The following is a 110,732-nucleotide window of genomic DNA, read 5'->3' on the forward strand; positions in this document are numbered from 1 at the left end:
GTAAATGAGCATCAGAAGAGAAGGCGTCTCAAAGCTTGCCTTTCTTTGTTATTGTGACACAAAGGCAAAAGAAAAAAAAAAAAAAAAGAAAGAAAAGAAAAAATCTATGGGAAATTCTAAACTAGAGGTTAGAGGCAAGGAGGAGATGCTGAGTTCAGAGATCACCAAACTCATATGCTTAGTGGATTCAAATAAGAAGTATAACAAGAGGCAGGAGGATCGCTTGAGCCCAGGAGTTTGGAAAAAAAAAAAAAAAAGAAGTATAACAAAATAATTATTCTCTTGACAAATGGAATAATAAATGCTTAGGGAGTTTCTGTTAAAAAAATAAGTTGTAAAAAGTTTACTCATATTAACATTTGTATAGTCACAGTTATGATTTTAAAAATTTAAACAGCAGTAAAATGGGAGTGGAAGTTTGCATGCATCTACTCTATTGCCAACTAAGTGGTAATCTACCCCAATATTGCTGTCATGCTAGGAAACGACTGACACACCAGAGACAGAGCCCTCCTCAGTCTCCTGGAAGGCCAAGCTTTTACATCTAAGTTCCTCCCTCCCTTCCTTTTTTCTTTTCTTTTAGAAGAAATTGGCATTCTATGCTGTCCTTAGTTCCTTCCTCCTGGATGTTCATCAGTCAACTTTCAATTAATCAAGCCTTGAAGAGCCAAGATATTTAAGGGTTCAAAAAGCTTAGGTTACAGATGCCTTGAAAGCTATCACTTTGAACTCGGGGGTCAGGGGGTGTACATGTGTGTATAGTTTTTATTACCAAATGTGACTTATTATATGTAATTGCTTTCCAGCACAGAGATTCCAATACTGTAAAGAAATAAATCCTTTGCTGATAATAATTCCGTTTGTGTTGCAAAAACACATCTTCAGAGTATCTCAAGAGAAAATGATCTCTGATAAATAGCACTGAAGCTGACTAACAGAAAAAGTTTCTTTATCATTTCTAAAATTGACAGACTTTGAGGCAGGAAGATAACTAGAGGCCAGGAGTTCAAGGCTACAATGCACTATGACTGTGCCCATGAATAGCTGCTGTGCTCCAGCCTCTTGGGCAACACAGTGAGACCTCATCTCTATAAATAAATAAATAAATAAATAAATAAATTGACAGGCTTCACTACAAACCTCCTCCCAGTACTGAATACTGCTCAACAATTCTTGCATTCCTAGTGATTTCGATCCTCTTCTTGTTCCCCACAGCAACCATCTATTCTCAAAACTTCTCCAAGTACTCCCTGTCAGCAAGTAACCTTGCCTTCACCACTGAGAAAGCAAAAGTGTAAACTTCTTCAAATTTCCTCCATGTCAAAATGTATCCTCATTCTCCCACCTCCTGTCTGAGAAATGCGCCTACTCCTCTCCTTTTGAAGCACAATCTCTACCATGTTGGATCTCCCGTTTCCTACATCTCACGTCTTCCCTTTGTTCTTCCCCCTCGTTTCTGCAAGCACCTCCTTCCAGTGGTTTTCTGAGAAACAGTACAAAGGAGGTAAATTTTTTTAATACTGTGCGAGACTGAAAATAATTTCAAACTATTCTCCCACTGGGCTGATAGTTTGGGTAAAAAATTATAGGTAAAAAATATTTTTGATTCAGATTTCAGAAGACATTGCTCCACTGGTCAAATACTCATATTCTTTCTAACATTGCAGCTGGGGGATATAATGTATTTTTTTTGTCTTTGAAGTTTGTAAGATCTCTCTCTGAAATTTCATGATGATGTGGCTTAGTATAGGTACTTTTTCAAACGGTATTCCAAGGCATTTAGTGGCCCCTTATATCTGAAGGCTCATGTCCTTTAGTTCCAATAAATGTTCCTGTATTGTTTCCTTGATAAATTTCATCTCATGCATTTTCTCAAATTTCTCTTTCTAGAACTCCTATTACTTATATGTTGGACTTCCTTGATTAATCTCCTAATTGTCCCATTCATTGTCTTTTTGTTCTACTTTATGGGAAATTTTGTAGATTTTTCATTCCAATTCTTCTATCATTTTTTTTAATTTCAACTATGATATTTTTAACTTTCTAGGTATTTTTCCTTGTTCGTGCTGTTCCTTTTTTCTATAGCATCTTGAACTTCTTACTCGACCTCCTCTATTCTCTTAGTGTCACTATCAACTCCTTCTCTTATCTCTATGATCATTCTTTTTCAGTGTCTTTCATTACTACCTCTTCTTCTGTATACCCTTTAATTGGAAGATTTTCTTCTTGGCTCTTTTCTACACACAGCTTCTCCCTGGGCATCCTATCTGTTTGCATGGTTTCAATTACATACACTGATATTGCCAAACCATTATCTCTAACTCCAATCTCTCTCTCTTAATTTCTAGACCTAAACTTCTAACTACTATTTGCACCTGGCTATTCCAAAACACCTCAAATTTTACATCACATTGCTGGCTTCAGGCATTCTAATCTCATAATCCAATCTCATAACCCAATTTGTCATTCCCTGAAAATACCATGAAAATTAACATCTCCAATATGCCCAACTTAAATGCCACCTCTTCAGTAAAGCTGTCTCTGACTTCTTCCCACCCCTGGGCAGAATAGATTATTCCCTTTCTTGGCATCTAAGACACAGTTCATATGTAGCCCTTAACACATGTTCACAAGTATTGCTCACTATGACCCAATTCGTTGACTCTACAGTTATCTTTAATCTTTTAAGATTATTATTTTTTTAAACAAGCATTCCCAACCTTATCCCAAGGCATATTTTTTATAGTCATTGCACATATATAAATTCAGAATTTGAAAAGCTAATTTAGTTTTAAATCATCTGCTCACCCAAGAAGGCACCTGAACAGTTTCCTTAGAATATAAAACACATTTTGTTGTTGTTTGGGATAACTAAAGGACAAAAAAGGCAAAAAGAGTTCGCTTTAGAATGTATCACCCATATAAAAATGTTGATAACAAGTAGCCAACAAGCATTCTGGTAATTTTTTCCAGAAATATTAAGCAAGTAAAGAATAAGGAAAAGAAAGATACTCCTGAACCCCAACTAGAGCACTTCTACTAAGGGCATTACAAGGCTGAATAAAGAATGTTCGTTCATGTGCAGGGATTAAGCATTGTTGGGGGCTTTTCATTTACTTCAGTTTTAGTCTTTCTTTTTCAAACTAATCCCTACTGCCAAACCTTACATTTTTTTTCTTTTTCCTGTTGAACTGATGCTATGTTAAGATATAAGCACAAACATCTCGTAAGTGTTTTAAATCCATCCAATTGTTTGAGAAGGCATACGTGCTGGGCCTATGAAGCCAAAACATTAGAGCTAGGAATTTTGATGAAGATAATAATTGCTTACAGACCAGCTTGTTTTAACTTGCTGAACAAAGAACACAATTTTATACCACATTTTCATCACAGGCTTTTTCTCTGCATAATCACTACTATAATGAGCACTTTAAAAAGGGAGATTAGATTATCTACAGGTTAAGGAGTAAGGAAGTTATCAATTAGATTCCATCATCTTCAAAATTTCACTTAAACTTTATATTAATAAAATTTTGGGAGGCTGACTTAAGCACTGTTTTTAATCTTTACAAACCACTTGTTTAGTGTGTACAGCATAAATCTAGGAATGAAGATACCCAGTTCTTTCCAGTATTGCACTGAATGGGTCTATAGCCTTGGATAGGTCAATAATTTCTTTGTACCTTAGTTTACTTCTTGGACAGTCCTGTGCAGAGATATGGTTCCATATTTCACACATCTGAAAACTGTATCTAGGCTCTATGCCTATGTCAGAAGTTGTTCCCTCACTCCTCTGATCCAGTTACTTTTATCTCTTGCAGACCTTCTAATTCAAAATTCAATCAATATTTAGTACAGTCCTTCTCCACGACAGGCAATGCAATAAGGGTGGAGATGAGCTCAGTCCCTAAGAGGATATTATTCTGAGTTAAGGAACAGAGATGGAAAAAAATACGTACATAAAGAAAAAAAAGAGGATATTAATACTGGTTTACTGACTAACAGAAAGGATTGCCTCAGTCATTCAGCTCATTGCACCCTGATTCTTTGGATTTCCTATTCTTTATTTCCTCTGGCTGGAAGTCCTAAAAATTAAGGTGGGTTAGAGTCACAGGATTGGGTTAAGGCAGTTCAATCAGATGGTTACAGGGCCAGGCAGCCTAGGAGTTAATATGGTTTCAAGATAGAGATAAGAAGTCATGGAATGGACCAGAGTTGCCAATTTGCAAGATCAAGGTAACTTTTCATGTGTGGTACCAGTGGTGACCCTAGGTTTGCTGAATCTTTTGGCCTTATAACTCTAGTCTCTAAGGCAGAACTCTCTGGACCTCACTCAGCAAACTACGTTGACTTCTGATTCCCTTAAGGCAAGGAGCCATGCATCTCAACACATAAGCCTTCAGTATCAGTGTGTGAAAGCCAGAGTCATGTCTCCCAACTAAGTCTGAAACCTTGTGAAGAGAGGAAAGTGGGATGAGAAATGAGACACCTGTGTTGCCCAGAAGTACGAGGGGCTGGATTCCAAAGGCAGAACTTAAATCTGAGTCTGCAACCGCTGGACATTTGCTTTCTTCCTATCTACCTATCCCATTGATATTTGTATAACAACATCCTCTACTCTTTGCCTCTGACCCATTGCTTGCCCTGATCCTTGCTATTCAGAGGTCATTTGGTTCTGATCCATGGCCTTGTTCTGATCTTGGGTTATGGATATGTTCCCAATCTGAAACACTTATCTGGCTCCAGACGCCTGGCCTAGGCTGATCACAAACTAAATTATTCTCTTGCCACCTGTCCCATGCCATGCATTTCAGTGTCATCACAGCTTCTGGTCTTGCTTCCTCATCCACTGCTGCCTATAGTTATAGTAATGTCCAGAATTATAGAATCATTTTTAGCTCCTTCAGGAAGGACAAGGGAATTAAGTAACAATTAGTTTATTTGACATTATGCAGAGCAGATATAAATTTGCTCACCACTGCAGTATATGTGTGCATCAAGTTATTATATTTTTCTGTACGTCAAACTTTCCATCTTTAAGTTAATACATTTGCAACCATTCTCTCAACGATATATTTATGCATACTTAATTAAAATAACATGCACTCTGGGATTACAATAAAGCTATAATACACTCCTGTATTCCTAACTGTACTAAGAATATTAAAAACATCTAGAAACAAATTGGCTCCCTAAAGGGAAAAAAAAAGGAAAAAAATAAACAGTAATTTATTTTTCAAATATAGTATCTATGCCACTTCACAAAATATTTCTGAAATGTTATATAAAAAGAAAAATATTATAAACAAATTAAGTAAAGCATACTTTTCTGAAGAAACTCAACGGTGGGTTCTTTTTAAGAGTGAAAAAAGATTTTGGAAATGCTGACAATTATCTTGTAACTATCAGGTTTTGTATGTTCAGATATAATTGCATTAAGTTTTCTGAGAGACTTATCTGAACAATCTTATGGGAAAGGAATATTCTTCTGAGTACATTTTATCAGGTTAACTCACTTTAAGGCTTTGACTTTTCTACTAAAACAGATGCATTTTCTTTTTTTTGTTTTTTTATTTATTTTTCTTTTTTTATTGCTTCCTCCTCAATTTCCTTCATAATTTTCCTTTTAATTTAAAGAAAAAAGTATTTTCACTGTTCTACCATAAAAAGTAATTATAAAGTGTTATATAAAGTATGATTCTAAAATTTAAAAGAATTAAAGAGATTCCTCATCTCAATTCTTTGGAGATGCTGTATATGGAAAGGATAAACAGAAGCAAATAGTTTCCTGAAATTGTGCCAAGGGTACATGTCAACTGCCTGGCAGGAAATGCTTTTGGAAGACCTAGATAAACAGACTATCATCTTTTTTTGGAAAAACATTCTCTTTGGCTTCTTACAAAGCAAATGTGCTGAGTTTAACTAGCATCATAAACACAATAAACATAAAAAGGCACTGAGAATTTTGAAATGATGGTACCTGTAGGATTTTTGACAATTAAATGGTCTGTCCTTCACTTTTAACACACATGAACTTCATTGCTGCGGTCCCCAACCCCTAGGCCACGGACTGGTACTGGTCTGTGGCCTGTTAGGAACTGTGCTGCACAGCAGGAGGTGAACTGTGGGCTAGGAAGTTAAGCTTCATCTGTATTTACAGCCCCTCCCCATCGCCGGCATCACTGCGTAAGCTCTACCTCCTGTCAGATCAACAGCAGCATTAGATTCTCACAGGAGCCAAACCCTATGGTAAACTGCGCATGCAAGGGATCTAGGCTGCTCACTTCTTTTTTTTTTTTTTTTTTTTTGAGACAGAGTCTCACTCTGTTGCCCTGGCTAGAGTGCCATGGGGTCTGCCTAGCTTACAGCAACCTCAAACTCCTGGGCTCAAGCGATCCTACTGCCTCAGCCTCCCGAGTAGCTGGGACTACAGGCATGCGCCACCATGCCCAGCTCATTTGTTCTATATACATTTTTAGCTGTCCATATAATTTCTTTCTATTTTTAGTAGAGACGGGTCTCGCTCTTGCTCAGGCTGATCTCGAACTCCTGAGCTCAAATGATCCGTCCACCTCGGCCTCCCAGAGTGCTAGGATTATCGGTGTGAGCCACCTCGCCCGGCCTTAGGTTGCTCACTTCTTATGAGAATCTAATGCCTGATGATCTGTGGAGCTGAGGCAGTGATGCTAGCGCTGGGGAGCAGCTGCAAATACAGATTATCATTAGCAGAGAGGTTTGACTGCACAATAAATGTAATGCCCTTGAATCATCCCGAAACCATCCCTCCTCCTTCCAAATCCTGGGGAAAAATTGTCTTCCATGAAACCAGTCCCTGGTGCCAAAAAGGTTGGGGACTGCTGCTTCACTGCTCAATAAGCATGTACCCTATACATGCTTGTGGAAATTTTGTGGTAAATTAAATCTTATCTTTCCATTAATTTTCATCATGATTTTGGTGAAACTTTATCTTAAGAGAAACTTTCATTTAGCATCAGTTCTTAATATTTTAGCATTACAGAATGGTAATATTTTGTTGCATTTATATAGCAATTCATTTTTCAAAATATTTTACATCCATTATCTTAATTTTTTTCTAACATCTCATTTTATAAGTGCAAGCATTAACACTTAGGCAGGTTAAATAATTTGGTTATAGTCAAAGATTAAGTTAGTCAGAGAGCCAAGTCTAGAACCAATTAATCCAAAACATTTTCTAGTACATTTCCATCTGTCTCCACTATATATCAGAAAATAGATCTGAAAATCCCACCACCATCTTTACCAAAACACCTTTTTTTAAAAAAAAAATTTTTAATAGTAATAATTGCACCTTTAATAAACCTCATTGGCTATGATACAGCCACTGGGCAACTTTTTTTTTTTTTTTCTTGGAGACAGAGTGTCACTGTGTTGCCCCCAGGATGGACCTGAACTCCTGGGCTGAAGGGATCCTCCCAAATCAGCCTCTTGAGTAGCTAGAGCTACAGCTGCATGCCACTGTGCCCTGCTTACTTTCTTTAACTGCAAAAAGGATAATAACAATCTAGCTGTTGACTATGAAGGCCTACTGTCAGCCAAAGAAATATCCTGTCTTGCATAAAGTCTATTCAGCCTTTTTGAACCTTTTTTCTTTCTCCACCAGCCACCTGTTCTATTCAGCTCCAATCCTAACCACCCATCTTCTCTTTCTCCTTTCTCACACTGGAAGCATCCTCTGCCCGACCCACCTTATGCCTAATCTTGCCTGGTCACAATGGGGAGCAAAACTTCCCTGACCCAAGGAACAAAGTAATTTGAAATGTGATATACTTCTCTACCTGCTATGCCTCTTTCTACAGTCAAGGCACCTCTGATAACAATTGAGCCACCTCAACTTTGGAGTCCTTCCCCATGTTCTACAACCACCAGCCATGACTTCCAATATTCACAGGATCTGCCACTCCCTTCCAAAGTGGACATCTTTGCCTTAGTTACTATTGCAGATTGGGGAGTAAAAATAAAGAAACTTGGTGTGGAGGCCATTTTATGTTCTCGTCACAAAATGTGGAAGAGAGAGGATTCTAGGAAGATGGTGGAGTAGGAAGCACCAGGAACTCCTCTCGCCAACTGGACAACAGTTGCACTGGCAGATTCTGTCGGATGTAACTATTAATATTTTGGAACTCTGGAGTCTATCGAAGGCTTGCAACTTCCAGAGGAAGGTTTGGACATAAATTGCATTAATTTTGGTCGATTTCAGCTTAGCGCTATAGGCAGTAACCATCACAACCCCCATGGCAGGCAGCTGTGTCCTTGTTCCTGAATCAGTCTGTACAAAGCTGAGGAAGCCAGGAAGCCTTCCCAGCCTTCATTCTTACCTCAAAGAGCCAGTCTTTCAAGATGGACCCTCAGTGGCTACCTGGACCTAAATTTAAAATAGAGCCAAGCAGCTATTGTTGACTAAGGGTCACACACAAACTCTGAGTTCCCCCCAAAAGTGCACCTTTTATCTTGGAAACCAATCATCAGACTCACCTAAACCAACCAATCAGCACTCCTGGCAATCAGGGTTCAGCTGTATCAACCAATCAGAACTAATGATGTTTCAATTCTTCATTTGCATAAATTGGCCTGATTGGGAACTTGGGTGGAAACTTTTGTTGTAAAACCTGAGCTTTGCAATTGTTCTCTGGAACGCACCTTCATTTTACACTGGAGGCTGCACCTCTCTGGTTTACAAAGTGTTCACTGGAATAAAGTCTTTTTCTTCCAAATTCCTTTTCAGAGAACTTTTTTTCACATCTTCCAAATATCAGAGATCTGTGTTCTGACTGCTGATGGCTGCTTCTGATCGCAGACCTGCAAAGAGGTTGGTAGTCATTGTTGCAAGAATAAAGTTGGACCCTTACCTAATACCATACACAAAAATTAACTCAAAAAGAACCAAGTCCCACAAAGAAAAGCCCAGGTCTAGATGGTTTCAATCAAACATTTAAGAATAATATCAATTCTACAGAAACTCTTCCTGAAGAGAACACTGCCTAAATCATTCTATGAGGTCAATAATATCCTTCCTGATACCAAAACAAATACCACAAAGAAGAAAACTAGCGATCAATATCCCTAATGACCATACACACAAAAATCCTTAATAAAAAGTTAGCAAACCAACTCTAGCAACATATAAAAAGGATTACACACTATTTAGTGGGATTTATCCCAGGAAAAGAAGATGGGCTTAACATCTGAAAATCAATTAATGCAATACACCATATGAAAACAATAAGATGCACAAAAATATTTTCTTTTTAGTTTTAAATTTACAGAAAACACAAAAAATATTTGACAAAATCCAACAATCATTCCTGATAAAGACTCACCAAACTTGGAACAGAAGGGAATTTTTTGAACCTGGTAAAGAGCATTGATAAAAATTCAAACATTGGCCAGGCGGGGTGGCTCACACCTGTAATCCTAGCACTTTGGGAACCTGAGGCGGGAGGATTGCTTGAGGCCAAGAGTTCGAGACTAGCCTGAGCGAGACTCCATCTCTGCAAAAAATAGAAAAATCAGCAGGGCCTGGTGGCGCACATCTGTAGTCCCTGGTACTCAGGAAGCTGAGGTAGGAGCCCATGAGTTTCAGGTTACAGTAAGCTATGACGATGCCACTGCACTCTTGCCTGGGCAACAGTGTGAGACCCTGTCTCAAAAAAAAAAAAAAAAGGCCGGGCGCAGTGGCTCACGCCTGTAATCCTAGCACTCTGGGAGGCCGAGGTGGGCGGATCGTTTGAGCTCAGGAGTTCGAGACCAGCCTGAGCAAGAGCGAGACCCCATCTCTACTAAAAAATAGAAAGAAATTATATGGACAGCTAAAAATATATATAGAAAAAATTAGCCGGGCATGGTGGTGCATGCCTGTAGTCCCAACTACTCGGGAGGCTGAGACAGGAGGATCCCTTGAGCCCAGGAGTTTGAGGTTGCTGTGAGCTAGGCTGACGCCATGGCACTCACTCTAGCCTGGGCAACAAAGTGAGACTCTGTCTCAAAAAAAAAAAAAAAAAAAAATCCAAACATCACACTTAAGGGTAAAAAGCTGAATGTTTTTCCTCTAAAACTGAAGAAAAGGCAAAGTACTGGTGGTTGCAGCCAGTGTTATAGGTAAGAAAAAGAAATCCTGATTGGAAAGGAAAGTCTGTTCCTTTCCAAGGAAAATCATTCACAGAAGATCTGATTCAGAATGTAAATCCTAAAGAATTCACACAAAAAATTATTAGAATCAGTAAGTGAGTTCAGCAAGATCTCAACATGTGGTTGAGTGTTATCTTACAAGAGGATTGCCCTATTTCTATTGACCAGTCTCGGCTGCTTAATCACAAGCATCCTCATCATTTCGTCCAGTTGGTTGCAGTCGACATCCGCTGTCATGGATTGATCGGGTTTCATGAAGCTGTAGTGCATAGTCCCAGTGCTGGACGAGCAGACATCACTAGCTTTTTTTGATTAATATTCAGTTTTGGACTGTGTTTTGGCACTTCATCTTTATCCAACTATTGTGCCGGACACTCGGGATTGTCAAAAAGAATCCATTTTTCATCACACATAACAATACAGTGCAGAAAGGGTTTGCCTTTGTGTCACAACAACAAAGAAAGGCAAGCTTTGAGACGCCTTCTCTTCTGATGCTCATTTAATTCACATGGAACCCATCTATCCAGCTTCTTTACCTTGCTGATTTGTTTCAAATGGTCCAATAGTGTTGGAATAACAACAGCAAACCTTGTTGCTAATTCACATGTAGGTTGAGATGGATTCGCTTCCACTACGGCTTTCAGCTCATCATTATCCACCTTGGTCTCAGGGTACCCACGGGGCTCATTTTCAAGATTAAAATCACCAAAAAGGAACTTCTCAAACCATCCACGTACTGTGCATTCATTAGCCACATTCTTCCCAAACACTTTGTTAATATTTCTAGCTGTCTGCGCTGTATTGGTTCCACGAGGAAACTCATATTTGAAAATAACACAAATTTTTTACTTACCCATGGTTTCACAAAAATTGCTCTAAAAAAAATTTGACAGATAATCACAATCCAGACCGTGCGATTGCAAGACTGAGGATGTACCTTCACAATAAAAATAAAACAAGAAGTATCAAAATGAAATGCCAGAGATATCAACTGTCAAACTTAGTACTTAAGGAAATCAGACATTTCATACTTATTAACCTAACATTTCATATAACAGAATATTATTTAGCCTTAAAAAAGAATGAAGTACTGGTATATACTAGAATGTGCATGAGCCTCAAAAACATTATGCTACATAGAGTTTATATCATCTACTGCCTAAACCATATAACCTAGACAAGCAAATTTTATCTGTTCTTCATGTTGAATTTATCCCTGTGAAGAGAGAGGTCATGAAAAATTCATTGTGCTAAGACGCCAGACAAAAAAGGCCATGTATGATATTACAAGATTCCTTTTATATGAATTGTCCAGAAAAGGCAAATTTATAGAGATAGCAAGCAAAATAGTGGTTACCTAGGTCTAGAGGTGGGAGCTGAAAACTGACTGCATATCGTGGGCACTAGGGATTTTTTTTCAGGTAAAAAATATGTTCCAAAATTGGCTTTTGGCGATGTTGACACAACTGTTTAATCTACTAAAAATTACCAAATTAGACACTTAGGTGAATTTTATGATATGTACATTATACCTCAATAAAGTAGTCTTTTTAAAAAACTCTACATGGATTTCAACTGTTTATATCTCCTAAATACTATTCCTTTAATCTCTGATGTTTTAAAAATGACAAAACTTTTCTCTAATAATTCCTACTCTGCAACTAATTTTTTAACTTCCAGTCAATTTTTAACAGGTTGTGGAAGCTAATTCTCAGAAGTTTGGTACATTTTGTTTAATCTATATAATCAAGATGACAATTTTGATAGAGTTTCTTTCATTCCACAATAATCCAATGAGTTGATGTAATCATGCAAAATGAATGATCTAATGACTCAGGCTGTAATACTACTTTACAAACCTCTAATGATTCCAAAGCCCCTAAGTCTGCTGAAGAAATAAAAATACCATCTGTCAAATAAATGATTTATATATTCTCTGGTATGCACAGTATAAATCATTGTCTAACTCTGGCATGGTACCCACTTTTGCATCCTGAGTTTTTAACTCTTTTTTTCCTTCTTCACATAGAGAAAAATATTTTACATTGCTCTTCTCTAGACTTTTTTTTCTTTTCAAAACTACAGCACCAATCTTTTTACTCATATTTCAGGATTAAAAACTTCTTCCAACTCATCTACTGCCTAAAACATATAACCTAGACAAGTAACTTTTATCTGTTCTCCATGTTGAATTTACCCTTGTGAAGAGAGGGGTCATGAAAAACTCATACTGACAGTTTATTTCTCTGTCAACCAGGCACATTCTTAATTAGTTGCCCTCCCTCCATTTACTATTCCATTTCCGAGTCTCACTAGTAGCTTTCAGAAGTACCTGGCTTAACTTGGGTGGTATTTGATCCACAAGGGCCCTTATGGTAGATCACATTACATCATTATTCCCAACCAATCTTTTCTTCCTTTCTTTTTTTTAAGAGACAGGGTATCACTCAGTTGCCCAATGCAGTGGCCTCATCATAGCTCACTGCAACCTCCAACTCCTGACCTCAAGAGATTTTCCTACCTTGGCCTCCAAAGCACTGGGATTACAGGTGTGAGCCAGCATGCCTGGCCTCAATCTCAAAAAAGAGAAAAAGGGTTCTCTCAATCTGTGATTTAGAGGATGAATGTTGAAATTATACATGTATACATATGTAAGTATACTTACAAATAGAAAAATAAAAATACATGCAAAGATTTAATTTAGTGTCAATCTTTAGGCTTCAGTTTCATTTCAAGTGTGTTCTTTCCCAAACATTTCTAAATATTAAATTCTGGGAAAATGCAGTTACAATTAAATATTCATTACATTTAATAACATGCTTGTAGGTAGTTTTTTGTTTTGTTTTATTGTTTTTTTAAAAATGAAGACAACTCTTGGCCAGGCATAGTGGTTCACACCTGTAATCCTAGCACTCCAGGAGGCTGAGGCTGGAGAATCTCTTGAGGTCAGGAGTTTAAGACCAGCCTGAGCAAAAGCAAGACCTCATCTCTACTAAAAATATCATAAATTAGCCAGGCATGGTGGTGTGTGCCTGTAGTCCTAGCTACTTGGGGGGCTGAGGCAGGAGCTCATAAGTGCAAGGTTGCAGTGAGCTACGATGATGCCACTACACTCTAGCTGGGGCAACAGAGCAAGACTCTGCCTCAAAAAACAAACAAACAAAACAACACAAGAACACACAACTCTTATCTGGGCTAACAGGGGTCTATTTAAATTAAAAATTAAATCAGAGTAATTTCAACAAATGTCTATTGAACACCCACTACCTAATGGGCCCTGGAATATTTAGGAACAAATAAGGAACAGTTTCCACCTTCAAGTTCATAGGCTGTTGACAGAGAATGAACCATAACACTACATATAATTTAGATTGGATTGGGATAAGTACCACAATATTTAAAAAAAACAAAAAAGCCCATGGCAACAAAGGTGGCAATTGGGAACATCTGGAAAAGCTTTCAAGGCATTGATCTGATAAAAAGAAAGTAATGCTGGAATGACTAGAATTACTGGAATAGAAGGAGAAAGACAAACTGGGAGACTAGGCTGAAGTCTGATGTTTAAGATAACAACACTAGCTAATATTTATTGAGCATTTACTAGGTGTCAAGTTACACAGACACAGCTAACAGTTATGGATCCAGAATCTTGAAATCCATAAATAATTAAAAGGGTCAAATTCTGTCTCACCCCAAACACACACACTGTAAAGCAGTTAACAGTTATCTGCCTCTTCTCTAATTCCTAGGCCATCCTTCAAGACCTAGCTCAAATACTACTTCCTCTGCAACACCTTTCTTGATGCTCCCAGATGAGAATAATCTCTTTCTAAGCTTTATACCACCTTATCTGTATCAATCTTATGGCCTGTCAGAATATTTTGTTCCTGGCATTACAGATTTTATGTGCATCATTTCCTCTTTTTTATTCTCCTTTAGTCTGATCCAGTGTCTAATCTCGAGAACTCCTAGGGCAGTGCGTGGAACATAATAACGCTACCAAAATCTATGGAGCACTTATTCTTTGCAAGGCATTGTGCTAAGCATTTTAAAGGAATTATCTTACAAAATCCTATCAGCAACCTAATTCACACATGCAATAGCTATTCTGGTTAGCTCTTACTGTGACAGATAAAATACTACATGCACCTTAAACTCTGTAAACAAGACAGATATAATGCCTGTTTTCAAAAAGCTCACAAACTAGGGAGGCTGGTACTATTGGTATCACCAGGCATAGAGAGGAGGAAAAGTGAGGCTCAAAGAAGTAATTTGTTTGCTCAGAATCACACAGCAAAAATGTGGCAGAGCCAGAATTTAAACCAGCTCTCCAGACTGAATATTCAGGACCCTATGCATGTGACCACTAAGTTCTAAGGGAAGCACTTGATAAACACTTACTGAAGGAAATACTCCGAAAATAAAAATCCTCTCAAGGATAATGAAGGGTTTCACTCATTGTTATCCTTTTTATGAGGGGAAAGCAGGAAATTAGTACAAGTAAAAGTACAGATGGAGGTTGTAATACTATCCTAATACTCACCTGGTAGCTCATAACTGTTAATCAAGCCATTTGTTGAATCTGAGTATTTCTTTATGTCCCTTAAAGCGACCCCAGTAAGCAGGGTGCCTTACAGTGGGTCCTCTTGAGCATCACTGCTTCGCTGGGCGCTGGGTAGTGTAGCTGAGTCTCTAATTAGCAGTGAGAGCTTGGGCTACATCTCCCCAAATAACCAGAGGAGTAGAGTGAAAGATAAGGACTCACAGTTCCTTACTTAAACATGGTGCAATATTCCTGAAAGGGACTCGAACCCCAAGAGATGTGTGAATCCGTACTTCCCACTGGAGGGGTGAGGCACTCCTCAGGCGCCCTCTGAGGGCCCTGCCTCCGTCTCTCTCCATCCCGAGCTGTCAGACCGAGTTCCCTTCTCCAAACGCCACCTTGTCAGCCACATTGTTTGGCGTAGCCCAATCACCTCTTCAAAGAAGAGTGGGCGTAACCATATCCCAAAATATAGACCAAGCAGAAAGAGGCACAGGAGGCACTTGTCTTATTCCCCACAATTTTTTAGCCCAACAGGAGACCATCTGACTTTGCACCAGGTTCAATAAGTTAAGCACCAGAGAAGGCCCCTGAAGGCCAGTCAGCTGCTCAGGGACTCCTCGGACACTGCGGGCACCGCCCCCAGCACGCCGCCCGCGCTCCGCAGTCAGCCAAGCAGCGCGCGCGCAGGGGCGCAGCCTTACGCGCTCTCCCGTCGCCACGCCCCTCCCCGCCCTCCGCCAATGGCCTGCTGCGCCGGCGCCGCGAGCTCCAGGCCCAGCCCTCCCTCGCGGTGAGAGCGCTGAGCGCATGCGCTTCGGCAGCAGGCTGGGTGAGGGGTTCCCGACCGAGGGGAGGGGGAGGCGGAGGCGGAAATGGAAGGAGAGAGCTGGGCACCGAGTAGAGTGCAAGATGGGGGCGGAGGTGGAGCTGTGTTCTCCTGGGCGGCCGAGGCCGGGGCTCCCACCCAGAGCTTGAGTGGGGTCGCGGTGAACCCGCTCACCCGCCGGTGTTTGTCTGTCTGTGCCCACCCAGGGAAACATGGAGAACTGTTTGGCAGCCGCAGCGCTGAACGGGGTGGACCGACGTTCCCTGCAGCGCTCGGCTAGGCTGGGTCGAGAAGTGCTGGAGCGGGCCAAGAGGAGGGCGGTGGACTGGCAGTCGCTGGAGTGTCCCAGAGGCAGCTTGGGGGTCTTTTCCCGGGAGATGCCCTACCAGGAAAGACGCCCGGCGGCCGGCCCCCAGCGCCGTCTCCCAGGAGAGGTGGGGCCCCCTGTCCCGGGGACCAGCCCTGACATTGGCTCAGCGGGGGCCCGCCGGGACCCGGGGCACGTCTTGCACAAGCGCCTGGGGGACCCTGCGCTTGGCGGGAGCTGGAAAGGATCAGGACAATAAATAGAAAAGTCCTTTGAAAACTCTACATTTGAGTAACTATAGAAATAACGGTAGTGCTCAGCCTTGATTATTTTTTCAAAAAAAAAAATTCTTACATGCTACCATCTGATATTAAAGGAAGACTGGCAAACGTTATCTTTTAGGTCCTGGATAAATTGCGTGTCTGTCTTTCAGAGTTGGAATTCTTTCTCAATAAGATCTGTCTTACTGACTTAAACTTGCAGAGGCCTTTCCAAAAGTACAAAGGGAGCTGTTCCCAAAATGGCTTCATTCTCCAGTAGGGAATCCTAGATCTCACCTGTGACTTGCCATTTATTCAAATAGAGAGAAGAGAGACACCCAACCCTTAGTGCTTCCTTCAGAACAATGGCTGAATTCATGGACTATACTTCAAGTCAGTGTGGGGTAAGTTGGTGTGAACCAAAGCTATGCCGCTATCACCTACTGATGGATCACAATGTGGTTCTTTCTATAATTTAGGGAGAATCTAAAGGCTACCTGTTTCCCCTGCCCTGCCTTCATGGGCAGATTATAATCAGTGAAGGACTTAAATCAGGTGGTAAATCCAACTTAGAATTCATCCAACAAATATTTACTCAATACCTAACTCTGTAATTGTTGAGGATACAGTGGCAAACAAGCCAGAAAATTTCTCTGCCCTCATTGAGTTTTCAGTATAGTGGGGAAAAAAATAGCTTATTTGCTGATTTTTTTTTTTTTTTTTTTTTTTGAGACAGAGTCTCATTCTGTTGCTGGGGACTAGAGTGCCATGGCCTCAGCCTAGCTCACAGCAACCTCAAACTCAAGGGATCCTCCTGCCTCAGCCTCCCAGAGTGCTAGGATTACAGGCCTGAGCCATGGGGCCGGGCCTTAGTTGCTGAATTCTAAAGCAATTAAGTCAAATATTAAGTTTTTTGTTTCTTAACTTTGAACTTAAAGTTTAGGATCACTCTAAACTGGAACTGAGCCTCTCTGTTTTCAAAATATATTGAAACAAAATCTCTACATTAGCTCTTAACCTCTAATGTTTGTTTCAGATCCCTGGTAACGTAGTTTTTAAGTGTGTCCCCAGTTGGTCCGCATCAGTGGTTGATGACAAAGGTGGTTCTGTGGAACAGATGCAGCGCCCTAGTCAAGGGTAGTATGGTTTAATGGCAGGAGCAGCTTCCCAGGAATCAGATCCATGTTCTGCCACTTACTGGCTATGATGCCTTGGGCCAGTTAGTCTTCAGCCTTACCTAAGGCATGTCACCAGAAGAGTGAGAAGCTGGGGAAAGCACTTCAGGACATGAAGCGAATGATGTATTTTAGCTTCCGTGTTATTAAATTAAGATTTCTAAAGTCCTTTCCAGCCTTTACAGTCTGTTTTTTTGGTTTCCATTGAGAGGCAAACACCAGCAAATTATCGTAAACTGTAGCATGAGGGATTTAAGTGAGATTTTTTTTGTACCATTCATTGAAATGGGCGAACAAAGGTTTTTAAGTCCCTCATTTCAAATTCGTACACTTAGATCATCTTTAAGTACTTTGAGGGAATGTTGAAGGCAGACCAGCCGACATCCAAGGAAATTACCTTTAGGAGGGCGCTCTCAATCTTATAGGAATTATAACAGACTCTGGTCTCTTCCAGTCTTAACATTTTGTGAGTCCTATGTGGTTGTGAGGATGTTGGTCTATAAGGGAGAAGAAAGAGAATACCTTGTTTCTGTCCTCTTTTTCAGTTTCATATGTTTCAGATCTCAAGAAACTCTAGGCCGGGCGTGGTGGCTCACGCCTGTAATCCTAGCACTCTGGGAGGCCGAGGTGGGCGGATCGTTTGAGCTCAGGAGTTCGAGACCAGCCTGAGCAAGAGCGAGACCCCATCTCTACTAAAAATAGAAAGAAATTATATGGACAGCTAAAAAATATATATAGAAAAAATTAGCCGGGCATGGTGGTGCATGCCTGTAGTCCTAGCTACTCGGGAGGCTGAGATAGGAGGATCGCTTGAGCTCAGGAGTTTGAGGTTGCTGTGAGCTAGGCTGACGCCACGGCACTCACTCTAGCCTGGGCAACAGAGTGAGACTCTGTCTCAAAAAAAAAAAAAAAAAGAAACTCTAACCTTTCTACATCTTTTATAAAACTCCCTGTGACTCAAAGAATAGGATTCTAAGCAATGAGATATGGTTCAGAGAATATTTTTATGTTCTTATTTGTACTAAGTGGTTTTAGAAAACAATAACTTCAGCCCTACTGTAAAGTGATTAACTTAAACACTTGGTTCATGGTTCAGTAAAAGAAATAATATTTGTCTTTGGCTTGAGGTTTAGCAAACTGGTGTTCTTCTCTCTGGTTTTCAGTTCATGCTTCAGTTCAAGGCTCTATTGTGGAATGAAGCCTCAGAACCCTTTGGCTTTCTGGAGATGGAATTAAGAGATAGTGTTCTGGGTTTGCCTCTACAGTTTGGAACCAGCCCCTAAAATACATCATTAGATCTGTGCCCTGATGTGCTTTTCCCAGCTTCTCATTCTTCTGGTCACATATTTCAGACATTGTCCCTACAATATGTTCAAAACAAGCAGGCTTGTGATGTCCTCATCATTAGTCATAATCAAGGGCAAGTCTAAGGTTAACTCGGAGGGGAAGAAAAAATGTAACTTTTCTGATCCTTTGGGTTATCCTTCTTAAACTGAAGACCTCTCCCTTGACTCCCCCATATGGGAAGCATGGGGAGAAGAGCTGCATAGCTCTTGGGTTTATGTTTCATTTCCTGCTGTATTTCTACATCTCAGGGAAATACACCCCTTTCTTCCTGTGTTCTTGTCTGAGTCTTAGACAGTAAACATGGCACTGTTCATCAGAATTTGTCAGGGGAGGAAATGAAAGGATATGTGTGTTTGATATTGGGGTGAAGATGTGAAAATTGTTTAACCTGGCAGAGAGCATGGTCCTGCCCACCTTTACTTGGCAAGAGTTCTTGCCCTGCAGAGGCAGCAGATGGCAGCAAAGTAATGCCAAATGCTGTTTCCTTCTCTGCAGCCACTTTGTATGGGCTAAGGTTTGTTACATGACTTCAGAGGCCTGTCAAGAGGACAGGTAATTTACCTTTGCTCTCCTGCCTCCCTCCTTAACCATACTTTGCCCAAGTCTCAGAGGGTTTTTTTTGAAAATTTGACAAGGCTATTTGGTTACCCATCTTTCACATTACTTCTCTAGAAATATTATTCATCTGTGCCAGAGGAAGGAGGGGCAACCCATGTCTATCGTTATCACAGAGGGAAGTCGGAGCTGCACACGTTCTCAGACACAGGGACTGGTCAGGTATGTATCTCAACTGTCCTCTGCCATGCCCTCAGCCTACTAAGATATGACACCCTAGATTCGGGAGCTCCTGCTAGACTTTCTATTACTGGATGCTGTGTCACTTGGCATTATAGTGCTCAACAGAAATGTGTAAATTTACAGCCTTATAGAACTTAGAACAATGAACATGAAATAGGAGTTTGTCTAAAATGTAAGATTGATGCCACCGTAGTATCCTTAGTTGAACCTGCAATCCTGGGCCATGGGATTCTTGGGCAGGCTTTAAGAAAAGAGCTTCAGGTAGATGCAATGGCTCACGTTTGTAATCCCAGCACTTTGGGAGGCCAGGAGTTTGAGATCAGCCTAGGCAACATAGCAAGACTCTGTCTCTACAAAAAATAAAAAAATTAGCCAGACATGGTGGTGTGCCTCTAGTCACAGCTACTCAGGAGGCTGAGGCAGGAGGATTGCTTCAGCCCAGGAGTTTGAGGCTGTGGTAAACTAGAATCATGCCACTGCACTCCAGCCTGGGTGACAGAGTGAGACCCTGTCTCAAAAAAAAAAAAAAAAAAAAAAAAAAAGAGCTTCCAAGCTGAGCATGGTGGCATTCACCTATAGTCCCAACTACTTGGGAGGTGGAGGATCACTTGAGGCCAGGATTTTGAGGCTACAGTGCACTATGAGCGTACCTGTGAATAGCCACTGCACTCCAGCCTGGGCAATAGAGTGAGACCCTGTCTCTATGTAAAAAAAAAAGAAGAAAAGAAAGAAAAGAGCTTCAAATATCCTCTTCTACATCTAGGGATAGGAAAAATTTTTAATAATTACATATTTTACTATAAAGTAATAATCATCATGTCTTTGGTAATTTTTTAAAAAGAAGGTCTTTTTCAACAAATTACTTTTCCTAAAGATAATAACAATTACAGACTTCTCACTGCAAACTTACCTTTTATTGTGTCATTCTGGCAAAGGCAAAGACTATGTGTTAAACTGATGCAGCAGGAGTTGGTGGTCATGGTTTTTGAGGAGAGTAGGTTTTTTTGTTTTTGTTCTAAAACTACCCTAGTTGTACTCAAGGATAGCAAACTTGAGTCCTGAGTCTAATCCACAAGTTGGGTTCTTGACTTCTCTAGCCTGTAGGCCATCTTGAGGTGTTAGAGGGAAGGAGTTTAGGTAAAGGGTGGGAGAGTGGGCACAGGGACATGGGCGAGGGCTGAGTACACTCAAAGTACCTCCTACACACCTTCCCTGGCCTGGGCTGTGAGGGGCAGTGCTGCAGCCTGAGTCCCGGGCCTCCCTTTCTGACCTAGGCTATGCTCTCTTACCTACGTGTGCCTGACCCTGAGGGGTACATGCAGGGAAGGGAGAGGCATTCTTCAATGTCCCTGTAAAGTGTCAATTGGCTTTGTTAGTCAGCCTGCTACCTTCTAGTATCCCCACTCCTAGGAGAAACCCAGAACAGAATTAGATTTTCTGAGAGCCTAAGTGTCAGTCACTTTTGCACTTAAATCTTCCTTGCAATTCAGCAGCCCCATGTTATAGACTAGGAAACCAAGGCTCAGAGAAGCTCATCTGTCCCTCCTGGTAAATAGCAGAGACAGGACTTAAACTCAGGTGATTCTGACTCCAAAGCCCATGTAAGGATAAAACAATAGTCATGGTCAGTGTCTGACTAAAAATACCTCACAGAATTCACTAAAAAGAGCCTTTATAACTTAGGTGACAACTTAGGAAAAGCTGACAGACAATGATTGGTTCTTAATAAGGTAGAAGAAAATTTCTCTTGACAATCCAGAAGTCAAAGCTTGGGCATGATTAATTTTTCTGCTTGTCTCTGTAGAGAAAAGACAGAGAAAGAACATCCCTTCGTCCTGGAGGCGCCTATCAAATATCAGAGCATGTTCCGGAGGTGTCCCAGCCTGTGAGTACAGAACTGCCAGTGCACTGGGTTCCACCACCGTTACAACCCCATGAACCAGTTGACCTGGCTGCTATAGGGCTCTCTGTTTGCACTGCATCTGTAGTGTTTAAAATTTTGGTTCAGTGTTAAATTATGTTTTCTTGGTATCCTTCCTTCACTTGAAGCTTCAGGGATACTCTTTGTGCCTGAACTCATAGTTGTGGTTGGAAAGAATGCGAAGTATTCATGTCTCAGTTCCTACAGCTCAGCTGAGCTGGCAGTGGGTCCTGCTGGAATTCCACCATCTGTTCAAGCAGCAGGAGGGGCCTGATCCTCCTGCTTACAAAGTAGAAACCATTGCTGAAATTTGGAAACATATACATTTGGTGAGATCAGGCTCCAAAACATTCGAAAGCATTTGTTTCCATTTTCCACAAATGTTTCTCTGTAAAAACATATGATAGTGAGTTTTTCATTTTTAGGATAAAGTACTCATTATATCATGAACCCAGAGAATCTTTTGGGAACTTGGGAGGGCTGGAATTCTGAGGAAAGGAACTTCAGCATGTTGCTGCAATTAATTTCTTGCTTTTTGTTTGTATACAATTTGCTACTAGTCAGGATTTGGAATATACTAGAGTTAGTAGCACTTAAGAATATTCCGCTTCTGGTACAAATATAAGTTGTTAAGGCTTAGATGCCTCCGACGCTTGCTGGTTTTTGGTAATGCTGACGTTCTGTAGTGTTAAGAGTTGCGGGTGCCAGTCTTACCTCAGTGTTTTCCTTGTACACAAACGAAGCATCGTTGGCTTTCTGCAATTCTGATATAGCCATATTTTCTGAAATCCACTTTTGTTTATTTACACAGTTGACAACCAATAAATAGTTGCGGCATTGTTGTATACATTTGCATCAGTTAAATAATATAGACCTCCAGTTTTGCAGTAACTGTACAGGCATAAAAGGATATAACATAAAGCAGCTTTGGAAAAAATTGGCTTTGAATCCATCTGTAAGGCAGGGGGTAGGGGTGGAAGTTTCATAAAAGTGTAAATATTATCATTTATTTCTCCTAGTGGAATCTGCTGGCCAGTAGTTTAGTTTTTCCCCTGTGTGTGGTGGTGGAAATGACAGCTTCTGCCTGTGGCTCCTTCCGAGCATTGAGAATCATGTAGTGGCATCCCAGCTGTCACTGTGGCTCTTAAGTACAGACTCTTTTCTGGTTTGAAAACCACCCTCTGCCTGCACACCTGCCGTGACCCACTTCCCAGCCATGTGTGAAGTCTGTCCTTGGAGGATGGTTTGTGCTCTGTTGGGCTCTAAACAAAAATGTTTCCATTAACTCCAGCTTCCAATGTTTTGCACTGTAGGAGAACCAATCCTCCAAAGGAGGCTTTGCCAGGCAGCTGACCTGCTGCTTCAGTGACAAAATGGAATCCATTCATATTGTTCTTAGCTTTAGGAGAAGAGAAATGCTTTGTCTTCCTGGTAATGAATTTAGCAAAGCACAGTTAAAAAGAGTGGTTCTCCTTATTCCAAGGTCCTTTGCCATTACTGCCAATCGGTGCTAACAAGTGCCACTGTCTGCTTTTGATTCCCAAAACAATGGCTATTAGCCTTTCCCTCTGCCTAATTCTTACTCCAAGTAGAATGTTCTTTTTATAATCCTTCATGTTCCTGTAACACTTTAGCATTTACAAAGTGTTTTCACATGCTTATTTATGAGGTAAGTATTATCACAGGTTTAGAACTAAGGAAACAAGCATAAAGGAAGGCTGATAATTACCAAAATGGCAGTGCTATTCTGTGACCAAGCTGAGCCTTGAAGGCAGGACCTCTGTCTCCCACGTTAGTGCTCCATCCCATCATGCCTCCGGCACACAAAGGTAGCCTGGTGGAGGTACCATGATGGCAATGGGATGTAAAATCTCTCAACTGCTAATATCCTCTTTTCCTTCCAGGCTGAGAACATCTCTAAGGATCTCTACATAGAAGTATATCCAGGGACCTATTCTGTCACTGTGGGCTCAAATGACTTAACCAAGAAGACTCACGTGGTAGCAGTCGATTCTGGACAAAGTGTGGACTTGGTCTTCCCTGTATGATGTTGACCATCACTGCCATCACATCACCCTTTTTTTAAGTAGCAAGAAGAATAAAGCCACTTTATGATTCTCTTAATAGTTACACATTAATCCTGCTTTTACTGCTGACTGTGTCAGCCATCCTGGGAACTGGAGTCTCTTTCAGTGCCTGTATTACCTTGACAGTGTAGAAGTCCCCCATCCTCATTGGCCTAAACAAATAATGATGCTGTCTGAACAGTTTTTACTGCTTGCTTTCCAAGTAAAGGTTAATAATGATAATAAAGGGAGAAATTTAGAAATAAAGAAAATTCATTTTTATTGGTATTAAGAGGTAAAACAAAATGTTGCTCATGAACAACTGTAGGCTTTGTGAAAAGATGGCAGAGAGGCTGTGGACATGTCTGCCCAAAATAGGCTGACCACACCTTGTATATTCTGTGGAAGAGGCATCCTAGAGCAGTCTCACCAGGGCCCTGGCAGGGAGCCCAGGGGCAGGACTGCCACACTCCTGTGCCCCTCATGACAGGTGCTATCCTGCGCTCGCCTGCAGGGACTCTTCATGGGGTGAAGATGCTGCTGCTTACACTGCTATCACCTGTGACCTGTACCGTGTTCCTTCCATCGAAGACGACCTTGGCAGCAACTTTTTGTAACTTCATCATTAATCTTTAGTTTCCTATAGGATTAAAAAAAAAAATTGTCTTACGCTGACTATAATTGTAACACATTAACTGCCATGTGAGTTTTATTTAACTCATGCTAGTTTTAAGCCCGGGCCTCATGAAGCATATGTAAACCTCACATGTCTCTTTACATTGGGAGCCTCGTGGTACACAGGCAACTCACACTGCCATGCTGTAGCGTACATGTTACATGATGGGTGGCCCCGTGGGCAAACCCCTGCAGTTGGTTCATGAAGATGTTACTTGTTGATGTTCTTATTGTTATAAATGTTGACAATTTAATTGCATATAACTCATGCACAGAAAACAATAAAAAATAACAGATTTTTCATTAAATTAGAAAGGATTGTTTTGTTTTCAAAGTTTTTATTCTATTTTCATAATAAAACACTATGGCCCCAAGGAAAAAAGGTTTTTTTCTAGTACGGCAGTCAATGTGTTAAGGATCAAGGCCACTGATTTTAAGGCCAGGTATGGTGGCTTATGCCTGTAATCCTAGCAATTTGGGAGGCTGAGATGGGAAAATTGCTTGAGGCCAGGAATTCAAGACCAGCCTGAGCAAAAGCGAGACCCCTGTCTCTACAAAAAAATAGAAAAATTACCGGGGCATGGTGGTGCACACCTGGAGTCCCAGCTACTAGGGAGGCTGAGGCAGGAGGATTGCTTGAGCCCAGGAGTCTGAGGTTGCTGTGAGCTATGATGACACCACTGCATTCTAGTTGGGGCAACAGAATGAGACCCCATCTCAAAAAAAAAAAAAAAACAAAACTGATTTTAAAAAGTCATTGATGTGTCCCAAACATCTCTAAGCTCCAAAGCCAACAGTATTGTTACATCTCCCAGTTTAGTTGCCTCCTGATTCATCTCATGTTGAATGTAACAAGTCTGTCTTCAGGAAAAGTACTGGTATTTTATATGAGGAAAACAAAGTTTTAAGTAGAGCTACATTAACATTCCTAGGGAAGAACAGACTCCCGCGTTCAGAGGGCCGAGTAAAGCAGACCCATGCCCAACTCCACAGGGCAAAGGGTCGTTTAAATGGGGATCCTTATACCCCCCAGAAGCCTATGATGAACTTACTGGGTTCTACAAGCCTTCTAAAATTATATGTATTTTTTTGAGAAAATAGGCCATTGTCAAAGGGGATGTGACCTAAAAAGGTATAAGAACCGTGCAAGGAATCCTTAAGAAGCCCCTTTCCAGCCACTCTGCTTTACCTAGATCCTCAGGACTTTAAGGGGAATTCTTGGCTCTCTGATGTGTCACAATACCCCGACTCAATTTTCTGTGTTCAGCTTCCTCTGGCAGGGTCTGTGGTAGTTTCATGTTGGTGGCTTTCACAGCCAGCTCCTTGGGAGTCCCCACTCCCACAGTTTGTACCCTCTCCTGTCTGTTGTCTTTCTCTTCTCTCTGGATGTTGCAACATCTTGTTCCTAAAGCCAGAAGTCAGTATGTCAAATATGCCACAATTTTGATAGGATTAGTCTTGATACAGGGTAGAACTATATAAAGGATCACTGAACCCCTTTAAGTATCTGTAAGCTCCTAGCATTGTTTTCTATTTTTAAAGAGAAATAAAGTTTGTTAATCATTTCTGGCCATTATGCTTTTGAGAAAGGTTATTATCTGGTACTCAGATTTGGAGTTGGGGGGAAGTTATCAGATGTATTTTTCAAACAGCCAGTAGGAGAAGCAAAGGTAACCAACTGCCACCAGCTGAAAGAGCACCAAAGAAGGATCACAAAGAAGAAGAGATAATAGGATGATAGAAAAACAAGTTTTAAGAAATTGAGCTGGGCGTGGTGACACATGCCTATAGTCCTAGCTACTCGGGAGGCCAAGGCAGGAGGATCGCTTGAGAATAGGAGTTGGAGGCTATAGTGAGCTGAGATCAAGGCACTACACTCCCAGGGCAATAAAGCAAGACCCCGTCTCTAAAACAAAATAGGAAGTAATACTTTTTGAGTTACTTTTAAAACTTACAGACTGAGTCCTGTTTCAGTCACAAGAAGAGAGCATCATGACTCCTGGCAGCTGACAGACACTTGGGCCTCTCCAGGGCTGTCAAAATGACACCGCAACCTCTCGCTGCCATAACCAGAAGTAACAAAGCATGGAGGGCAGAGGATCCCACACAAAAGGCTTCATAAGAGGCAGAGCTCAAGACTGTCAAGCACCAGTACTTGACAGAGCTAATACCAAGTACTGTCAGATCAAGACTGATACCAAGAACCGAATAAATATCAAGCATATTTGGGAGAAGCAAAACAGCACATTTCCTTAAAAGATTACAGAATCTGGAGGGACAAAAGCAAAGCTCTTGTGTTTGTCTCCAGCCCTGGCCCACACGTGGGTTTATGTGCTTCATCTTCACTCGTTAGCTGTGGCGGGCAGTACAGCATCTGTGACAAGGGCTGGGAAGGGCCCCTTTCTCCACATCACATCTCAGGCATGTTCTCCATGTATTTGGGAGAACATGCCCAAGACGGGGGCAAGGGTGAAATCCTCATGGGCTAAGCCGTCCTTCTGGCTGAGCAGCTGTACTAGAAGTAGGGCAATGGCTTCAAATAAGGACCCACAAGGGGACCTAGTATGGGCAGTGCCTGGAGATCCCTAAACCCTTAGCAGTGGTGTCCCTTAGCCTTCATGGCATCCCTGCCCCAAATACCCCTTCACTGAACATTGAGTCAGTGACCCCAGGGCCCAGGAATCTCATCGAGCCAGGCTCCTCCTCTACACAGCTCTGCCAGCCAACTTGGGCTTCCACTCTTTCTGGGTCCCGCTGGGAATTTAGACAGGATGTGTGTGATGAGGCAGATCAATGACAGATTTGAGATCCCCAAACCTACCAGGGCATGCCCCACAGTTCTCAGCTCCAGGAAGTGTAGTTTGGGGATGGCTGCAGGCTGCTGACCACAGCCTCCAAGGAGGAACAATAGTGCCCTGGTACTTCCCACGCTGACTTACTAGGGGGCCATCTGGGGAGCAGGGCCAGCTGACCAGCGCTGAAGGACAGTGTCTGTGCTTCTCAGGGCATCGGCTCTATTCAACACCTGCAGGCATTCTGACTATTCATCTAGAGAAAAATCAAGGCCTCCAAGAAAAAGGGTGGGGCAAAAACAGTGGCAGCGCCCTGTCAGTAGAGACTAGTGAAGACAGGAAAAGACAGGCATTCAATAGGAGTGCAAGGCTTAGCGCAGACATCAGCCTACCCTTCCTCTCTTGCTGGGCCTGAAAGGGAAACCTGCCATTTCCTTTTAGCACGGTCTCCCCTTCCGCATAAGCAGACTCTCAAGTTATTACTTCGATCCCAACAGAGTGGACATGTGCCTCAGATTCCTAAGGAGCCTCCGTCCCTGCCTTATGAGACAAGCCCACACCCTTGGTATACCTGGCTTCCCAGGGCGCGGCTCAAGCCCGTTTCTCCTCCAATACCTCCACTCAGGCCGGCAGAGGCCACTCTGCCTCGGAGACTTCTCTAGAAGGATGGGGTCTGTGTTGACTGCGCTGTTTGCCATCAGTTTCTGGGGAAGGCCCATCTCCAGATCATTCTCCAAATCTTCTTCTTCAGAGGAGGAGGTGGACGAGGAGGAGGAGGAGGAGAAAGAAAGAGCCACGGGAGCAGGCACTGCTACTTCCTCCTCTTTGGGACCCTCTAGGGGCAAAAGCTGTGCCGTGGGCCTCAGCTCTGACTCTGGAAGTTCTCTGGCTGTGACCTCCGAGGTCCTGGGTAGAGGCCACCAGGTGAGGCCAGCCAAGGGGCAGCAGCAGAGGCAGCCCTGGCGCAGTAGCTGGCAGCAGGTGTGGGGGTGGCAAGGAGGGCACAGGGTCGGAGTGCCCAGAGGAAGCCCACTGGCGATGCATCCGGTGGCCGGCCCTAGCAGAGAGCAGCAAGGGGCCCTGCAGGGGGGACTGGGGTGCTCCCTGGTGAAAGACTTGTGCAGCCTCTCCACAGCCTTCTTCCAGAAAGCAGGGGTCACCCACTGGACCTCACCTAGAGGCACTTTAGCTGTTCTGCCATTCCAGAAGTGAACAGTGATTTCTTCTTCCTTTGATGCTATATAACAGAAAAGGGCAACATTTTGTTACAGTTACCTCTTCCTAATCAGGGGATAAGTGTCCTCCTATCCCCAAAGGCTCCATTCCCCTCACCTGTGCCATTTTTACCACCACTTCTGGGTGGACTTGCATGAGCCTCCCTACCCCTGGACTACGAGGTGACCTGAAGAGGCCCATTTCATGTCAAAATTGAAATGCATCCTCAGAAGCCTCCTCCTGTCATTTTCTGGATTACAATGGTGCCGACTGGCCCTGCAGAAGAGGACTGTTGGGCCCAGAGGCCTTGGTGACAAATGGGTCATGAATTCCAGTGTGAACCCAGGGTAACCCCACCACACCATGGTACATAAAACAACATAGTAGTTTTAGGCCATTTTCCCTGATTCAAAAAAAAAAAAGGCATTTTATAATCTGAAAGATATGATTTGTATATCTGTTGCTGCTCCAGCATTAAACAGCAGGCAAGGGGGAAGGGATTCTCTCTGTAATGCCTCCAAGACCCCCAGGCTGTGGAGACACCCTTTGCTCTCTCCTCTGGCTTGATCACCAGCCTGGCTCCTTCTGGGGACCGATTAGTCAGAGCAGCTTCCCTTACCTCTCTGGGGGTCTCTCGCCTCCAAGCCCAAGACAACAGTGCCAGGGCCATATCGCTGTCGGTCTGGCTCCCAGGGCGCTAGCACCTTGTCCCCCAGGTGCAGTGCGTATCCCACAGATGGTGAGAGCGGAACGACGTCTTCTTCTAAGACCACATTCTGCTGCCGAGCTGGCAGCTTTGGGCCTGTGACTCGGGGAGCCTCGTATTCCACAAGCAGGGTCCCCTGTCTCTCCAGCTGGGGGGAAGAAAACACTCAGAATAAGATCTGGCATTAGAAAGCACAACAGGGAGCACCCAGGTTCCCTGTGATGCCCCAGAACCAGGCCCTGCGGGGCTTCCTTACAGTGAGGGCCACCTACTAAAAATGACAGGTGCTGCGTGGAGCCAATTATAGCAAGACTGGGTTGCAGGTGCTCTTCCTCCACCTCTTCTTGCCACAGGCAACTCTTGATTACTCCCAGCCTTTCCCTGTTAATTCTCTGCCTTTTCCTGCTTTTCTTCCCTCCTACCAAGTTTTCAGCCTGCAATTCCCAGGAGTAACCTCTCTGGATCTTCCCCCAATGTGCTCCCTTCCTCCCAACACCCCAAGACATGTTGTTCCTGTGTCCAAGAGCAACTAGGGATGGTTTCTTATTCATCTCTGAGGCCCGTATGGGCAAGGAGTGGTTGCGGCCATCGGGCAGCCCTCAGTGCTACCCTCAGGGTCAATAAGGAAAGGCTTAGCTAAGCAAATGAATAACATCAAAGAGAGGACAGGAGAGGTGCTTAAGCTAATTAAACGTACAAGCTGTTTTGAGTACTCAGTATGAAGAGAAATGAAGTCTGGTAACAAATTATTTTCATCAAATCACTAGACAGAACCTGTATTTGAGCAGAACTCTGCTAACACTTAATTTTGAATTCCACATTATTTACTTGAAAATAATAAAATGACTTTTGATTGGAAATTCTGTAATTCGCAGTTTTTGAGAATTCACATTAGTCTTCCTTCATGGATCCATATGCACAAAATCTGACTCTGAAAAGAAGAGAAAAATCCCCAAAACGTAAGTAGCCACTGAAGTAAAGCCCAGGCCTGGCTGGCAGCATGCCAGGAAGGAGCTTCTCTGTACACCAGCACACGTGTGCATGTGGGCAAACACTGTGTACGCCAGCACACGTGTGCACATGGGCAAACATGTTCTGTTCCTGTTTCCCTTAGGCTGGTGCCCATAATTCAACACACTGAACTTTCCTGAAGAAAGTACTTTTAATGTAAATTTTCTTCTCTGTTATGGATTGAATGATGTTCCCACCCTCCCTGCACCCTACCCCCCCAAATTCCTGTGTTGAAGCCTTAGCCCTCTGTACCTCAGAATGTGACCTTATTTGGGAATAGGGTCATTGCAGATGGAATTAGTTAAGATGAGGTCATAAGTATAGCAGGTCCCTAATCCAATATGACTGATGTCCTTATAAAAGGGGGAAATTTGGACACACTCAGGAAGAATGCCCTGTGAAGTTAAAGGCAGAAATCAGGGTGGTATTTCTATAAGCTAAGGAACTCTGATTGCCAGCAAACCACCAGATGCTGGGAGACAGGCGTGGGACAGATTCTTCCTCACAGCCCTCAGAAAAAACCAACCTTGCCAATACTTGGACTTCTGGCTTCCAGAAATGTAAGACAATAAATCTCTGTTGTTAAAGCCACTCAGTTTGTGGCATCTTATTATGCAGCCCTAGCAAACGCATACACTCACAGGTTCGCTTCTACAACGTAGCCATGGAAGGTCTGTGCTTACCCACAAAACCAAACTTCTGGACACACGCAGCTAAGGCACATCAGGTATGACAGGGCCCACCCAGAGGAGCGTGCCAGGGAGATGCTGGGGGTCAGGGACTTGCCTCAGGAGCGGCCTTTATCTGAGCCCGGTAATAGCAGCCATCTGGTTCCCTTCTTGCCAGGACCCATGTGTCGGCAGCATCTCCAGCTCTTCCCAGCCAGTCTGGCCCCTGCCATGCTGGGTCAGCACGGTGGAGACACGGGTGATAAGAGGCACACCTGGAAAAAAGCAAACAGAATTAGGGGGTGGAGAACACCAAGCCCTAAAAACATCAAGAAACACATTTCACAGTTAGATCTGAGGTGCACCACGGCACATGTATGATATACGAGGGTATGTGGAACAGAAATCCACATGGAAGTGGCAATCTGTGACTTCTGGTAAGATAAGGGAAACTTTTGGGAGGAGCAGAAGGAGAATATAGTGTCAGGAACCATCATTTGTGCACTGAGAATTGTTTCCAGGTGACTAAGCTGTAATTAGCTGTGATGTATTCAAGTTAATTAATGCTCGTTCTGAGACTAGACAACAGAACAGGAAAGATTGCCGAGAAGGTTAATGCTAGGGTGGTGTGTGGATTCCAGGATGGCATTGCCAAAGGAGCAAAAGAGTAAGGCCACTTGGTACACTGTGGGGTCAGAGGGATGAGGAAGTTATCTAGCAGGGACAACACAGAGGAACTAACTGAGGAGTCGTGGGACAGTAAAAGGAGAAGCTAGTTCTGGAAAATTTTGTGGGCAAGGCCAGTTGGCCTGGGGGAGTTGTTGAGTCAGGGTTTCGGTTTTTGAAGAAGCTGTTAACTTCATGGGCATGGCTGAATACAAAGATGCTTAACTCCGGCCTTGAACACAATAGTCCACGTAGATGAATCAAGAAAGGGAGCGATTAAAGACCATTCCAGCTGGCATGACCCTAACCTGGGCAGCCTGAGTTGAGTGGCATGGACATGAGTCACTGGAACTGCACAGTTCCTATGTGCATTACGCTGAGCTCCTTGACCCTCCTGCATTCACCCTTTAGACAGCTGACTACTGAGGGATACTGAGGGAACCTGAGGAGGTACCTGGAGATCCCGCCTTAGTTGTTGGTTACAGAAACTCTAATTTCTCATGTGGTGCCACAGCAAGTCTCATAGTTGATGGTAAAATGAGCTGGAAACTTTGTAACTGGTCATCCCTGATTGCCTCCTCTCACTCATGCCAACTGTGACATCCGTGATTCTGCTACAAGGCGGGACAAAAGCTAGGTCAACCCTGGGGGTAACTGAGGGCACAGTTTAGGCTGCAGTAATACATTTATACCCTGTGCAAGTCACAGGCCAAACAGTAGAGAATCCTTTCAGCCTTCCCAGGACACAAGTCCTCTCCCTCATGGTACACCGCCAAGAGCCAGAAACAAAGGAAGAAAACGTGGGTATCCCACTTCCTCCAGAGGGGCAGAGACTCGTACCTTGTGGGGGGCTGGTGCCTGGTGAGCCAGGGTGCTCGGAGCGCAAAAGGGCAGGTGAAGGAGAGGTCCCAGAGTGGAGCAGCATGGTCCCAGCAAGGGGCCTTCAGAGTTGTGGCCACGCTGCAGTATTTGGGCAAAGGCATCCCAAGTCCGGTGGAGGAGTCCATGGCCTTCCGAGGAACCACCTGAGAACAAGCACCACCATTACCCAAGCTGCAGCTCACAGCCAGCAGAGGGGTCTGGGTGGGGAAGGGCCCAGCTCTGCACTTAGCTGCCTCTCTGGGGACAGCTGCACCCACGCAGGGCCCCACCTGCTTCTGCAGACCCTCAGTTTCTTCCTCGAATCACTTGCTCAGGGACCCCAGCTTAGGAAAGAGGGGAGGGGTTGAAAGCAAGAGCTCTTTCTGATTTTAGAGAAACCCAGCTTTAAATCCTTCTTCACAGCCTGCTGGCTGCGTGCTCACTTAACCTCTGCACTGCAGTTAATATATGGAAAGCACCTGGCACCTAAGTGGCCCAATATATATGTTAGTTTTTTCCTCCTTCCTCCTTCCTCCTCCCCAGTGGCATTGCCAAAGAGGTTAACATTCTCCTCTGAAGATAAAAATCACTCTTCCCTTTGATGACAAACTGACCCCTAACCAAAGCCACATACTCCTCTTCTAACCTGGTCACCTACATGACTAATTTTGGCCTCAGGTGAGCTGAGATCTCAGGGCTATCACCTCCGTAGGCCTGTTCAGAGGCAACAGCTGCCACTCAGGGCCCAAAATCAAACTCTACTGCCCCAACCCACCAGAACCCTGTTAGGGTCTGCCCCTGCCCAAGTCCACAGGTGTGACCGCAAAAGGACTTACCCACAGCCCCAAATTCCTGGCCTCCACCTCAGACTTAGTTCCCTTCTGGCAGTTGGGGCTCAGGGGCTCAGCCCAACTGATTCTTGGTTGCCAAGCAGGTTGCCACAGACACAGGAACGCTGTGGCTAGTGAGCGCACTGAGCATGTGCAGACGGGTGGCAGGAAGCCTTAGGAGGCATGGTAGGAGAAGGGAGGGACTAGAGAGCGAGGAGGGAGAGGGTGAGAAAGGCCCAAGAAACCTCAATTCCCCAAAGGACTCTTCAGGCAGCCAGAAGAGTCAGCCTTGGTGGGAAGCCCTCTTGGATCCCAGGGGAGCCCTGTAAGGGAGGAGGCCGAGCCCTGCAGAGACTGGGGGCTATTGATCTGCCTGCACTCTGTGCAGACTCGGGGCTGCTTCGGGGCGGGGGGAGCCACTGACTGGCCTGGGTCTCCAAGATGAAATTTGCCTACAGTTTAAAACTAAACAACCAAAGGTGTGGGCATGTTTGTCTGTAACAGACAGGACTCTACTGAGGAGCAGAGGTGTTGTGACCATTTGGAGTTAGGGGAGTGGACACTGGTGACCAAAGGAACAGAAGTCTAGATTCTGCTCTTATTGGAACACCCATAGGAGAAGGCTAGTGTTTTTCAGGCATCTGACAGTCATTGCGTAGTGGTTGTGTGCCTGGTACTGTGTTCAGTGGCAAATACCAGAAAAGTATGCAGGCACATTTGTGGGTGTCCCTCACCTCCACTCCTCCCTTCCACCAGTTCCTGTCTCTGTTTGCGTAGCCATGTGGATAGAGAGGCTAACTTACCCTGCTCCAGGAGTGAAATGTGTGTCAATCTGCCCATGCCATCCCTCTGGCCACAGGGATTGGTTAGGCAGGGGCATGTTCCTGAGCCTCTCAAATCAGAACCCATCTCCCTTTTGTTGGGAATCCTGAGAAATAGATTTTCTTTTTCTTCCTATGTGCATAAATAAGAAAGTATATAGTTCTGAGAGCTTCTGACAGCCTTTTTGGAACACTGAAGCTATTCCCAGGGACAGTCAGAGAGGATAGACCTAAAGAAAATGGGTTCTGGCTGGGCGCAGTGGCTCACGCCTATAATCCTAGCACCTGGGAGGCCGAGGCGGGTGGAGTTCGAGACCAGCCTGAGCAAGAGCAAGACTCCGTCTCTACTGAAAATAGAAGGAAATTAGCTGGACAACTAAAAATACATAGGAAAAATTATCCGGGCATGGTGGCGCATGCCTGTAGTCCCAGATACTCGGGAGGCTGAGGCAGAAGGATCGCTTCAGCCCAGGAGTTTGAGGTTGCTGTGAGCTAGGCTGACGCCATAACACTCTAGCCCAGGCAACAGAGCGAGACTCTGTCTCCGAAAAAAAAAAAAGAAAGAAAGAAAAGAAAAAGAAAATGGGTTCTTGGGGACAGTGTTGAGTCCTGTCCAAAGGCAGCCCTACTATTATATGCATTAGTTATATGAGCCAATACATTCCCTTTATTGAGTATGCCAATTTAGATTGAGTTTTCTGTGACTTGCAACCGAAAGCATCCTAACTGATGACTGCCCTCACAGAGCATAGCTTTGCAGTCAGGAGAATGACTGTTGCCCAGGACCATATACCTAAATGCTGAATTATTTGGCACACAAAGTTAGAGTCTAAGAAAGACCAATGAAGTCTCTGGCAGTGAGAGGATTCCTGAATAAGACAGTGGGATTTCAATGGTGGAGGGGAAAATGAGAACATTCCAGTTTGAGTAGGAAGCAAGAGTGAAGAGAGAAGGATGCATTTGCAAGACAGTGATTTTTGTTTTTGGAAGAATGGGTGTCCTGGGAAAACTAAGGTGTGGATATTTGGGATAGGAACAGATTGTAGGGAGCTTTAAAACCAAGCTGATAAATTTAAACAACATGGTAGTCAAAAGAAAGTCATCAGGAAGTTTGAGCAACAAAGTGATATGAAATGCTTTAAGAAAGAGCATCAAAGTGAAGGAGGAGCCAGTTGAGAACAGAGCCCAGGAGGCCAGAGAGGAGACTGTTAACAATGACCCAGACACTGGTGACAGATTGGAATAGGAAAATGCCAACAGCAAGTACTTACTGACACCTGCCTGATTCAAGGATCTTCGCTGGTACTAGGAATATAGGATGAATAAGACTGGGTGAATAATCTTCAAGGAGCTTGCAGTCTCCCGAAGAAGGTAGAGACGGGTGTGGAACGTGTATATAAAGATAACAGGATAAGAACTGCAAGAGAAATATGTACCAAAAAAAAAAAAAAAGGAACAAGTAACAGCTGGGACAGGAAGTTGGGGAAGACTTCACAGAGACATGAAAGTGGAAGTGAGTGTGACAGATAGTGTGGGGGAGTCCTACCTGGGCTTGCAGACAGGTGGGACCTGGGAGTTACGGGAGAAGGAGGAACTGAAGGTAGCCATGGAGAAGAAATAGAGACGTTTTGAAGGCAGACTCCAAGATATGGGGCAGGGACTGCCCTTCCCAGGGGTCAAAGAAAGACCTGGCAGCTGCAAGTTTTCTGACCTAGAGAACCTGGAGAATGGTGAAGCTATGGACAAAACAAGATGATGATAATAATAATAGTGGTTATGAGTACTTATGTGTCAGGCACTGTTAATCCTCATAATAAACACATGGGAGTTATTGTTTTTTTGTTTTTTTTTTTTTGAGACGGAGTCTCTCTTTGTTGCCCGGGCTAGAGTGAGTGCCGTGGCGTCAGTCTAGCTCACAGCAACCTCAAACTCCTGGACTTAAGCGATCCTACTGCCTCAGCCTCCCGAGTAGCTGGGACTACAGGCATGTGCCACCATGCCCGGCTAATTTTTTTTTTGTATATATATATATATATTTTTTAGTTGTCCATATAATTTCTTTCTATTTTTTTAGTAGAGACGGGGTCTCATTCTTGCTCAGGCTGGTCTTGAACTCCTGACCTCGAGCGATCCTCCCGCCTCGGCCTCCTAGAGTGTAGGATTACAGGCGTGAGCCACCGCGCCCGGCCGGGAGTTATTGTTATTACTCTTGTTTTATAGAAGAACCAAGACAGAGGAGATAGCAGAGTTATACTTCAAATTGAGGCAGTTTGATTCCAGAGCCTGTCTTCTTAAACCCTACACTAAGCTGCCTAAGGAAGTCTGTGTGCAGGAAAAAGATGAGTCTGAAATAATTTCAAATAACAACAAGGTTTTTAAACTATAATACTTTTGCTCTAGCCCTGGGACATTTTCCTATCATGATTTCTTATCTACCCCAAAAAGATAAAAATCACCAAACTTTGACAAATTAAGAGAGGTTCATTGTGATTGCTTAGCACAAAGCTTGTGCAAAGTGCACGACAAGCATTGAGCAGTCATTAGTTGTACTTCACATGGTTTTGTGAGAGCTTCTACAGCTGAGACCCCAGGCAAGTGTGTGAGAGGGCAGGGTGAGAGGTACAGAGAGCCCTGGGGACTCCTGCTCCCCTAGAGTTCTTGAAAGAAATGAGCAAAGTGTCTACATAATTTACAGAAAATAATGTTTAGTACCTCTGAAACCCAGGTAAGTAATATACAGCACAGATTTGAGCTATTTTCTACCCACACAGAAATCACATTTAGGACAAACTATTGAATGATGCTGTAAGAGACCCCATTTTGTAAAATTAAAATTCATATCTGTTTTGAAATACTGACTCAAATGATTCTAAAAATAGGGTCAGGGTGGTGGTTGGTGGTTGCCATTATGGAGGAACATTTCCCAGTGTTATTCTTGGTCTCAGCTTTATCAGGGTACAGAAGAGACTGCAGGTAGTTGATGTACTTGATTGCAGCTCTAAGGGTTTCCACTTTGCTGAGTCGTTTCTCCAAATACTCCTCTGGCAGATGATGTCGGAGCTGGGCATAGCCTTCGTTGACACACTTTACCCGCTGCCTTTCCCGCTCATTCCTTTTCCGGATAAAGGCGGGGCCATAGGAGTATTCACATCTTCTGTAATTTGGATAATGTATTGGGAAAGAGATGGGGCAGGGTTCACCGTAATTGTCCATGATCAGGGAGTCACTGGGAAAAGGCAGCAATGGCAGCTCTTCAGAGTAAGGGGATGGCACAGGGGCCTCCGGGTACAGGTGGAAAGTGACCATGGGGTCCAGATAGAAGGACCTGGTCAGTGGCAAGTGGGCAGAATCAGAAAAGACAGGAAGTTTGGCTGGCAGATTAGAATTGGTCCTATTGTCCATCATTTCCTCTTTAACCTGGAAACATAATCAAGTTTATTAATTTGGCTAGATAAAAAGAGAACAGATATCTGCTTTCTTGGAGATCAATATTTTAATGACTTTTCTGCTATGATGACTAGTTTCTGAGCTCACATGGAAAAAACTAGACGGTGTTATAATATTCTGGGTGAAGTAAGAGAGAGGACTTTTTGATGGTACACAGAAATAGCACTACGTAACACTGAATCACCTTGTGGGAAAGTCATGTCATTCCCCTTCAATCTCTTTCAATCCTTGTGATTACAAAGATACAGGCTTAGTCTGGTGAGAATGTGTCTTCCATACCACTAGAATGCTGTCTAGTTCCCCCCGCCCCCAGAATGAAGCCTTCAATGAGCAGTAGTATCTAGCTAGAATTTATTAATAAAATTTTTACTAACTTCTATTTATTGTGAACTATACTAATTTTGCATTTGCAGTAGTGATATAAAGTTCTTCTTAAAATAAATCTACTTGTGTAAAAAATGTGAATTAAAGTTAAGTAAATAATAATACAGGTGGAACACTGACCTAATGATGAACATGAAGGTGTATGCAAATAACTGAAGTTTGGGAAACACTGAAACACAACAATATTCAAATACACGTTGGAGAAATCACAAACTAGTTAATGAACATGCAAACTCACAGGCACAGCCTTCTTAAATAATACCTGTTATGCTAGAGGCAAAACCAAAAATAAAAATAAGAAAGGAATCATTTTTCTTAAATATTCACTATGAGATTTCTTCAAATGAGAAATTTCCTTAACACATTTAAAAAGTCAATTTACAAATTTTTACTTATATAGAACTGTAAATAAATTGAGTAAAATACATCTATATTTAGATATTTAGTTTTTTTTTTTTTTTTTTTTTTTGGAGACAGAGTCTCACTCAATATATTGTCCAGGCTAGAGTGCCGTGGTGTCAGCCTAGCTCACAGCAACCTCAAACTCCTGGGCTCAAGCAATCCTCCTGCCTCAGCCTCCCGAGTAGCTGGGACTACAGGTATGCACCACTATGCCTGGCTAATTTTTTCTACATATTTTTAGTTGTCCAGCTAATTTCTATTTTTTTTAGTAGAGACGGGGTCTCGCTTTTGCTCAGGCTGGTCTTGAACTCTGCGCTCAAACGACTGGCCCACCTCGGCCTCCCAGAGTGCTAGGATTACAGGCATGAGCTACCACGCCTGGCCTATATTTAGTTTTTGTTGTTTTTTTTTTCATGGAACACAAGGACAAAGTATGATAACCTAGGAGGTTCCACACCAACACCTATTCCTTCCTTGTGAATAGATCTACATCCATCTCATTTTTAAAATCATCATTACTTTTTTCCTTTGACTGTAATAATGTAGCCACACTAGATTTTACAGGGGCATTGCAGTTTAATCTGTTAACTGGGAGGCAGGGAGGTGCTATAGTATGTCCTTAGGCAAGTTTTTTTTTGTTTTTTTTTAAGATGGGGTCTTGCTCTCTTGCCCAAGGTAGAGTGCAGCGGTGTCATCATAGCTCACAGCAACCTCAAACTCCTAGGTTCAAGGGATCCTACTGCCTCAGCCTCTCAAATAGCTGGGACCACTACAACCACAATGCCTGGTTAATTTTTCTATTTTAAGTAGAGACAGGTCTCACTCTTGCTCAGGCTGGTCTTGAACTTCTGAGCTCAAGGGATCCTTCCACCTCAGCATCCCATAATGGTAAGAATACAGGCGTGAGCCACCGTGCCCAGCCTATATGTCCTTAAGGCAAGTTTCTTAACCTCTCTGAGCTTTAGCTTTTTCCTATGTTGAGTTGAGATATTAGCTATTCTGCAGGGTGGTTTTGAGGATTCAGTGAAAAAAAAACAACACCACATAATCAACCCTCCACATCTGTGAATTCTGCATCTGTGGATTCAACCAACCATAGATTGAAAATGTTTGAAAAAATAAAAGATGGTTGCATCTGTACTGAACATGTATAGACTTTTTTTCTCTCAACAATATAGTATAACAACTATTTAACATAGCATTTACATTGTATTAGGGTATTATACATAATCTAGAGATGATTTAAAGTATACAGGAGGAGGTACATGGGTTATATGCAAATACTACATCATTTTATATAAGGGACTTAAGCATCTGTGGATTTTGGTATCCAAGGAGGGTTCTAGAACCAATCCCCCACAGATACTGAGGGACAACTGTACCTATAATCCACCAGGCACAAACTCTTTCCTTTTTTCAGAGATGAGTACTTGTGTAGCATCCCTTTCTAAACTGTACCTTATAGAAAACCTGGTTTATATTTTCCTTAACACTGGAGAATCAAAACATTGATCTATCCAAAGCACATGTGTTGGGAGATGAAGAACATACCTAAAATGGAAAAGGAAAAGCAACTTCAAATCTAATGGTGAGCCTCCATAAAAGAAGAAAATATGGCTTTCTGTTAATTTCTCAGGGGGTTGATTTTTCAGCATCTTTAGGAATAAAGGGTTGTTCTCTCTGTTAGGCATATTCAAAGAAAAAGAGGCAAAACAAACACACCCGCAAACAGTCTTAATGTTTATGGGCAAGATTAGATATAATATGGGCACTTGTTTCTCTACCTGACTACAGCAAAAACTCAACAGGGTGCAGCCTTTAAGACCAAAATTCCAGTGTGTTCCAAATCTTGTGAAAAAAATCTATCTAGAATGGCTTCTGACAAGACAAGCGACTATGGAAGTGGGAAGGGCAGCAGGGGAAGGGCGCTGGGGGAGGCATGGGAAGGGTTATACCGAGTCATGGTGAAATAGGCTGAAAAAGGAGCCAATGCCAGGAAAAGTGCTTCTTAGAAGTGGGGGTGGTGGTGAGATAAGTGGGATAGGTCCAATTAAAAATCAAAACAGAGGAACAGGAAATGAAAGATTCCAAATTACTGACCAAATGACCTAAAATAACTAACATAAAACAAAAATCTCTGGAAGATTAAAAACTAGCCAAGATTCTGTCAAAAAGAAAAAGTTGCTGAGAGAAACGAGTTAGGAAATTCCCAAGCCAGGAATTCTAGAGGGTAAGAGATAAAGAACATGTATGGCAGAAGCTGCAAAATGATGGCAAATGGGTTATGGAGCCTGTATTACTACATTTCTGACAACAGCAGAGCCTTATTTTTGCCTATAGCTAACAAGCCAGAATTGATTATTAATATCTCTAATAGGTTACCAAAAAATAAAGCAGATGTCATCAAAACTAATTGCATAATTCTTTTGCATATGGTTTTACCTTGAAAGCTAATTTAAATACTATCTTAAATCTTGACCCGGATGAAATCTGAATGATGTTTACATACCACAGGTAATTAATTAAAACTTTCTAGGTTTTCACAATATTTTGTGTAATTCTTGGAAAAAGAGATAGTGTCTCTGGAGACTCATTGATGAGCAGCTTTTGCTGTTGAGCATTTCCAATAAGTTCACCAATCAATGTAGTAGCATTTAAATATGATCACCTTTTTTTTTCAAAGAAGAATATGTAACCATAAAACAATGGAATAAGAGAGTGAAAAAATGTGGCAATGAAAAGAATCAAAGGAGGAAACAGTGGAGTCTGGATGTGTTTGTAGGAATTGAGTACAAGTTTTTAAAAGAAAGCAACACAGATCATTAGTGCTGGGGCTTCAGAGTTCCAGATACAGGCACAGCTAACACACACCCCTATCTGGGGAAAATCTCAGGTTTCTGTCTTAGAGCTCTTCCGGGCAATAAATGATGAGGTCTTAATGATAAAATCCTAAGAGATTCTGGATACTCTGCTGAGCATAAAAGCTTCAAGTTTCAGAGATACAAAAAAAAAAAAAAAAATCTAGCATATAAAAAACAAACAGCTACAAGTGCACATACAACTGAATTATGGAATGTTAGAGCAGGGAGGAAGCTTAGAGATCCTCTTCTCCAATCCCTCATAGGTTGTGGTAGGTTGCTAAGGTTGCAAAGCTAGTAGCAGAACAGGGGTCAGAACCTAGGTGTCCTGACTTCTAAACCAGGACTCTTTCCACTCCTCGAGATGATTTAATCACCAGCAAGAGATGATTTAATCACCAGCAAAATCTGGATCTTTCATTATATGGGCAGTAACTGACAGTTTAAGATAATGGAATAATCAGCTGCCAAAATTCATCATTTATCAACCATGCCCAGGGATTTTCTTAAAAACCATGTTTTTATTCTCCCCTACAGGCCACTCTTGAGAATAGTCTCTTACCTGAGTTTTGTCGTCAAGATGCTGTATTTTGCTTGGGCTGAGTCAGACTGAACCTGATTTATAGATGATCATTTAGTTACAGTATGCAAAGTAGCTTACAGTTAAACAGAACTGCTTAGTTCTGGTTTGGCTGTTTTTTCTACCTAATATGTAGATATGACAACACATAATCCTAAATAGAAAGGTTTGCTTACAAAACTAGGTACTTGTAACAAATTCTTTTCTTTAAAGAATGCTTCCCCCGATTCATCTGGGTTATATGATATTATATCAAAATTATTTATGGGAAATATCTGTACGTAATCATTTCATAATGTGCAAATATTGGTCAATATTCTTTTATTAATAGAGATTAAGGCCAGAACTAGGATGGTCCATATGAACTTTCATCTTTTTTTTAATACCTATTCTATTTTTTCCTCTTAAATAGACTTTATTTTTTAAAGTTTTTGATTCACAGCAAAATGGAACAGAAAGTACAGAGAGTTCCCGTATACTCCCTGTCCCCAGACATGTACAGTATTAACACCCCACAACCATAGTGGCACCTTTGTTAGAACTGATGAACCCACATTGACATCATTATCACCCAAAGTCCATTGTTTACATTCGGGTTCACTCTTGGTATTATACATTTACATTTTATGGGTTTTAACAAATATATGACATGTATCCACCATTGTAGTATCACACAGAATAGTTTCACTGCCCTAAACATCCTCTGTGGTCTGGCTATTCAATCCTCTCTCCTCCCTAACCCCTAGCAACCACTGTTCCTTTTACTGTCTCCATGGTTTTGGCTTTTCTAGAATGTCACATAGTTGGAATTATACCATATGTAGCCTTTTCATATTGGCTTCTTTCACTTAGTAATATGCATTTGAGGTTCTTCCATGTCTTTTCATGGTTTGAGAGCTCATTTTTTTTTTTTAGTGCTGAATGACATTCCATTGTCTAAATATACCAAAATTTATTTATCCCTTCATCTACTGAAGGACATCTTGCTTGTTTCCAAGTTCTGGCAATTATGAATAAAGCTGCTATAAATATCCGTGTGCAGGTTTTTGTGTGGACATAAGATTTGTTTGGGTAATTATTAATACTAAAGAGTGTGATTGCTTGATCATATATTTAGTTTTGCAAGAAACTGCCAAACTCTCTTCCAAAGTTGCCGTATCATTTTGCATTCCCATCAGCAATAAATGAAAGTTCCTTTTGCTTCATATCCTCCAGAGCATTTGTTGTTATGTTCTGATTTTGGCCATGCTAATAGAGTAGTAGTATCTCCTTGTTTTAATTTGCATTTCCCTGACTACATGATGTAGAGAATCTTTTCATATGCTTATTTGACATCTGTGTGTCTTTTTTTTTAATGCTATATATATTTAAAATATATGATAAATTTCATAATACACAGATTCAAATATATGTATATTTTTATTAAATAATAAATCTTACTTTCAAAAACTAATATGATTGTCAAGTCTCCATTGAATTCACGGTAATTTCAGGTAATTTTAATCCAATTATCCCTTTGTGTGGAAAGTATAAAGGAAAAGAGAAAGAAATAGGTTAGGGTCAAATTGAAAGAGAACCAAAAGCACTCTTCAGTTGAAAAAATATATATATATAAAAAAAAGAGCTACCATTCTCTATTGTGAATCAGAAAACAAAAATCATGAAGAGGAAGTTGAAAAGCAGAAAAAAGGAATTCAAAACTGGGAAGAATAAAGGAGAGGATAAAATCCTAAGATTAACCTCCAATGTGATTTATCCAACTACAATTAATATTATAAAAGTCAGAACAAAATTGAGAGGTGTCTGTTAAGGACTTCCGCCCATTTTTTAAATCAAATTTTTTGTTTTCTTCTTGAGTTTTAAGTGTTCTTTGTGTATTCTGGATAATAGTCCTTTATCAGGTATGTCTTTTGCAAATATTTTCTCCTGAATCTGTGGCTTGTCTCTTCATGCTCTTGATAGCATCTTTCATAGAAGTTTTAAAGTTGAATAAAGTCTATCTTATCAATTATTTCTTTCAAGGATTGTTGACTTTGGTATTCTAGCTAGAAAATCATCACCATCTAGATTTCCTTTTCTAGAAGTTTTATAGTTTTAGATTTTACATGTAGGCTTATGATCCATTTTCAGTTAATTTTTGAGAAGAGTGTAAGGTCTGTGTCTAGATTCACTTTTTTTTTGCATGTGGATGTCCAGTTGTTCTAGCACCATTTGTTGAAAAGACTATCTTTTCTCCATTGTATTGCTTTTGCTCCTTTGTCAAAGATCAGATGACTATATTTATGTAGGTCTGTATCTGGGCTCTATTGTGTTCCATTGATCTATTTGTCTATTTTTTTTTTTTTTTTTTGGTCTTGATAACTATAGCTTTATAGTAAGTCTCAAAGTTGGGTAGTGTCGATTTTTTGACTTTGTTGTTCTCCTTTAATATTGTGTTAGCTGGGTCTGGGTCTTTTGCCTTTCTGTATAAACTTTAGAATAAATTTGTTAATATCTACAAAATAACTTTCTGGGATTTTGATTGGGATTGCACTGAATCTGCAAATGAATTTGGAAAGAACTGACACCTTGATAATATTGAGCCTTCCTATCCACAAACATGGAATACCTCTTATTTAGTTCTTTGATTTTTTTTAAACCAGAGTTTTGAAGTTTTTCTTTATATAGATCTTATACATATTTTGTTAGATTTATACCTAAGTATTTCACTTTGGGGGTGGTAATGTAAATGGTATTGCTTTTAATTTCTAATTCCAGTGCTGGTATACAGGAAAGTGACTGATTTTTGTGTATTCAATTTGTATCCTGCAACCTTGCTATAATCACTTATTATTATAGTTCCAGTTTTGTTGTTAATTTTTGGGGGTTTTCTACAGACTACCATGTCATCTGTAAACAAAGACAGTTTTATTTCTTCCTTCCCAATCTGTATACTTTTATTTCCTTGTCTTAGTGCATTAGCTAGGACTTCCAGTACACTGTTGAAATGAAGTGGTGAGAGAAGATATCCTTGACTTGTTCCTGATCTTAGTGGGTAAACTTCTAGTTTCTCATCATTAAGTATGATGTTAGCTGTAGATTTTTTGTAGACATTCTTTATCAAGTTGAGGAAGTTCCATTCTATTCCTAGTTTGCCGAGTTTTTTTTTTTTTTTATCACGAATAGGGTTGAATTTTGTCAAATGCTTTTTCTATATCTATTGTTATGTGATTTTTCTTTACATGTGATGGATTTTATATATATATATTTATGTGTGTGTGTGTGTGTGTGTGTGTGTATATATATATATATATATTTATTTATTTTTTGAGACAGTCTTGCTCTTTCACCCTGGCTAGAGCGGCGCAGTGGCGTCATTGTAGCTCACTGCAGCCTCAAACTCCAGGGCTCAAGTGATCCTCCTGCCTCAACCTCTCAAGTAGCTGGGACTACAGGTACACACCATGATGCCTGGCTAATTTTTCTAGTTTTAGTAGAGGCCGGGTCTTGCTCTTGCTCAGGCTGGTCTGGAACTCCTGAGCTCAAGTGATCTTCCCGCTTCAGCTTCCTGGAGTGCTAGGATTACAGGTGTGAGCCACCTTCCCCAGCCAATGGATTATATTATTTTTGAATGTTAAACCAGCCTTATTGGGATAAATCCTACTTGGTCACGGTTGAACCTCAATCTTTTAATCTTAACAATAAAATCAATAATTTTAGATTAGATTTGTGAGTGCTAACCAACCCCCCTACTCCCCCAAAACCCAACAACAGCTCCTAAAACTTCACCCTTATGAACTTAATATAATTTAATTCCAATATAATTTTTGCCAAGAATTTCTTAGAACAAGCACTCCTTCAGGAATTTTAAATCTCTCAATTTAAGAAAATATTTGTCTCTCTGCACATGCAAACACAGATAATCTAGTACCAATATTTTATGATTAGATTGGTATAAAACAGTAGTTTCACAAGAGGGTACAAAATGTATCTTCGAGCTCATCATACAGCAAAAGTGAGAGGAGAAAAAGGCTGGGAAACATAGATACACTGATAGATGTTTCAAAAATTATTTTTATTACTACATTCCAAAGAAGACATAGGAAGAAAAAAGCCAGTTATCCAATAACTGTTATATCTTTCAGAGAGAGGCACCCGGAACCCTAGTCCCAGTTCAAAGCTGCACACACAAGAGTTCAAACAGCTGCCTCTCAACATGACCGACCAGAAATGCTGACAAATATGTGTATATTATCAATCCAGGGAGGCTTGGGTTTAAAAGAAAATTTCCTTATTGCCAGTGTCCAAGTCCATAGGATTTGTCCTTGAAGATACTAGAAGATGAAACAGACCACACACACCAAGACTATGTTTAGTCATTAGAGTAAACTAGCAAATGGCCAGTTTCTTCTAGGATGCATTGCATCAGACATCACAGTACATGAAGAAAATCTGCATTTTGTTAGGAGCCATCAGGCATTTCAGATCCAGTTTACCATGAAGTGTAGCCACGGGCCAACCAGATACCTAGATAATATAGTCAGTGCAAAAGTCAAATGGGTAGTCAGCACTTTGATGAGGCTGGCTATATTGCAGAAGATAAACAAAACTTGAAAATAGAGTAAGGTCTATTCACAAATGTTTGTTTAGTAAAGTGACTTGAAAAAAGTTGTTAAGCACTTCCCAGGAATCCCTCCCCTCTCCCACCAAAAAACAAAACACCTGAAAATTATCTTGAAAATCAAGTTAAAACTGTGGTGAAAAAGAGAGTGCTTGTTCCAGGTAAAGGACTTCAAGATAATTTACAGGCAGATTTATTTTTATTAGTAAAAGTCACAAATAGGAAAAGGTTTACTGGTTGACTTTGAGATGTGTGCTTTTAAAAATGTCTCTTATTAATATGTTAACAAGAAAAAAAACACCAAGTATGTTTTTGCTTCCAGTTTTGAATCTTCCAGTTTGAAATCAACAGGGTATTAAAATAAAACCCAGGAAAACTCAAGTCAATTTTTTCCAGTTGTCTGCCTTGTTTCTTTCTAGTCACCTTGAATTTGATTCCCAATTAGCTGAGGACAACATGTCGGTCAAAGACAGATTTTCGCTGCTCTTGAACTTGAAGCTTCCAGCGCTGCTGGGCATATTCTACCTTGTTTAGTACATTGGCTCGACTGCGGGAGCGGGCCAGCACATCATGGGCATTTGCAAAAGGCTGGTGATCCTAAAAGTCCAGGAATGGAGAACATCATGATGGCATGGTTAGCATAAAATACACACACAAAATAGCAATTAGTCTACAACAGAGACAGGAGCAGGTGGACTTTTCAAATGGAGCATCTATTTGGCTAAGCACTCCTGGGCACTGAACTAGAAGTAGGATGAACTCAACTATCAGAAGTAGGATGAACTCAACGAACAGAAGTAGGTGGTTCAGGAAACAGTAATGAAGGGGTATTTCCATGGGTCACCATTTCCAAAGACCATTTCATTTCCCTTAAGAAGCAGAGACCAAGCCAAAGACAGTGGTTATTTGTGTTAAACAGAAGTCTTCCCTGACTAGTAGGGAAAAGAAAATCTATTTTCATGTTATTATCTCCATGTTTTAGATATAGAAAGCAGGGCCTTTCCTTCCATTGTTCAACACTATATAGCTAATCTGTGGCAGAGGAAAGATCTGTCTTTTAATTTCCTGACTCCATTATATTAGAATTATTTATTTGCCAGCTTGGAGCCACATTCACTGTGGAAGATGAGTTGACAAGGTCTTATCTTGGTTTGTTTTCATCTTTCCCTGTACCTTCGACACATACACAAAATGGGCTAGTTTCCAAAAGCTTTCTCATTTCTCCCCTTTCCCAATCTGTAAAGAAAAGAGACACAGCTAAAGTGCTACAATTACCCTCTATTACCAAGGACAGTAAGGAATTATTTACTTCAGCATTTCTAGTGGACAAAGACTTGAATCTTTCATTTCTGAATACCCAGAGGCCTCCATGCAAATTGCTGCATTAGGAAAGAGGCTATTGAAGGGTTACCCAGGTATCTGTGTAGGAAACTAGCCTACCCTGGTTAAAGTAAATCAATGCAAGTGGATGTTTGTAGTCATTACACAGGAAACCACCACGCTAATCTATCTATGAATGAGATATAAACACAGCTGCCTAAAGGACAAAAAGCATTGAATAGTAATTTATTGCTTTTGTTTGCCTTTTCCTTGATCTCTTTTTCCTGAAACTCAGGTTAGCAAAATTTCCAAATGTTCCAACATAAGATCCAAGTCACAAGTCTTACCTCTTAAACTAAGCTTTGCCTCTAGGAAAGAAAATTGTTTTGCTGTGCATGTTTGAAAAAGCTCTACTATATAATCCAGGGCAAGAATCTGCATGTACATGGAAATCTATATATAACCACATAACTCTATACACAACTATAACAATATAGTGTTATAAAACCTGCTCTTTTTCTATAGCAAAACATTTGCACAATGTTTACATTTGAAAGATATCAAAGAGTTTTCTATAAAGAATCTTTCCTTGCCTTCTTTACCAAGATTCCTTCAACTTTTCACTTAATTTAGGTAATGGCTTGTAATTTATTATTATTATTATTTTTTTTTGAGGGACAGGGTCTTGCTATGTTGCTCAGACTGGAGTGCAGTGGCTATTCACAGGCATGATCACTGCGCACTATAGCCCTGAATTCCTGGGCTAAAGCATTTCTCCTGCCTCAGCCTCCCAAGTGGCTGGGACTACCAGGCTACTTTAAAATTTTTAACCTTACAAATGGAAATGATAAAGACAATTTCATGAAGTTCAAAATGTTTCAAAGATGTAAGGAAGAAGGTAAGCAAAGAGGAAGGCTAAAGGTGTAGGACTGATTTCCCACAAGGAAATAAACTGACCCAAGGTCATTTAACAAATTAGCACCAACACAAAAACTTAGCTCAACTAACCGTGACTTAGTGTTGTATCTTCTCAAAACACAGATTTTGGTCAGGAAGATTAAAATGACACTATAGGAATATGGTGCTTCAATGAAATTGTATATAAAATATCGCCTAAGTCAAGGATCAGAGGGGGAAAAATATCACCATTGGTTTGTTTTGACATAAACAATAATGGGAAGTAGGACGTACTTTATCAGTAGAGCACCTCTCAGTTTCATGGTCCTGTTATCTACTCTTCAAGGTGGGAGAGAAAAATCTTCTTAAGGGACAAATTCAAAAGACTAAACAAACCAGTTAATCCTTTGGGTCTGTTCTCCACCTATCAGAACAAGATTGAACTAGCTGCACATGGTCATGGATGCTGGGAGAATGCAAATAGAGATTTACCCTTTTTACATGTTTGTTTTTTTTACACCTGATAAAATTACAATAAATACAAAACAGGTTTTAATGTAATGCTTTGATAATAATGATAATGTGTCATGGATATACGATATAGTAAATATTGTGACTTCTTGCAGTGAGCTTCTTAACTATTTGTATTAACTTATTTGCTTTAAAAGGCTCTACATGGAGCAAAAATGGAAAAAATGAAAACTGAGAATTTAACAAAAGCATTTTTTAAAGTACATAAATAGTAAATAACCCACATCTTGGATAAGCAACAACTTCAGGAATTTAAATTTAACTTCTTTTTGTACAGAGTTGTTACCATAAATTTACAGCTGTGGTCAGAAAAACACTCTCTACCCATAATCTGTTTAACAGATATCCAAGAGTCAGAAAAGTCAGCCAGGCCTCTCAGAGACAATGTTCTCAAATGGTCAACATATAGGCAGAAACAATCACTGGTTGGCAAAAAGGTTAATGAATATGTGACCTCATCAATCAAATGCCTGTCCTACATGTTTTTGTCTACACATTTGTGCATCCATTTCTTTCATGTTCTGTGTGTATTATATTGTCTATTTCTAAAATCAGGAACAGATATTAATGCTGTAAAGCAGTGGTCCCCAACCTTTTGGGCACCAGGGACTGGTTTCATGGAAGATAATTTTTCCACAGACTAGGGGTGGGTTGGGATGGGGTGTGGGTGGTGCGGAACTCAGGTGGTGATGCATGGACCATTTTCTAACAGGCCACAGACTGGTACCAAGCCATGGCCTGGGGGTTGAGGACCACAGCTGTGAAGAATGTAGTTTAAGTCAAACTTTCAACCTATGTGACTATAATGAAAATGGTTTACGTGGCCTTTGATACATAACATTCTCATATGTTGGTATTCTCAAGTGGGGGTGATTTTGCTCCCCCAGGGCCATTTGGCAATGTTTACGGACATTTCTGATTGCCATAATTGGGATGGAGGGGTGCTACTGGCATCCAGTGGACAGAAGTCAGGGATGCTATGAAATATCTTATAATGAACAGTACAGCCACCACCCCTCCCCACAACAAAGCATAATTTGACCCAAAATGTCTATCGTGTCAAGATTGAGAAACTCTGAATATGTGAATGAAAATGAACATGGAAACAGTATTTGAGACTCTAATGCTCCTGGTATACAACTTCCTGTCCTTCCAGCTCTCTCACCCATGAGCCCTACTATGCCTGCTTTTTGACTGCACCAAAACTCTAGCCTTAACTTTCTCCCACCCTATCAATCCCCTCCTGGAATTCTCTAAAATATGTGTTTCTAAAACTAAATAAATAAAATAAAATATGTGTTTCTTACATGATTAAAAATGGGGTAAACGTTAGTCATTTCTTTTACATATCTGTTTGTGTTTTATTTATCTCTTTATTCTTAGTACCCAGCATAGTACCTGGTATAGAAAAGTTAACTCATTATATGTTGTCTGAGTTAATAAAAGCGGCAAGGGAAAAAGAGGCAGAGGTGTTCTTATGAAAGTTCTTCACTAAAAAAATTCAGTCTTGACCAAATGAGTGTTTGTCATTGATATTCATGAGAAAACAGTGTGTTGACCAAAAAGCAGCCTCTGTTTGTATACGCCTCTGTTTGTTATACCTCAAGCCATCCAGTCAGAATGATCCCCTTTCCCATCTTTTACTAACAGGTCCACAAGCTATTCCAGAGTAAAGGGACTTTTGAGTGTGACTGGCAAGAGCTCACTCCAGGTTTAGCTTTTGGAATTGATTCTTGAAACTATGTGAATTTCATCCACTTTAAGGAACATAGTCTAATAAAATAATCCAAAAGAAAAATTTCTAAAAAAATAATTATATATAATAATGAAAGAGTAGAAAATTGAGAAACAGTCCCAAATAGGATAACAGTAAAACAATATAATTCTCTAAGCTATACTGAATAACAAGTTTGTGGATTATGTCAATTTCTAGACATTTTTTAATGAAGTAGTGTTAAAAACAAAAAGGAGACCATGAAATAATTTGTACACTAATTACACCCATTGTATATACAAATATAAATGTGTTTTAAAGATAGGAAGAGAATCTAGAGTGATAATTTCATTTTCTTCTAGAGTTAAAGATGACAGATTTTTTTTTTAAGCAGTAGAAAAAAGGAAATAGAAAACAGTAGCAGGTTATCAAGTTGTACTTCACTAAGAAAAGACTATCATGGGCTTCATGCTTCCCTTCACTGAAACCACTTTGTCTTCTAAAATATTTGGTGACACTGACAGGAACGGTGTTTCAGGCAGGAGCCTGAGCAGAAACTATCTCAGATGCTTTTTCTCAACATAAACATGGAAAGTCAATGAAAACTGTGCCCTTGGTACGGAGGGCAAGGCCTTGCATAGCACACTTACCAAAGATCATCAGTTTAAAACACCACATTTATGGCCTTATAATATGGAGTGATTTCCTCATAAAGAAATATACTAAAATTAGAACTGTCTTTAGCTTCTCTAGTTGAGGATCTGCTCCAGCAAGCAAACATTTACATGCAACTATTTTTCACCTGCACTTTACGTCAGATGATGACAAAGACTGGCCATGCACAGGTAGGGCAGGTGGCGAACTTACCCCAACATCATCATCACTCTGTATCAACTGTGAGTGTCCAAAGAGGCGCCTCTTCAGTATGGGCTCAACCAGAGTAAGATACACCATGTATAGAAGTAGAAGGCCCAAAATAGAGAGATAAATTATAATGGTAACCTAAAGGAAATTGAAAATAAGTTACATCTCTCAGTATCAATCTGTGGTGTTTTGGGGGAAAAAAAGAAAAGAAAAGAAGTTACATCTCTGCTCAAGAAGAAGTTACATCTCAAGAAATAAGAATTTTGTATGTTGATAGTAAAGCAGACTGATTATTTGCTAAGCCCATAGGATTTCTATACAAACCAGATACTAATATAAGAAACTCTTCACCAAAGTATTAAAGAAAAAGAGGAAAGGAAGCATTTTGTCTTTAGGATCCATTTTGGGAGTCTTCAAAACTCCATCTTCACCTACTGCTATCACTTGTCACTAAAGCTAGCACAGCAGATTTCTTTTTTCAGCAGAACATAGTGTCCTAGATTCAGCAGCACTGCTGCCAAAACAACTTAAAGGTACCCCAATGGAAAATGTAATTCAGGTGAATTTCAACAGAATACTCTTTTAGATCAATTTAGATATACAAAAATACTTTCTAAGCCAGTGATTTTCTTGGGATCTTAATTTGTGAGCTGACAAAAAGTACAGTATAACATACCCACTAGAATGGCCATAAAGTAAATAGACAATACCAAGTGTTGGCAAAGGTATGGCGAGACTGAGCCCTTATATACACTGCTGGTGGGAATGTAAAATGTTATAACCACTTTGGAAAACAATCTGACAGTCTCTTAAAAAGTTAAACATAAACTTACCACTCTAAGAAATTTATCCAAGAGAAAGGAAAACACAACCACACAAAGACATGTACACAGATATTCATGATAGTATTATTCATAATAGTAAAAATTTAGAAATAATCCAAGTGTCTATCAATTGATAAATGGATATTCACAGAATGGAATGCTTTTCAGCAATAAAAAGGAATGCAGTACTGATACATGCTACAACTTGGATAAATATTATGCTAAGTGAAAGAAGCCAGTCACAGAAGACCACATTGTCATACCACATATATAATCCCATTTATATGAAATGTCTACATATGTAGAGACAGAAAGCAGAATAGTGATTGTTGGGGGCTAGGGGTGGGAAAGGGGATTAGCTGTAAATGGGCATGAGGGATCTTTTTGGGGTGATGGGAATGTTCTAAAACTGGATTTTAAAAAGTTTTAAATTTGCTAAAATTTATAAAATTATACACTTATAATGAGTGACTTTTAGGGAATATAAATTACACATCAAAAAATCTGTTAGAAAAATAGTACAGTGAGGATTTCTCTACAGTATAGCACCCTGTTGGAGCAGGAGCTCTCCCACAGGGTCAATTACAACAGAAATCTTTGTGATTATAATAACTGACCATCATAGATTCCCCACAAGGCCTTTTTTGGGGAAAGAAATGGAAAATGCCATATGAAAAAAATTTGGGAGAAGAACCATTAGCCAACAACCGATAGTTCAATAATAAAGAACTGAACTCATTAGAGATCTAAATGATGATAAGAGTTACCAGCACTCCACTTCCTACAGAAAATAAAGATGGGAAATCTTAAAATCCAGAAGTGACGTTTCTAGAATAGTTACTGTAGATATTTTTTCAAGGTGTTGGGAGGGCAGGAGGAAGAGGGCTTCATCATGCTGCTCTCTCACTAGCCTTTGGCATGCATGGCCCACTGGGAAGCTGGGACATCTTTCTGGAATATGCCAATTACACACAGGGCATTGTCATGCCATTTCTCATATCTAATGTATCCTAATTAATCCACAAAACATTTTAGTGGGGCATGCAGAGAGCAGGCCCATTTTTCCTTTTGGGGTAGGGATCTAAATTTTTGTTTTGTCTAGAGACCATGCAAAAGCAGAAAAGAGATACACAGATACACACGTATATTTTTACCTTGATTGTGACAGAGCTTCTTTCCTCATATTTGCATTCACAGCGTAGACAATATGCTTCTACGTCAGGCCCCCGCACAGGCATGGGATCCACAACATGAAGGCAATCGCTGAAAAAACAAAGATAAGAGTACTGCTTAAGCCTGGCTAGGTGTTCTACTTGCAAGGATCAAAACTTTCCTGAAATCCAGATTAATCACTGAACTTACCCAATGAAAGAATATAAGGAACAAATAATCAATAAGGCAAAGTGAAATAATTCCCTCTCTCAGTGTTAACATTTCAGTAAGATTTTTTTTTTTTTTTTCCGGAGAGAGTCTCGCTCTATTGCCCGGGCTAGAGTGCTGTGGCGTCAGCCTAGCTCACAGCAACCTCAAACTCCTGGGCTTAAGCAATCCTTCCACCTCAGCCTCCCGAGTAGCTGGGACTACAGGCATGTGCCACCATGCCCGGCTAATTTTTTTCTATATATTTTTAGTTGTCCAGCTAATTTCTATTTTTTTTAGTAGAGATGGGGTCTCGCTCTTGCTCAGGCTGGTCTTGAACTCCTGACCTCGAGCGATCCTCCCATCTCGGCCTCCCAGCATGCTAGGATTACAGGCGTGAGCCACCACACCCGGCCCATTTCAGTACGATTTAACCATCTAAGGAGCCATAAAGATATGTACATAGTAGTTGTCTATCTTCAAAGTTGAAATACTGTTAACAGCTACAAAAATACACCTGAAAATCCCAAATGGGATAGAAAACTGCTTAACAAATCAAATCATACTGTTCAGTTACCAAGCAAAACTACTTTAAATGGTTTAAAGTGAGATGGGGCATTGTTCACATATAAGATTGTCTCAGGCTAGGTACAGTGGCTCACACCTGTAATCCCAGCACTTCAAGAGATCAAGGCAGGAGAATTGCTTGAGGCCAGGAGTTTGAGACCCCTATGGGCAACATAGCAAGACCTATTTCTACCAAAAAAAAAAAAAAAAAAAAAATTAGCCATGTGATGGCACCCACCCATATTCCTATCTACTTATGAGGCTGAAGCAGAAAGATTATTTGAGCCCAGGAGTTCGAGGTTACAGTGAGCTATGGTTGGGCGACTACACTCCAGCCTGGGCAAACAGAGCAAGACTCTGTCTCTTAAAGAAAAAAAAAAAAAAAAGCTATAAAAAATATCTTTTCCTAGAAATCTATCAATTTTAAGAAATAACTAAATTATTGCTCTCCTCAGCTGTTAAGAGTCTACTACTCTGATTGCCTTCAGCAAAAGTAGGCAAAAGCTTCCCTGCCCTCCTGCCAGCTGCATGGCAATTCTCTTCCCCGTAGGCATGTCTTCCTTAGGCATTTCTGGCTGCCCCAAGCATTCTACTACAGCATCCTACCTTATTTCACCCATTCTTCTTGGGGCCACCCAATACTCTAGACTGATTCCTTCTCTTTACCTATCAAAATGTACTTTTTCGTGTTCTGTTGCCTCTGAACTGTGACATTAGAAAGAAAACCCAAAATGGTATTAATATAAATTATAAAAGTTCATTTAGTCATCCTTAACAGGTAATTTCATTTTAACAAAGGTAGTAATGAAAAATTAAATCTCCACTGACAGAATTTCAAAGAAGGGTAAGGTCCTGCAACTTATACCATAAAAGTACGAGACCTGCTCTAAACAAATAGAAGGCCAAGCATGTATCTAACTGGATTAAGGCATAAAATGGGCAGAGGAAACTAAATCCCAAAACAGGGGCTATCTATCTCAGAATCAAAGAGGTCATCCAGCCCAACACTTACAGAAGTCACCTGCACAAGGTCACAGAGTAAATTAGTAGCTGAAAAAGGACCAGAATCCAGGACTCCTGCCTCCTAGGTCAGCCCGCCTTCTCTCTCTGAACCTCAGGAAAATGAGACTTACCTCCTTTTCAGCTTCCTATTTCAGCTTCGGAAGCCTCAGTAACAATACCTAAGAATTACTGGGGAATCTAAAACCTGAGTAAGTATTGAGTGTTTCTTTTGAAGGACAAACAAAAAGGACCAGAGTGCTGTGCAAAAGTCATGTAGGGCTAAGAGGAAGCAAGAAGGTTGGCTCTGGCTGACTAGTAATTATCAACGAAGCTAGACCTATACAGAGCTCAACCACTTTAGGAACTAGACAACACCTCCCCCTACTGGCAAAAGGAAGACATTATTAACTTTAAACTACATTCCCAACACAAATCAGAGTACTCTAACTTTTCTTAAGTCAGCTAGCATAAGTCAACGAAGAATGAAAGCTAACAACTGGACAAAATGAGAGGCCTAGAAAACAGAAGGTAAAAATATATCTAGGGCCTCACAGATGTTGGCAGCCTCATAAAGCCGTAATAACTTGGTTGATCATAACTTGCCTGCCCTTCTAAAGCCAGTTAAAATTTTTCAGTGCCAACTGGGAATCTACCGCCAGTAAAAAGCTAAGCTGCAGGAAGGAAGCAAGGGAGAATGGGAGAAAAGGAAGAAAAATCCTAAACAAGGCTTGTTTGCAACTGTTTATTTTATTTCAGCATATTATGGGGGTATAAAAGTTTAGGTTACGTATATTGCCCTTGGGCACCCCCCCCCCCCCCGCCCGCCCGAATCAGAGCTTCAAGAGTGTCCATCCCCTAGATGGTGCATATCGCACTCATTATGTATGTATACACCCATCCTCTCCCCACCCCCACATCTGTTGACACCCGATTGATGTTATTCCTAAATGTGCTCTTAGGTGATGATCAGTGAAACCAATTTGATGGTGAGTACATGTGTGCTTATTTTTCCATTCTTGGGATACTTCACTTAGTAGAATGGGTTCCAGCTCTATCCAGGAAAGTACAAGAGGTACTATATCATCATTGTTTCTTATAGCTGACTAGTACTCCATGGTATACATATACCACATTTTATTAATTCACTTACGTATTGATGGGCACTTGCGTTGTTTCTACATCTTTGCAATTGTGAATTGTGCTGCTATAAACACTCGAGTGCAGATGTCATTTTTATAGAATGTCTTTTGTTCTTTTGGGTAGATGCCCAATAATGGGATTGCTGGATCAAATGGTAGGTCTACTTGTATCTGTTTAAGGTATCTCCATATTGCTTTCCACAGAGGTTGCACTAGTTTGCAGTCTCACCAGCAGTGTAGGAGTGTTCCTATCTCTCCGCATCTACGCCAACATTTATTGTTTTGGTACTTTTTCATAAAGGCCATTCTCGGAGATAAGTGATATCTCATTGTGGTTTTGATTTGCATTTCCCTGATGATTAGAGATATTGAGCATTTTTCCCTATGTTTGTTGGCCATACTTCTGTCTTCTTTTGAAAAATTTCTATTAATGTCTTTTGCCCACTTTTTGATGGGTTGTTCAATTTTTTCTTGCTGATTTTCCTTAGTTCTAAATAGATTCTATTTATCAGCCCTTTATCGGATGTGTAGCATGCGAAAATTTTTTCCCATTCTGTAGGTGGTCTGTTTGCTCTCATGACAGTTTCTTTGGCTGTGCAGAAGCTTTTTAATTTAATGAGGTCCCATTTATTTATTTTTGTTGTTGCTGTGATTACCTTTGGGGTCTTCCTCATAAATTTTTTCTCTAGGCCAATGTCTATAAGAGTTTTTCCCACATTTTCTTCTAGAATTCTAATAATTTCATACCTTAGGTTTAAGTCTGTTATCCACTGTGATTTGATTTTTGCGAGAGGTGAAAGGTGTGGGTCTTGTTTCAGTCTTCTAAATGTGGCTATCCAGGTTTCCCAGCACCATTTATTGAATAAGGAATCTTTTCCTCAGTGTATGTTTTTGTCTGCTTTGTCAAAGATTAGATGGCTATATGAGGATGATTTTGTATCTGGATTCTAAGTTCTGTTTCACTGGTCTGTGTCTCTGTTCTTGTGCCAATACCAAGCAGATTTAATAACCACAGCCTTGTAATATAGTTTGAAGTTTGGTAAATGAGTACCTCCTATTTTGTTCTTATTGCCTAAAATTGCTTTTGCTAAACGGGGTCTCCTCTGCTTCCATATAAAGCGTAAAATTATTTTTACTATAAGTGTGAAAAATGATGTTGGTAATTTAATAGGGATTGCATTGAATCTGTAGATCACTTTGGGTAGTACAGACATTTTAACAATGTTGATTCTTCCGATCCACGAACATGGTATGGTTTTCCACCTGTTTATGTGCTCTGCTATCTCTTTCCTCAGTGTTTCATAGTTCTCCTGTAGAGGTCTTTTATCTCCTTAATTACAATCCTAGGTACTTTATTTTCTTTGTTGCTATTGTGTAGGGTATTGAGTCTTTGATTTGGTTCTCAGTTTGACTGTTACTGGCATATATGAATGCTTCTGATTTGTGTGTATTGATTTTGTATCCTGAGACTTTAGTGAATTCATTTATCAATTCTAGGAGTCTCTTGGTTGAATCCTTGGGGTTTTCTAGATACAATACCATATCATCAGCAAAGAGTGAGAGTTTGATCTCTTCTGTCCCATTTGGACACCCTTGATTCTGCTCTCTTGCCTGATTGCTCTCGCAAGGACTTCCAGCACTATGTTGAATAGCAGTGGGGACAGTGGGCAACTTGTCTGGTTCCAGTTCTAAGTGGGAATTCAACTGTTTATTTTCAAAGCTTCCTATTTTGACCAATAACCAGGGATGAACAACATAGGGTTCTAAGCCTTGAAATAACAAAAAGTTAGTGAAAACATTAGCACTAAACACTTGAATAGTGAGTTCATTTGCCACTCAAATGATATGCATTTCATTCTACTACTGATAATAATAAATTGAATGTAAATGTTCAATATATTTGGAAAATACATAGAAATAACTTAAAATGGCTGGGCACAGTGGTATATGTCTATAATCCCAGTTACTAGGGAGGTTGAGGCAGGAGGATTGCTTGAGCCCAGACTAGCCTGGACAACATAGTGAGATCCCATCTCAACAAAAAAAAGATTCATTTGCACTTTCTTGCATCATATAAAGTAACTTCCTGATATAAAACCTATAAGAATACAGCCAAATTACTTAGTAATAAGAAACTATTTAAAGTAGAACATGGAATTTTACAAGAAGTTCTCAAGAACACACTTACCAAATATTAGGCTGAACCTAAATGCATATCACAAGAAGAACAGACAATGAATGGCATCAGAGAAACTAAACACACTCAAAGGTTGCCTTTTCTTTTTCAAAGTCAGGTTGGAATATCTTTAACTAAATGAATTTAATCTTGCTTTCGAACCCTTTGCTGGCTATTTAGCTGTGAAATCAGCTAAATATGTGAAAGTTCCTAGCTATTTTTCCTTGGATTTCTATCCCATCAGTCTTCCACTGTGATTACAAACCATAAAACATCATAATTCCATGAGAAGGAGCACATTAGTCCCACTATAACACAACTGCTTCCCACCTATTTCATGACACACATAGAAAAAGCTATCATTTCCAAGGTCTGCTGGGATAAACAGAGAAAGCTGCTGGTGGCTAGTCAGTCCCATTCATCATAGGCCTGCTTGACTGCCCCAGGGCTGAAGGGCTCACCACTTGGCATGCTTATAACTTATTCATGCACATCAAATGAGACTTTTAAACACAGCCTCCCATACTTGGCAATGTTATCACCAAAATTTGCAAGTTGTAAAGATTATAACCCAGATAAAGGCAGCTTGCTTACCTTCGACTGAAAAGCAGGAAGGAGAAAGATCCCTCACCAAAACTTAAGGGGGCGCAGGAAAGTAGCCATGGCTAGGTTAGGTACCACACACCTGTCCCATCCCCCCATGAAACCTTGTCTCCCTGGGCTGAGTGTTTTGGCTATATTCCTTTAGGCTTACATCATGCACTCAAGGACTTACTCTTACTCTTTCAAATGGAAATACAATTTGACACTTTTGCTTAAAAAGAAATACACAAAAAGAAAACTATACATTGGATGAACATTCTGGACTAACAGTGACAACCATAGAAATAACTATGACAGGAAATTCAATAATCCAGAATACTTACCAATCTTTCTGGGATATGTTCTTATTATAAATATGCCCAGAATTTTCCTTATAGGGAGGACAGATACATTTACATCGGACATCCTCGAAATTCTGTAACCAAAAGGGAAACTTAGTATATAGCTTGTTGACGGTTTATCATCAATATTTTTAAAAACTGCACCATACACATTTTGCTAAGTATCCCCTGCCAATTATCCTAAAACCATTCATTTAAAACTTTAACTTTGAGAGATACAAGTTTTTAAAAGCGGTAAGTCCTTATGGTAATGCTAATGAATCAGCATATATTATACAAAATTATTTTAAAATAATGCCTAATCCATGATCTGCGACTTATTAACCATATTTATGGGTTACATGACAATCAAACTATGCTAATATTATCACTATATACCTGTCAATAGGAAGACACATAGTAAACAGATAGTTGTGCCTGTAAATAAGAATGCTGATTATGATTACAGAAGGATGGGGAAGAATCAAACTAAAAAATATTCACAAAAAAGGTCACGATTCTTCTACCTACCATCCTTTCAGCCTTTGGTAGAATTTATTGACATGGATAGAAGAGGTTGGGCCACAGTCCTGCAGAAGGGATGAAGTTTTAGAGGCACCCAGCTACAACTAGAAAGGAAGTGCATAGGAAAGTGCCTTGATTCTAACTGAGATCAGTTTGGTCTATCCTTCCCAGGAAACTTTGCTTCTAATTTCCTGACTGACAGAAAGGGCAGCTACCAACAAAACAAGTTTCAAGAGGTGGAGGAAGACGTGACTAAATATCTGTCTGGATAGAGAAAACAGGAGATGCTTCCTCAGCAAAGGGGAATCTATTTGAGAAGGCAGTGGCTCATTAGTCTCCAGAGGACCATGCCCACTGCTCCTATGTACAGTGATACATCTGGCAGAGCTGTTAACAATTCATAAACTATTCAGCAACCACTTAGTGAGCATTTGCTCTGTGCCAGACCTCGTGCTCAATGAGGTGAATTCAGATAAGACATGGTTCCTGCCTATAATCAGGACACACCCTAGTAAGGAGATTGACACATAAATACATGATCAAAATACACTACATAAAGTGACAGCAATGTTTTGAAAGTCAGGAGATTTGCTACTGTCCCTGTTTCTGGTGGGAAGTGGGGAAGGTTTCAAAAAGAACCCCTGATCAAAAACATTTGCTTGCCTGTAAACTGTCTTCTTCAGACCCTATATTTAAAAATATTATAAAGCTCTTATTTTTTAAATCTGCAATGTCATTCTGTTTTCCCATCATACCAATGTAAGTTCCTTCTATTTTCCCTCAAAATGAGCTAGCTCATCAAAGAGGAAGCACAAGTATGCACGGGGCCAGGGCAAGTCTGGAGAGTAGGGGCACCAAAGAGCAGCAAGAGGGGACTAGAGGGTCAAGAAACCAAATCAGGGAGAAGGCCACCACCTCCCCTCTCTTGCAGTTTGGTTCCTTCCTTATGCACTAAATTATCAGGAAGAGAGAAGGCAAAAAAGGGACCAAGAGGCCGTGGAGGGAGTTAGATGAGAACATGAAGCTGGTGAGAGATACTCTGTAGGCCTTATTGGGAGGGAAGCCTGCTAGGAGGGGCAAGTTCCCACATTGGGAAGGGAATATGTTCAGGGATGAGTTGAGATGAGTTAGTCCCTAATAGGGAAGGCTTCTCTCAGATGGGGGCTTCCTATCATATTGGCTTGAGGAATGGGGGAGCCTGTGAGGTGGATAGGGGTGGGCAGGCTGTCAGAAAAGGGAAAGTTGGAGTTAAAAGCTCTCAGAGTTGAAAAGGTTGTGTAGTTTGAGGTGGGTGCTGTAGGGGCTGGGAAGGGAAATGTCAAGGAGTTGAAGAGTTGCTGTCCGGGCTGCGGGTACTGTCAGGGATGGGGGTGGTGTGGGGGCGGTGACTTCCAGGCTGCCAAGGGCTGAGGGCGAGAGTGCTACCAGGCAGTCAGGAGGCTTAGGGGTGGGAGCTGGGGTTTGCCGGGGCTGTGAAGCTAGGGGTCCAGAGGTCAGGGCTGGGGGTTAGGGTTAGGGTTAGGGTTAGACAGCAGGTTGGCAGTCCCAGTTTCCGCAAGGCCAGAGGCAGGGGAGGAGCTCCTGTCAGGAGCGAAGGCTGGGCGGGACTCACCTTGGCGGCGTCTGACAGCTGCACCAGAAGCAGCACGGAGAGCGCCAGGCACGACAGGCTGAGCAGGGAGCCAAGCCGAAGGAGGCCTCCCCACAGAGTCGCCATTGCTGCCAGGCCCGGCCGTCCCCACAGCCCGGAGCCCCCGAGACCTGCTCCGGGGTCGGACTCAGGCTCGGGATCCGGCTCGGGATCCTCCACCCGCACTTCCGTCTGGGCCTTCGCGTCACCAGTGCGCCGGGTCAGATGCAAAAAACATCCGCCCCGGAAACGGTTCCCGGTGCGGAAGGGCCCGAAGACTGCGCGGTCCCAGGGCCCGACCGGGCCTACACTCGGCTCCTGAACGGAAGGGGGCCTCTCTGGGGTGGCAGCGTGGGCCCAGCAGAGCTTTGAGGCGCTTGGATGTCTTCCCCGGGGCGCCCCGAGGGCTTGTGGAGCCGCCAGTGCGATGTAAAGTCCTTCCACCCAGAGAGACCCCAGCGAGCTCCGGACGTCGGGCGGGGGACTCCAGCGGCCCTTGGAGGGCCGGAGCCGTTTGATGCCAGACCCATCCCGGCCGGCGCTGGCAGGGCGGGTGCTAACCGTGGAGACAGGACTAGCCGAGCCATACCTTTCCGGAGAGCCCAGCCCCAGTCAGAGGGTCGGGGGGTCGTCTCTGCGCTTTAGGTACTAACCTACCGCACGCGCCTCCTGGACACAACTCCCCGCTGGGTTTCTAACAGTCTCTGTGAGCTGCCCTCGTGGGTGTGGCCTCCCCTTGGTCCAGCCTGCAGCTAGGAAGTGGGTCACAGCGGCGGGGCTAGGCTGGCCCGGCCCAGGCCAGGCTCCGGAAGATGTGGAGTTGGGAAAGAACCGCCCCAGTAGTATCCTCCGCCCAGAACTTAAGGAGATGGGGAATCGGGGCGCTACGCTCTGGCGAGGCAATGCCTCTTCAGGGCGGCTGACCCCTAAATCAGAGTTAGGGGAGCACTTCACCAGTCTTCCCAGGGCTGTCATTCTCTGTAGGTACTATGGAAGTACCCTAGAGATGGCATGTTTCCCATTAAAATATTTTTCAGTTAGTGGAGGTAGTGGAAAGGATTCAGTGCTCATCACAACCACTAGGGATTTGCCGAATGACCTTGGGCAAATCACTTCCTTTTCTGGGCCTCTGGGTCTTGGCTTAGTAAGGGGATTGAACTCTGTGGATTTCAAATTCTGTTCCCTTGTAATACCCGTGTTTCTTTCTCTGAAAAGACTTTTTAAAGATAATCTTTTCCTAGTTTGTGGAAATGCTTCAGTTAATAGAATTTTCTTAGTATTTTTCTTCCATGTGATTCTTATTGATGCTAGAATCTAACACAAAAAGGTGTCTGATGTTGCACCAAATACATTTTAGCCCCTTTCAGTCCCAAATGGCAAGTGGTGCCCAGCCCCAACCAGAACCAGAGCGGCCAGGGCTAGATACTCGCTCACCAGGCTGCACTGTGAAGATGTTGTCACTTTGGTCAATTTTCAAGTCTTTGTAGTAGTCAGTGTCCTGCTGGCCAGAGGACAATCTGGAGACACTTTGGGTCAAATGTGTCATTGAGGCACAGTGGATCTGATTGTTAAAAGCGGATCAGTTTAGGGCTGTCTAGGTCTAGTAAATGGAGGAAATGCTCACTCTTTGGCTGAAACTTCATAGGCCTTCTCTTCCTTCTTCAGAATTGTTTTCAAGGCCTTGAATGGGGGTACAGAGGCTTAGAGGAAATATATAGTAATGCTTCAGTCTGATGGGCCTCATCTTTTAATGGAAAAACACAAAGTACACTCAGTCTGGGCAGAATTTTAGAGCTGCACTATCCAGTACAGTAACCACTAACTACATGTGGCAATTGAGCATTTGAAATGTGGCTAGTCTGAACTGAGATGCTGTAATATACAGTTTTTCAAAGACTTAGTGTATAAAAAAAGCAAAATGTCAATAATTTAAAAACATTAAGGTTTAAATATTTTTGATAACATTGGGTTAAATAAAATACATTATCAAAATGTTTCACTTGCTTTTTACTTCTTAAATGTGGCTACTAGAATATGTTATATTAGGCAGTGCCTTTCTAGAATACAGAATGTGGCTGCCATGAGTGTAGTGTGACTATAAGATGGTTGCCCGACTGAGGACTGAATGAAGGTTCAGGCGAAGGTAGGGAGAGGGGTGACAGGGAAGCACTGGTACAATTAGAGTCAAGGGTTTGGTGAGGTATGTGTTTGCCAAAAAAAATGAATGTAATTTCAGGTGACTCAGTAGAAGTGGAGGGGTTGGTTCCTCTTATTCTCCCCTGCTCATCCCTACATAACTTACTTTTCCTTTAGGCCAGGAGTCTTCTAAGCCAGAAAGCCCTAACTTAAATGCACTCCTTTCTGTGTTTGTGCATATCTCCTTCCTAACCTTACCCCATTACGCTAAAATTAGGTTTTCCTATCTGCCTTTAAACTCCCAACCTCCACCAAAATATTGTGAGCTTTGTCTTACTATCTTCATACCTGCAGACTGAGATCAAAACAATAATATGTTTGTGGGGACCAGGAAAAGGGAAATGGGAGAGGCTCCTGTAGTCAGTCTTAAAGAAAAGTATCAGGCACCTGCTTGAATCCTTTGATTCCTTTTTTTTTTTTTTTTTTTGAGACAGGGTCTCGTTGTGTGCCTAGGCTAGAGTGCAGTGGCATCATCATAGCTCACTGCAAGCTCAAACTTCTGGGCTCAAGTGATCCTCCTGCCTCGGCCTCCCAAGTAGTGGGGCTACAGGTGCCATGCCTGGCTAAGTTTTCTATTTTTTGTAGAGACAGGGTCTCACTCTTGCTCAGGCTGGTCTTGAAATCCTAGCCTCAAGCGATCCTCCCACCTTGGCCTCCCAAAGTGCTAGGATTACAGGCATGAGCCACCATGCCTAGCCCTTTCTGACCGTGACAGGTGATGCTGAGATGCCCAAAGAAGTGCAAATGGTGGGATCTGGGTCACCGTAGTAGGCAGGGGATAAAAGATTTCTGATCTAGGGTCTTCCTAGACCTTCAAGTCACATCAGAGTTGTTCTACTCATAGACAGGAGTGGCCTTACTCAGTACCCACTCTTTTCCTGTCCCTTTTCCTTGCTTCCCTGTAACTAGGTTTACTCCATTCCTCTAAAGGAGTGAAACAGGTTCAGGTGTACCCTCCCATGTGGCCTGGGTCCTCTTTGTTAGGCGTGAAAAATTCCCTGGTGGGGGACGTTTAGAAAAGCAAGAGGAACGTTCTCTAAATTTAAGCATGGAAGTCAGAAGGTTAGGAAGCAAGTGATAATTTATGTATCTGGGACAAATACGTATGGGACCAAGGCTTTGCCAGCTCTGTCTGCAGGCCCCTATCTCCTCTCCCAGTGATCAAATTGCTCTCTGGATGCCCCTTTCTTTCTTACTCCTCCACCCCATACTTTCTAATCTATCCAGCACTTGGCAAGGCCACACCAGTCCAGGAGAACAAATTGGAGTCGTGCACAGCATTGATCAGGATGATTTTTTTTGGATTGTGCTTCTGGTGGTTATGGCCAGGGACACACACACACAGAATTCCTTCCAGTTATTTCTGAGCATATCCTGGAAATGTCTTATATGAGCCCTCTCCTTTATTGTGTGTTAGGATGCTCCCTTTCTACTCGGCCCCCGTTAGTTAGATTTTCTGCTTTCTGCTGCCTGTAAAGCCACCTAAGTGCACCATGCCATCACTTGCTGGTGCTCACCATGATAACAACAACAATGTATGGAACCAAAATATTATCTGTTTCTAGAACTGCCGGTGCCACTACTACTGACAAGTTACTAGGGTCTTTAAAATAACAAAACATAGTTGGTACAGTTTAGTTAGTACCAAAGTAGGGAGAATTTTTAGTCCCTTTTAGAGGTGTGATAAATTGGTATTGTTGGTTTCCCAGTATCTCACAATACTTAATGAAAAGTTCCTCTCCTATGACTACTTCAAATAAATGAAATATTATATCAATCATATTCATTTTTATTTCTATCAATATATTACATTTAAAAAATCAAATTGTGTCACTAGGCTTATTAATGAAAAACAGCAGACCCTGCCCCAGCCCTCTACACTCCCAATTTCTACTTCTCAGACACAATCTTTTTTTTTTTAATCTCTTAGCTATCTCTTTTGGGATTTATCTCCATAATTCTAAATATCTTGTTCATACTACTAATTCTTAATTTTTCAGCTTGGGCTATTATTTACTTCCTGCGATTGGAAATAACACATATTTATACCCTAATGCCTCTTCATAAACACATGTATTATTTTTCCATCCTCCATCCCTCAATATATCTGTATCATACTATTTAGGTAAATCATTATTCATTATATTATAAAATATGCATATTATTCAGTTTATCCAATTAGCATAATATGATTGCATTTCCTTTCTTTTGATTGAAGTTAACAATTGCCCCTTTCTCCATGCAAACTTTCTTAAGTACCTAGCATTTATGTATCTATAATTAATTTATCCCAAATTCTTCCAAAACATTCAAACACATCAGGTAGTCTATTTTTTACACTGGAGACAACCTCCAAGAGTCCATTGTCTTTCTTAACTCTGTTCTCTTAAGCCAACTGCACTGCTTTTGCCTTGGGATAATTTTATTTTTTCTTTCCCATTTTCTACTTCTTTTTGTTTTTCTAAAATATTTCCATCTTCCAGCTATTCTTTTGAATTTTAAAATGTTTTTTTTTTTTTTTTTTTTTTTTTTTTTTTTTTTTTTGAGACAGAGTCTCACTCTGTTGCCCGGGCTAGAGTGAGTGCCGTGGCGTCAGTCTAGCTCACAGCAACCTCAAACTCCTGGGCTTAAGCGATCCTACTGCCTCAGCCTCCCGAGTAGCTGGGACTACAGGCATGCGCCACCATGCCCGGCTAATTTTTTTTTTGTATATATATATTTTAGTTGTCCATATAATTTCTTTCTATTTTTAGTAGAGACGGGGTCTCACTCTTGCTCAGGCTGGTCTCGAACTCCTGACCTCGAGCGATCCACCCGCCTCGGCCTCCCAGAGTGCTAGGATTACAGGCGTGAGCCACCGCGCCCGGCCTGAATTTTAAAATGTTATTGTGTTTTAAATTTACTACAGTACGTTCTTATCTACTATCCCTTTTAATTTTTTTAAAAATTATTTTTATTAAAAATTTTATTGTAAATTGGCAAGTTATAATTGTATATATTTATGGGGTACAATGTGATGTTATGATACATACAATGGGGAAAGATTAAATAAAGCTAATTAAGCTGTCCATCACCTCAAACATTTTGTGGTGAGAACATTTGAAATTTACTCTTAGCAATTTTGAAATATATACTATTATTAACCATGCTGTGCAATGTAGCCCAAAAAACTTACTCCTCCTGCTTAACTGAAACTTTGTTCTCTTTAACCAACATCTTCCCATTTCCCCTAACAACCTTGCCCCCCTGCCCTCTGGTAACCACCATTCTACTCTCTGGTTCTTTTGAGTTTGCTTGTTTTAGACTCCATATTTAAATGGCATCATGTGGTATTTGTCTTTCTGTGCTTGACTTATTTCACTTAGCATAATGTCCTATAGGGTGGTACTTTCTTATCAATCTCCCACCTCCTTTTTAAATAGCATTGTTCTGTTTGGGGGATGCAATATCTTGTTTCTCTGACAGTATTTCTAATGTTTTGTTTTGCTTCTTGAATTGTCTGTGTTAAGTTTTTCAGTCTTTGTTTCTGTCTTTTGTGTTGAAAGTTTTTCTTAAGTGTCTGGAGGTCCATGGCTATCCATTCATATGTCAGAGTGAGGCATTAGAAAGCTGAAAGCTCTGTGCACACAGTCAGGGCTTATTGCATTGGTGGTATAGTGGTGAGCATAGCTGCTTTCCATAGTCAGCGTTTGTCATTAGTAGGACATACTGCAGTATTTTTTCAAACCTCTGGTTGCAAATCCATTAAGTGGTTTGTGAAATCAACCTAATCAGTTGAAACCCACATTTTCCCCCAGATGACAAAACAAAATAGAAAATACTGCATCAGAATACATCACACATAGATGGCAATTCTTTTGTGAAACTTGTTAGACACACACGCATACCCCATATACACATACTATGCACTGGGTTGATCCCACAAAATGAAAATTTCTTATTGTGTTTTTTCAAAGAAATTTGAAAAAGTACCACTTAGGATGACCAGGGAGATCTATCACTGTCAGGACAGGTAGGTCTTTTCTCTTAGAAAGAGAAGTAAGTTTTTCCTGGAGAAAGATTCTCTAAACTTCTGCCTGCTGGTCTCATAGTACTCATTCATTCAAATATTTGTTGAGTACTTTCTATGTGCTAAATACTGTTGTAGGTAGTGGGTATATATCAGTGAACAAAATAGACAAAACTCTCTGTCCTCCTGGAACTAGCAATCTAGGGAGGGAGACAGACAGTAAGTAATACAGTATTTAGGCATTGTGCTATGGTAACAGGAACAGATGGAAAGCTGAATATATGCACACAGATGCTGCTAAGAGGGTAGATGTAGTGGTGGGTGTGCTGGTTACTTCATGAATGAAGTAGAAAGCAAGGTCATTATCCGAGAGTGAGAATGTGTTGGAGGCTTGAAGAGAAAAGGTGTGAAATAATTTAGGACACAGCATAGCAAACCATAGCAGCCAAAACCTGTTTTTGTACAGTCCATAAGCTAAGGATAATTTTTATATTTTTCAATGGTTGGGAAAAAAATCAAAGATACTATAACATGACATGTAAACATTTTATGAAATTCAAATTTTATTAATTTACATATTGCCTATGGCTACTTTCATGCTATATATAGAGTTGAATAGTTGCAAAAGGGACTATGACCTGCAAAGCCAAAAATATTTATCTAGCCCTTTACAGAAAAAGTTGGCTGACCCCTGATTTAGGAGAACAGGAAGGTGAATGGACTAGGAAAATATGATTGTTGGGCAAGATTAAGGCTCTGAGGGTTGTGGACATGAATTTAAAGTGAGACTAGTCAGCATGGTTGCTGCAGAGGTATAGGTACAGAGTAGGCAAAGAGCTGGCTCTAACTAAAGTTGTGGTTTTAAGACGTAAATATGACCAAAAAAGGGGGGGAGGAATTGAATTATAAGTATATGCAAGTGAATGATTATAATGATTGGCCCTGGGATGTAAGTTGATTATGAGGCGAGGAGAGGAACTCAGAGGTTAGGGACAATGAAAAGGTGGTAGTCAGAGGAGTGTTAGAGTTAAGTTACTAGATGTCTGAAAGATAGCTGGTGGTGGTCAGAGTGAGAGACATGAACCTGAAGTTATGGAGCAGTTGCTGTTTTTTGTACTAAATAACAAGATCTAAGGTATGACCATGAGAGTGAATGGATGAGAAAGGTAGAGGGTAAGATCAGCGGAAAACTGGTATTCAAGGAACCTATATGTCAGAGTGTTGAAAGGATTATCTTCATGGATGTAATCAAATTGCCAAGAATTAAATCAGTAGTGCTGGGGGAAGTGAAATGAGCCAAGGGCTAAACTTAACTGAGAAATGAGAGGGAATGACCCAGGGGTTGTAGATTTTGTAGATGGTAGCAGCAATGAAGGGAAGTAAGTGATATAATTTGATGGCATGAGACTCAAAGCTGGGGAGTTTTAGGGGAAGATAGAAGGAGACATGTCTGGAAGCAGTAATGAGGAATAAGGAAAGCATCTACCCCATCTCTAGGACCAGTAATAGGAGGACTGTGGAAGAAAAAAACCACCTTGAGAGGGCTGCAGTGAAAGCAGTGACCTAAGATAACAGCCAAGTTTCAGAGTTCTGGGATCCAAGCCAGGGAACGAGGTTTCTGACTTTAGAATGCTGAACTTCAAATCCTCATTTTCAGTAGGATGCCTCCCGCCTCCCCTCAGCTCCCAGTTGTTCTTGGTGGCTCTAACTAGTTATATACTCCAGAAGGTGAATGAATGAATGAGTGAACAAATTAATTAATAAGGGGTGAGGATCTCAGATCTAACTTATTATAGTCTTTCAAGTAATCATTTAGTTTTTAGCCCTCTACCCACTACCTCTTGCTTTGCAGATGACTGACGCATCCAATTCTTAAGCCTTTTCTGGGGTTCTGTGTGTGGCATAAATGTGCTTGCTTATTGCTAGTGGCATCCACTACCCCCACTCCAGGTTTTTGCTTTCTCAGGTCTATTCAGTCAGTCATTGCTTGTTTTTTGCTTTCCAGATTCAAAGATTTTGTTGACATTGCCTGAATGCTGTTATGTATTCTCCCATTTTCTTTGTTCTCATGGGTTTATATCATTTAACATTCCTTTGCTGTCATTTTAGTGGGGTTTCAGGAGGGAGTTATGTTTCCAGACCACTATTTTTAACAAGAAGTTGTCCATAAGAATTTTGTTAAGGGGTCAGGCACGTTTGACTGGCTCACTCTTCCCAGGATGCTTCTCAATCCCTCAAACACAGACTCCTGATTGGCCCACCCTGCAGGCTTCTGGTATACACAAGACAGATTTGAATCCCAGTGGTGGAAACAACTTAGGCTGATTCTGGGATTTTTCTTCCCTCTAATCCTGTCTTTCCCCTTGCCTCTTACCTGCTGATGCTGAACCTTATCATTTCTAAAATTCTACTCTCCATGGGGCATATATAGGTGGAGCTTCCTCTCTGGCTGCCATTCTTCAGACCTTCGAATACGTCTCCTTCATACACTCCTATGCTCCAACTAATCTTTAGGAAACCTATTCACTTTAATATACTTTTTTTCCCTTTTTTTTTTAACGCAGAATATGTGCTTTAATTAATATACTTTTTATTCCCCAGTTGTTCCTATATACCACAGAGAAACTATTAAGAGCTCAGATACGTGGAGGACAGTTTCTGCAGGACTTTAAAAACAGGATAATTGCCTCCCCATATGGTCAGCCCTAGCATCAATCAAATTCTCATATCCTTACCCATTTCCAGATTGCAAAAGAAGAATCACTTATAACTCTAGCCCCCACTGTCCCCACCCCAGTACAAGGTCATCCAGTGTATCCAAGGAGTCTACATAACAGAATCCCCAGATTAGTCTGCTTACTGATGAAAACAGAGTTAAATTCCTGTTATCCAGGCTCATAGAACAGAAGATTATATGTCCCCACTCCGTCTGCCCTCCAAGTTTCTCCCCTGGCAAACATGAGTACCTCTACTAGATCAATCATACTCTCTTTTCTCAACCCACTTCTCTTGTTCAAGGCCACTGGCAGGGTTTGAGTGTCAACATTGGAGTATCTGGGTTCCCTGGAAAGTTAGGTTTTATGTATTAATTAAAAATTGGGAGGCTACTCTGGCTCCAGTAAAAGCAATGCCAGATTGAAATCCCCTCTAATTATTATGGTGGCTAAAATTTGCTGTGAGAGGCACAGGTCCAGGAAAGAATGTAAAAAAGGTGCTGGAAAGAATGAGCAAGGCCTGCAGCCATGAGGCTGCTAAAACCTTTAGAAAAGTCACTATCTAAAAGCAGGTAAAGATCCCCCCCTTAGTCTTTCAGAACATACCACAACCCTTAAATAAAAAGCTCTCTGAGAAAATAGTTGTCACAATGTCCATGTGCTTGACACCATGAGAGAAAAAGGCTCAAGTAGGTCATCTGCCAAACAGGTGAGTATAAAATAAGATAGCAGCGTATTATAGCCCAGGATGCACTGATAAAGGAAGCAGTAGCTGACAGAGGAGTCAGCTATAACACACAGACTAGTTTGTCTCTGCTTTCTTATTTCTTGAGAATAGTAGCCTGTAAAAACAGTAACCCTTCAGACCTAGGTAAAAAGCTCATAATTTCAATCCAATTTAATTAGTCTATGTTCATAGTGATGTCATGAGTCAATAAGAAGGTACATTTGACTCACAATGCCATTTTTTTTAATTTATTTTTTCAGAGACAGGGTCTCACTCTGTTGCCCCCAGACTGGAGTGCAGTGGTGTAATCATAGCTCACTGCAGCATCGAATTCCTGGGTTCAAGCAATCCTCCCACCTCAGTCTCCTGCACAGCTAGGACTACAGGTGCATGCCACCACACCCAGATAATTTTTCTCAAACTCCTGGCCTCAAGTGATCATCCTGCCTTGGCCTCTGAAAGCTCTAGGATTATAGGTTCACAATGCCATGCAATAAAGATATCCCAGAATAAGCATTTTGGCATTAGAAATTACCTTGGAGGTCTCCTTATCCAACTTGCCACCCAATGCAGAAATCTCTTTCATAACATTGCTAGGAAATGATCATCCCAACTTTCGCTTCCAGTGAAAGAGAATTTAGAAACAATTCACTTAATTATGTTCAATAGTTGTATCTTGATACTATTCCGAGCCTAAGCTTTCTCTTCTGCAAAACTATGAACAAAACTACTTTCTTTGCAGGGGTTAGCATAGTCCTTAGTTTATAGAGGATGCCTTCCTCCAATTGAGTCCTATCTCTACCTATTGAAAATGCTTGCCTTCTGACACCAGAAAGAACACTTTCTGCATGACATCTCTGAAGACAATAACCATGTTACCACTGCCCTTTCCTAAATGCTCCACCAATTATATACATGTCTCTGTCTTACAAATGAAATCTCCTATACACAAAGTCCTTAATATTTCTACATATAATGTATGATCAACTAAAACATCAGTATCATCTTCACATGGATTTCTGTTAATCCAAGTTTTCCCCCACTATGCAAGTGTAGTAAATTTTTTAAAAAATGAAAGTCGTAATATATATATTTTAACTCTGTTAAAACAATTTTGTTGGTTTTATTCTTTTGAGATGATTACAAATATTGAGTTTGTTGCTCATTGCTTAAGGGCCAGGTTAGGTAAACCTTTGGACATTTTTTATTTTTAGAATAAATGGACAAAAAATAAGACAGAAAATCTTCTGAGGTGGAGTGGCAGTGTCTTCTGAATAGTAGAAACATAATTCTACCTAGATGGCAGTAACCATTATCATATCTAAAACATGTTGCTTGTTGACTACTTCAACACACTGCAAAAATATTAACACTTAAAAGGTAAGTTTCCATCATCTGTAAAGTTCATTTATTTGGAATGCCATTTAGACAATGAATTTAACTATATATTAAGGTTCATTCAACCCTTTTACTTCCCAAACCTCTCCTATTTATTTGAACTAAATATTTCCCTTTCTAGAAGTAAATGTTCTCTCACATACTGCTGATTCACCCACCATAAAAGATTATTCTCATATGTAAAGCTTTGAGTGACTACCATATGCTAACCACTTTACACGGGTTACCTCATTTGACACCGTGAGATAAGTACTATTCTTATTTCTGTCTTATGTTTTACAAAAATTACAAAACCAAGCTCATTGAGGTTAATTAATTTGCCCAGGGACATAATACAGCCAGTAAGACAGAGCTGAAGGGTTAGTAGCAATGGAGAAAGTGAGGACCACAAAGGCTTGTGTTTAGAAGACCCTAAGAGAGAAACACTGATGCAATTAGACTGTGCCTGGGCTCCCTATCTTCCAGGTTGGGACCCTGACACACAGACTTTGTCAGACAAGCACACAGAGGGGAAGATTTCACTTTATTGTTACATCAGACTCACAAATAAACCCAACATAGCCAGAAACACTGAATAGATAAAGTGCCAATGCAGAGAGGCCTGGCAACAGAAGGAGCAAGGAATCCAGTTCCTCTTCTCCGTGTTCCCAGCTTGGAAAGTTATTTCTATTACACAAGAGTGAGGGCAGCTGACATACCAGGCAATCCTTTCTATAGACATTTTGAGCTAAGAAATAGAAAATTGTACCAGGTAGGGTTTGTGTATGCAGGGTAAGGAAATAGAAAAGTCAGAAAACATTCATTTCTCAAATGATTTAAGCATAGAAATACCAAATGACAAAATATTTTTCAAACTCCCTATATTTGAGATGGACATCTAATAAGGAAGATTTAGTACTTCTTGCTACGACCTAAGAACTATGACCTGGGTAGATACCCTTTCTCCCACACCCTTAATCTGAGGTACCAGAATTTTCTAGGATGTAGGAAAAACTGACCTCACCTTCTTACCTTGCCAGCCCCCGAAAAGTAGACCCAGTGGTCCCTCTTGAACATCAAGGAGATATAGTCCATCAGAGTAATTAACTTGGTAGCACTTAAAGAAGGTTAATGAAACTCAAGACTTCCCATAATTGTCTTTAGACATTTTCAGGAGCCTCCATCAAGCCTGGGGTTTAAAACACAATTATTTGTTTAGATAATTCAAATGATTTGACTGCATGGAGATTATGATATACTAAACTCAGTTCACCCCAACTATTTCTATTCCAAAACTGGAAAATCACTGACTGATTTTCAGAGGCCAGAAGGATCACTAAAGGCTATCTGATTATCCTCTGGGTCATATAATCCTAAACTCAAAGGGCAGTTGTGTCTTTCTAGAACCTGAGAGTTCCTGGCCTCACGTGATCCATAGGGAATCCAAAAAAGGATAAACCAGAAGGAAGTTTCAACATGCCTCACTGTAGCCAAGAGTCAAGGCTCAGAGTGGAACTTTTAAGTAGAGAAGTAATGGGTGAAGTATTTCAATTCAGTCCTAGGATAAGAAGCAGGCCAAAGTATTGCCATGATAGCTAGGGGAAGAGCATGGCGAGGCCTCAGTGGAAAGGTACAAGTCCCTCCTAGGTAAGGGGGGGTGATGCTGGAGTGAGTGCTGAAGGTTGGTAACCCTGGGATCACCCATGCTGAGCTTCATATGTACCCTCTCAACCATGGCTGTGCTTAGTTTTCCATGGACCTTCCTTTGTAGAGACTGATAAGAAAGGGACCTAGGGAATGACCCAGTGACAACTAACTGTAGTAACGCTACCTAGTTGTTCAAATGGGGGTCACCAAGTTCCTAGTATTCAGGGAGCTTCTGTGAGGCCAAAATTGTTCAGAGTTCCAAAGAGTTATTTGGTAGCAATTTGAACACCAGATATGATAGGTGGTAGCACTTGGCAAGGTTCAAAGTAGGATCCATTAAACATTCTGAAAACTGCTATGAACCAAGGGTAGACTTGGGACTATCTTAAAGGGATGTCCACAGCTAGGTATTTTTCTGACTTCTTCAAGCACTTCTATGACTGAACTGAAGGGGAAATTCCATTACAGATACTTGGGTGTCTAAGCCGACACCGCAACAAACACCTGACCTTTTAAGAGGAGTCAGTTATAAAAGGTTCTCCTTAACACTATCAGCTCCTTCCCTGCCTCTTTCCTGTGTACAGGACAGAGCAAAAGAGTTTCCCAAACCTCAATTCCTTGCCTGGAAGTTTCATTCCCTACTTCCATCCCAGAAAGTTTCCCTAGGTAGGCCTCCCCACCAATTGATTCAACCCAGTCTACTCCCCTTCTGTTCTGGCCGTGCTCTGGGGTTTTTCATCTCCTTTGCATACCCTTGTTTGCAGCTACTTGAGTCCTTTGCAAACATATAACAGACGAGGCAGAAATACTGACTGAATCTTGGGGATAATCAATGTCTGACAATGATGCCCAGATAATTTACTGAAGCCTTCAATTCCATCTCAGAGAGGGATTAATATTCCTCTTTCCGTGGTTCCTTTCCCTTCCTCTTCTCCAAGAAGTTCACAGTGAGAGACCATTTCATTCACCTTTGTACCCTCAGTTTTTAGGCACCAAGATGAGAGGGTCTACATGTGACAGTTTGGGGCCAGGGAACTTTTAGTGGGCTTGGCATACAGGAGGAAGGGCCACTCAGATCATCCTAGCATCCATCTCCAAAGCATATTCTTCCCCTACTCTGCCTTTTTTTTTTTTTTTTTTTTTTTTAACACATTCTCTCCTCTTTGCCCTCCTGTTAGGGCTTGAAGACAAATGAGGCAGCATGGGAGCCTTGGCTTAGAATTCAGGTCAGAGTTGTAGGTCCCTTCTGCTACTGACTCAATATATGAGCTTAGACAATTCACTTGCCTCTCTGGACCTTTAAATGAAAGAGTTGGACTAGATGATCTCTCTGAGATTAGGATCTTTCAGATCAATTCATACTTGATTGAGAAATCAATGAATAAATTAGAAGAAATTCTGATTCCAAGACATAGGTACCCTGCACCTCTTTGAAACAGCTGAAAGGAGATAAAGGTCAGGTTCCTATTTATTATACATTTACCTATAGGAAAAGAAGCAAGTGTATGGACAAAAAGAACCTGGAAGCTCCTCTACTTGACTAATAAAAGCAAATTCCTGGAAGAAGCAGAGAAATAGGCCACAAGTGAGACCTGGCAGTGTCAAAAAGGGTCTATAAATTAAGAAATTAAAGGAGTAAAAAACAATGCCTATAACCAGACAAGATCTCTAAGCACAGACTATAGTCTAGAAAGGTCTGAGTGGGAAGGAGCCCCTGGAGCTTCTATTAGAGGGAAGGACTTGGTCCACAGCAAGTTGCTACTGCATTTGGTTCAAACCCAGTTTTCTCACTCTGTCAACCTGGTATATGTGCACACATGCAGACACGCTGCAGGCTGTAGTTATGCTTCTGAAGTGCTGAAATGAGAAAGAAATATCAGAAGAAATGATACCAAATTCAAAGAAGTTAAGCTGAAAGCAAGTACAATTTTGTTTTAAAAGCTACTCAATTTTCCCCACCACTCTGTGTGGTATCATTGCTACTCATTCTGAAGTGTGGGCTAGAGTTTTGTGGGATGGTGAACTCTGTGGGTGAGGAGGCATGGGCTTGTGGTACGATCGAAAGCCAAAGGCAGGATTACAACCCCATATTCTGTCTGAGAAGCCCCCAGCTCTTGACAAATAAATGGGACTTGACCTGACCCATTTGGACACTCACTTGTCTTCATTCAAAGAAAACGTCTCCACAAAAGGGATTTCTTCCTTGCCTGTCTTCCCCATGATCAGCTGGTGCTTATCCAAGTTTATGATGCACTGAAAACAGGAGAATCACTGGTTACTGTCAATGATCCCACTGTGGGGTCTCCATGAAAGAGGATCTCTGCTTGAAAGAGGAAGTATCAAGGGGAAAGTGGGGTCAATCCTACCTTCAAGGATCGGAGAGTCTGGAGACCAAGAGACAAGTTTTTCTCATTGTCCTCTAATAGAAACAAAAAATAAAGAACAAAATTAAGATTCAGCCATTTCCATCCTTGCTCTAGAAGTCAGCCTGATCACCATTAAGTTCCATTCATCCATTCATCCATCCATCCATCAAGCATCTGTTGATCTGTTAAGCATCTGGTATATTAAATAATTTTCTTAGATCATTAAAGTTATAAGATTATAGAGCCAAGATTCAAACTTCAAACCCAGGTCTTTTTTTTTTTTTTTCTTCGAGACAGACTCTTGCTCTATTGTTCTGGCTAGAGTGCAATGGCATCATCATAGCTCACTGCAGCCTCAAACTCCTGGGCTCAAGCGATCCTCCTGCCTCAGCCTCCCAAGCAGCTATGACTACAGGCAAGCAACACCACACCCTGCTAATTTTTCTGTTTTCAGTAGAGATAGGGTCTCGCTCTTGCTCAGGCTGGTCTCGAACTCCTAAGCTGAAGCAATCCTCCCGTCTTGGCCTCCCAGAGCACTAGGATTATCGGCAAGAGCCACCATGCCCAGCCCAACCCCAGGTCTTTAATTCTAAAAGACAAAGGCCTTTAGACAAAAACCAGTAACTTTGTGTAGTCTAGAATAGAAATGTATGAGGAGAAATGTAAGAGGTGGTGAAAAATTATCAAGGGATTCATGGCAAAGGAGTAAGAGGATCTTTTCTTCTGCCACCAACTAGTTCATGGAAAGCCCTCAGGGGACATTTTCACCTTCACACAAAAATGTTTGTTTTCTTGCTCCTTGAATTTTTTATCTGAGCTCCATACTTCTTTTTATGATTGATTCTCAGCATGTCTTGCATGTAGCTCAGGGTCCATCTGGTACTTTGGAGGGCAAAAATTGGGACAAGGTCTATAGTATAGGAAAATGGGAACCATTTTGAAAAATTTAGTATTTACAGACGTGAGATCTTATGAGGGTTTGGTGGAGGTAGGGAGAGGGTTTACATTAGGGTTCATAGGTCCAGTCCCCAATTCTACTCACCAATCACAGCTGCTGGGCAGTCCAGGTGGAGGGAACCCAGTGTGATCACTAGGTGCTCAATCTGGCCCACTACTTTGAGATGCCGGGGTAGAGAAAGCTTTTCTCCTTCATGCTTACGAGATCTGACATGCTCCTTGAGTCTGCACCAGAAAGAAAAGTACTAAAATTGGCAAAGGTTTCTGGTAGAATCTGGCAATGCCTACCTTTTGACCCACGATTGGAATTCTCCAGGGATTTCCTAGGATTAATTTACCCAAAAAGTACTAGCCAGCCTCTACTTGTTGTTTCAAGTTTGTCCTAAACATGTCAGGGGGTATAAAAACAACAAAGACTCTTCTCCTGTTCTCAGAAAGCTTATGTCACTACCTGCATTGGTGAAAGGGGGAGTTGACACATTGAGAGAATCCTATTCTGTATCCTAACATCCCCATCTCTGTGTGAGGCAGTTTAGTTAATATGTCCTTTTACCCATCTCTGGGTAACAGATAACAGAGAGGGAAGGTTAATCTTAATTTTAGAAGATTCATGTCTAATTTTCTCTTTGTCCTTTCTATCTGAGTCTATCCTTATCAGTTTGTCTTAGGCTATAATGTTAGTGGGGGCAAGGACTTATCTGGTAAATGCATTGATATTGGTATCAGCAAGGAATATAATGGAAAAATTCCTCATTAATTTAACTTGTCCGTGCAGGGGAGGAAGGAAAGAAACAGTACCAAGGTTTGACGCAGTTATGTAAGCTGAGTGGAATAGCTAGTACCCGAGCTATTATGGGTTGGTGGATAAATACTTAATTATGGACTTTCTGTGCCAATACTTCTGCTTTCCTCCAATTCCTCTCTTTTGGTGTTATAGCTTATCCAAAAGAAAAATAATTGCAGTTTTACAGATGGTTATTAATTCCTCTGGAATCATAGCAGTCTGCTGCCTAATTATGCACTGGGACATTATTAGTCTTTCTGGAACCATCATGTTACACTGTATCTCATCTCTTCACATAAAAATACTCAGGCTTCTTCCCATAAGAGCGCCTAAGCCTTGGACTTCCCCCACCATCCTAAATAGTAATGAACAAAACCCATAGAGCCAACTTCAAAGTGTCACAGTGGTAGTGAGGGGTGAGGTCGGGGGAATAGATCATGTGGCAGGAGTCACTGATTATACAAATGAAGCCCTATGTAAGCCCTTCCTAAGAATATGGATGTCTTGAATGTAGCTCAAATTGGACCACTATATCTACTTAGTGGTTGTTTAATTACAGAGATTTGGGATGGGGAATGATTTATTGTATTTAGGGCTAGAGATATAGAAAATAATGTTGGGTTGATCTTACTGATTCTGAGCTAGACTTCAGGCCTATCTGGTCCTTTATAGGAAAGAGTACGAAGAAGGAAAGAAAGAAAAGTAGAGGTTGAGTAAAAAAGAGGTAAGATACAAAATGGCTTTCCTTGACTAAAGAGGGAGAACCCAATTCTAGCTGCTAGAGAACTGAAGATATTCACTATACTAGGTGTCTGTCTCACACCCAATCCCTAGCAAGGGATTGGTAGGATCCAATTTTACAAGTTCTGTTTTTTTAAATTTCAAAATATTAAGGAAGTACAAATGTTTTTGGTTACATGGATTGTTTTTGTAATGCTTGAGTCATGGCTATAAGTGTGCCCATGATGCAAATAGTGTTCATTGTACCCAGTTTTACAAGTTCTTTATAGAGAGGAACAGCACTAAGACTATTGACTAATCACCCTTATGATGTTGCCCAGCAACAATTGTAACCCTACTCTCAGTTATGACTCATGTTTCTTAAGGACAGGCAGTGTGTCCTCCAGAAGACCCCAAGTAAGCTAAGGCCAACCACATCCCTGCTATTACTCTTCTGGGGTACATCAACAGGAGAGCTCCTTCTAATTTGCTGTCTGGTGGATCAGGGCAGGACATATTATAAGCCACAGGTCTCATACTCTGTCATTCCAGAGCCCAGAGGTCTTTGCTCAAAAGTTAAAAGGTGAGAATTAACAGAAAGCTGAAGGCTTCCCTAGCTCACTGATTGTTCCCAGCTGCCTGACAACCCACCATGCTTCCCCTCTACTATGGACTCTGGTTTCAGCTGAGATCTGAGCTTTGTACACTTCTCTCTGAGCCTCTGTGAAGACCCTCACCATCTCTAACTTCAAAATAGATGAAACAAAGAGTGCATTCACATCTGACTTCCACCCATCACAAGCAGCTACTTACCCCAATCTGTCCACACAGGCTGAAGAGATGAGATTATATTGACAGCCTGTGTCAACCAAGGCTTTCACATCCTTTCCAGCACACTGTGGGGAGGAAATACACTGTTCAACAGAAGCCAGAGAAGGAAAAGGGAAGAGAGATGCAGAAAGCAGCAGATGCCATATGAAAGGCAGGGTTGCATCCTCCCAATTATGGGTTGGTAGTGTCCCATCTTTACCCACTGCTAAGTGTGCCTTTGATTGATTGGCTCTTTTTCCTGATGCATCCAGGGCAGACAGAAAATCCAAAAGGACGTTGGGTGTTTCATTCCATATACCAAGTAGCTCTTAATCTTTTTTAAAAAATCATATACCCCTTTGTAAATCTAATGAAAACTGTGGTCCTTCGTCCCCTAAGGATGCACATGCATACAAAATATTGCATCCACTTTCCTCTTTTAAAACTCATTTATGAATTCCATAATAAGAACCACACTCTATAAAGTTTGGAAGAGAGGACCCCACTACTGGGATCATATAAAGCATGAAATCCCACTTTCCAGAAAACCCTGGATAAGCTATTCTAAGGACATTACCTGGCAAGAAACCAAAATCATGTCATCATCCTCAGACTTCTTTAGCCCCTCAGACTTAGCTTGATTAAGTTTGTTGGTCTTCGAGGCCCAAGGGACACGACTGCTTCGGAGTTTAGACAGGTTGGTTTCCATGAGGCGCCTCTGCAGAATGTTATGAGGTTGCTTGAGGAATAGAAAACAGAGGCTTCTTAGTGAAAGGCCACATCCCCCTGTCCCATCATCCCCCAGGTGCCACAGAAATAATGAAGGAGCCTCACATAACTGAGTTCTATCTTTGTTTCTTATTTTTCCTTCCTTCAAGTGGGGACTTCACTGGTATTGTCAGAGCAGGTACTATAAACCAATTTGCAGTAGGCCACACTGAATGAATGACAGAGCAAGGTAGGACACTGGGAAATGTGGATAGGGTGAATGAATATTCTATGGCTCAAGAGAACTGAGGGACCCTCATGATTTGGACTTCCCTGGGCTTGCTGCCTTCTCCTCCCCTTACAAGGGCATTTGAAGGTCTCAATCTAGAATAAGTGATCTTCTCTGTATCTTCCCAGGTGACTGAAAATCAGTGCCTTAAAGAAAAGGCAGCTAATTCTCATAGGCTGAAGAAACTTAGCTAGCACTAGTAGTCAGAAGCTCTGCCTACTTCTGTATCAAGTCTCACTCCTTTATGGTCTTATCTCTTAGACCCAGTCTATAGATGCCTTGGTGGCCTGGTGCTCCCATGGGCTGAGGCACTCATGGGGTGGATATCGGGTGGGAAAACAGGAATTCACACCTGCTAAGCAAGCCTCTCAGAGGACATACTTTGGAACCTAGCAGAACCCACAGGAATCATCATCACTGACAACTTATGGGCCTCAAACCACTGGCTCCTCCTGCCCTATCTTGTCATCCATCCCTCTTCTCTTCAATGGCCCCAAAAGTGGGGATATAAAAGAGGCAAACACCAACCAAGAAGCAGGGGACTTAATTAGACCTTATATGTGGGCCAGGAAATGTAATGTTAGGAAGCAGAATGAGGAGTGTGAGTTCAAGTCTGTTCTTTCAGCTTAAGAGGGAGTTCCTAGGACAGATACATTCATGCTCTAATGTTGCTACTCAAAGTGGCCTCCAGAAAGTTTAAGATATATCTTGAAGAGAAGTCGTTTGACCAGAACTTTCTATACACAAACATCTTTTTTTTTTTTTTTTTTTTTTTTTGTTGAGACAGAGTCTCACTTTGTTGCCCAGGCTAGAGTGAGTGCCGTGGCGTCAGCTTAGCTCACAGCAACCTCAGACTCCTGGGCTTAAGCGATCCTACTGCCTCAGCCTCCCAAGTAGCTGGGACTACAGGCATGCGCCATTATGCCCGGCTAATTTTTTCTATATAGATTTTTAGTTGTCCATATAATGTCTTTCTATTTTTAGTAGAGACGGGGTCTCGCTCAGGCTGGTCTCGAACTCCTGACCTTGAGCAATCCACCCGCCTCGGCCTCCCAGAGTGCTAGGATTACAGGCGTGAGCCACCGCGCCCGGCCTATACACAAACATCTTATGCCCAGTTTACAATAACATTTAAAATCCCTCAAAGGATAGAGTTTAACCCCAAGTTTCTTTTTTTTTTTTTTTTTTTTGAGACAGAGTCTCACTCTGTTGCCCGGGCTAGAGTGAGTGCCGTGGCGTCAGCCTAGCTCACAGCAACCTCAAACTCCTGGGCTCAAGTGATCCTCCTGTCTCAGCCTCCCGAGTAGCTGGGACTACAGGCATGCACCACCATGCCCGGCTAATTTTTTCTATATATATTTTTAGCTGTCCATATAATTTCTTTCTATTTTTAGTAGAGATGGGGTCTCGCTCTTGCTCAGGCTGGTCTCGAACTCCTGAGCTCAAAGGATCCGCCCACCTCGGCCTCCCAGAGTGCTAGGATTACAGGCGTGAGCCACCGCGCCCGGCCCCCAAGTTTCTATCTAACATTTACCAGATGGCAATCTGATTCTAGGGGGAAGGGAGTCACTCTTAGAGGCCCAGAACCTAGAATCTTTCTGGGGAAGGGGTTAATACTGGAGGTCTTCATTCTCTCCCACCTTACAGATTTCTAAGGAAGAGTGGAGCCACTGTCATGACTCACTGTAACCCTGGTGAAATGAAGAAATGTATTCACAAAATACACTGATTCTTGGCAAAGCAGGTTCTAAATTAGTATCCTTGGGAAAAGGGGAGGGAGAAGCACTTATAAAGAAAATGAGAGCTTCTTAGCTTGATAAGGGGCTAGAGGAAGTGCTAACTGTCAGATTTTGTGATGCAACACTGGGAGAATGTTTTACTCCTAAAAAGAAACAGAAATTCTTCTTTTTAATCTCTCTCACTGATTAACCTGGATTCCTAGCTCAAGCCATACTAAAGCAGGATGTTTGTTTTTGTTAAGTCCATGCTTGTCAGGACCAACTAAGATAAATTAGATTTATAGAACTTTAAGATTGGAAGGGATTCAAGGACCCTCTAATCAAGGCCCTTTTACCTAAAGGTTGGGGCTCTTCCTCTATATTGGTTTTGCCGAATACCACTTTATCTGGTTATTCCTAATCTGCAGAAGAGCCTAATCATCAATGGACAGATGAGAAAAATTCTGTAATAATTCTCTTTGAAGTCATCCCTCTTGTGTATTTGCTTCGCTTTCTACTAGATCCTTTCTCCACATGCTATAAAACATATTCAAAGTTCCTAGGTATTGGGGAGAAAACTCCCCCACAAAACTCAGATCCTGCCTCCTCAACTCTACATCCTCCTCTCATCATATCCTTGTTTGGAATGGTCTGGTGTTTTGTGTGTTTTTTTTTTTTTTGCCTAAACCACTAGGTCTATTTCCTGAAATCTCACATTTTCCTTACAGAGATTATTTCTGATCCCACAACACCAGTAATGATCTCCTAATTTCCAAATCCAGTAGACATTTTTCAGCCTTGATTTTACTTGACTTCACTAGTCCACTTGATGCTGCTGACTATTCTTTTATTTGTTCTTTTCTTTAGTAACCAAAAAAAGTTTAAACACATGCTCAAAATATTCAAATATCACTGAAGTATATAAAATTAAAAAAGCAAAAGCCTTCCCAACCTCTCAACCCTTTCTTAGTATTATTCCCTATAAATAATGGCCATTAAATTTAGAAGTATATCCTTCCAAAAATATTAATACATTTATGAACATATATAAAAGTAAGATCATACTATAAAACTTATGAAATTTTCTATTTTCATTGAATATATGGAAGGCATTTTTCTATGTCTGTACATATAATTCTCTTCACTCACATAACTAAAACGTAGTCATAGGATAGTTCAGGAATACAAAATCTACAGCCAACAAACCCATATGAACCTCAGAGATGATTTTCTTTGGTCATTTTATTATGCCTCCATGTTTTAAGTGACAATATAGCTGCACATTGACCTCTGCTCCCAAAATTTCACTAAAATGACAGTAAAGGAATAAGAAAGGCCTAAATCCACCAGAACAGAAAGAACAGTAAAGGAAACTAGAAAAAAAAAAGATAGATGTCGAAAAAATTCTAGAATCCAAACTGCAGACAGAAAAGCAGTAATGACCTAGACTAGAGAAAGTTAAGTGATTCACACCATTTCATTTCACAGAATGCCGGAGTTGCAGAGACTAACAGTTGCTCATTAAAATCCTTGTTCTCCTCTTCTTCCTGGGCAGAAATCTAGACTACATTTTCTAGACCTCCTTGCAGTTAGGGATGGCCATATGACTGAGTTCCAGAGAATGAAATGTGAGAAGTGACACACACCAATTCTAGGCTTGGCCCATAAAAATCTCCTGAGCACACTTCTCCATATTCTTTTCCCCTTCTGACTGGCTGAAGTGGAGATGACCCACTTAAAGGCCGCGTGTTGAAGACAGAAGAGCCACTGTCACCCTTGAACTCTAAATGACTATACGGAAGAAGGCTGTCTTGCTGACTTTTCCGTAAGTACTGTTACTTAAGAAAAAAAACTATTATGTTTGAGCTATTATTAATACATATATTAGTGTCTAGCTGTAAAAGCAGTTTTCCTACTCAAACTAAAACTCTGGAAAGGCTGAGGAGTTAGAGGTATCAGAACCTCTATAATGGGAGAGTGTTATTAGGTTTGGAAATAGATTAGTTCAAAGCCTACACAAGACTCCCAACTTGACCCGGACAATTGGGAAGAATGCCAAAAGTTTACTCTTTTTGTAAGAGTAAATCAAAAGATTCTGATTAGTTGATACTTTGGCCAAGCTTTCAGATTTCTAGAAAAGCTAAAGGTGAATATGGGGTGCCATAAGAAGCCAGAACTGAAGGACCTAAGTTTAAAGATTGAAAGGGCCCAGATAGAGCCTAGCACAATGAAGGAAAAAAGATCCACATCAAGATTTCACATCACTGTGAAATTTTGTAATAGCATGGATAATAAAGATTCAAAAAGCTTCCAAAGAGAAAAAGATATCCAAATGCAAAGGGTTAGGAACCAGAATGGTATAGGACTACCCAATAGTAACCAACAGAAGCTAAAAAACAATGAAATAATGCTGAAAGTATTATTCTGATAGTACGTAATTTCTAAACCTAGCCGAACTATCAATCAAGACACAAGAAAGTTGTCCCGCATGCATCCTCAAGAAGCTAAGACACAAGAAAGTTGTCCCCTGTGCATCCTCAAGAAGCTACTGAAATATGTGCTCCACTAAAGTGAAGGAGACAATAAAGAGAAAAGCATGGGATCCAAGAAATAAAGGATCCAATAGAGAAGCAAGGCAAAGGCAATTCTGAGAAAGTGTTGAAGGAAAAGTTCAGGATATAGGCTGTCTATCAGGCCCTAAGAGCAACTAGCCCAAAATGAAATGAGAGGATAGGAGACTCTAGGAAGGATGTACCCAGGAAAAAAAAATGGACTGCTAGACCATGTTGCTTTAAGTAATTTGAAGGAGACTTGAATTTTATATAGAAAATTAAATAAAGAGGCTGGGCGTGCTGGCTCACGCCTGTAATCCTAGCACTCTGGGAGGCCGAGGCGGGAGGATCGCTTGAGGTCAGGAGTTCGAGACCAGCCTGAGCAAGAGCAAGACTCCATCTCTACTAAAAAAAATAGAAAAAAAAAAATTAGCCAGTCAACTAAAAACAGAAACAAAAAATTAGCTGGGCATGGTGGCTTGCACCTGTAGTCAGTCCCAGCTACTCAGGAGGCTGAGGCAGGAGGATCACTTGAGCCCAGGAGTTTGAGGTTGCTGTGAGCTAGGCTGATGCCATGGCACTCACTCGAGCCAAGGCAACAAAGTGAGACTCTGTCTCCAAAAAAAAAAGAGTTAAATAAAAAATATATCCCCATACAGCAGGAAAGAGTTCAAGCACAATAAAAGCCAACTTACAGTGACTTAAAAGGTTTGTTCTTCTCACATAGCAAGAAGTCTGGAGATAGGCAGCTGCTAACATTAGCTCAGTAGCACAACAATTTCAGGGCTATTGTCTCTGTAATTCTCAGGGAGTTTCCCTTATGGTCATAAAATGGGTACCCCAGTTCCTGGCATTACATCCATATTGAAGAAATGAGGAAGGAGAAAGGGGCTATGCTAATGCCATCCAGCCCCTTTATCTTCTGGGAAAAACTTTTCCAGAGTTCTCTCAGCAGTTTCTTGCCTGTAACTTCTTGGTCAGAACTCACATGGCTATTCTTAGCTGCAAGGGACAACGGGAGAGAATATAGCTTTTCTAATCTCTGTAGAGGAGTCAGGCAGATAGAAAAGGGTAGAAAATGGGTGATGATTTAGCCAACTAACAGTGTCTGCTAGATTATGCAAAAACTACATAATGTGCCCACAACACACACATACAAACAGTATAACTTAGGCAGGTTACCTTACAACCAGCTTAGCACTTATTAAAATAGCACATCCTCTACATTTGAGTTTGTGTTATAAACATACCTCGATTTGACTAGTTAACTATTACACTAACGGACATTTGGAGCGTTTCCACATGTTTGCCATTAGAAACAATGCTGCAATAAACTCAACATTCCATTTTTCTTGAAACTCTCCTCCACTGGCTTCTAAAACCACCTTTCTGTTTATTCTGTATCTGTCTCTTTCACTAGTTCCTTTGCCTCTGTTCATTTCTTAAATGTTAGGTTCCTCATTGCTCTATCGTTGCTTCTTTTCTCTCTCTACATATCCTCCCAGGGCAATTTTATCTGCTTTCATTGCATAAATTACTACCTTATGATAACACTCTATCTCAGACCCAGATCTCACTCTTGAGTTTTGGACCCATAGATCTAACTGCCTTTTTGAAATTGTTTACTAAGACATTCCACAGGTACTTCAAACTTAACTTATGCCACTGATTTTTCCCATAAAACTTGCACATTCTCCCTTATCCCCTATCTCGATGAGTGAAATTCTGCCTCCTTAAGACCTCTAATTTTCCTCTTCATTTCTAATGTTACTGCTAAGTCCAACAAATCTTCTAAAACATTACTTTCATGGTTCCCTTGCCCTACCCTACAGTGGTTATCTTGCCAGCTGTATCCAACAAAAATTCTCAACATAGCATTCAAGATCTTCCACTAACTACTACTCATCCTCCTTCCCAATCTCATCTTTTGAATTATTTATTATTCTTCAAAGGCTTTCTATTAATGCTTTTGGCAAATTACCACTTGTCACATATTACCTTGTGTAAATCACTAATCTCTGAGCGTAACTTTTCTGTAAGCCTCACTTTCTTCATCAGTAATAAAAGGGGTCTGAGCTCCAAAGTCTTGTTCAGTTTTAACATTCTGGGTTACTTCCTTTCTACCAACTTTGGTCAATGGCACCACCATACAGCCATTCTTGATTCTTTTCTTTTCCTAACCTCCCATCACAAGTACTACCTTTTTTATTTTTATTTTTTGAGACGGGGGTTCTTGCTGTATTGCCAAGGCTGGTCTTAAACTCCTGGGCCCAAGCAATCCTTCTGCATTAGCCGCCCAAGTAGCTGGGATTATAGTCACGAGCCACCACGCCCATCACAAGTACTACTGTTGCTTCCTCCAAAACATATCTGGACCACCATCATTTCTTATCTTAAAGTAGGTACCCCATCTCTTTAGTTACTAACAGCCTCCTAACTTGTCTTCTGCCTCTTCTTTTGCCCTTCTCCAATCTATTCTCTGCATAGCAACCAGAATAAGCTTTCAAAAATATAAGACAGATAATACATTCTTTTACTCAAACCCTATGGCTTCCCATTGTTTTTCAGAAAAAATTTGAACATTTTATCACAGTCAATAGGGCTCTGCACCATCTGGTCCCTACCCTTCCCTCCAACTTCCATGTGCACACCACTCTCCCCTTTATTCATTCAGATTCAGCTCCATCCATATTCACTTCCTTGCTAAAAAAACCCTTTTCCCATTCCAATGCCTTTGCACCTGCTGTTCCCTCTGCTTGAAATGTTCTTCCCCTAATATTTGAAATAGTTAGCTCACTCCTTCAGATTTCAACTCAGAGGTCACTTACTCAGAGACACCTTTCCTGACCATACTATTTAAAGTAGGTTCCCTGTCTCTTTAGTTACTAACACATCCCACTATTTCTTTCACAGTAATTATAAATGCAGAATTATCTTTCTTATTTACTTGTTCATTATTTCATTCTCCCCTACTAGGACGTTAATTGCACAAGAGCAGGGACCTTGACTGTCTTGATCACAGCTATATCCCAGCTCTTGACATAGTACTGAAAAAACAAATCTCTAGCACTTTCTTCAAAAAGTGTTTCTTGATTAAAATCATCTAATTCTTTCAGATTCCCTTCATTCTAAACATATCAAATAGTTTGCACTACTTGTATCCCCATTCCTTGACTATTGTTTTGTAAATATGCCTAAGTGTTTTTCATCTATGTTTACTGAAATACTGGCTTTCTAAGGACTATCTCAATGTCCGTCAGGATACACAGTACTAATTAGCAGGATGGGTGCTGCAGATACCCTGGCGGCCATTTGGATATAATTTTCAAGTCATCTTCCTGACATGAATTCTGCTTTATGCTAAACCTCAACAAGGCAGCTACTAACCTAAGCAGTTCCTGAAATGTGACTGCTAGCAGCATCTATATCCTAACCAGGCAAGTTCAAATTTGCTGTCTCCATCACCATCAAGAGCTTCTGAAGAAAATGGACCCTGCGGGCAGTGCTGTATTCTAGGTTGAAACAGCTGAGGTTCCTCAATTTGGCACCCACGCTGCTTAAACATCTTTTCTAACCAGGCTGTAGAGTACGAAGAAAAGTGAGGTGAGAGGAATCAGACTACAGTGCAAGATGCCACGGAATTATGATTTGAGCCCAAACTTCTAAAGCCATGTTCTCAATCCCTTTACCTATACCACACTGAACCCAGACAGAAAGAATCTAATGAAGTTATGTGCTTCACAGAATAAACCAGCTTGGCAAATAGGGGAATTGACAGAGGTCTGCCTCTTTGTAGCATTTACTCCCAGGGGAGAAATGCAAGATTTCTAGCTAGCAATAGAACCACAACTAGAGCTACATAGAACAAGGGTCAGCAAATACGTCCCACATGCCAAATCCAGCCTGCTGTCTGTTTTATAAATAAAGTTTTGTTGGAACACAACCAACCCCAGTCATTTTTTATCCATGTCCTCTTTTTACTACAAGAGCAAAGTGTAATAGCTGAGACAGAGACTATTTGGCCTGCAAAGCCAAAAATATCTACTATTTAGTCCTTTACAGAAAAAGTTTGTCAACCCCTGACTTAGAGTAGTGTTTAAAAGTATATGCTTTGAAATCAGAGCTGAGTTCAAGTTAGTAACTACCTCATAATGCTTTTTTGAGGATTAAATGAGAGAATCCATATAAAACATTTAACATCATGTCAGATATAGAGTAAGCACTCAAACATTATAATAGTAAGTATATATATGTGTATACAGTTGACCCTTAACACAGCTTTGAATTACAATTATACCCAGATTTTTTCAATAAAAGTTACACTGAGTATGCCTGCTTCTCCTGCCTCCCCTTCCTTCTCCTCTACCTCTTCTGCTTTTGCCACCCTGAGACAGCAAGACCAGCCCCTCCTCTTCTTTTTCCTCTTCCTCTTCAGTCTACTCAACGTGAAGACAAGGATGAAGAACTCTAAGATGATCCACTCCCACTTAATGAATAGTAAATATATTTTCTTTTCCTTATGATTTTTTTAATAATATTTCTTTTCTTTAGCTTAGCTTATCATAAGACTACAGTATACAATACATATAACATATAGGATATGTGTTAATCAACTGTTTATGTTACTGGTGAGGCTTCCAGTCAATAGTAGGCTATTGGTAATTAAGTTTTGGGGGACTTAAAAGTAATATGTGGATTTTTGACTGCATGGGGGATCAATGCCCCAACCCCCACATTGTTCAAGGGTCAACTGTATATGTATTTTAAATTCTCACATATAGCCTAAAAGTAAAGCTGGATACTATTCTTCTCCCCAACCCCCGCAAAAGGCCTGAAATTATCCTATTCCATTTTAGTCCTCATACACAGTCTGTAGATAAACATGGACTCCTGTCAAACCCAGTATACATATCTCCACCCCTGACTGTGGAAATATAAAAGGGCACTAATATCTGTTCCTTTTCTTCTCTGCTTATTAACTGAATATACAACACACGATCCATTCTACCCCAAGGGAACACAGACAGATTGTCCTTGGGTTTGCAGTTGCTCAAAAACATATGGGAATCTATCTAAGGCAGGCTGACACATTCCCCCAGGCCTTCTGTGTTTTGCTTCTTTGCCTTTGACCCAACAGACACATTATTTCAGAGAAAACAGTTACTTCTGATTGTTATCTGCTTTGTGGATTGGTCTGAGATGGTGGCTTCTCAGCTGCCCACGGAGGCTGCATTTTTGTTAGAAAGGATTCACAATGGGCAAGGGAATTAGACTAGATAACCTGTAAAATTTTTCTTACTCTGAAGTTCTACAAAGTGTACTCTGGAGGCAGCCTTCTCTCTTACCATCTCACAGTCAGCTGGCTCACAGGGAATGGTGAAGTTGTAATTGAGTGTTGGTTTCCATCCTTACCATCACAGCAGGCCAGAATAATCACTTCTTCCACTGAACTCTTCTAGCACTTCTTGATTATAACATCTTGGCAACTAGCATAGGCTGCCTGGTGGTGGTGTTTATCTTCTTGTAGAACTGTCAATTCAATACCTTCATTTAAATAACTAATAGATTCCAAACTTGTTCAAAAATCAGACTCTTGATTCTTATTCTCTATTCCCCAACCTGCTCTCCCTGTAGTCTTACCCATTTCAGTAAGTGATAACTCTGTTCTTTCAATTACTAGGTCAAAAACTTTGAGGCCATCCTTCACTACTTTTTCTTTCAGACTCTTAATCCAATCAATCAACTAAATCTGTCAGTTCTGCCTTCAAAATCTATCCAGAACATGATCTTTTCTTGTCTCCTTCACAGCTATCACACTATTCTAAGGCACCAACATCTGTCACCTGGATTACTGCATAACAGCCTCCTAATCAGTCTTTCTGCTTCAACTCTTGCCCTCTGTAGTCTAAACCTGTGGTCCCCAACCCCCAGGCCGCAGACTGGTACTGGTCCATGGCCTGTTGGGAACCAGGCCACACAGCAGGAGGTGGCAAGCAAACAAAGCTTCATCTGTACTTACAACTGCTCCCCATCACTCACATCATTGCACAAGTTCCACCTCCTGTCAGATCATCAGTGGCATTAGATTCTCATAGGAGCTCGAACCCTACTGTAAACTGCACATGCAAGGGATCCAGGTTGTGTGCTCCTTATGAGAATCTAATGCCTGATGAACTGACGTGGAGCTGAGGCAGTGATGCTAGTGCTGGGGAGTGGCTGCAAATACAGATTATCATTAGCAGAAAGGTTTGACTGTACCATAAATGTAATCCACTTAAATCATCCCCAAACCATCCCCTCCATCCCCAGGTCTGTGGAAAAATTGTCTTCCATGAAACTGGTCCCTGGGGCCAAAAATGTTGGGGACCACATAGTAGACTAAGTAATCTTTTCATAAAATAAGTCATGTCATGTCACCCCTCTGCTCAAAATCTTCCACTGGTTTCCCATCTCAGATTAAAAGCCAAATGACTGCACAATGGCCTCCCACTATATCTCTGATATTATCTCCTATCACCCTCCCCAGGCCCACCCCTTGCTCATTTTGCTCTAGCCACACTGGCCCTCTTACAGTTCTTCAATCATATCAAGCACATTGATGCCTCAGGCCTTTGCACTTGCTGTTCCTTTTGCCTAGAACGCTCATCTCCAAGATACTTTGCTCCCTCATTTCTGATAGTATTTTGTCAAATGTAATCTTATCAGAGAGGCCTTCCCAGGCCACCCTGTATAAGACAGCAAGGCTCCACCCTTCCCCATCCTGGCTACTGCCCTCCCTATTCCTCTTATCCTTATTTATCTTCCCCACAGCACTGATTGTTACCTAATATATTATATGTTTACTTGATTTTATTTTCTTCCTCCTCCCCTTATATAAGAATACAAGTTCTATGAATGCAGAAACTCTGTTTTGGTTCACTATTATTATCTCCAATGTCTAAATTACTGCCTGACATGTAGTAGGTGCTAAATAAATACCTGTTTAATATATTAACTAATCTGTCCTATCCTTCCCCCAACCTATAAACTCCTTATAAAGAGAATCTTTTTTATCTTCATCTTTGTGGTCCTACCCCAAGACTGTGTCCTGAACATAAGCAAGTGTTCAAAAAATGTTTGCTATAACTAGGATGCAATTACAGATCTGCAAATCTTCAGTTTGTGCCAGATCTTGGTGTTATACTGGTATTTCATGGTCCCCTTCTAAGGCTCCAAAGTTGTCTAGCCCAAGACTATGACATTTTGGATATCTTGTGCCATTATGAATGGCTAATCTATAGGGTACCACCTAGGGCTGCTCTAATTGACAGAGATTCTAATCAGGTATTTTTTGGTAAATTTGCTTCATTGTGTTCTATCATCCTTCCCCTGGCCTTCATTCCTAATTCTAGTCAGTTCTGCAAAAGCATCTGGCTAAAAGTAGAATCAATCATAGGTAGGAAAGAAAAACTCTCTCTACTGCCAGACAAGTTAAGAATATGACTTAATGCATATGTGTCAGTAATAGTATCATATAGGAACGACAGCTTATAATTACATAACAAGGTTATTTTTAAAAATTAAAAAATCCTTACCACAATGAGAAGAACTTTTCTGAACCTGGTAGCTAAAGCAAGAGAAATTACGATAGGCAAAACTCCAAGAATGGAGAGATATTTTTCTCTAGTTTTATCAAGTTTTTAAAATAAATCATATATAATATTACTCACATCTCTGCTTTTAATTCTTAATCTAATACAGAATAAATAATACAAGATGAAAGGATGAACAAGAGAAACAGACATAAGAAATACGATTAATTTCCACAGCAGACTTTGTAGCAGCCAACTCCACATACACAGGAATAGGGCAAAGGCACTTTCCTGTGTCCAAGAGAACATGACCACCTTTGATCGCCTATGGGTGCCCTCTGACAATCCAAAAAGGGCTGGCAGGGTGGTATCAAACAGTGAACATTACAGAAACAGCATGGTAGAAAGTAGATAATTCAGATATCCCAGCAATATAATTCAAATATAGGTTACTAGTGTGAAGAAAAACCGCCCACAATCTTCACAATAGCTTAAGCCCCAGAGTCAATTAAAATGAATTTGTCCTTTCCCCCCATCTCACTCTGGTGCCACCCCCTCCCCTTTCTTGTCTTGCTTCTTTTGAGATTATATTATAAACTACTTCAAGTAAGAAAAATTCAGTTAATTTTAGCATCCTCCAAATTTCACTTGTAGTGAGAGAAAATGGAGTCAACGCTAGTCTATCCTACCAGATGTATTTATAAAGTAAAGTGATAAGAACATATTTCTTTTCTAAGATCATTTCTAAGATTGTACTGAGGCTGCAACATAAGTTCCAAGAGAGCTTAAGCATGCTGCCTCACCCCAGCTCTGTAGCTCTCCTGGCCCTACCTCAGTCTGCCTTGGTTTCTATGACCTATTCTTGGTCTTCTGTGAAATCACTTGCACAAGTATGAGAACAGTGAAAGAGGTAAATCAACTCCGTGACAATGGGGTACAGAAAGTGCAAAGCATGGTTCAGAGCTTCACAGTCAACTACCGTGTGTCACAACTATGGCAATACACTGCTTCTTAAGGATCCTTTCTCTTTGCAGCCTATGCTTTGTTGTCAGCTCTTCCTGGCTCAACTGAGACAGACTGGAGTCAGAAAAGCAGATGGAATTCTTACATAGCATGAGGTAGGATAAGGAATCCTTGGAAGAAGGATGCAGTAGTAGTTCTTCAGGACTAGGAAGCTCCCTGACACCCGAGGACAACCAAGTGTCAATATATTAAATCCAGCATGAAAAAAATTCACATTTTAATTCTTCTCCTAATACTTCTTTATTGATTTCTGAGGCTTCTGGGAACTAGGATTATTTTGGCCTGAAGGACAGAAGACTTGGACTTGATTTACTAAATGAATCTAGACTGCTTTAAAGTGAAAGAAGTGAAGAGAGAGTTATCTCTTTTGTAGGAACACATTTACTGAAATGTATTCACCATCATTCTGGGTTAGCATGAAACAGATCGACTATCCTGTGGCTTGTGCAGAAAGAAAATCTTTTAAAAACAGAACAAGGTAAGTGGAATAGACATCCCTTGCACATAAGTAACTCACAGCAGGGAGGGGAAATCTGATATTAGTATCTATGTATTATTAGAGCTGTTTAAAAAAAAAAAAAAAGGAAGTGAATGCAGAAGCTCTGTCCTCTGCCCTCCATTGCCATCCTGGGGCCAGAAATGGCAATTTCAGTGAATCAGAGCCAACAACTGCATCCAAAATTAAACATTCCAAAAGCTCAAAATAAAAAATACTAGAAAAGTTATGCAGAGCACCTATTTCATTTGTAAAATACAGGTAATTCATATTTCATAAATTATTACCCAAACAAATAAATTGATTGTGAAATTTAAGAAAATTCCAGAAAAAAACTACAACACTGAACATAAATTTGGCCCCACACCACTACAGAGACTGAGAGATGACAGTCAGATATAGTTTTTCACACTGGAGACCCTTACCCATCCATTCCCATTTCATAGACAGGGCAGTATGGTCTTTGAACTCAGACCCCCAGTCCTGGGCTTCTCTTACTTAATGCCAAGAACAATTGTGTTAGAAAAAAGACCGTGCCAACCCCAGGTCCAACTACACACATTAGCTGGTCAGTAAGCTGAAGCAGCCTGGCTTCCTCCCTCTATCCCTTGGGGGTGGGGCTGGAAAGCAAGAAGAGGTGACAACGATGAAGAGATGTTTGAGGTTCAGGTAACCTTCACGTTCGACCCCTTCTCTCCTCTCCTCATTCAGGATGGAAGGTCAAAAGTAGGTAAGACCAAAACCAAACGGAGAAGTAGATCTTGCACAGTGCAACAATGGATTCAACAAAAGTCATCTGGATAGGGCGACTGTCAAGAAATCTCTTTTCACTTCTTTCTTTCCTTCTCACACACCCATTAGGAGTCACCTCTGTCTGGGTCACAGGACCGGCTACGCAGCCTGTGAGGCCACGGGTGCTGCCCTCGCTGCGAGCTCAAGCTCCATCAGACAAATTTGGTATTAAGAATAAAGTGACAGAAAGGAGACCTGAGGGCAAGACGGGGAAGGAAGGGTCCCTCTTTTGTACTGGACAGGAGGAGAGAAACACGCAGGGAGGCGGCGGGGACGAAGGGAGCGCAAGCTAGAAAAGCTACGACAGAATCCCTAGAGAAACCCGAGCAGGGGGATGCCGGATGGAGAGGAATCCCTTACAGACAACAGCGAGACAGCGGACAGTGACTCAGTGAAAGCGGCAAGAGTCGGGCCCCGGGAGACCCCACGGCGCGAAGGTGACGGGTCCCCGAGGGCCGGGGCAGGCGCGGCCGCAGGGGCTCACCGTGTCCTTGGACGAGCCCAGCTTCTTGAGGCCGTCCAGGGGCAGCAGGTCGGCGGAGTCCTTGTGGATGAACTGCACCGCCTGCTTCATCCGGCGCTGCTGTCGCAGCGACGCTGCCTCCCGCATGTCGGTCTCCTTGCGGCCGCCCTCGGTGAGGAGCCCTGAGTAAAACATCGCTGAGGCGCCCGCGACCCAGCGGCCCGGGCGCTTGCCAAACCCCAACTCCCTCTGCCTCGAGCAGCCCCAGCCAGGACCGCACGCCGCGCCTTTTATAGCCGAGCGTGACGTCACGGGGAGCAGCCAGTGCGCGCGCGGGGGGCGGGGCCGGCACAGCGCCCCCAGCCGGCGCGCGGCTGCTCGGCGTCCCGCGTCCATTGCCCATCTTGGAGATAATGCTAGGGAGGAGCGGACGGCGCGGGCAGTACTGACCCGGAGGGCCAAGGGGCCACCATGGTCGCTTAACCCAACCGCCCTCTCCCGTGTGGGTGTCCCGCATCCCCTGGACGGGGATGGGCTGTAGAGCCCAATGCCCGAGCAGCCTCTCACGCCCCAGCAGTCGGCACCCCCCTAGACCCCCGATTCCGGCTCACCTGTCCAAGCCGTGACCGACCCGGGGATCACTGACAGCTGGGCCATGCCGCGAGTCCCGCCGCCGGCGCCGCTGCTCGGCTTCCCAGATTCGCACCTCCGCGGCCCCTCCCGCAGCCCGCGCCCACAGCCCGGGCACGGGAGGACCGGCAGCACACTTCGAAGTTGCGAAAGCTCAGGATTTCTCCAACTTCAGGTTGGTCCCCACCCACTGGGCCACGTGACTGGGGAGAGGACAACCGGTGCAGGAGGGCAGGAGGCGGCCTTTCGGGGACCCTCCTCCTCCAAGCACCCTCTGCCCGGGCTCCTGGAGCCCGGCACCCGCACTTCTGAGCAAGGGAAGCAGATCCGGTGGGAAGCCCGCAGGTCGGCCCGGGGTTGGGGAGTGGCGAGGGTCCCCGCCTCCGGGGGAGCGCACACGACTGCGAGCCCTACATCTACTCTTAGGAACACCGACAGAAAAACACCCGGTTTTCTCAACAAATGCTAGGGCTTTCGCCTGTCTCTCCAGCATCCTTGTTGAAGTATTTGTAACCCGTTTTTCTTCGTGAATCATTCATACTTTCAAGCTATTCTGTTAGGGACTTCAGGCACCCTGGGTTCTGGTTCCGATGTTGTAACTTGGTACAAACCACGTTTCTACCCTGTAAACCACCAAAACTACCTTCTCCACCCCATCGCACAAGAACAGGCATGAATCTGAAAGATCTGCACCCTGAAGAGAACCAACAATAAAAGCAATAACGACACTTCCTGAGCCTTTACTATGGGCCAGGTACTGGAATAAACACTTAAAATGCAGTATATCATTGAATCCTGGCAACAGTTTATGAGGTGATATGATTATTATCCCCATTTTAGGGGCAAATATCTGATACTTTCTAACCAGCCTCCTGAATGCTCCCCTGGTTCCCGTCCAACCCATTGTTCTCTGCTGCCAGAGTAATCCTCTCAAACTACAAGTGTGATCATCTCACTTCCCTGCTGAGAGCACCTCAAAAGGCTTCCTATTGCTCTTAAGGAAAGACACACCATTCTTGCATGGTCTGCCCACCCTCCCTCTTTATTCTATACTTCAGCCCCATGAGGCTTCTTCCTGTTCCTTGGAGCTGTTCTTGCCACATGGCCTGCCTTTGAATCTCCCAATCCCTCTGTATGCACTGCCCTTCCTACCCTCTTCAGGAAACCATATTCTTTCAGACCTCAGCTCTATTACCATTTCCTTGGGAAAGCCTTCTCTGATCTTCCAGAGAGGGTGCATTTTCCCTAATTGTATACTACAAATCTCTCCTGGACATTTCACTGTGTGTGTGTGTGTGTGTGTGTGTGGGAGGATACCGGTCGTTTGATTACTATTTGTCTGCCCCACTGATTGTAAACTCCAAGAAGGTGACTGAGTTCATTTTTTGCTTACCATCGAATCCCTGATACATAGAAGGCTCTCAATAAATAATACTAGCATAAGTATGGCAAAAAGTTAGGGTCATGCCCAAGGAAAGCAAGTGGTAGAGCTGGGATCTGTCCCCAGAACCTGTCCTAGACTTCTCAGATGTGGATGGGCTGGGTTTGACCTCATGAACCTGCTTCTTTCCCTCTGTTCTGCCTTCAACATTTGCCCCAATTTCAGAAAGCACAGACTGCTTGTGGAAAACAAATCCAGAAGGCTGCTTACCTGGCTTCAAGGAAGCTCCAGGGCTGGATTCTTCCCTGATTGCCCGCCCCCGTTTCCCCCCTACACACACACACAGAGGGCAGGGCATCTAGGGGGCAGGTGGGATTGCTGCTCACCTTCTGGTCCCTTGGCACACTTCCAGCAGTGAACAACATTAGCTGCCCTGGCCCCTTCTGTCCCATCACCTGGATCCCTGCCTGGTCACTCCTCCAGGCAAGGGTCGCCCAGGAAACGATGAAAGACAGCTTTGCCTTGTCTCTCTAGGACAGGTGCCTCTGAGTTTGGCAAAGCATCAGGACAGGTCCAACAGTGAGGGCCTCTGGGGCTTGGGCTGGGACAGCTACTTTCCTTAGGGAGGAAGCCAGGTAAGTAGAAGCTCTGGGGGAGGAGTTGGAAGCCCCACTCCCCAGGCAACTAGATTCAGTCCTGCAGCCTTTTTTACTGAGGATCTCTCAATAGAAGAGAGGGGCTCCTTTCACAGCTAGATCCCCCCTGGGAACTCCAGGAAGCTGACTCTCTCAGTTTGAACTGGAATTTGGCCATATCAAATGTTGCTGAAAAAGAAATGGGGCCTGGCTGGAACTGGGAATCTTTTTGTGAATTCAGAGCTCTCTTTGCTGTAGTAGGATTTGTGTTCTGCAATTGGATCTGTGGCCACAATACCTGTTGGTCCCCTCACCTGTCAGAGACCTTCCTTGGCCAGACTAATACCATCACTGCCCTTAAGCATGGGTCAGTGTGGTGAGGCCAGCTCCTCCCCACCCTGCCCACACACTGTGAGTATCTGCAGACTACAGACTGGCTGCTTTCACACTACAGACTGGGTTACCTCTGGGTGGTTTATCAAGTTTTCCCAAATGACTTTTTAAAATTTCTTTTTCTTTTTGAAGCCCAACGAATTCACGAGCCCAAATGACTTTGAACAAGTCACTTCCTACCTCTGAGCCTCAGTTTTCATATCTGTAAAATGGATGTAGTGAGATTGCATATACAATTGTGCTTTGTAAACTCTTGAGAATTATACCAACAGAAAAGATTATTAATTCTCCATATAGCCAACCTCCCTGCTCCAGTGACCCATCTTGGAGGAAGTATAATACAGTAGAAGTTGTTAAAAGTACAGGTTTTGGAATCCAATAGCCTAGGGTTGAATCCCTGCTCTGCTGCTTACTAGCTATGTGACTAGTAAGTTACTTCACCACTGTGAGCTTTCAGGTCCTCATCTAGAAAATGGTGCCAGGATCTCTATCTCTCAGGGATGCTATGCGAATTAAATGAAATAATACATAGTACATTGTCTGGCTTGTAGCACAGGCTCAGCACAAGGTAGCTACTATCATTACCTGGAACAGCCTCAGGAAAACCTGGAGGTTGCAGCACCCTCAGGTTTGGGCCTGGCCTAGGCTTCCTCCAGGCCTCCCTACAGAGCTTCAGACATGGAAGTCAGACCTGAACATCTCCTGAGGCAGGGGCTGGCCAGCTCTTCTCCTTTCTTCAATGTCTTCAGATTTGGTGGTTCCATTCTAGAGTTCCCTGCATCCTACCTTGGCTGTTGTAGAGGATCTATATTCAAAAGTCATACTGGAAAAGCCAGTGCTGTTGCAATTAGGATTTTATTCGTGTTATTCTTCTTATCAAGTGACAGAAACCCAATTGAAAATTTCTTTTGTAATAATGCAAATGTTTTCTTTTTCTGAGACAGAGTTTTGCTCTATTTTGCCTGGGCTAGAGTGCAGTGGCGTCATCATAGCTCATTGCAACCTCAAACTCCTAGGCTCAGGCAATCCTCCTGCCTCAGCCTCCCATGTAATTGGGATTACAAGTGCACATCACCACACCCTATTTTTTTAAAAAAAATTTTTTATAGATTCAGGGTCTCACCATTGCTCAGGATGGTCTCGAATTCCTGGCCTCAAGTGATCCTCCTGCGTTGGCCTCCAAAAGTACTGAGATTACAGGCATAAGCTACCATGCCTGGCAAAAATGCAAGTTTTTGTTGCCCTTAATTTAAAGCAGGGGCTTCAGATATGGCTGGATCCAAGGGCTGAAATGACATTATCATTGTGTTTTAGCTCTGCTTTCCTTCGAGCTGACTGCCCCTGTAAGCAGACTCTTCCTGTTTGATGGTTGTACACTTACAACCTGTTCTCAGAGCAACTCTCCTTTGGGTCTTCAGCTAACAGGGAGGCCTTTGAGAATGGGATACAGGATGAATGCTGAGGCTGGGAGGCCAGAAAAGCAGAGGAGAAGAGCAGAGGATGAAGGGGAGACTGCCAAGAAATTTTCATCCTCTTTCTCTTCCCACCCATGCATATTGCACTTAGCCACACCCTGGAAGTTAGAATGGCCACCCTGACCACTCTTCACTCACCACTCCCATCCTTACAGCCACAGAACCCCCTTCCTCCTCCAGTATCCTCACCACTACCTCAACTCACTTCAGCAGGAAGTTTCTTCACACAGTTGTGCAGGTGCCAGAATGTCTGGCTCTACAGTGCCCACAACCTGGCATCCAGCCCTAAAGACTGTGTCTACGTTGGCAGGTGAAAGCAAAGATAAGAGATATTTCCATCCTGTTCCTTCAGAGTGATTCCCAACATCACCATGGCCTCAAAACACAGGGCTGATGCAGCCCCGCGGGTGTTTTCCAACATTAGCTGGCTCTTTTGGATCCATTCCTGTCAGCAATGATTTGGTTTCATTTCCTGGGATGAGGACAGGCTTTGACCTCAAATCAGACAGCAAAAGAGGAGAAAGCAAATGCAGAAGGCAAATCTCAGTATCTGAAGCCTGAGTGTCTAGTGGAAGTCAGGGAGGGAGGAGTCTAGGCTTAGCTTTGAATCCGGTTCTGCCCCTTGCTGGCTGTGGCAACTTGGCCACCTTACTGAAACTCTCTGAACCTCAGTTTACCCATCTTTCAGGGCTCCATGTAGTTTAAATAACATATAAAGCACAGGGCCTGGCACAAAGTGGGCCTTTAGTAAATATGAGTGTTATTCCTCTTTCCTTCTCCTCTCCAACACAGGTAGAGAACCCAGAGAAAGAGTGTCCTTCCTGAGGCCAGTGGAGAACTCTTCAGTATGGAAATGAGAGCTGTGAAGATGGCAAGCCTCTCAGAACCCACCAAAGCCTGGGCCTGGCCTATCACTCCCTATCTCTTTATGTCAGCACCAGCCAGAGAGAAAGCCTTCCCGGCGGCTCACACTGGTAACCACTGTCTACCTCAGGAGCACCAAAGGCTCCACCTCACTCCCCCAGAGTAACTGATCATGCTGCTCAGGTATGACAATGAGAGGCCAGTGGCCCTTGCTGGGCAAGCCACAGGGCCTGGGGGCAAATGGCAGCAGAGAAGTGAAGCGTTCTGTGGAAATGTGTGGACTCCCAGGTGTGCAAACATGTCCACACACTCACATTCACACTTCCAGCATTCACTCTGACCTATTTTCACAAAGCTCTACACTGCCCAGAGAGAGACTCATGATTATTTTAAAACTTTTTACTTGGAAAACATTTCAAATTTACAAAAAGTTGCAAACAGAAAAATAGTACAAAGAACATCTGTATATCCTTTACCCAAATTACTTGTTATTAACGTTTTCTTCCATTTGCTGTATCATCTGCTTTCCTGCAATACACATACACACCCACAGAGACACACATTTTTTTCTTCTGAACCATCTGAGGATAAGTTACATACATACCCTTTACCACTAATTCTTACTTGTGTGAATTTCCTAAAAATAGGGATTTTCTCTTATATAACCATAGTACACATGTAAACTTCATAAGTTTACATTGATAACAATACTTTTATCTAAACTACTATTCATGTTCCAATTATGTCAGTTGACCCAATAATGTCCTTTATAACTGCAGTCCCCAACCCCCAGGCCGTGGACTGGTACCAGTCCGTGGCCTGTTAGGAACCAGGCCGTGCAGCAGCAGGTGAGCAGTAGGTGAGCCATTGAAGCTGCATCTGTATTTACAGCAGCTCCCCATTGCTCACCATCTCCCCTCTGCCCTTGGTCCATGGAAAAATTGTCTTCCATAAAACTGGTCTCTGGTGCCAAAAAGATTGGGGACCACTGTTTTACAACATATTCCTCCAGAACACGATCCAGGCTAGCATCAGGTATTGTATTTGGTTGTCAGGTCTCTTTAGCCTCCTTTCGTCTGTAACATTTTCACAGCTTTCTTTGTCCTTTATGACACTAACATTTTTGAAGAATACAATCTCCCCTTCCCACTTTAATAAGTCTTTTATTGTGATATAATTCATATACCATACAATTCACCCACTTAGAACATACAAGTCAATGATTTTTAATATATTCACAGAGCTTTGCAACCATCACCACAATCAGTTTTAGAATATTTCATCATCTCCAAAGAAACTCCATATCCATTAACAGTCACTCCCCATTTCCTTCCAAATTCTCTAGCCTTAGACAACCTGTAATATGCTTCCCATCCCTATGGATTTGCCTATTCTGGACATTTCATATAACTGGAATCATACAATGTATGGTCTTTTGTGACTGGTTACTTTCACTTAGCATAATATTTTCAAAGGTCATCCATATTGTAGCATGCATAAATACTTCATTATGGCGAGATAATATTCCATTATCTGGATATACCACATTTTGTTTAGCCATTCATCAGTTCAAAAACATGACCGTTGTTTCCACCTTTTAGCTATTATGACCAATGTTGCTATGAAATTTTATGTACAAGTCTTTTTGTGCACATATGCTTTAATTTCTCTTGGAGTAGAATTGCTGGGCCACGTGGTAGCTCTATATTTAACCCTTTGAGGAATTAACAGACTGCTCTCCAAAGCAGCTGCACCATTCTACATCTCTACCAGGAGTTTATGAGGGTTCCAATTTCTCTGCATCCTCACCAACACTTGTTATTATCTGTCTTTTTGATTATAGCCATCCTAGTGGGGGTAAAAGGGTATCTCACTGTGGTTTTGATTTGCATTTCTCTGATGGCTAATGATGTTGAGCATCCTTTCGGGTGCTTGTTGGCCATTTGTTCATCTTCTTTGGAAAAATATCCATTCAAATCCTTTGCCCATTTTTAAATTGAGTTATTTGTCTTTTTTATTGAATTGCAAGAGTTCTTTGTATATTTTAGCTACAAGTCCTTTGTCAGATAGATGATTTGCAAAAATTCTCCCCCATTCTGTGGGTTGGCTTTTCACTTTCTTGATGGTATTCTTTGAAGCACAAAAGCTTTAAATTTCATTGATATGCAAGATACTTGTTTTTCAACTCCCCTCATCCTTTTTAAATAGGGCATTCCACAGTTTATGATTGTTTGACTTTTCTTTGTATTTAGATTGAGCTTATGGATTCTTGGCCTGAGTACCGTATAGGTGATGTTATGTTCTCCTCAGGGTATCACTTCTGGAGGCACGTGATGTCCATCTGTCCTTTATTGGAGATGCTAATTTTGATCATCTGGTCAAGATATTGCCTGATTTCTCCACTGTATTATTACTGGCTTTTTTCTCTCCCATGCATGATTTTTAAAAATGAAATTCTCTCTTTTCAGGCTGTCTATACTCCATCAGCACATTTCACTGTGAGTTCTGTTTCTCCCAGGTACATGCTTCACAGTGGTCAGACCCACCTTGGCAAAGCCTATGTCCTCATGTCTCAAAAAGGGGCTTTGTCCTATTAACCACAGGGGGTCATGCAAATTACTCACATCCTGCTCCAGTGAGTGTCTACATTGACTTTACTTGCCTACAGCCCTAAGCACTGTCTTCCTGGAGTCAAGTTGGACTTTGCCATGCCAGAAGCATCAAACTTGAAATAGGCAGTTCTGGAGAACGTGTGATTCTGGGCTCAGCAAGGCGATGTGTCACCATCCTCACGTACCAGGGGCTAAGGAAAGATGAAGGATTGACAGGCCAATGTGTGTGTGCCGTTCCTGACCTGAGAGAGCTGTCTTAGGAGACTGGAAGAGTTCATTTCACCTTCCTGGCTCAGGAGGATAGGGGTTTTCAGAAGGTCTTATGTGAGAAACCAAATCAGGCACGTGGCCTTTCATTCCTGCTTCAAGCTCTAACTCTTCTGCCACCAGAACACATCCCACTAGAAAACCTGTAACTAAAGAACTTTCTGTTTCGGTGAAATGGGAGAAACCAGAAGAGTATGAACCCCTTTAAAGAATGTATCTTGGGGCTAAGCGGGGTGGCTTACACCTGTAATCCTAGCACTGTGGGAGGCCAAGGCAGGAGGATTGCTTGACCTCAGGAGTTCAAGACCAGCCTGAGCAAGAATGAGACCCCCGTCTCTACTAAAAATAGAAAAGTTAGCCAGGCGTGGTGGTGCGTGCATGTAGTCCCAGCTACTCAGGAGACTGAGGCAGGAGGATTGCTTGAGCCTAGGAGTTTGAGGTTGCAGTGAGCTATGATGACGCCACTGCACTCCAGCCAGGGTAACAGAGCGAGACTCTGTCACAAAAAAAAATAAAATAAAATAACGTATGTTGGGTTTAGCTCTCAAGTGTCAAGAAGTGAAAGGTGATAATGACAATAATAATAATTAACATTTCTTGAGCCCTCACTACAGGCCAGACAGTGTTTTAAGAGTGTTCCATGTATAAACTCATTTAATTCTCACGGCAGCTCTATCTGATAGATACTATAATTATTTATATTTACTATATGAGGAAACTGAGGCACAGAGCAGTAAGTAACTTCTACAAGATCACATAGCTAATAAGTGGCAGAACTGGGATACAAATCCAGGTACTGCAGAGGACATAATGGGGGTCTTGGAGAATACGAGCATTATGAAACATAAATCTTAGAGCAGGTGCCTGTCACTGTAATAAATGGAGAGAATGCATTCTCAGAAAAATGCATTAGTAATACTGGGGGTGGGGGGAGTGATGCTGCTTGAGTCACCCCAGTTCCTCATGGGGAGCCCTGAGTGAAGGTTTACCAAGCCTCTTACACTTGTACCTCCATTACTCAAAATTCCAGTTGAGGCACCTGATGTGGCTGCTAAAAGCAGCTGCCTTCCTCAAGCCAAGTCTCCTGGAACTAATATCAAGGTTCCAATGTGCTCCACTGTCCACATTTTTATACCATGACCAGGCATCATATACATGCAGCTGCAACGCACTGTGTACTGATGACCAATTTGTGGTCACACATGGTGGGATGCCCACAAGGCTGCAGAGGGCTGAGTGCAGCCGCCTGGCCAGGGGTCACCACAAGCTCATGCTCTTTATCTCAAAGGTCTTCAGCTGAGCATGGTGTGCCACACATTACCGGGCTCTGTCCTCCCTGGGGCATCAGTTCCGGTTTCTGCTTGGCAGCTATTGATTTTTTTCAACCTCAACACATGTGGTAAGGGAAAACTAGTACCAAAACTCAAATTTGAGGTAGGTTTGTATCTCCACGTTTTACATTTTATAGGAAAAGACAGACTCCAAACTATGGATCAAAGCTATCCTTCAGTCCTAGGATAAAATGTAGGATCAGAGAACAATCCAAGTCAGGGGGTGTGGTAGCTCCTGAAACTACAAAGGGTGAAATATACAAGATTACAATTTGGCGGGGATTTTTTACCTCATTCTTTCAACTCCTTTTTCTTCCTAACTTGGCAATATATCCAGTCTACCCTGGTGCCTGGACCATGAAAATGAATAAGTGAATGAATATGCCGTGTGTGTGTGTGTGTGTGTGTGTGTGTGTATGATTCAAAGCAATATCGATAGTTTGAAATGACCTAAATTAATGGCTTCCCACTTGGCCATTAGTTTTTCTCTGCCAGGGAGAGAAAGGATAAAGATACACTCCAAGGGCTGTATCAAACAGCATGCAATCAGTCAGTTGTTAAACCAATGCCCCTTGGGTAACATTTTGTCTTGAATTATGGGCATTTAAGTGACAAGGCAGTGGCAGTGGAATGGGAGAAACACAGGTCAACTCCATTTTACAACCACTAGGTGGCACCTGTTCTAGGAATTGCAAAATGGCTTGTTCACAGCTTGGTGCATTGGTCAGCCTGGCATGACATGAAATGCCAAGTTCTTGCTGGGTGGGTAAAGGAGCTTGCCAGGGCCAGGGCTGCCAGGTGTGGTTTGAGGAGCCAGTCCCCTGGGAGGGGCCTGGAGTCATGACACCAGTGATGAGCCCATACTACCTAAGATAGCAGTCCCTCCCACCACCTCCTGGATCTCTGTCCTTTGGCCCTTCTTTATTTTCTTTATAACACTCATCACTACTTGACTTTACACTACATGTTCATTTGTGTATAGTCTGTCTGCTCATTGGAATCTAAATTCCACAAGGGCAGGGACTTTATTTTGCTCACTGCAGTATCCCCCGCTCCTACAATGTCTAGCACTTAGTAGGCCCTCAATAAATATATGTTGCATAAATGAATGAGCAAGTACATAATCAAGAATTATTAGTAACTAAGGTCTGTAGTCACATTCCCTTTATGAGATGCTCTGAAAACCAAGCAATACCGAATTACTGTCATTGTTTTCAGCAGGTGGGTTTAATTTGTATCCTTTTATTCAACTAAAGCAACCTGCCTGCGAATTAGAGTAGTTTCATCTTGTAAATGTATTTTGATCCTACTGTGTTCTCTGGAAAGTGTTCCCTGCTGAGTAGTTATGTCATTGTGGCTGTGTCACTGACATGGATCCATAGGAGCAGCTTTGCTGGGTTAATGGGCCCCTGAGGATGGGTCCCCCGCAGGCTGATCAGGCATGCCCAGAGATGGAGGCAGGGCACCACAAATATTAGGATGCCCCTGAGCTGGGCTCATAAGCCCCTGGAGTAGAAGATGGTCACAGAAAGGAAGCTTCACCAAGGCCTCTAAATTCCTGTGGATGGGCCCCTACTGGCCACTCCCAGAACCTGGAATCCGAGGCAGCTGATGGCTTGCCTAGCAGGAGGGCCATATGTAACACAGCTCCCTCAACTTGATGAAGAACCACTTTACTCCAGCCTCAGCTCGTCCATTTGCCTCCCAAACGCTGGCTAGAAGTAGTGTAGACTTGGGAAAGGCTCTCAGGACCCATCCTGCTGTGTGAGAAGCAGAGATGCTGACAGTCTTAATAAGAGGCATCTCTTCTGGGTTCAGAAGATTGCAGCTGGGCCTGGCATGGGACCCCTGGGTTTCCCAGCACACAGGCCCACCAGCTGCAGCCGTCTGCAGCAGGCAACAGCCCTGGTGCATCTTCCTGAAAGATCTGCTCGAGGGCAAGCGAGTCCTTGCTTTGTGCTGTGCAGCCACTGCCTTTCCCAAGTTACACGTGACATTTTAAAATCACCTGCAGACTTAAATCCAGTGAGTGCCTACAGAGAACACACTTAACAGCTCAGAGTATGATTCAGAGGAAGCAATTTTCCCAAGTGAAGATAATCATCTGTTAGTGTGAAAAGGCAAACACTCTTTCATTAGCATTGGAAACTCAAGGGAAATGTTGCTAAATCCACAGATGTAGCACTTTAGTAAATGGCTAAAAAACAGTATCTACAGCTAGAAGGAAGGACATGTACAGATTTCACTCCCACTCAGAGTTCACCCACGAACTGGCTCTCTGGGAGGGAAGGTGGAAGCTCAGCTCTGACCTTGTCATGTTTACTTAGTGAGTAGCTCCTCAAAGTCCTGGTTCCTGTGCCCATACAGGAAATCCCAAAATTAAGAGATCCCTGGTCTTCTTTTATTTGCATACTTTTCCCAGGTGACCTTAACCTGGGATAAGTCTCATGTCTTTATTCTGTCGCATTAAAATTTATATTCCAGCCCTGACCTTTCCTGGGGCTTCATATAACCAATTGCCTATTTGAACTCTCTGCTTGGACATCTAATAGGCATCTTGAACCTAGAATGGCCAAGACAGAACTCTCAATCTTCTTCCCTTTTCCAGTGTCATACTGCTGCATAAGAAATCACTTCAAACCCTAGTAACTTAAAACAACAATAATCACTAATTTTGCTCACAAATCTGTAATTTTTGTATGGCCCAACGAGGACTGTTCCATGAAGCATCAGCTGGGGCAGCTGGAGAATCTGTTTCCAAGATGGCTCACTCATAGCTGGCAAGTTTTGCTGGCTGCTGCCTGGGAGCTCAGCCTGGCCTGTGGGCGGAGGGACTGCGGATCCTCTCCATATGGCCTCCCCACAGGCTGCTGTGGCTTCCTCAAGGCATTGTGACTGGGCCAAGTGTGAGTATCCTAAGGAGAGGAAGTGGAAACTGCTGGTGCCTTAAGGCCCGGGCCCAGAAGCTGGGAAAGAATTACTGCTACCCTATAATACTGCAAACAGTCACAGAGCCCAGATTCAAGCGGAGGGACAAAGACCCCAACTTTCCATGGAAGGAACATCATAGAATTTGCAAACATGTTTTAAAATTGCCATAGGCCGGGCACGGTGGCTCACATCTAGCACTCTGAGAGGCTGAGGTGGGAGGATCACTTGAGGCCAGGAGTTTGAGACCAGCCTGAGCAAGGGCGAGACTCCATCTCTACAAAAAATAGAAAAACTAGCCAAGCGTGGTGGTGCACCCCTGTCGTCCCAGCTGCTTGGGAGGCTGAGGCAGGAGGATCGCTGGAGCTCAGGAGTTTGAGGCCACAGTGAGCTATGATGACGCCACTGCACTCTAGCCTCAGAGACAGAGCAAGATCCTGTCTCAAAACACAAATCAAAAAAACTGCCACATGTCCCAAACCTCCTCTAGTCTTCTCCATCTACTGGTTGCTCAGGCAACTAGAAGTCATCTTTGCCATCTTTCCCTCACCCCTTTCATCCAAGCCCTGTAAGCAAATTCTGTTGACTCTCCCCTGAAACATGTCCAGAATCCTTCTATGTCTCTCATCTCCACTACCGCCACCCTAATCCAGACAACACCCTCTTCTCCCACTTGGATGACTGCTTTTGTTCTGTTGCAACAGCCTGTTAACTGCTCTGCCTCCATGTCTGCTTCCTAAAACCCATTCACACAGTAGTCGGAACTACCTTTTAAAAATATAAATCAGATCATCTCATTCCTCTGCTTAAATCCATTCAAAAGTGTCACAGCATATTCAGAACTAAACCCAAACCCTTCATTCTGATTCCAAAGCTCAGTGTGATCTGCCCATCTGGTTCTCTGGCCTCATCTGGTGCCATTTGCCTTCTCAGTAGACTGCAGTACACACACGGGCTTGCTGCTGCCTCCTCTATCTGGAAAGCTCTTGCCCCTGATTTTCCCCAAGGCTGGTTCCTTCTTGCCATTTAGTTTTCAGTTGAAATATCATTTCCCCATAGAGGCCATCTATAATCCCCAAACCTAAAGTAGCCACACAGTCCTCTGTTACATTAACATATTTTAATTTTCAGCATAGTACTTATCACTAGCTGATACTTTTCATGGTAATTTATTTGTTCATTGTCTCTTCCCTCTAAAATGCAAGCTCCATGAGGGCAGGGAATCTTGTCTGTCTTACTACTGTGTATGCCTAGAGCCTAAAACAGTGCACAGAGCAGATGTTTGCTAAATATTTATTGATTTAGCAGGTAGCAACACCAGCCCCAAAGAGCCAGCCTGCCCACAGTTGTCAGGAGTAGAAAGGAAACTCCAGGAAGGCCTCAGAGGCTTGTGCTTGTACCAGGAGCACAGCTCTGGTACAGGGGGCTGCTTCTCAGTGACCAGGCTTATGCAGCCTCCTTCCAACCTCCAGAGCATTTCCATCCCTAGCCTTCTTGTGAAATCAGCAAGACAGAATTGCACTATCATGAGCATGGGGTTACTAACGCGCTTGGACAGAATGGTGCAGCTCAGCTCACCTCACCTCCACATCAGTCCGGTCACTGACTCAGGTTATGTTACATTTGAATTTTCATCTTCCGGTTAGACTCAGAAATATAGGTCAAGTTCCAGTGTAACAAATTCCAAGTGCTTGTTTTAATAGTATTTTTAAAAATGAAGATGTTCAAACTTTTGAAGAGAAATCTGAAAATGGGTATTTAGGACCCATCCAAATAAAGAAAAAAAGTTTGGTTAGCGCTTTAAAAAAATTCGTGTTATTAACAGGTTTTTTTTTTTAAAAAAAAACCACTGAGGTGAAAAGCATGCTCAATGATAATGAAATAGTCTTTTTTTCCTTCAAAAATACTTGTTAGGGAACGACACCAATTGCATATCAGACTGAGGTGGGGGGTGGGGGAGGGGATGGGGGTATGCCTACACAATGAGTGCATTGCGCACCGTTTGGGGAGCGGTAACACTTGAAGGTGCTGACTCGGGAAGGGAGCGTGGGGAAGGGAGGGATATATACCTCATGATGGGTGCAATGTGCACGACCTGGGGAACAGACACGCCTGGAGCTCTGACTTGGGGGGAAAGGCGGTACAGGAGCAACGTATGTAACCTGCAATTCTGTATCCCCCATAACAAGATGAAATAAAAAAAAAAAATACTTGTTAAACATTTTTTAGTATTTTGGTATAGAGAATTGACCATATACTGAATTGTTATTGAAATAACGAAACACTATGGTTTTGTGTTCATTCATTAGGGAAATGGCAGCTCGTTTGATAGGATTCTTTTTTATTCACTGTAGTGAGATGTTTGCTTGGGGACTTAAATGTTTAAAAATTCAATAATATTGAAAATTCAACTTCAAGAAAATGATTGTGAGGCCCTGCTGTGCTGACCCAAAGTGAGATGATTGTGTGGCACTTAGAGCCTGGGATTTGTGTAGCTGCTTCCGATGATGGTGTTATCGTTAGAGGCCACCCTTAGCGGTGCTGCTCCTGTCCTCGGAGCAGAGTCAGCCTCTGACCTTGGAGACTGGGGAAGGAAGGCAAACATGGCAAGGTGGGCCTCACCACAGCCCACCTGGACCTCAGACCCTCTGTGGTGGGAAGCCCACTGGTGGAAGTAGAACCGTTGGCAGTACTGACTCAGGGTTTGGTGAAACCTCCTTTCATGACAATAGTTGATTCTCACGTTTGATCTGAATTCTTCAGGCCCTAAGGCGATTCCCAGCAGGGTGTCCAAGGGCAGAGCAGAAGGTGCGGAAAAAGGCACTGTGCATTTGCTGCAGGGTAGAAGCTGGCAATAAATGTACATGATTATGTCTCCAGAAGTACTTAGTTTTTAT

At 41.9% G+C, this 110,732-nt stretch overlaps 5 protein-coding genes across 10 annotated transcripts; 1 reads left to right on the plus strand and 4 right to left on the minus strand.

Moving 5' to 3' along the window:
* Nucleotides 1-15,510: 15,510 nt before the first annotated feature.
* Nucleotides 15,511-24,791, plus strand: AKIP1 (A-kinase interacting protein 1). 4 transcript variants are annotated; one of them, XM_069469539.1, is made up of 6 exons: nt 15,511-15,542; nt 15,746-15,973; nt 16,430-16,510; nt 19,301-19,405; nt 21,231-21,311; nt 23,252-24,791. In XM_069469539.1, exons 2-6 carry the CDS (start codon nt 15,752-15,754, stop codon nt 23,393-23,395), a joined length of 633 nt encoding a protein of 210 aa, XP_069325640.1. In that variant the 5' UTR covers nt 15,511-15,542; nt 15,746-15,751; the 3' UTR covers nt 23,396-24,791. The 4 variants fall into 4 exon arrangements, with proteins under 4 accessions (XP_069325640.1, XP_069325642.1, XP_069325641.1 ...); XM_069469541.1 differs by lacking the exons at nt 15,511-15,542; nt 21,231-21,311 and having other exon boundaries at nt 15,549-15,973; XM_069469540.1 differs by lacking the exons at nt 15,511-15,542; nt 16,430-16,510 and having other exon boundaries at nt 15,549-15,973.
* A 502-nt stretch (nt 24,792-25,293) lies between these two features.
* Nucleotides 25,294-32,854, minus strand: C6H11orf16 (chromosome 6 C11orf16 homolog). The gene is made up of 6 exons (XM_069470559.1): nt 32,844-32,854; nt 31,987-32,171; nt 30,599-30,755; nt 28,715-28,949; nt 27,452-28,117; nt 25,294-25,493 (listed from the first exon to the last, which is right to left on the minus strand). The coding sequence occupies exons 2-6, from the start codon at nt 32,151-32,153 to the stop codon at nt 25,294-25,296; spliced, it is 1,425 nt and encodes a 474-aa protein (XP_069326660.1). The 5' UTR covers nt 32,154-32,171; nt 32,844-32,854.
* Nucleotides 32,855-36,476: 3,622 nt separating this feature from the next.
* ASCL3 (achaete-scute family bHLH transcription factor 3) lies at nt 36,477-41,342 on the minus strand. The gene is made up of 2 exons (XM_069469543.1): nt 41,312-41,342; nt 36,477-37,075 (listed from the first exon to the last, which is right to left on the minus strand). Exon 2 carries the CDS (start codon nt 37,061-37,063, stop codon nt 36,518-36,520), a length of 546 nt encoding a protein of 181 aa, XP_069325644.1. The 5' UTR covers nt 37,064-37,075; nt 41,312-41,342; the 3' UTR covers nt 36,477-36,517.
* A 3,941-nt stretch (nt 41,343-45,283) lies between these two features.
* TMEM9B (TMEM9 domain family member B) lies at nt 45,284-62,301 on the minus strand. Of its 3 annotated transcripts, none has more exons than XM_069469545.1 (5): nt 62,054-62,301; nt 59,249-59,340; nt 53,234-53,342; nt 51,259-51,393; nt 45,284-46,526 (listed from the first exon to the last, which is right to left on the minus strand). In XM_069469545.1, exons 3-5 carry the CDS (start codon nt 53,315-53,317, stop codon nt 46,371-46,373), a joined length of 375 nt encoding a protein of 124 aa, XP_069325646.1. In that variant the 5' UTR covers nt 53,318-53,342; nt 59,249-59,340; nt 62,054-62,301; the 3' UTR covers nt 45,284-46,370. The 3 variants fall into 3 exon arrangements, with proteins under 3 accessions (XP_069325646.1, XP_069325645.1, XP_069325647.1); XM_069469544.1 differs by having other exon boundaries at nt 61,383-62,301; XM_069469546.1 differs by lacking the exon at nt 59,249-59,340 and having other exon boundaries at nt 61,383-62,301.
* Nucleotides 62,302-62,763: 462 nt separating this feature from the next.
* On the minus strand, nt 62,764-95,976 carry NRIP3 (nuclear receptor interacting protein 3). Its single transcript, XM_069470560.1, has 9 exons — nt 95,931-95,976; nt 95,341-95,501; nt 80,285-80,446; nt 79,711-79,793; nt 77,479-77,618; nt 76,437-76,489; nt 76,229-76,323; nt 73,456-73,540; nt 62,764-62,961 (listed from the first exon to the last, which is right to left on the minus strand). Exons 1-9 carry the CDS (start codon nt 95,974-95,976, stop codon nt 62,764-62,766), a joined length of 1,023 nt encoding a protein of 340 aa, XP_069326661.1.
* Between the last annotated feature and the right edge of the window lie 14,756 nt (nt 95,977-110,732).

The sequence above is a fragment of the Eulemur rufifrons genome, chromosome 6 (assembly GCF_041146395.1).
Source record: "Eulemur rufifrons isolate Redbay chromosome 6, OSU_ERuf_1, whole genome shotgun sequence".
In the NCBI taxonomy this organism is placed as follows: Eukaryota; Metazoa; Chordata; class Mammalia; order Primates; family Lemuridae; genus Eulemur; species Eulemur rufifrons.

Bases quoted from the DNA above. Each gene is read 5' to 3' on its own strand.
- NRIP3 (XM_069470560.1), bottom strand. From the start codon at position 95,976: ATGGCCCAGCTGTCAGTGATCCCCGGGTCGGTCACGGCTTGGACAG. The intron at 80,447-95,340 runs GTGAGCCCCTGC...CTATTCCTCAAG, and splicing joins TGGGCTCGTCCAAGGACACG to CAACCTCATAACATTCTGCA. The intron at 79,794-80,284 runs GTAATGTCCTTA...TCCTCCCCACAG, and splicing joins TGATTTTGGTTTCTTGCCAG to TGTGCTGGAAAGGATGTGAA.
- AKIP1 (XM_069469539.1), top strand. From the start codon at position 15,752: ATGGAGAACTGTTTGGCAGCCGCAGCGCTGAACGGGGTGGACCGACGT. The intron at 19,406-21,230 runs GTATGTATCTCA...TTGTCTCTGTAG, and splicing joins CAGACACAGGGACTGGTCAG to AGAAAAGACAGAGAAAGAAC. The intron at 21,312-23,251 runs GTGAGTACAGAA...TTTTCCTTCCAG, and splicing joins TTCCGGAGGTGTCCCAGCCT to GCTGAGAACATCTCTAAGGA.
- C6H11orf16 (XM_069470559.1), bottom strand. From the start codon at position 32,153: ATGGACTCCTCCACCGGACTTGGGATGCCTTTGCCCAAATACTGCAGC. The intron at 28,950-30,598 runs GCAAGTCCCTGA...TCTTCCCCCCAG, and splicing joins AGATAAAGGCCGCTCCTGAG to CTGGAGAGACAGGGGACCCT. The intron at 25,494-27,451 runs GTATACCAAGGG...TTCTGGCTTTAG, and splicing joins GCCGCGCCCTGGGAAGCCAG to GAACAAGATGTTGCAACATC.
- ASCL3 (XM_069469543.1), bottom strand. From the start codon at position 37,063: ATGATGGACAATAGGACCAATTCTAATCTGCCAGCCAAACTTCCTGTC.
- TMEM9B (XM_069469544.1), bottom strand. From the start codon at position 61,487: ATGGCGACTCTGTGGGGAGGCCTCCTTCGGCTTGGCTCCCTGCTCAGC. The intron at 53,343-59,248 runs GTAAGTATTCTG...TTGTTTTTTCAG, and splicing joins AACATATCCCAGAAAGATTG to CGATTGCCTTCATGTTGTGG. The intron at 51,394-53,233 runs GTAAAAATATAC...AATTTCCTTTAG, and splicing joins GAAGCTCTGTCACAATCAAG to GTTACCATTATAATTTATCT.